Below are 144,179 nucleotides of genomic sequence, written 5' to 3'. Positions count from 1 at the left end.
GTCTCAAAAACGTACCGTTGCTTTGGTTCTTCCCATTGAAGGAAGACATCCATAACGCCTTCCAGATCATACTGAGAAGCACACGTAATCCACTTACGCGCCAAATGATCCAAAACCGTACATTCATCTGTGTCAGGCAACTGACTACGTGACTGTCTATGTTCACTAACTGGAGACATACTCAAATGTCCCCATAAAGGAGAAAGAAGACCAGACAAGGCAGCAGTCATTTTCCGCCTTGCAGAAGGAGAAGGTGAAAGAATAAGGGAAGACGGAACAATAGTAGGGGAGTCCAAGGTCGGAACAGAAGGAGTAGTGTAAGTAAGGGTAGGAGTAGCAGACGAACTAGGAGGCAAAGTTGGCGGCCCTTGAGAAGGCTGCGCCAAAGGAACAGTAGCCAACGGAGGAGGAGCTGGCTGTGGAGGAATTGCAGGTGGCACAACAACTGGGTGTTGCGCTGCTAAAGGTGGCGGTGGTGCTGTAGCACTCTGTGCATAAGGGGGTGGCGAATTTAACAAGTGTGACATTAAAGGATCTTTTTCAAGATCTTTCCTCGTTTCCTGTTCTTTAGTTGGCAAAACTGGGTAGCATTTATCTATCGCTAACTTCCTAATCCTATGCATTTGTTCGCTCTCTTGCTCTTCCTCATTATCCCTAAACGCAACAGCAGCTTGCACCATTGACATGCCTCGTTTATTTTTCTTCGCTAATTTAATTTCTTTCTGTTTGGTTTCTTTGCGCCATATGCGAAAAGAGTCAAACATTGCCGGCCGGGCTTTCTTCTTAAAAAGTTTAACCTCAAGATTATCCAAAATTTCTGTGTCAAAACTACTGTGTTGGGGCCATTTTAAAACACCATCTTTTCTGGTGTAACGGGTCCATATTTCATTATATGCAATGGGGCCTACGCCGTGTTTCACATATAGTTTGTAGGTTGGAGTTCCAATCGGAGGAACCGGACACGAGTCCTCCAATCGGGAATCCCTATTACAACCAAGACAAAACACATTTCCAAGTCTGCTAAGACCAGGCATCTTCGCTCTCTAGTCTAGCTTCAAACTTCAAAGGATTATCTAATACGATAGTCTTGTGAATACACAAGTCCTTTGGTTTTGGACTTGCAAGTTCCAAACAAAGCGATCCTCGAAGGGATACCAAACAAAACTAAGGACTGGGAGACGCTCCACTTATACTTAACTGAGGTATCGATGACGTCACCAGAAGAGTCGTCTATCGTTTCGCTCTACCAATCATCAAGGGTCCAAAACAGGGCGATAATCAGGGCAGCAGTCCTTCGTAGCCGTCGGGACGCGGGGAACCTCGCAGCAAAGACTTTGGGACCACGTCGACATGCAGGGGTCGATGAAGTGGTTGGCCGTCCTCCAGAAGTACCGGGTTTTTAAGAACCCAGCGGTGCCAGGGAGAACACCCAAAGACTTTCGAATCCTTCCTGTTTCAGACTACAGAAACAGAGAGTCTTCTTGGTGAAGTCAAAGATCGTATTTATTGGCTGCAGCCAGTAACAGGTATCCTAGAAGTACAACAGCATGAACAGCATGTATGTTCTCAGGAGACTGCTCAACATTACAAAGCCAGACTTCTCCTTATATACAAAATAATATGCTTCAGGCAAACATTCCTGATTTTACGGTAAACCATTCGCATATTTTCGCCACAAAGGAAAAGCAAAGTCATGATGACAAGCCCACATTTCTGTTTGTCCAGTCCATAATCAATTACCCGGCAAGGCCCAGAACTTTCATCAGATATCGACGGACCCCTAATAAAAACGGGCACCTCCTCCTCGTAAAAAAGGTCATAAAGAAGAAACAGGGACAGGTGTGTGTGAGATTAGGCATGGTTTGTGTGCGGTGATCGGTTTATGACATGTTGTGACTTGATTCTGATCTCGCTCGGCCACTGGGAAAGGAACTGCCCGAACAGGTTTGGCTTCAGGCAGTGGAGTTAGCTTGCCCAGGTCACAGTGGAGTCAGCAAAGGTGTACATGTCCTTCAGGTTGGTTTCAGCCTTTAGTCATTGCCTTAAGTGAGGGCAATCACAAAATGGCTGCCGATCACAAAATGGAACCCATGGGTTCCGGACGAAAACTCCGATTTCAGGGTGATTCCGTCGCTCGAACATGATGGAAATGCTTGTGCATAGATTTCGAACCATTACCGGTCTGCTGATACCAAAATCGTCATGGTACGACGATGTTTTTGACACGGGTCCAGAATTTTCAGTACCACAAACGTGTACCCATATACGCTGGAAATGAGCAGGGATAGCCTGAACAGCACCTGCTTGCGGAATCTCTTCTCTCCATACAGGAGGATCTTCTCTCATAGGATACTGTTTCATTTTCTGTCTAACTGCAGGATCAGGTTCAAGAATAGTCTGAGAAGAATATAAAGACCTGAAATCAACAAGTGTCCTTACAGCGTCCTCTACTTCTGGACCTACAATGAGTCCTTTATCAAACCTATCCTGTATATCTACCAGACCCTGAGGGGTTAAATCCAACTCCATATCCTCCCATCCTTTAACAAGAAAGTCACACATGACATTAAAAACATATCTCTGCGTGGACGCTTTCCACTGGAGAAAAGTACTCAGGATATCAGGTACACTATACTGTGGACCACTCATGATCGATTTATGAGCAAGAGAGTCCAACACAACTCGTTCGTCAGAATCTGGAATTTAACTACGGGATTGCCTTAAAAAAAAAGCAGGAGTCCTATTAAAAGACCCAAAAAGGGGGGAGTAAAGACCAGAAACAGTATCCACCAACCTATTGCGAGTCGGGGAAAAAGCAGACAGTAAAACTGGAGACTCAGTATTAAGCAAAGGAAGAGAAGGACTAGCCGTCACAAGAGGGACTGAAAGTGAAGGGGACTGAGGTGCCGAAGTTGGTGGCAAAGGAGGTGCAGGTGGCAATGCAGGAAGGGGCAATTGCGGAGGAGCCGGAACAGCTGGCTGAGCAAGCAGGTAGCAAGTGGCAACAATAAGGGTGTATTAGTACCTGGTACATAAGGCGGAGGCAATCTCAACAAATGGGGCATTAAGGGATCTTCGTCAAGATCCTTACTCTGTGGAGAAGTAGGCAACAATGGGTAGCATTTATCTAATGCCATACGGTGTTGTCTGTCTGAGACTTCAATCGCTCGATCAGTCTCGTTATCCTTGAACTGCTGAGCAGCATGTATGATCGTCATATCTTTCGCTTTTCTATCTCTTTTTGCCTGCTTAATTTCTTTTTGTTTAGCTTCTTTACGCCAAAGGCGGAAAGAGTCAAACATTGCCGGCCGGGCTTTTCTCTGGAACAAACTTGTTTCCAAATTATCTAATATATCGGGCTCAAAGCTACCATTTTGCGGCCACTGTAAAACACCATCTTTCTTCGTGTATCGGATCCATGCCTCATTAAAGGCAATGGGGCCAACACCATGTTTAGAATAGAGCTCATAAGTGGGAGCTCCAACCGGAGGAATCGGACACGAGTCCTCGAGCCGGGAATCCCTATTACAACCAAAACAACAAAACTTCCTAAATTTGCTAAAACCAGGCATCTTAACCCCTTGCATGCTGATGACAGAACGGTTCCGTCATCAGCGTCGGTTGAGCTGTGCTGATGACGGAACCGTTCCGTCATGACTCCGCCCGCACAAGGCGGAGTCAGCACAGGCGGGGAATACGCCCTGCACGCAAGGGGTTAAAATCACTGGTTTATTTACCAACTTCAAGGAGTGAAAGCAAAGAACACAGTACAAATGTACTCACCCCTTGGCTTCGGCTATGGCAATGGTCGAATAACAAAATTCAAAAACAAAACAAATAAGTGGGCGCTACCCATGAATACTTAACTAAGTGGCCTTCTCACGCCAATAGAGGTCCGTCTAACGCCCCGCAATACCAATCATCACCAGAGGGTCCAAGGCAGGACGGCAGTCAGGGCAGCAGTCGTCAGCAGCCGTCGGAAAGGAGTAGTCACACTGCAAAAGACCTTCGGTCCATTTCGACATACAGGGGTCGCTTGACGTGGCTCGCGAATCCTCCGGAATTTTCTTGCGGGGCTTCTCACGACCCTCGGGCTGAACTGCTACCACTGAAGCCGCCCCACATTGGGCGCCAGTTGGGGAACGGGGCCTTACGGGCCTGGCGGCGCAGGGCACGCCTTAAATCCCCGGGTTCACCTGCCTTGTTGAACAGAGACACGAGACACTCTGTTGAGCGTAGAAAGACGGGTTTATTTGCTGCAGCCAAGCACAGTTATCCCAGAAGTTACACACAAGGTAGGTTCTGAGGAGACTGCCACTTCAATCCGTGGTGCACAGTCTTTTACAGCAAACATATTTACAGAGTTTACTTCTTACACATACAAAACGAAGCAATAAGAAAAGTTGGAAAACAAGCTATCAGGTGTCTCAAATACGCCCCTCTCTCAGACCCCGCGTGTTACCCCTCCCAACAAATTAATCAGTGCTAGTACCGACAATCTAATTTGCAGGTGGCAGGACGTATTTGTCTGTCTCAAAGTTTAGTTGTCTAACAAGAGAATACAAGGAGAGAATAGTGAAGGCCAGTCAGATAAGAAAATGTAAGGAAAGAATAGGAGAAGGCAAATAGTCAGTTGAGACAGGGATCAATCAACCCAGACATGGATTAAGGAACTCAGCCAAATCCTGACATCGGTTTCGAAAACAAGGGCAGGCAGTTACTATTTACCCGAAGGGACACGTAGCAGCTGAGAAAGGGAAACAACACTACGTTCGCCGTGCTGCCTGAGTGAGGGCAACACAAAATGGCGACGAAACACAAAATTGCGGCTAAATATGGAACAAAGTCAGAAACCGAAGAACCTCAGACCCTCCTTTTGCCATTACTCAGGCAAAACACAAAGGACTCGAGTTAGTCTGAGTCGATGTCTATGGCCATGAGGTCTTCGAGCTGTTGCTGCAACATCATTTTAATGTTCTCTGTTTTCTGTGACACAGGCCTTGGGACACACATAGTAGCACAAAGACCACAGATGGCAGGTCCACACTGTACACAGAGACAACAAAAGAGAAAATGAAGGCCAACACCATTCCAAGGAAAGTTAGTATCTTCCATCCCCAAGTGGACAGTACTCCCCCAAAACCATCCCATCACAGACCAATCTCCTGTGTCCTGGTGTATAGACTAGGAGATGATATTCAACTTGGAGATGGCTTGGGATACCATAGGGGCATTAACAGGAATGAAAATGCAGCAACTAGACCCGATCAATTTACAGACTCCTCCACGATCTGCAAGGACAATGTCTAGAACCATTCGGTTCTGCAAAGTCATAAGGCGATCCGCCTGAAGTTCGGCCGTCAGATTACTCAAGGCTCCAGAAGTTACATTTATGGTAGCCTCAACAACACACACTAGCTGTAAGCATGGGCTGAAAATTCGTTCCGTGTGGGCAACACAAAATGGTGACAAAACACAAAATGGCGGCAAAATACGTAATGAAGTCTGAAACCGAAGAAGTGTGGTTCAGGGGTTAGAGGCGGCAGACCCGGAAGCTGAGATCGGTCCTGGACCAGGGTTCAATTCCCCGCCTCGGCGGGTCTTGGGCTCAAAAAAATTCCACGGACTCGATAATTCTTGTTCCGGTGCCTACTCGACTCACGGGTTCACACTCTGCGACTCTGGGCAATAGCTTGCTTAATCTCCACTACGCCCCTCGCGGCGGGATGCCTGGCTTTCACCTTGTGGATACCCTGCTGGGGTTATCTCACAGGGGAATACCAGGACAGGTTCCCAAGGCAAGCGCCTTGATGCCTTCGGGTGATACGTGCGCTATATAAATCGCAATACATTTACACATTTACAACCTTGTTTCGCGTTCACGGTAACCACCTCTCCGAAAGCATTGGGCGGACTGGGCTTCCCTCTACTCTCTGCATATTTTCAGGCGTCCTGTCTTAGATATGTGGTGGAATGGAATAGACCTATGTCCAGTAAACATTGGCTGTTTATGGATCGGACGGTGGCTGGCTGTAATATCTGGAGGGAAATTTGGTTGTCGCGCAAGTGCAGAGCGTGGGGGCTGTACTCCTCTCCGGTGACAACCCTGACACTACGAGCATGGGATCAGCTGGCGCTCCTTAGGGGCTGGACCTCCTTCCCCTCCCCAATGATACCAATAGTAGATAATCCTGACTTCCCTCCAGGCTGTTCATCCCCAGTCTTTCATCGCTGGCGGGAGAAGGGTTGTAAGCGGGTGGGCATGCTTTTTCATTTAGAAGGACTGATTCCGTTCTCGACATTACAATCGGACTACTTTCCACTGGGCCCAGAAGAGGTGTTCTATCATGCACAGTGGCGCATTGGGTAACCCAGCCGGCTAACGTGGCCCTCACGTCGAGACCGCTAACGGCCTTTGAATGCTGGCTGGTCTGTAAGAAGGACGGTCGCAGCCTTATTTCGGAGCTCTACGCCATGATTATGCGCGGCCCCCGAAAGCAGCGTACGAACGCGCAGGTGCGGTGGGAGACGGAGTTAGGGCGCCCCTTATTGACCAAGGAATGGGAACAGGTGTTCTTCCGGGCTCATCACACGACCTCTAACACTACAGGGAATGAATCGGCCTATAAAACAGCGACCTATTGATATTACACTCCAGCGCGTGTGAAGGCTTGGGACAAAGCGAAGTCGGCCCCTGCTGGAGGGGGTGCGGGATGATGGAGAACCTAGTTCATATTCTATGGCGGTGCCCGAAACTGGAACGCTATTTGGCAACAGTCCTTGACGAGCTCGATGCGGCTTTTCATACCACACTACCCCAACTGCCCGAACATACCCTGCTGGGGCTTCCCCACCCTAAATTTTTTCCCTTGCGCTCCCTTAGGGGTAAACAGATAGCGCTGGCTCTATTGGCACTGAGAGGGAGGGGTCCCAGCGTGAGTGTGATATAATTAGGCTGTCCTGTTTTCAGTTTCTATTTTTGGTAAATTCTGGTGGGGTTTTTTCAGTGTTTTCAATATCTTAAAAAACAGTTTTTATCAGTGGTTACACATTTTCACGCCACTAAAAACAACAGAAAAAGTGTTTTTCCGGTGTTTATGGAACGTTTTGCTTTTATCATTGCTTGCTTTCTGCACTGAAAGAACATGGTGTATAGACAGTGTACACATAGTGTATATGATGTCCAAAGTGATTTTTGCACATTAATCTTATTGTAGTACACCATACAATACTTCTTCAGTGAGTCTTTGGTCATGTGCGCTCGTGCTTTCCTTCCCATGTAAACTTCTGTGAAAAGGCCCTCTCAGCATTCATAGCCCCTTGGGCTGAGAACCGTCAGCTAAGGGACACAGTTGGGATGACTCTTTCTTTGTTGCCACATAAAGCACGAAATGATAAATATTTGCGTCTTAGTTCCTGGCCATAAGAAAACAGTGCACCAGAATGGACTAAAAAGTCAATAGCATCCCTCATTAACTCTGAAGATTGTAAAGATGCTTTCAGCATACCATTTAACAAGTGACAAGGATCTCCTACAGGGAATCACTTCAGCTCGGGTATCAATTTTGACAGGTCATCACACAAACGTTTTATATACGTAGCTGAATCACTACAAATACAAACAATAGCACTTCAATCTTTTTTGAACTTGGAAAGAACCTTTTTTGCAGAGCATAACAAGTGACACTGTGTTCCATGTTTTCCAAAAGTCTGGTGTCACGTTTTCACCACTATCCCAGATGCTTGGGGATATATATACTTGTCACTATACCTTGCATTTAATGTTTAAAGCCTGAGGTGTTGGCAATTCACCTACTATCAATACTGACCCACTAGAAACTATGGTCTGATGTATTAAGGGTTTTTACCCATTCTCTGTGGGTAAATGTGATGACACATATTAGGAAAGATTTTTATGAAACTAGCCATTTTACCTATCAGTGAAAGAATCAAATGCAGCCAAAATATCAAATGTGAGTTTGATATGTCCTGATTCTCTCCAGTTTATAAAATAATTAAACAAACCTAAAACGTGAAACTAATCCCTGCATCTTTAGACCAAATGCCATAAAACTGAAAAAAGTAAAAGGAAGAAGAAACAATATTTTAGTAGCATCCCTAAAGAACAAAACTCAAGCAGAATAATGTTAGTCAGTCTTTTTTACTGCTAGCTTGTATAGCAAAGTAACATTTTATCGACCGCTTCAGTAAGAACAAAATGACTCTTTCGCTTTCTTTTTCCTTTCTTTGAATGGCATTTAGTTTGTGGTTGTGCAGGTGTTTTTTCAGTGTTTATATGTTTTCACCGGTGAGGGCTATTTTTCTTTCAGTGGGGTTTTATCAGTTATTATAGGTTTAAACCTAAAACCCACAGCCTAGATATAATGTAAGCAATTCAAAAAATATTTACACAGACAATCCACATTGTTTTATTCACAATGGGACTAGGTATATTGAATACCCTCAACAATTATTCAATATCTTAATCGGTTGTACAGTGCCCCAGGGGGGGAGGAGGAAGTGATCTGGTGAGGATGGTGTGAGGGAAGGGAATTAGTGACAGTAAAATCAGCCAATTAACACATTGATGAGTTAATTCCTATATACAAGACATAAGACCGTTGGTTCGATGCGTAAATCAAAACATATCATACTCCACAGAATACAGTAAATGTAAAAATATTGGCATGAAGTTGACAACCAAACAGGTTATTGTCGACGTTTCGACCCTCGAAAGTTTGCAGGGATTAGTAGTGCCCTTGCTGTGGGGTCTTCATCAGGACAAGGTGCGGGGCAGGCAACCTGATTGATGTATGAAATAAATGAGATTAATAATTAATTGATCATGGGATATGCCTCTTATTGTTTAGTCAAGCACAGTTGGAGCACACAAAACTACAGACGCGAGTATACCGTTAAGGTTATTGCTCGTGTTTCAACTCCATATGGTAATTCATGTATGAGGAAAGAGAAATCTCTGAGATTGGTAGGGACTGAGGGTCCCGGAGAAGGCGAACCAACCAGTGTGTTGTTCAATTTAACAAAGGCGTCCTAGTACCAGAAGAAATGAATAAATAAATAATCCACATGTACTAGAGTAGTTATATAGAGCGGTTGGAGGTATAAGCTGGCCCGGGAGCGGTGATTATGGCAGAATCTACAACAAGATAATGATCCTTTCAGTATCAACCAAAGGGGACTTAAAACAACTTGCATCGCTAGCAATTTGCACAGTTTACCTTAGTTGGCAGGTAGATTTGCACAAGGTCTGAGATTGTACTTAGCACAAGGGATCAATCCGCGGTGTCTGGGAAAGAACACGTAGAGCAGGTCAAACATGTAAATGGGTCTCATTGAATGTAGCGACAGATTGAAAACCAAAGATTTAAAACGGGCTTACCCAAATGATAGATTGTAATGGCACGAGCTGAACAGTGTTATTCAGAGATGGTCGTTCAGTAGTATCTGTGAACGAACACGGAGAGCCAGTCACCCTCATATATTATAGCGAATAGGCAAGTCATTCAGGACAATGTTAACTGTGTCAGAAGGCTTACCCAAAGTAGAGGTTTATCGGAAATCAGGTCCGCGGGTATAATGAATCACTCCGTGGTATCTGAAGGATAATATGAAAGGGGGATCGTTAGTGCCAGCCGCTGACGTGAGCAGCCAAAGGTTGGGTGGGTAACGCAGGCAGCGCGGCAAGTCCTTTTAGCGCAATGGGGCTCCGCGGCGAAACCTGATGCAAGAGATTGGTTTTCAGCGACTGTGGCACACCCTTGCTATGGAGCGCCTTTCATTGGGTATAGATGGGAAAGGTTCTGAATATGCTACCCTTTGGGCACCGTTCTTGCAATTGTTATCTAAAGATCTTCGGGAAGTGACATGCCCGAAATACCTGCAAATACTACAACTTATCCCCCTGGAACCTGTCGGGGTCTTGCCGCGCACCTGAAGGCCTCGTAGTTGTAACAAGCAGAGAGAGACTGAAACATGGGGGACAAGTGACGTCTGGATTAGCTGATGCGGAGGGGGGTGCGTGTGGGAGGGGGGTGGGAGACATAGGATGGGTGGGGGTAAGGGTAGGGGTGGTCCTGTTTTTTGTATGTTCTTTTGATTTTCCTCAATTGCGCGGGGTCGGCCTCCGGGATGTAGACCCAGACGCTCTATGCTATTATTGTGCGAATCCGCCCTGCCGGCGAGATGATGTAGGCAGCCGGGCTGTGTTCTAAGATACTCTAACCGCATAATAAAAATGTTTGATTCTAAAATATGTCTAGGGTCTGCCACTGCAGACCCTGCGTGCAGTCTGATACTGTCATGCTGGCTGGGCAAGTGCACTCACTTGCCAGCCCTTCAACCTTCCCTTTACTTCATGTGAGTCACCCCTGTGGTAGGCCCTAGGGCAGGGTGCATTGTAAGCATAAGGTAGGACAAGCCCTGATGAGTGTGGCATGTCCTAATAGTGAATTACAGCCATTTTCGTTTTTCATTATTGTATGGCTACCTGTTCTCATAGGCCAGAATGGGCTGCTGAAATTATTACACTCTATAATCCCAGCAGGCTCAGGGAACATGGTAGAAAGTCAAGTTTAGTATGCCTGAACTCAGAATAATAAAACACTTATTTTAGTAAAGTTTATTTTAATATCCTGTGTTTGCAAATGCTACTTTGGAAAGTTAGCATGTTCTTGCCTGACTATTTCAGCCCGCCTTTGCCAGGATGTGTATCTGTTTGTGTGAGTGACAGGGCTGGGGAATTCCAGGGGACAGTCTGGGCTGCCAGGTGGTGAATAGAGGGATTACCCCCAGAATAGGTGGGAGGAGTGCCCCTTGACTCTGAATGGGGCGGTGCTCTGCCACCACAATGCTGCGGAGCGTCTAATGTCCCTGCCCTGCGCCCTGAAAGAAGAAGGCAGCTTCCTGTCAACAGAGTGCTCCAAAACTGGGTTGAACCAGGCTTAGGCCCCCTGACCTGTAAAGACAAAATAATTGGTGTATAAAAGAAGGAGCCCTGCTCCCAAGAAACTAGATCCTGTTTGCGCTAAGAAGAAACTGTGCCCGAAGAGAAGGACCTAGGAAAGCTGCATGGAGGAGTACTGTCTCTAATCCTGAGAGACTGGCCTGTGGTGGGTGCCTTGTTGCAAGAAGGAGAGAGGACAAAGACTACAAAGACTTTATTTTATTCAACTGGTGCATTCTACTTTCAAGATCTCCAAGGGCCTGCGTGTGAACTTGCCCCCTGAACTAAGCCCCAGGAACATTGGGCTCTACCTCACCGCCTGGAAGAAGAAACTGTGGTGCGTGCTGTATTCTCCACAAGTTCCACGAAGGAATGCTGAGCGCGTCGTGGAGATCCGCTGCACCCTCTGAACGGCCCCTGGCACCCCTGCCGAGCAATCGCGACCTCTAATCGACAAAGCCCAGCTGCACAGTAAGGACTAGCCCCCGCTAGTCCAAGCACCGCTCTGCCGCCTCTCTGAGCGTGGTCTGCCCCGCAAGAAAGGACCGTGGCCTGGGAGCCTGAATTCCCCTGTGAAAACGATCTGGAGAGACGCGCCCGCAGCCGTTTGTGAAACCACTGCGGGGCGTAGTGCGAAGAAGTACGAGCTGTACCCTGAGACGACACCAACAGCGCCTCGCACTACTGTTCGGGCCCCCCGCCCTCCCCTTCCAGGACTAAGGCGTACAACAAAATGAAGAGCATCTTTCACAACGCAACGCTGCCCTCCAGAGGAGATGTGCCCTCGTGCCGTAGCTCCAGTCTCAGAGGAAGGCAACGCTACATGGGATAGCCTGGCCCCCCTGCCGTCCGCTTCGCCTTCCCCCTCCACAAGACAGGTACAAATCTTGCAACCTCGCATACTGACTCGACGCGGTCAATACGCCTCCCAGTGCGCATCAACCCCAGTATGGGCCGCACTAGCGAGAAGCAGCTTCTACGCCGCACACCCCTCACGGCGGCTGAACCAAACGACCCGCAAGGCTCGTGAGAGCCAGAGAACGCTACGGCTGCGATACTGGAACGAAGCGCATTGAGGCACCGAAGCGCACAGGAGTGCTGTGGTGCGGAGTACCTAAGAGATCACTTACCAAAGAACTTAAAACTGGCTAAATAAGAACTGTGGCAGCCTCTAAAAGGTTACTGGAACCAATTCTAAAGCCTAATGACTGTATTTTGAAGCCTGCTTAAGATTGCTATATAAAACACTATATTTTTATACCAACTACAATCTTGTGTCCCTGTGTGGTGGGTTGGTGATCACTGTGGGGGATACTTCAAATGCTTAACCGTATGCACTCCAGAGATTGGCCTTGACTGCTTGCGCCACACTACCTAGAGGGTGAGCAGGGGTTATTTCCTGAGAGTAATCCTTTGCCCTGACTTAGAGGAGAGGGTCCCTGCTTGTTGCAAGTACATACCTGCGCCAACCAGAGATCCCCAATTCTAACATTGGAGGCAGCGGTGAGGATCACGAATTTGCATTTGTAGTGTCTGCACAAGTGATTGTTGACCATTGCATAGTGAGTACAGTCCAGTAACTTAGCCACAGCCCCTTTTTAATTTTTGCTTTGCTAGAAAGATCCCTTGTCTTTAAAGTCATGACTGGCTGAAACAGCGTAGAGGGCAGCATCTAAAACATCTGAAGTATTGGAAATAGAATGGGATGAGTCAAAGCTGGACAGCTACAAGAAAAAAGAACTGAGATTCTTTTGCAAGAAATTCAAGGTTCCACATGTGGGATGCAAGGTCAAACCAGATCTCTACAAGGCGCTGAAAGCCTGGATTGAATCAAGGGATGCACCTGAGGATCTTGTTGTACCTGAAAGAGCAGACAGCGTCCATAGCTTTGACAGAGGCCTGTCGCCAGAGGAGCTGGCAGACAGACAGGCAACCAGGGATCATGAAATGAAGCTGGCAGAGTTAAAATTGAAGGGCCAACTGGAGCTTTGGAGCAAGAGAATGGCTCTGGAAGAGCGAAGTATCCAAATGGAACATGAGATGAAATTGAGGGAGATGAATTTCAAAGAGAAAAGTTTGAAACATACTCCCCCTGGTGGCAGCACAATGCCGGTGCAGGTAGAGTCAAGGCTGTACATGCCTAAGGATGTGGTGAAGGAGTATTTTAAGGGGGATGACATAGGACAGTGGTTCAAGGCCTATGAGGTAGCCATGTCCTCCCACCGGGTCCCTGAGAGAGATTGGGGAGCAGGGTTGTGGGGGCGGTTCCTTAGCGAGGGGCGGGACACACTGCTAGACTTACCCTCTGACAAGTATAATTCCTATCACCACATGAAAGATGCCTTAATTACCAGGTTTGGGTTAACTCCTGAATTGTATAGACAGAGGTTCAGGGGTTGTACTAAGATTCCTGGGGGTACCTATGTAAAGTATGTAACCTTTTTCTGGTAGAGCTTTAACCTGGGCAAAAGGTGTGGGTCTTGGGCCCAGTGGAGCCTTGTGCACTACAGGATAAGTGGACAGGTCCATTTGAGGTTGTGGAGCGTAAAAGTCCTGTCACCTACTTGGTGGACATGCAGTCTCCCAGGAACCCTTTGAGGGTCCTACATGTTACCTGCCTTAAGCCCCACTTAGAGAGGTCTGAAGTGGGCATGCTCTTGGCAACAGATGATGGGGCGGAGGAGGAGTCTGAGCCTCTTCCTGATCTCCTGGTGGCCTCAGAGTGAGATGGGTCAGTGGATGGAGTTAACCTCTCACCCACCCCTGAGCAACAGGATGACTACCGCAAGCTGCTGGGACAGTTTCCTGACCTGTTTTCCCTGGTTCCTGGTGTCACAGACTGGTGTGTCCATGATGTGGACACAGGAGACAGCTTACCTGTAAAGCACAAGGCTTACAGAGTAACTGACAGGGTCAGGGCCTGCATCGTGAAGGAGTAGGTCTCCAAAATGCTTGCTCTTGGGGTGGTTGAGTCCTCCAGCAGTCCTTGCGCCAGCCCAGTGGTCTTGGTCCCAAAGGCTGCAGCACCGGGTGCCACACCTGAACTCAGGTTCTGTGTGGACTACAGAGGACTCAATTCAGTCACCAAGACTGGCGCGCACCCCATCCCCAGAGCTGATGATCGGTTAAGAGCTGCACGGTACCTCAGCACGTTTGATTTAACGTCTGGGTACTGGCAGATCGCCTTGACTGATGGGGCCAAAGAGAGGTCAGCATTCTCCACACCAGATGGGCATTTCCAGTTCCGGGTTATGCCCATTGGGATGAAGAATGCCCCTGCCACCTTCCAGAGATTGGTCAACCAGGTATTGGTTGCGCTGGATGAGTTCAGTGCCGCCTACCTGGATGACATTGCAGTGTTCAGTGTCACCTGGACAGAACACCTGCGGCACCTCTGAGAAGTGCTTATGGCACTGCGCAAGGCAGGCCTCACGATCAGGGCAAGCAAGTGTCATATCGGGCAGGGCTCTGTGGTGTACTTGGGACACCAAGCGGGGAGCGGCCAGGTGGCGCCCCTCCAACCCAAGATTGAAACCATCCTGGCTTGGGAGCCCCCAAAGACCCAGACGGAGGTGAGAGTCTTCTTAGGACTCACAGGGTACTACAGGAGGTTTGTCAAGGGATATGGCACCATTGTTGCCCCCTTGACAGATCTGACTTCGAAGAAGCAGCCCAGGAAAGTGATCTGGACTGACACTTGTCAGAAAGCTTTTGACACCCTGAAGACTGCCATGTGCACGGCGCCCGTGCTCCTGGCTCCTGACTTCTCCAAGGAATTCCTAGTGCAGACAGACGCTTCAGATCATGGTGTAGGGGCTGTTCTCTCACAGATGACTGAGGAGGGCTGGGACCAACCTGTAGCCTTTATCAGTAGGAGGTTACTTCCACAGGAACGCAGGTGGATGGCAATTGAGCGAGAAGCATTTGCTGTGGTCTGGGCATTGAAGAAGCTAAGACCCTACTTGTTTGGGTCTCACTTCCGGGTTCAGACAGACCACAGGCCCCTCAGATGGTTGATGCAAATGAGGGGTGAGAACCCAAAGCTGTTGAGGTGGTCCATTTCCCTACAGGGTATGGACTTTATGGTGGAACACCGCCCTGGCACAGATCACGCCAATGCTGATGGTCTGTCAAGATTTTTCCGACTTAGTGATGAGAAACTCCCTGGGGTAGGGTAGTTCTCCCCACATTTCAGCTGGAGGGGACACGTGTTAGACCTGGCACCTTGGCGTGAGTCTCCCTTCCACTTTTTGCTGATGTGCCTCAGATGTTTTACTGGTGTTTGCTGCTCAGGGCACTGTGCCACAGCCAATCCATGCTGCAGTTGAGGTTCTTTGATTTCTGACTTCGTCCCGTATCTAGCCGCCATTTTTTGTCTCGTCGCCATTTTGTGTTGCCCTCACTCAGGCTGCACGGCGAACGGAGTGTTTTTGCTTTTCCCAACTGCTGCGTGTCCTTTCAGTTAAAGAGTAACTCTATTGCCCTTGTTTACAAAACCGATGTCAGGGTCTGGTCGAGTTTGTTAATCCATGTCTGGGTTGACTGATCCCCGTCTCGACTGACTATTTGCCTTCTCCTATTATCTTATCCGACTGGCCTTTACTATTCTCTCCTTGTATTCTCTTGTTACACAGCTATCCTTTGAGGCACACAAATACGTCCTGCCACCTGCAAATTGGATTGTTGGTACCATCACTGATTAATTTGTTGGGAGGAGTAGCACACAGGGTCTGAGAAAGGGGCGTATTCGAGATACCCGATAGCTTGTTTTCCAACTTTTCTCATTGGTCCATTTTTGTATGTGTAAGGAGTAGACTTCATAATGTGTTTCCTATAAAAGATTGTGCGCCACGGACTGAAGTGGCAGTCTCCTCAGAAACCACCTTGTGTGTAACTTCTGGGATAACTGTGCTTGGCCGCAGCTAATAAACCTGGCTTCTACGATCAACAGAGTGTCTCGTGTCTCTGTTCGACAAGGCAGGCGAACTCTGGGATTTAAGGCGTGCCCTGCGCCGCCAGGCCCATAAGGCCCGGTTCTCCAACTGGCGCCCAATGTGGGGTGGCTTCAGTAGTAGCGGTTCAGCCTGAGGGTCGTGAGAAGCCCCGCAAGAACATTCCGGAGGATTCGCGAACCACATCAAGCGACCCCTGTATGTCGAAGTGGATCGAAGGTCTTTTGTAGCGTAGCTACTCCTTTCCGACGGCTGTTGACGACTGCTGCCCTGACAGCTGCCCTGCCTTGGACCCTCTGGTGATGACTGGTATCACCAGACGTTAGACGGACCTCTGTTGGCGTGAGAAGACCATTTAGTTAAGTATTCGTGGGTATCACCCACTTCTTTGTTTTGTTTTTGACTTGTTATTCGACTATTGCAATAGCCGAAGCCATGGGGAGAGTACATTTGTACCGTGTTCTTCGCTTTCACTCCTTGAAATTGGTAAACGGACCAGTGTGCTTGAAAATGCCTGGTTTGAGCAGGTTTAGGAAACTTTGTTGTTTTGGCTGTACTAGGAATTCCCGACTCGAGGACTCATGTCCGATTCTTCCGGTTGGAACTCCTACTTATGAGCTCTATTCTAAACATGGTGTTGGCCCCATTGCCTTTAATGAGGCATGGATCCGATACACGAAAAAAGATGGTGTTTTACGATGGCCCCAAAATGGTAGCTTTGAGCCTGATGTTTTAGATAATTTGGAAGCAATTTTGTTTAAAAGAAAAGCCCGGCCGGCAATGTTTGACTCTTTCCGCCTCTGGCGTAAGGAAGCCAAACAGAGAGAAATTAAGCAGGCAAAAAGGGATAGAAAAGCGAAAGATATGACGATCATACAGGCTGCTCAGCAATTCAAGGATAGTGAGACTGAGCGAGCAATTGAAGTTTTAGACAGACAACATCATATGGCAATAGATAGATGCTACCCTGTGTTGCCTACTTCTCCACGGAGTAAGGATCCTGACGAAGATCCCTTAATGTCTCATTTGTTGAGATTGCCCTGCCTTATGTACCAGGAGCTAATGCACCCGTATTATTGCCACCTGTTCAGCATTCTGTTGTTCAGCCAGGTGCTCCGGCTCCTCCACAATTGCCTCTTCCTGCATTGCCACCTGCACCTCCTTTGCCACCAACTTCTGTACCTCAGTCTCCTTCATCTTCAGGTTCTCTTGTGACGGCTAGTTCTTCTCTTCCTTTGCTCAATACTGCGTCTCCAGTTTTACTCCCTACTTCTTCCCCGATTCGTAATCGGTTGGTTGATACTGTTTCTGGTCTTTTCTCCCCCCTTTTTAGGGCGTTTAATAGGACTCCTGCTTTTTCTCGAAGGCAATCCCGTAATCAAATTCCAGATTCTGCTGAACGAGTTGTATTTGACTCACTTTCTCATAAATGGATGATGAGTGGTCCGCTGTATAGTGTACCTGATATTATGAGTACCTTTCTCCAGTGGAATGTGCCTATGCAGATATATGTTTTTAATGCCATGTGTGACGCTCTTGTCAAAGGATGGGAGGATATGGAGTTAGATTAAATTCCTCAGGGTCTGTTAGATATACAGGATAGGTTTGATAAAGGACTTATTGTGGGTTCTGAAGTTGAGAACGCTATAAAGACACTTGTCACTTTCAGGTCTTTATTCCCCTCTAAAACTATCCCTTAACCCCTCACCATGCAGTTAGACAGAGAACGAAAAATTATCCTATGAGGGAAGTTCCTCCAGTCTGGAGAGAGGAGGTTCCACAAGCAGGTGCTGTTCCGCGTGTCCCTGCTCATTTCCAGCGTATATGGGTACATGTCCCTTGGAAACGAGCTGAAGTTTTAGCACTTAAGCAGTCTTTACTGGACCCACATAAAAATCCTGCTGGCTATTATAAGGAGCTGTCCCAGACTGTTGATGCATGTATCATGAACTTAGCCGATATTGATATGCTGATGGGGAAAGTAGTTCCACAAGTGTTGTGGGCTCTGATTCGTAGAGAGGACCACGACCAAGCTTTAGGTGGTAATTGGGCCGCTATAGCTGCTGCTGACACAGCATAAGTGGGTGGTGCTAAGCCAGAAGATTTGATTGCACAGTTGCCTGGTAGGATCATTGCTTTAATGAAGACAATGATGCCTGCATTACGCGTTAACTGGGATAAGTTAGCTGCGTGTAAGCAGAAGAAGGATGAGAGTGTCTCCGATTTCTTTACTCGTTTTGAGGAGACATTTATCGATCACAGTGGTCATGATATGAGTACTGAAGACGGACAGCGATTATTTGTGGATACATTCGTATTTAATTTACTTCCTGAATTGTCCCATAAGTTGAAAGACTCCGAAAGTTCCTTGGCTGTTTCTTCGTCCGCACAGATATTGGCCACTGCCCAGTATTACGAGAATAGGGTTAAAGAAGAGAAAGATAAGATGGAGAAGAAGACTAAGGAATTAAAAACGAAGGTTCTTCTTTAATAGGCTTATCCCCCTCGTTCTGGCCAACATCAGTTTCAACAGCCTCCCCAGCCTCAGAGGTTGTTACAGAAACGTGAGCCTTTTTTTCTGCGACCTTTGCTTGGCCCTAATCAGTGTGCCTATTGTAAAGAGGAAGGTCATTTTAAAACTAGCTGTCCGGTTTTATTGCAGCGTAATGGTGGATTTCAAGGGCTGCGAGGCCGTGGTGGTTTTCAATCAGCACCTAAAGGTAGAGGGTGAGGTGCATTGCCTCAGGGACAGCGTTCCTTTCCCCCTCAGAATTCGTTGAATTATTTTGATCAGCAAAATACTCAGTCTGCGCAATATTACAATGACGATTATTATATTGAGGGTGAGGTCCAGGATTTTCAGTCTAGTTAGGACAGCCATGGACAAAGTAAGGGAGTCGTATCAGTTCCAGGGATCAGAATGGGCCTTATGTTGAAGTTGTTGCATTGGGTGATGCAGAGCCATTTCTTTTGGATACTGGTGCGATGAAAAGTTCTATCATTTTTTCCAAACTCCCTGGGGCACCTTTGTCTGGCTTAAATGAACGTTTATATAGGATTCTCTGGCGCCCAAGTTGCTAGCCCGGTTTCTTGTCCTTTGCCTCTTTCGATTGGCCCTTACGATTTGGAAGCTCCGCTTATTCTAATGACTGGTTGCGCAGAAAATTTGTTGGGTTTGGATTTGTTGAAACGTCTTCATGCTACATTGTACTGTTCCCCCTCTGGTGTGCATCTTACCTTGGGTGAGAAATTGGTCTCCCCTACATATCTATCCAAAGATCGGTTTCCGCCTGAATTGCAATCTCTCCCTGCTTCTCTTTGGGCTACAGGTCCGAATGATGTTGGTCTGCTACAGATTCCACCTTACGTGGTTACTATTAAACCTGATGTTAAATTGCCACATATTCCTCAGTACAAGATTTCTAATGATGGTGAACAAGCTCTGTTCTGAACCAGATAATTATATATGATCTGGTTCAGAAGGGTGTGGTGGAAGAGACGAGAGGTAATGTCTGCAATAGTCCTGTTTTGCCTGTTTTTAAACGCACTGACCCTTCTCAGCCTCATGTATACCGTTTTGTGATCGATCTTCGGGAGGTCAACAAGAATGTTGTCCCCCAGTTTCCTGTTGTTCCAGATATCACTGCCTTGCTTACCATGATACCAGCTTCAGCGGCATGGTTTTTTGGTTATAGACCTTAAGAATGCTTTCGTTAGCATTCCTATTGCTAAGGAAAGCAGGGATATTTTTGGTTTCTCTCTCAGAGGTCGAACTTTCCGATTCAAACGTGCACCTCAAGGCTATTGTGAAAGTCCCTCCATTTACAGTCAGGCTTTGAAATCCCAGCTTGATGCTTTCATTTTGCCCCCAGGTGCCACTCTGATTCAGTATGTCGACGAGCTGTTGGTTTCTGCCGATTTGGAGGATGTCTGTAAGGATGTGACTGTTTCTTTGTTGCATCATTTTTCTGACTTGCATCATAAGGTGCCCCCCTCTAAGTTGCAATATTGCCACCAAGAGGTCACCTACTTAGGTCATCTCTTGTTGAAGGAGGGAAGGCGGTTGACCCCAGAACGAATTCAAACAATTGCACAAATGTCTGTACCATCCACACAAAGGGAGGTACGTGCCTTTCTGGGCATTACCTCTTATTGTAGACAATGGATCCCAAATTTTTCTTTGCTGGCTAAACCTCTGTTGGCACTCACGTTGAAAGATACACCACAACCTCTTCCAGTAAGTCTTTCACACTCTACGTTCATGAACGAGAAGGTTTGCCGTTGTCAGTTTTAACGCAGCAATTCGGAGACAAACAACGGCCATGTGTCTATTTTTCGGCTACGCTGGATCCAGTAGCCAAGGCGTTGCCTAGTTGTCTCAGAGCTACAGCAGCGGCAGCAATCTCTATTCGTCAATCTGCTGGATTGGTATTAGATAACACTCTTGTTGTCATGGTACCACATGCAGTAGATACTCTTTTGAATAGAACGAAGACACAACACCTCACGAGTGCTCACTTGTCTGGATATGAGCTGACGCTCTTGGCCAGCCTTATACACATCAAGCGGTGTAATACTTTGAATCCAGCAACATTGTTGCCCATTCCGGATGAGAAAGGCATTCAAGAACAGCATGATTGTTTTCTCCGAACAGAGGAGGGGACAAAAGGCAGAATAAATCTAAAAGACACACCACTTGTGGATCCAGATGGGATCCTCTGGGTGGATGGGTCTTGTTTCAAGCTCCCAAATGGCGAAATGACGGCAGCCTATGCTGTTACCACCTTGTATACGGTAGTGGAGACAGCACGTATTGCACAGAATTCACCCAAGCAGCTGAATTAATTGCCCTGACGAGAGCGTGTGTGTTGGCTAAGGGAAAGAGAGTGAATGTTTACACTGATAGCCAATATGCCTTTGGTGTGGCTCATAGCTTTGGTCGCTTGTGGAAGGAAAGAGGATTCTTTACTTCCCATGGGACTAAAATACATAATGGTCAGTTGGTGACTGACCTTCTTGAATCACTTGCTCTGCCTACACAGATAGCAATAATCAAGTGTAGTGCCCATAAGAAGATTACTGATGATGTGGGTCGTGGAAATGCTTTTGCAGATGAAGTAGCGAAGGAAACAGCGAGGGATGTTACAAGTCGCATGTGTGTTGCGGGCCCTGCAAGATGGGTCAGAGATGGAGGAATGTGTGAGGACATTATAGAAAGTGTGAGAATGATTCAAGAAGAGGCTACTGAGAAAGAATTGAGTAAGTGGAGAGAGAGTACGGGAATGTTGGACTCGTCTGAGTGTTGGACGGAATTGTCAGAACATCAGCGTTGGCTGTTACCAGACGCCTATGTACTACCTGTAGTTACTATGGCGCATGGTCCAGCCCACATCAGTGCAAAAGGCATATGTAAACTTTTGGCTCCAGTATGGCAGAATGAAGGAATTCCTAAATGTGCAGAAAATGTGGTGAAGTATTGCATTGTTTGTTTAATGCATAATCCAGGAAAGGGAACCCCAACTCCGGCAGGTCATTTTGCTCCTCCTACTCATCCTTTCGAGGTTTTACAAATCGATTACATTGGTGGTGTGTGCCTTTTCCAGGTAGATAGAGGCCTACCCCCTAAAGGACAATACTGATTTGTCTACTGCCAAAGTCCTTTTGAAGGAATTTTTCCTGAGGTTGGGTTTTCCGCATATTGTCTGGTCTGACAATGGGAGTGAATTCGTAGGCCAAATCATGCAGAAAGTATGTAGAGGTCTTGGTATTAGGCAGAAATTCCATGCGGCAAACCACCCTCAGTCAGCAGGTTTGGTAGAGTGCTATAATGGCACTCTCAAGCTCAAATTGGCAAAGATTCAGGCCAGCATGGGTCTTGCTTGGCTTGATGCCTTGCCTTTGGCACTTCTGTCCACGAGAATTACTGTGCATTCTCGTTTGGGTCTTAGTCCGTATGAGGTTGTTTTTGGGCGCCCAGCCAATGTCTGGGGAGTCCCTCGACCTAAAAAGTATTCTGATATCCCATACCCAATGCTGATTGACTACTTGCATGACCTCACCGCTAAATTACGTGTTCTTCATCAACAGGTTCAAAACGCTCTGCCGGAGGCCTCTGTGGATCCAGGTCACTCCATCCAACCCGGAGACTGGGTCTGCGTGAAGAATTTCCAGCGGAAAAAGAGTTTGGAACCTCGTTGGGGCCCGCCGCGGCAAGTCTTGTTGACAATACGTACAGCAGTAAAGGTCATCGGGAAAAAGAACTGGGTCCACGGCGTGCACTGTAAGAGGGTACCTTTGGCTCTACCTTTTGATCAATGGGTTTGTAAGGGCATGAGTGATAGTGAAGGCGAAAGAGTCCCTCGGTTTATACCTTTCAGTAGTGCACGCCTGGACCAAACAAACTCTGAGAAAGAAGACGATGACATGTTGCAAGAAGGTGTACCATCACATCTGCGATTGAACACGGCCAACCCAGAAACTTTGTTTAAGTAGCAAACGATCCCTAATAAGACTCGGTATAATTTGCGACCAAGAATAGCAAAGGACAATTTAATTTTTCTTTTTCCTGATTACGTTTTTTTTCCTTTTTTTTTTCACAACAAATTTTATTTGTAGGATCGGGCAAGTAATACGCGTGGCTCCCCACAGTCAGGAGAACACCACCAAGCATTTTGGTACAGTTTCAGCATAGGACCAAGCGTCCAATCAAGGAGTCAAGACATTTATAAGAGAACACAGCTACACCCTCCCCTTCCCCTTATCAACCCCAACTACCCAACTCTCCCACACCCTCCCCTGTGCCCCACCCTAACCCCGTGCATGTGTGTACAATTAGCTTCGGTGTTTAATCGTGACATGTTACTCGTGGCGTATTGCATGGACTTGCATATATCAGGGGACTAAAGATCTTCTTCTAGTTCTGCCGTTTTTTTTTCCTTTTTGAGTGACATTATTTCTTTTTCCACTATCCATCAAGTTGCAGGGTCACAGTAGGAGTCTTAAGCTGTGACCTGAGTAGTGACATAGGTCTGCAGGACTTGCAGTGTCATAGGACGGCTAACAATCACAGCTAAGTGATCTAGGAAGATTACCGTGAGCAACGCTTTAGAGTATGGATACAAAGGTGGAAATTAATGACCAACATTTGAAGATGAAAAGTAAAATTAAGAAACCCTTGGTTAGTCCTTGTGGCATAATATATTGTATTTTAATATGTTTATGTGTTTCATTAGCGTGTGTAAGTTGGGTTGTTTATACTATGCATCCATCACCTGTTCCAACTTCTGTCTCTTTATCTCTCTTTACTACCATCTCTCCACATCGGTTTCATACACTCCCAGAACACGAAAAAATTAGTAGAACAGAATATTTCAATAATTCATTTATTCAATTATTGCATCATCATCAACTAGTAATGAATACCACTGATTGTTGGGTCTGTGGGCTCATGCCTCATAATAGAGAGTGAGGGATGCCACATTTAGTCCTACAGTTTTCCTATGAATGCTCCGCTTGGGCCTATTTGGCTATGTTCTTTAATGTCAATCAGAATCAACTACGGTATCCTCCTGGTAGTCCATATGGTGGTGGAGCAGATTTCAGTAATAGTTCTTTGATAAAGGGAATAGTGGCTATGGCTAGAATTGCTGAGATTAGTAAGATTCCTGTGGATGAGAAAAGAGCATATGATGGCTGGAATATAACTCGTTATGTTACCAGCCTCACGGACAAGAAGGAACTGTCCTAGAAGAGCTTGAACCTTATCAGGTTGAGTTTCTTGGGACAGGGGGACCTTCAAAGACAGATCTGAGGCAGGCGCAGTTGGACTGCCCTTCTCTTGAACCCCTCAGACAGAAAGCTGCTGCTGAGGCTGCTGGGAATGCTAATGGAACCCATAGAGTGTATTGGGATGAAGGGCTCCTGTATGCAGAGGCTAGAGACCCCAAACCTGGTGCTTCCAGGAGGTTGGTCATACCTTTGGCATTCAGGGGCTTCCTTCTTACATTAGCCCATGATATTCCCCTTGCAGGACATCTTGGCCAGAACAAGACTTGGGACAGGCTTGTCCCTCACTTTCACTGGCCCCACATGTCAGAAGATACCAAGGAGTTTTGTCGCTCCTGTGTCACCTGCCAAGCCAGTGGCAAATCAGGTGGCACCACAAATACTCCCCTAATACCACTACCTGTGGTGGGGGTTCCCTTTGAAAGAGTTGGGATTGACATTGCTGGTCCAATGGATCCCCAAACAGCATCCGGGCACAGGTTTATTCTGGTGGTAGTGGATCATGCCACCAGATACCCAGAAGCTATTCCCCAAAGGACCACAACAGCCACTGTTGTGGCAAGAGACCTCCTGGGAGTTTTCTCAAGGGTGGGTTTTAAGAAGAAGGTTGTCTCAGACAGAGGTGCAAACTATATGTCTGGATATTTGACTGATATGTGGGAAGAGTGTGGAGTGAACTACAAGTTCACCACATCCTATAATCCACAGTGCAATAATCTGGTGGAGAGATTCAACAAGACCTAAAAGGGCATAATTAAGGGTTTACCTGAAAAGCTTAGGAGAAGATGGAACATCCTTCTGCCCTGCCTTTTGTTTGCTTACAGAGAGGTCCCACAGAAGGGGGTTGGCTACAGCCCTTTTGAACTTCTGTTTGGGCACCCTGTAAGAGGACCCCTTTGTCTGGTGAAGGAAGGATGGGAGTTACCTCTCAAAGCTCCAAAACAAGACATTGTGGATTATGTACTTGGTCTGCACTCCAGGATGGCTGATTATATGAAAAAGGCATCCAAAAACTTTGAGGCTAGCCAGGAACTCCAAAAAGCCTGGCATGACCAAAAGGCTGTGCTGACTGTTTACCAGCCAGGGCAGAACATGTGGGTATTGAAGCCAGTGGCCCCAGCAGCACTCCAAGACAAATGGTCTGGACCCCACACTATTGTTGAACAGAAGGGAGAGGTAACCTATCTGGTTGATCTTGGAACTCCCAGGAGCCCCCACAGGGTGCTTCATGTCAACAGATTGAAACCATATGTTGACAGGGCAGACATGGGATTGCTCATGGCTACAGATGAGGAACAGGAGGAGAGTGACCCTCTCTCAGACCTGCTTTCTCAGAACCCTGATGATAGATCAGTTGATGGTGTAGCTATGGCAGGCAGCCTCACTGATCAGCAGCAGAGAGACTGCAGACAAGTTCTCCAGTCCTACAGACATATGTTTTCACTGACTCCAAGTCAGACTAGCTGGGGCACCCATGAGGTAGACACTGGTGACACTCTGCCTGTGAAGAGTAAAAACTACAGGCAACCAGATCATGTCAGGGACTCTATAAGGACAGAGGTCGGAAAGATGTTGGAGTTGGGAGTCATTGAGCCCTCAGAGAGTCCTTGGGCCAGTCCTGTAGTCCTTGTGCCTAAACCTCACACTCAAGATGGTAAGAGAGAGATGAGGTTTTGCGTGGATTACATAGGCCTCAATGCTGTCACTAGGACAGATGCCCACCCAATACCAAGAGCAGATGAGCTCATTGACAGATTGGCTTCTGCCAAGTTTTTGAGTACATTTGACTTGACAGCTGGCTACTGGCAGATCAGACTAGCTGATGATGCAAAAACCAAAACAGCATTTGCAACCCCAGGAGGTCATTATCAATTTGTGTTAATGCCCTTTGATCGGAAGAATGCACCTGCCACATTTCAAAGGATGGTGAACCAAGTCCTCTCAGGTCTGAATGACTACTGCGCAGCTTATCTTGATGATATTGCTGTTTTTAGCTCCACTTGGGAAGATCACCTGATCCACCTGAAGAATGTTTTGGAGGCCCTGCAAAAGGCAGGCCTAACTATCAAGGCTACCAAGTGCAAGATAGGGCAGAGCAAGGCTGTATACCTGGGCCACCTGGTAGGTGGAGGTCAGGTTCAACCATTGGAGAGCAAGATCCAGACCATAAAGGACTGGACTCCTTCCACCACCCAGCCATGGTCAGAGCTTTCTTGGGCCTGTCTGGGTACTACAGGAAGTTTGTTAAGAACTATGGGTCCATTGTGACACCTCTTAATGACTTAACTTCAAAGAAAATGCCAAAGAAAGTTCAGTGGACAGTAAGCGGTCAAAAGGCATTTGATGACCTGAAGCAGGCCATGTGCACTGCACCTACTCTGCAAAGTCCAGACTACTCCAAATAATTCATTGTTCAAACAGATGCTTCTGAGTTGGGTGTAGGAGCTGTTCTTTCACAACTGAATAAAGATGGTCTATACCAGCCAATAGCTTTTATTAGCAGAAGGCTGACCCCTAGAGAGAAACGTTGGTCAGCTATTGAGAGGGAGGCCTTTGCTGTGGTTTGGGCCCTGAATAAGCTGAGGCCATGCTTGCTTGATACTCACTTCAAGATTCAGACAGACCATAAGCCCCTCTTGTGGATAATTCAGATGAAGGGTGAAAATCCCAAACTTCTTAGGTGGTCCATTTCCCTACAGGGGATGGACTTTACAGTGGAACATAGACCTGGGGCTGACCATGCCAATGCAGACTGACTCTCCAGATATTTCCACTTAGAACATGAAGACTCAACTGGTCAAGGTTCGTTCAATATCCCTGTGTTGGGGGGGGGGGGGGTTGTAGGATATTAGGGTCTGCTTCCTATGGTCACCCCCACTTTTTGCTGGGATTTTCTGGTTTTTCGACTTTAGTGTGGCTGTGGGCCTGCTAATCAGACCCACAGCCCAGCTGTTCTATCTCTAAATTGATACCATGTACTTTAGGTACATACCTGATTGGGTTTTAGGTCACCTTTGTGAGCCCCTGTATAGTGTACCATAGGTACCCAGGGCATAGGTGCATCCAAGGCCTACCAGGGGCTGCAGCATGTATTATGCCACCCCTGGCTGGCCATCCAAACTGACACCACAGGCTGATCACTCAGCGTGGGTAAGGTGGTGTAATCACCCCTTACTTAGATATAGTATATCTATATCTACCTTCCATATATACACATAGTAACCTACAAGTCACTCCTACGGCAGGCCTTAACAATCCTGGAGGCAGAGTGCTTGGTTTAATGTGAGAGGGTGCCCTAGCATGAGCTGAGCCCCTCTGCCGCTTTCGGAACCATCTCCTTGTAGCTGTTCTATGATATAGCCATACCATATACTCTTAAGTGCATTATAATCCTTGCGGTTAATGCTAACTTTGGTTTGGCTTTATCAAAACATGTCGTGTAAGTAATCAAACACTTTGGAATACTACCCCCCTGCAATTCTGGCAGGGGGGGGTTAGCATTCCACCCTTCTAGAGGGAAAAGACATGTATGTTACTGCTTTACCCGGGGAAAGTTAAACAGAGCTTCCGCATCACAAAATGGATGCTGCTGCCACAGACACGAGTCTGTAGGAAAGGATGGTTCACCAGAATTAGCAGTCCAAGTAGGCTGTCGTATTTTGAAACTCCTTTTAATACGTCCCATCTATTTATTCCAAGGTGAGACGTTTAATGTTTTGTTCGATGTTGGAAGCCATGTGGCTAGGAATCTACTTCTTTGGTTTTGATTTGTGTCAGTGGATCCTTTGTTTATCACCATGCGCTGTCATGTGTGCTCACTTAACACTACTGAATAGATTTCCTGTACACTCTCTTATACAGAATTTGACCTATTGACGACGTGGAGGTTTCGATTTACAAACTATGCTTGGTTGTCTTACGTGTCACCACGTTTTTCTCTAGGTGAGTTTACAGTCTTTATCTGTTCAATTTCTCTTTCTCCTTTTGTCTTAGCTACACCTCTTTATATATAAAAATATTCTTTCTGTTTTTCCTCTTTTTGCATTTATTGATGCAATTTAGAGATTATGATAAGAGGTAGATATTATACACCTCTTTCTATCATGGCCGGGCTGACTTTATATAGGCAGGTCGGTGTCTATATTATTCTGTATACCTTTGATCAATATGAGTGGCAGGTATTCTTGCCCTATTGAGAGAGAACAACTGATTTTCCATTTCTTTCCTTTTCTATGAGGGATCTTGTGTAGTAAACATGTTTTCTATGTTACGTTTTTTGATGTCTTGAGCCCTCTTTTTTCAATCTGTTTTGTATATGATGAAAACGTGAACGAAATTTGGCATCTAAATAATACTTCTTAGTGCATCTATCCATACATTGGGTCATACAAATGTATTTCATGTAATAGGAAGCATCCAGAACAGAGGAGAAGACAACTCTTTGAGTTTTTCTCCCACGTTTTCTCTTTCCTCTGGTTTCTTTCTGTTTTTTCACTCACTTCTTCATCCTTTCCTTTTATCAGATCTTTTCCACCGTCTGTTTTTTAGCTATCATAATGTGACTGACCCTTTTGGATCTTGATCTTTGTGTGATTTTATGGATTCTCTTGTCATATAAGGTCCTATTGATTGTTATTCAGTTTTGTATGTTTCTTGTGCATATTTCTTTTGTACATATTTGTGTATATATTATTGTGACATATAATATGTTATGTATGTCTATGTACTTAGTGGTTTTATTTGTGCTTTTCCATCCCTGACGAAGTTCGTATGAGAACGAAACGCGTCGGCTGAGGCCTTTTTAAAGATTGAAAATAATAAAGGATTTTTTCAAAATACGACAGCCTACTTGGACTGCTAATTCTGGTGCACCATCCTTTCCCATAGAATTTGGTATCTGTCCTGACAGTGGAGCTTTTTGTGGCCAGCTCCGGATATTCTTGTGCACAGTGTCATATTGACTATCCGACATTGAAATTTAAGTGCGAAACCTTGGTCAGCCACAGTTGTGTTGTTAGCACAGACATGAGTCTGACCTCCTGCTGCTGGGGGAACTCCAGCAAGGGAGGCCTGGACAATAGCACCTCCCCAGACAGCCTGTAGTGTATAGGGGCAGGTGGGTTGAATGGAAAGATGTTTTTCCAGACACTGCCTGGGAAACACAAGGTGCTCCATGCATAGCCCGGTTCAAACCAGTTACTGGGGCACTCCAGCCCTGCTCTGGCGCGAAACTGGACAAAGGGAAAGGGGTGTAAACACCCCCTTCCCAGGTCCACCCATAGGAGGGACCTAGTAGGTAATCGAGCTAATTTTCTTTGTATAAAGATAGGTGCTGTGTCCCCAGGACTTTAGATTATCCTGGAACGAAACTCTGAAACAAAACTCTTGGACCTTCGACATTCTATTTCGACTAGAAGACTGAAGACATATCCCTTGTGGTCAAGGAGTGACCACCCTGTGCAAACAGGCACCACCAGTAACTTGCCGGTCTGCTTTGTCGATGCTCCCGACGGAACCCGAAGACTCAGAGACACAGGATTTGGACTCTCAGACTTCTCTGACCCACATCCACAGTAAAGCTGAGACCCGTGGCAGACCCGAGAGACGTGGGACCGGACACCCTGGACATCCTGCATTTTGCTAAGAGTGCAACTAACGAGGCACCCTCGCAGTTGTACATTGGGGTACGAGAAGCCCTAGACCCGAGCACCATTTGCACCGAAGCTCAGCCCTCCACACTCCACGAGTGCTGCGTGAAGCCCGCTCTTGCATTTCAGCTCAACGCATCTTCCCGGTTGCTAGCCCGCTGGCTAGTGAGCCCCCTGAAGACAAACCTTTAAAACCAAACTGCTTTCTTGGTTGCTCCAGGCTTGCTCCAGCTTCCCTGCAAAGGTGAAGCTCCTCAGACCTTGCTGGTCTGCTCCGAAGCCAATCTTCACTTCCTGCGTGGATTGTGGTTGCCAAGGCTAGTTGAGTCTAGTCCGGATACCGACATCGCAGTCAACTAGATCCTTTGTGGGACAGCTCGAATCCAGCTCCTGGTTGTCGTTGACACCTCCTGGTCCTTGTGGCTGCGAAGACAAGCTTCACCTTTTCACCTGAGATCATCGCGACATCACCTGGTTCCTTCCTGGTTCCTTCCTGGTCACTGGCTAGTGACCCAGACTCTGTCCTCTCTGCTTTCAGGTTCTTCAGTTCTTCGATCCACCCTTGGATCCACCCAGACACACTTCCTTTGGTCACCTGCAGCACTTCTTTTGCAGATCTCCATTGAAAGCATCAACGAAACCCGACACGAAAAGACACCTATGCCCCCTGCTTCCCTGGGTTAGGTAACTCGAGTACTCCGGTGCTCCCATGGGTACTGACTCTCCAATGTGTCCTAGTTTAAAGGGGTTTTGTCATAGTCCATCCAGAAGTGCCCTAAAACAGTAACTTTGTTACTTCTTCTTTCCCCATTATAAGTCAATGGTAACTCGCGGCTGTGTTTAGACACTGCATGCGTCTCCCGTGGGTCTCCTACTTCCTAACCTTTGGTTGTCTAGTGTAACCCCAGCGATTCACTAGGCCCTAGGCCTATTCCCTATTCCTGAAGTGGTTCTTATACCACTTACTTAGTATATGGTTTGTGAGGCCCCTAGAGCATAAGTGTATTTGTGCAACTTATAGTATGCTAATTGAGTAACTTGTGACACACGGACACACTTACCTGAGGAGGGGGGGGGGGCGAGGAGGCCCCCACTGCAGCCGCCACCGCCAGGAGTCATTTCTTCCTGACTACAGCGCCGCCGCCCCGGGACTACACCTCCCGGCAGCCTCAGCGGCGGCGCTGCATTTGACACATCACCACTGCGCCAGGAGGCGCTTCAAAGCTGCGCTCTGCTCGGCGGAGCGGGGGGACACACAGACACACTTACCTGAGGAGGGGGGGGGGGCGAGGAGGCCCCCACTGCAGCCGCCACCGCCAGGAGTCATTTCTTCCTGACTACAGCGCCGCCGCCCCGGGACTACACCTCCCGGCAGCCTCAGCGGCGGCGCTGCATTTGGCACGTCACAACTGCGCCAGGAGGCGCTTCAAAGCTGCGCTCTGCTCCGCTTCGCGGGACGCCGGGCGAAGCCCGGGCAAAGGGCGGGCCCTCTGTGGCCCTCGGAGGACGGGCCGGGCCACCCCACTTGGCTCCATCAAAGGAGGAGGTACAGAGACGTTTAATCCTTCCAATCTTTACCGTTTTGAACTGTTTACTGTTGTTTCCGGGGTTCTGCTTCCCAATTACTATGTCCATCTGGGAAGAGCTGAATGCCCTGTGTGGCACAAACTATGTCCCGGATGTATCAACCCCCCACAGAGACACTGATCAAATAATCCGTACTCCACAGGATGTACCTTCATCCCCCGAAGTAATCCTCTCTCAAATCAACATACTGCCCCGGGGCTTAACCGGTAAAAGTAATCATGACGAGGAAATAGACAATACCAACCCGAATCTCTTAAATTCCGATCAAATATGCTGTAGCCCCTTATTATCCCCCCCCAACCCAACCTTATTAACGTCGGATAAGGCGGGGACTCGAACAATTGACTCTGTATCCCCCCTCCAATCGATCCTACTGGCTCAAATCGTGCGACTGCTAAACTCTGCTTTATCACCGCTGGTTGCAAAAATCAATGATTTGGGGGACAGGCTGACCAGGATTGAAAAAACTGTAACAAGGACCTATCCACCAACTGAAAATACTGTCATACCCATATGCTCTACTCTCACTAACATCCATGAAAAGCCTATGACCACTGCTCCCAGGAAAGTTCAAACTTCTGACTCCCCTATTACAACACCCATTCCAAGTGGCCGCAATACTACTTTTAATCCCGGACATGCCCCTCACAGACTTCCTAGGATTTCACAAAAAAGAAGGCATCGAATTGATCTACCCCCCGAAGCCGCCCCATATGTCACCGTTCTCTCTGGGGTTCCCTGCACTCAGTCCGGGCAAACGTGAATTACACCAGGACCTGCTGAATAAAGCCATCTTCTGGCTCAAAAACAATAGACCGTTACCACCTGCCCTAGATGGCGGGATCCTGAGCGTCAGGAGGGTGGGGTGGCTAGGTTTGCTGCCCAAAGAAATTCCGGGGGACTTGATATTAATTAAATTTAAACACAGGAACATTGCCCCTTACTTACGATCTACCCAGCCTACAGTTGGAGATGGTTCCATCTGTATCTGGGACCTGTATGACTTTTACCCTGGCCCCCGAGCATCGAATCATAATACCTGGTGAAAAAGGGGACCCTGTGTATCTTGGGTTATTATTTTGAATAGTCGATTTGCTAAACCATTTTAGTTTGTTTTAAATAGTTAGTTTTCTTTTAATCTTGTAATGAACTGTTGAGTAATTTTTTGCATGTATGTATTTTTTTCTGTTGCTTTTATGGTTTTAAATTTAAAAACCGAATAAAGCTTATTTGATTTGATTTGATTTGATTTGAGTAACTCGTGATGTACTTCGATCTCTGACCTCATAAAGTGTGCAGAGGGGTTGTGTTAGAAATAAATACATATATATTTGATATATACCTTGTATGGTGTCCTTTCATTTGGTATTCAAGGGATTATAATTGGTAAAACAGCTTGCTCTCTGAAGTCTTAGCCTATGACTGCTGGTCCATCCTACCACTAGGATAGCTTGTCTATAAAGTTGACTTTACAACCACCATCAATAAGGGTCGTTTAGACTGGTCCAAGGCGCCCACTAGAATAGTGGACATCATATGCCAGGCTAACTTCTCACACATGAAATAATATGATTGTTCATAATCAAGGACCTCTCACCAGGCGGTTCCAGGAAACATTCACAGTTTAGCCAGGCATTAACGGAGAAACACACTGACAGGTATTAAATCTTTAACCTTATGCCCTGATAGTTCATTCATAATATTAAGACCTCCACAATAATTGTACCCTCTCTAATAACTATTCTTGCTATCAACAGAACAAATTGAACATGTGCTAATATACTTGTTTTGAGAACGATAAGGGAAACACTAATTTGAAACTGCGGTCAGGTATCATCTTGATGTGAAAAGAAATCAATTTCACATTCCTATGTTTTTTTTGTTTACATCTTTTTATTTTATTGTATTTATTGATCTCCAGAATCACTGCAAAATTATGGCAACAGTTATACAACACAGGAGCCATGATAGTAGTACTTACACATTTCATTCGAAGTGAAACACATTTTTCAACAGCAACATGTATGAAGATATATATTACTGGATCCGGACACAGATAGATCATAATTTTAAATCTACCACCTCACTCTCCCCCATCCTGGTCGCAAAAGATATACCCCTTCCATGCCAGATCGCACAAGTAGGACTACCTCTCCCAGAAGTTACCTCTCTCCTACATTTCTAGATTCCGAGTGGCTCTCGTGCGGTAATACTCCCCCTGAACCATTTCGATCTACCTGTACCCCTTCGGTCCACTGTGAGGGAGGTCCCCCACCTGCGGGGATTTCTGTTATCACAACAGCACTGTCCAGGCCATCCCGTCATGCTCCCGTTTTTCATCTCTCAAGACTCTTTTCATCCAGATTAACTCCGCTACTGCCCACTCCCGTAGATCTTTGGCCCAGCTCTCCATCGTGGGGGCCCTTGGACTCATCCACCCAATTGCAATTCTTAATTTGGCTAGTACTAACCCCAGCTGCAAGAATTTTCTTGTGAGTTTTTTCCCTAGAGCCCAAGCAATATCGCCTAACAGAGTGGGTTATCTGCCACCCACATCTAGGACAATGGGCCGAGCGTTTCGGGCATATTCTATGTAGTACTCGTGGAGTCAGATAGGTTTGTTGTACGATATTGTACTGTGTAAGCTTGAACCTAACATTAGAGCTGATTTGCCTGACCTCATCATGCACTCTCCCCCACTCAGGTACCGTCAAGGGCACGTTCAGTGTCGCGCCCCATGTGGCCTGAACAGGGAGGGGGTTGGTAGGGATGCCCCCCCTGAGTGCCCGGTAAATGTGAGAAACTAATCTATGTCCTCCCGCCAAAGTCACAATAGCCTGCAGTGTATTCGAAGTAGGCGGTTCCTGTGCAAAAATCAGCCACAGGCCACCGCTGATATTTTTTGCGTATTAAAGGTATTGACCCTTACTCAGCTCAAATGTGGATTCCGCCTCCTCCCTAGTAAGGAACTGTTGGGTGGAGTATAGATCCCCCATCACATGGCAGCCCCCTTCCGTCCATTGAGTAATAATGGTGTTACAACGTATCCTTTTAAATGGTACTACATGCCATAGCGGGGCATCCGGTGTCCTTTTCACCACCGTTTTTATTGCCACCTCTCAAATTGTGGTGACATGTAGGACAATGTAAGAAAGCCGGTTACCCTCTATCCCAACATAAGAAGTTCAGGGATGGGAGTCCCCCGATGTGTACCCGCCAGTAATTGTTTTTCCCAGTTATTGTGTTGTGTTAGCGTGCTGGAGCCGAGCTGCTATATAATAAAGGCCCAGTCGAGGCACCCCGAGTCCCCCCAGCTCCCACGTCCTCTGTAATGTGTCCAACTTCACCCTTTTCCTTTTAGTTCCCCACAGCAGTTCCACCAGCAGGCGGTCTAGGTGACGAAAATATGGCTGTGGTATTTGATGAAGTGAATTTTGCATAACATAAAGACAGCATGGGAGAATAACCATACTGATCAATGTGACCTTACCCATCAAGAAAAGAGGCAGATCACTCCAAAACGCAATCGATTTTTGGATACCCTTCACACAGCTCCAGATAGTCGTCCTCTATGTGCGCCAATCTGATTCCCAGATAGCATACTTCATTCCTGACCCAGGTTCTATTCACCAGGGGCAATTCACATTACTCCTAACCGGACAGGCATCCCATAGGGAAGTGCTTAGACTTCCGCGGTTTGAGGTGCAGCCCTGAGATCTCCCCAAAGCTGGTCAGCGCGCCCAGCAGCACAGGAACAGACTCTTCAGGACGTCTAAGGTACACCAACGTGTCATCGGAGTACATGGACACCATGTTGGTAGTTTCCCCCAACCAAATTCCCCAATTCGGCATCTTAGTTCTAATTGTGATCACCAGAGGCTCCATCGCGAGAGCGAATAAAAGTGGTGACAAGGGGCAGCCCTGTCAGGTACCCCTCCGGAGCTCAAAGCTACTAGACACTTGGTTTCGCAGGCGCTCCCTAGCCGTACGTTGAGTGTATATCTTCATCCATCATATGTTTTTCTCCCTTAAGCCCATCTTATTAAGACCTCCCACATATAATTCCAGTCAACAGTCGAAGACCTGCTGGATATCCAGGAGACACAGGGCGCAATCCTCCTCCCCAGGTGAGGTGCGTGCAAGTCTACACAAATTGTGTGTGGGGTTTCGTCCGGGGACAAAACCGGCTTAGTCCGGGTGGACCAATCGGGCCACATACGGCATAAGACGTGCTGCCAGCACGCCGCTCAGTATTTTTTCATCAATGTTCAGAAGAGAGATGGCGTTTTGCACGCCTTCTTCAGGAAAAAGCCACAATAATATCTGTTAATAAAAAACATGGCCGCCTTTGAAAAAAAGTTTATACACAATGAAATTGCGCCTTTTTTTGATTCAGTTCTCCATTGGTCCAGATGTATAGATGACATATTTTTTATCTGGACCAATGGGAACAACTCTTTAACTGAATTCCTTGAATGGCTTAATGCTACAGATGAAAACCTAAAATCCACAGCTCATAAAAGTACAAATAGTGTGGAATTCCTAGATATTATTATAAAAAATCAAAACAACAAACTAGAAGTTGATTTATTTGTGAAGGCTGCAGCTAGAAGTACACTGCTGCATTTTAGCAGCTTTCACCCTCGGAACCAAAAAGATAGTATTCCGTTTTCGCAATTTCGTAGAGTTCGTAGAAATTGTTCAAACATCAAAGACTTTGATATACAGGCATCCATCATGAGGAAAAAACTCCTAGAGAGAGAATATCGCCACCGGCTGGTGCGAGACTCCTATAAACGTGCAAGATTCTTCGATAGAGACCACCTTTTAAGTATAAATACTCAAAAAGAGTCCAAGACCAGTGACAACCAATTAGTGTGTGTCACACGGCACTCTACTGTAGATTCGAAAATTAAACAAATAATAAATGCTAATTGACACATCTTAAATAGTAATCCCAGTCAAGGTTTAAAGTTGACTAAACCTTTATTCGCCCATCGGCGAAATAAGAATATAAAAGACTGGATCGTTCATTCACAATTCAATAAAAGAACCAAAGAACTAATGAGTATCCAAAAATCCATCAATAACAACAAACCTATCAGGGGCACAGTAAAATGCTCTACATGCAGATCATGTGACTCAATAATTGAGGGAGAAACTTGGGTCCACAATGGTTTTACTATTAAAGCATCCAACATGTGGAATTGCAAAACCAAAACCCAAAATATTATCTACTTCATTCTCTGCCCTTGCCAATTAGGGTATGTAGGGGAAACAGCTAGGCAATTCAAACCAGGATTACTGAGCATCGCTCAACAATTCAAACTGCCAAAGTAACAGCCCCCCTAGTTAAACATTTTATTGAACAAAATCACACCCCTGAAGATTTGAGATGGAGAATTCTTGAGAAAATAAACACCCCAGAACATAAAGGCGGCCAAAAAAAAAAAAAAACGCGAAGTTTTTGGGATATTTTTCCTTGACACTTTTAAAAATGGGCTAAATTGCGATATACCATGGGAAAATGCCATAATGTAATGATATTGAGTTAATTAGAAATTACAGAATTCAGCTGTTTTTTTCTGTTTTCATACAAGTAAATCTTTACTTAAATTATATCAAAAAGTTAAAGATCAAATATAATGATCTTTTTAGTAATCCATCTTCGCTTTTTAAAGAACATGCCGATAGCAATACACATAGCGATCCGTTTTCGCTTTTTAAACAACATGACGATAGTAATACACATAGTGATCCGTTTTCGCTTTCTAAACAACCTGGCGATAGTAATACACACGTTTCCAACCACGCGACTATTTACTGTGCGGTTCCAACCAAGTTACGTTGTTGTTGCTATGGGAGGTTCACGTGACCAATTACAATATGTAACAGCTACGCATACGATAGAGTATAAAACCTACTGCAGACCTTACAAGCCTGTTTTCCCTATTGGCACAGGCATCGCGGTTTACTGAAGAGACTCAGGAATTACATCATGTATTTGTTGTCTACGCATTTGCAATCATGCGCTATTGCGATAAAATAGTTTAACCGAGTGAAGTCAAGTCCTTGGGAGTGACTGACTGATCTATTTAATTATTTCCGACAGATTGCACTGAAGTCTAACCGTGAATTCTACGGATGAATTCTATGGCAGGACAGGAGGCTCCGATTATGCTTTTCTCATTTCTTTATAATGAAATGCTCAGCGGCCAAAATGATAACAAAAAACTACATTTCCCATGAACACTAGGGAATAACCATAGAGTATACAGTATAAAAGGTCATAACACTAGTCCTTCTTCCTCTTTCTTTGCTGCTCCGCAGCCAGTTAAGTGCCTTTATCTGTATTTGCATGTTTATTGCGGTATAATTGCTGAAATATTGAGTATTTTCACTTACTTTGAGCTCAAGCTTTGGGGTTTGCAGCGCGCTGTGTTTGCGCTTCGTTGGAGCGCACCGGCTCCGGTTGTCTTTATTGCCGCTTCCGTTCTTGTTTCGCCCGTTCTGGCGGCGTGTTCGGTGTAGGAGCGTGTGTTCACCTCCTTGTGCCTGGGCGCCGGTGTGTTGCTTGGTGGCTTTGTGGAGCTGGAGAAGGGGTTACCGGCTCGTGCAGAGAGCACAAGCGCTCTCGAGCCGTGTTTTCACGGGCGGCAGCGTCGCTCATGCACACTGCATTATTTTGCGGCTTGTGCAATTCCTCACAGCGCCGGTTGAGTGATAAGGTCATTTTATAACGCCCACGCCCACAACCTGTGAAAATTTAACCCCGTACGACGCTGGAGTTCTGTGAGGGCTTCGGTAGTTACCTTGTGGCATAGGCTCTGCCTAGAGTGTGTTTTAGGCTTGGCAGGCTTATCTCCCTCCACGTTTTACTTAGTTTGGAGACAGGTTTGTGCCTGCTCTTTTGGCCTGCTGTGGGGTTCTCACACTCCCCCTGCATTGTGTCTTTGACACTCCATACTTATTGTAGTCATTTTGTGGGCTCTAAATTTATACACTTGTGTATCATGGCAGAATATTATGACGCTTATGATGACTACTATTTTGGGATACGAGAATGATGGTTCATTGGAACATGATTTAGTGGAGGAATTGGACAAAGGTGTCCAGCAGTCTGTCAATAAGGCGCTCGTATGTGCCATTAATCCTCTCAAGCGTCATTTGAACAAGTATGCGCAACAACAGGGATGGTTGCCTGCGACTAAAAAATCCACCAAGTCTCCTGTCAATCCCCACAGGTCTGATTTCCAGAAACTGGCTAAAACTTTGGCGGCTGAGGCTTCCAAGTTTTATGCGCCTCAGGATACCGACAAATCTGATAACGTTCATACTTCAGCTTCATCAGAACATGATTCTCCCCCGCCCAGAAAGCGTGTCTGCAAGGAACATTTTGTTGGCGCTCCTGTGCGTCCTCCGGTGTTGAATTTTGAGCCTGCAGATATCCTGCACCCTAATTCCTCCTCTTGGTTGCCTTCGCCTGCAGTCGCAGCTTATGTTCAGGCTCACATTCGTCAGCCTTTTGATGCATCTGTTAGAGCCAGACACCGCTCTGAATGTCCGAGGCCTGATCTCGCAGATCATTTGGCGGATACGCCAGAGGTCGATCCCATGATGGTCACCTATTTAAAGAAGTACGCTAAGGACCCTAAAAAGGGCCTTGACCGGTCTTGGAGGTCTTGCCAAGACAAGCTGCTTGATATGCTTGGTCCTCTGACCAAAATTCTGGATCTTGGGTTCCAAGCGAAGGAGGCCTCGGCTCTTGTGGATCCTGATGAATTGATAGAAGGTTTATCAAAAAGGAAACAGACACTTGTAACACTAGGCCATTGGTCATATAAATTTAGAGTAACCTCAAAAACCCTATGCACATGTGAATTTTGCGGTATATATGGTTCGTCCGCCCCGCATATGGGTTGTTGGCAGTTATCATTGGTTACTCTAAGTTAGTGATGTTGCCAGCCTCAACCTGAGGCACCTCTGGCATATAGTGCAGTGTCCAGAGAAGCAGAAAAAAGTGGTGTGTCAAAAAAAGAGTTTAGAAATAAGGAAAAAAGGTTTAAAAAAACTGAAGAATCACCCTGAGTAATTTTATTTAATGGTGTGATTTCCAGGTTGTTAAAAAAGATCTGTTACTACTAGATTGATCGAGTAACTAGATCATAGTAGTTGAAAAACACTTATTACACAAACGTCGACATGTTTCTGCTCTGTCGGCCCACAGGGGTCTATAGAGCATTCGTCAGGACTAACAGTAAAAATAGACAAACAATGTTCGGATTACTCACACCTTTTGTGTAGTATTGCGTTAATAACCTGTATACTTTGCAGGGTATTGACTCCTCCGTTTTCTGAAAAGAAATAGGAAGAGAACATCGAAAAAGACACACTCTTTTATACACAATCCTAATTTAGGCTAGTACACAGGGTAGAATAACATTATTATTCATTCATTACTAAAATCAGGAATATTCATCTCTGAAGTAGGGAGGGTTTGGGAAATGGTTAGAGCTTATCGCGCTGTGGACAGGGAAATGCACACACATTACAAGCACCTTCAGCAAGTGTGAATTGCAAATAGTACGCGCTGGCCTCTTGTCTAGCAAGCAAAGCGGGTCAGTTATTTTATAGAAATGCAGCCTATAGAGCGCGTGGGGAAGCAACTCGTAGAAAGGAACCTATTAGGTAAGATGGGCGAGTTGTGTTAAACGCAGCGCATTCGCGTACCTTGTAAACAGAGAGTACTTGCTTGCGTCGGGGGGCCCTCAGGACTCAGAGCTGTGTTTAAAAAATATCGGGTTAATGAATATTCTGTGTGGTCACCTTACCGAGATTCAGTAGGAAATGCTGCACGACTCCGCCATTACCCGCGTGTGCTAGTGATCACGTCTAGTGCTGACTCTGCCCCCGGAAGTTAGTGAATCCGGCTGGGCAGGCGTTTTAAAGGGCAGGCACTTTCTGCTCACGTGTTAGCGAGCGTATCTAGATGGATTGTTTTTTATAAACAAAACTTTATTGCTCGCATCAAGGAGAAATGGGAATTTGGCGAGTGTTGTTATAAAACAGGCAGTCTCTTGTATTATAGATGGTACAGGCACTCTGGGCTCACGTGTTTAGCTAGCGTATCTAGGTAGATTGTTTTTCATAAACAAAACTTTATTGCTCGCATCAAGGAAATATGGAATTTTGGCGAGTGTTGTTATTTGAATGTAGTTTTTTTTGAACTAGGCAGTCTCTTGTAATGTAGATGGTACATCGTCTAGAGATTCAGTACAATGGAATTGATGATCCATCATTTAGAAAATTGGTGCCACGGAATAGAATCATTGAGGCCATTTTCATAAGTTCTGAGGCGTTCCACCCACCTCTGTTCTTTTTCGAATAAAGTTCTTTCACATCTCTGGGATTTGTCGGTTAACATTTCAATTACTGACCAGTGGATGTCATCGCAGGAATGGCCTGCTTGCACAAAATGGGTACACAGTTTTGTGGTATTCTTTTTTAATCTTATGTTACTGCGATGTTCGCCAATCCTTGTTTTTATTTTTCGACATGTCATCCCGATGTAACGTTTTCCGCAGGGGCAAGTCACTGTGTAGATGACATGGGTCGAATTACAATTCGTGTGTTGACGTTGTTGCCAAACAAAGGTGTCAGAAAGCTGTAATGTTTTTGTAGCAGTTGTAGTTTTGCATGCTACGCATGACCCACACGGATAGTGTCCAGTTACTGGTGACATAGTTATATCCCTGGGCAGACTCACTTGTAGTTTTTTTGGTGGCGGTCGAGTATGTACCAAGACATCCTTGATATTTTTAGATCTCCTATTGGCAAACCTTGGTCTGGGCCAATTGAATTGTCCGGTGTGAAGGATATGCCAGTTCTTATTAACTAGTTTCTTTACTGCGTAAGATGCCTGGCTAAATGTTGTCACACAGGTGGTTAGATCAGGTGTTATTTCTTTCTCAAATGTTTGTAGGAGGCATTCTCTCGGTTGATTTGTAGCTCTTTTTTTGCAGAGTTTGATTGTTTTCTCTGTGTAGTTTCTTTGTCTCAGTCTGTCACATAATTCATTGGCTTGTAGTCTATAATCTGAGTTGTTACTGCAGTTCCTCTTCAAACGAAGAAACTGGCTGTAGGGAAGGTTGTCCCTCAATGGTTTGGGATGAAAGCTTTCATAGGACAGAATGCTGTTCTTGGCCGTGGGTTTCCTGTACGTTTTTGTGTGTAACTCATTATCCTTTACGAATATGGTTATATCGAGGAAATCGAGGTTGCAGCTGGTGGCTGTATGTGTAAATTTTAGCCATGGGTCAAGGCTGTTAAGCCAGTTCATGAAAGTCTGTAGGTCCAATTTTTTGTCCCAAATCATAATGATATCATCAATGTATCTCTTCCAGTATAAAATACTGGAAGAGAAGATGTTGTCTACATTGATTATGTTGAGTTCTTCAAAGTGACTGACATAGAGCCCTGCCACCGAGGGGGCGAAGGCGCTCCCCATGGATGTTCCATGGATTTGAAGGTACATATCATCTCCAAAAGCGAAGAAGTTTTCCTTCAGTGCTAACTTACAGCACTCTAGAATGAAATGGCAGGGCTCTATGTCAGTCACTTTGAAGAACTCAACATAATCAATGTAGACAACATCTTCTCTTCCAGTATTTTATACTGGAAGAGATACATTGATGATATCATTATGATTTGGGACAAAAAATTGGACCTACAGACTTTCATGAACTGGCTTAACAGCCTTGACCCATGGCTAAAATTTACACATACAGCCACCAGCTGCAACCTCGATTTCCTCGATATAACCATATTCGTAAAGGATAATGAGTTACACACAAAAACGTACAGGAAACCCACGGCCAAGAACAGCATTCTGTCCTATGAAAGCTTTCATCCCAAACCATTGAGGGACAACCTTCCCTACAGCCAGTTTCTTCGTTTGAAGAGGAACTGCAGTAACAACTCAGATTATAGACTACAAGCCAATGAATTATGTGACAGACTGAGACAAAGAAACTACACAGAGAAAACAATCAAACTCTGCAAAAAAAGAGCTACAAATCAACCGAGAGAATGCCTCCTACAAACATTTGAGAAAGAAATAACACCTGATCTAACCACCTGTGTGACAACATTTAGCCAGGCATCTTACGCAGTAAAGAAACTAGTTAATAAGAACTGGCATATCCTTCACACCGGACAATTCAATTGGCCCAGACCAAGGTTTGCCAATAGGAGATCTAAAAATATCAAGGATGTCTTGGTACATACTCGACCGCCACCAAAAAAACTACAAGTGAGTCTGCCCAGGGATATAACTATGTCACCAGTAACTGGACACTATCCGTGTGGGTCATGCGTAGCATGCAAAACTACAACTGCTACAAAAACATTACAGCTTTCTGACACCTTTGTTTGGCAACAACGTCAACACACGAATTGTAATTCGACCCATGTCATCTACACAGTGACTTGCCCCTGCGGAAAACGTTACATCGGGATGACATGTCGAAAAATAAAAACAAGGATTGGCGAACATCGCAGTAACATAAGATTAAAAAAGAATACCACAAAACTGTGTACCCATTTTGTGCAAGCAGGCCATTCCTGCGATGACATCCACTGGTCAGTAATTGAAATGTTAACCGACAAATCCCAGAGATGTGAAAGAACTTTATTCGAAAAAGAACAGAGGTGGGTGGAACGCCTCAGAACTTATGAAAATGGCCTCAATGATTCTATTCCGTGGCACCAATTTTCTAAATGATGGATCATCAATTCCATTGTACTGAATCTCTAGACGATGTACCATCTACATTACAAGAGACTGCCTAGTTAAAAAAAAACTACATTCAAATAACAACACTCGCCAAAATTCCATATTTCCTTGATGCGAGCAATAAAGTTTTGTTTATGAAAAACAATCTACCTAGATACGCTAGCTAAACACGTGAGCCCAGAGTGCCTGTACCATCTATAATACAAGAGACTGCCTGTTTTATAACAACACTCGCCAAATTCCCATTTCTCCTTGATGCGAGCAATAAAGTTTTGTTTATAAAAAACAATCCATCTAGATACGCTCGCTAACACGTGAGCAGAAAGTGCCTGCCCTTTAAAACGCCTGCCCAGCCGGATTCACTAACTTCCGGGGGCAGAGTCAGCACTAGACGTGATCACTAGCACACGCGGGTAATGGCGGAGTCGTGCAGCATTTCCTACTGAATCTCGGTAAGGTGACCACACAGAATATTCATTAACCCGATATTTTTTAAACACAGCTCTGAGTCCTGAGGGCCCCCCGACGCAAGCAAGTACTCTCTGTTTACAAGGTACGCGAATGCGCTGCGTTTAACACAACTCGCCCATCTTACCTAATAGGTTCCTTTCTACGAGTTGCTTCCCCACGCGCTCTATAGGCTGCATTTCTATAAAATAACTGACCCGCTTTGCTTGCTAGACAAGAGGCCAGCGCGTACTATTTGCAATTCACACTTGCTGAAGGTGCTTGTAATGTGTGTGCATTTCCCTGTCCACAGCGCGATAAGCTCTAACCATTTCCCAAACCCTCCCTACTTCAGAGATGAATATTCCTGATTTTAGTAATGAATGAATAATAATGTTATTCTACCCTGTGTACTAGCCTAAATTAGGATTGTGTATAAAAGAGTGTGTCTTTTTCGATGTTCTCTTCCTATTTCTTTTCAGAAAACGGAGGAGTCAATACCCTGCAAAGTATACAGGTTATTAACGCAATACTACACAAAAGGTGTGAGTAATCCGAACATTGTTTGTCTATTTTTACTGTTAGTCCTGACGAATGCTCTATAGACCCCTGTGGGCCGACAGAGCAGAAACATGTCGACGTTTGTGTAATAAGTGTTTTTCAACTACTATGATCTAGTTACTCGATCAATCTAGTAGTAACAGATCTTTTTTAACAACCTGGAAATCACACCATTAAATAAAATTACTCAGGGTGATTCTTCAGTTTTTTTAAACCTTTTTTCCTTATTTCTAAACTCTTTTTTTGACACACCACTTTTTTCTGCTTCTCTGGACACTGCACTATATGCCAGAGGTGCCTCAGGTTGAGGCTGGCAACATCACTAACTTAGAGTAACCAATGATAACTGCCAACAACCCATATGCGGGGCGGACGAACCATATATACCGCAAAATTCACATGTGCATAGGGTTTTTGAGGTTACTCTAAATTTATATGACCAATGGCCTAGTGTTACAAGTGTCTGTTTCCTTTTTGATAAACCTCGTACTTTCCCTGGGGAATGAAACAGACCTTCTAATCCCTAGTCCCTCCTCATTGATTGATTGAATTGATAGAAGGGGCACGGAGGGCTGTCTGTCAATTGGGTAACGCTAATTGTGCTGTATCCGCAGAGCGGCGCCGGTCAATTCTTTTGAAATTGGACCCGAAAATAGCGGAGCTCTCGACCTCTTTTCGGGTCCGGAGGCGCAAGGTCTTTTGTTTGGGCAGCCTTTCTTGAAGGAGCTTACCAAATTTGTTTCCACCTTCAGTGGCATCGATAAGGCGCAAGCTTCATTGCGCCGGGCTATGCGTCCGGTTTTTGCCAAGGCCGGACGTCATCGTGGACGCTCGTTCGGCCGAAGGTCAAATCAACAGTCCTAACGAGGTAACACCTCTCAACGTGGAGGAGGCCACGACTCAGGATACTCCACCAGAGAGAACTTCTATCCCTCTCGCAAGGGGAAAGGACACTATGGAAAAGGCCGTTCCGGAGGACAATAGGGCCATTACCAGGACTCCAACTCTGCAGGTGAGCCTGATTCATGCTTGCGATGTGATTTTGGGGGGAAGAGTACAGTTTATCCTCGACAACTGGCGCATGATCTCCAACGATGCATGGGTGCTAGAAACCGTTCAAGGGTTCAAGATAGAGTTCTATCACCCTCTGCATCAGTCCCGTCCTCCCCCTCCTTTAAGTTTTTCCCTTCAAGATCAAGCTTGCCTCTCCGAGGAAATCAACGATCTTCTCAGAAAGGGGGCGATTCTTCCAACCGTCCGTCATCCGACGGGCTTTGCCAGCTCAGTCTTTCTGGTCTAGAAGAAAGGAGGCGGGTCTCGCCTGGTTCTCAATCTGAAAGACTTCAACGGAGGGGTCGTGTACCGGCACTTGAAGATGGAGGGCATCCATCTCTTGCGGGATCTCCTTCGCGAAGGAGACTGGATGGTCCGTCTGGATCTCAAAGACGCGTATCTGTCGATTCCAATCTTCAAGCCTCATCGTCGGTTCCTCGAGTTTCAGTGGATGGGTGTTTGGTACGAATATCAGGTACTCCCGTTCGGCCTGTCATCAGCACCGTGGTGCTTCACGAAGCTTCTGAGGCTGGTTGTGGAACATCTCCGAGGTTGAGGTGTACGTCTGATTATTTACTTGGACGACATTCTCCTTATGGCGGATTGCCCACTCAGGCTCCTGTCTCATCTGGAGTGGTCCATCGATCTTTTGCAATCTCTCGGTTTTCTGATCAACATTCAGAAATCGGTTTTGGCACTGACGCAATCAATAGATTTTCTGGGTTTCAAGATAGATTTGGTTGCTTGTCAGCTTCTCTTGCCCGGTCAGAAAATTTGTTACATCAAGAGGGAGTTGACATCTGTTATTTCCAGACAGACTGTCATTGAGATCGTTGGCATGTCTAGTAGGTCTGTTAGCGTCTTCCATTCAGGCGATCTTTCCGGGCCCTCTGCATTACAGGGCAATGCAGCGTCTGAAAATCCAACATCTCCGGAAAGGCCTCAGGTACTCGGATCAGATTCCTCTGTCGGAGGAGGTGAGGTGGGAGAGGCAATGGTGGCTGGACCACATGGAGGCCTGGAATGGTCGAGCTCTCTTCAGTGCGTCGCCGGAACTAGTGATAGAATCTGATGCCAGTCGCTGGGGTTGGGGAGCCCGATGCGGTCCTCTCTCAAAGGGGGGTCGTTGGTCTCCTCAGGAGTTATCTCTCCACATAAACTGTCTGGAATTCCTGGCGGGTTCCTATGCAATCAAGTGCTTTACACCCCATCAGTCCAACTGCTGCATTCTTCTCCGGATGGACAACGTGTCCGCAGTCCGCTATGTCAACAAGCTGGGCGGGACTCGGTCCAAAGTGCTTGCGGAGATAGCCAAGGACTTTTGGCATTCTTGCCTGCAGCGGAAGATCACTGTTATTGCAGAGTATCTTCCGGGTCGCCACAATCAAATTGCGGATTGGCACTCGAGACATCTTCGGGACTTCAGCGACTGGAGGCTTCACCCTCCCGTATTCCGCTCCCTTCTTCGACGTTGGGGCCACTGTCACATAGACCTGTTTGCTTCTCGCCTCAACACACAGCTTCCGCTGTTTTACAGTTGGAGACCGGATCCGCTAGCCCTAGCCATGGATGCCTTTCTTCAGGCTTGGCCGTCGACTCTGTGCTATGCGTTTCCCCCATTCATGATGATACCCAGGGTTCTGGCTTACGCCACACGGTATCGAGCGGATCTGATTCTGATTACTCCGTTCTGGAGGGCTCAAGCGTGTTTCCCGGTTCTCCTGGAAATGTGTTGCGAGGCTCCTCTTCTTCTTCCCCAGAAGTGGAATCTTTTGCTGGATCCTCTCGAAGATCCGCATCCCCTGATTCTATCCGGATCTCTCCAGTTGCTGGCGTGGCGGATCTCGGGGATCGCTGGACGATCCCAGGCATTTCTAGCGACGCTTCCAAATTCATTAGCGAGGCCTGGTCTCCCAATACTCACAAGCGATACAAGGGAAGTTGATCCCGTTTCAGCATATGTCTCCTTGATCATTAACTTTCTGGCGTCCCTAGCCTCTTCAGGTCTGGCTTATCGGACAGTCAACAATTTTCATTCCGCTATTTCGGCCGGCCATATCCAGATTGATGGCAAGCCTGCTGGTGAACACCCTTTCATTTCCAAATTACTTAAAGGTATTCGTCTCTCGAAGCCGCCCACTCCGAAGTATGTCTCTTTATGGGATGTTTCCATTGTTTTGCGGTTCTTGGAGGCTTGGCCTTCTAATCCGCTGATGTCCCGTAAGCAGTTGTCTGCAAAGTTGACCATGTTGTTGTGTCTTGTCTCTTGTAAACGTGTGTCGGATGTCCGTGCGTTGGATCTTGCGGGTTGCTGTTTTACGCCGGACGGCGTTACATTTCGTCTTTCCAGACGTACTAAGTCTAATACTGCGGTGATTACGTATCCCTCTTTTCCCGCTCATCCCAACCTTTGCGTTGTGCAATGTCTCAAGGATTACGAGGTAAGTACTGCTTCCTTACGTTCAGATATGCAGGGTCAGTTGTTGATTGCTTTACAGAAACCATTTCGCCCTGTGACCCCAGCTACTTTAGCACGCTGGGTACGATGGCTCATGTCATAAGCTGGCATTGATGTGTCTGTATTTGGTGCACATTCTGCACGTGGGGCGATGGCTACTAAAGCTTTCTCCTTGGGTGTCACCCTTTTTGACATTATGAAAGCTGCAGATTGGTCCTCTGATTCAGTTTTCAAAGCGTTTTATTATAAACCAATTGAACATATTGCTTCTGTGGTGGTGGATCAGCTTTGAACAAGCATAATCGGAGCCTCCTGTCCTGCCATAGAATTCAAAATTTGCAAACATACGTGATAAGAATTTTCAATTCTATTAAGGACAAGGAGGCGAGGATTATCCCACCCATTGTTATTGATTTGCATTGTTATTTGCTGTAATCTGTATTGATGATGTTGCAACTGCTCTCTCATCTCCTGTCCCCCCCCCCGGTTTGCATTCTTACTCTTGCACTATTTGGGTATTACGGCTATATGTCTCTTTTCAGGTTCTGACCCGAAGTAGAGTTTGCCGGTGCCATCCGTCTACGTGTTCTTCTGCTGCCTGCGTCCAGTTCCTTTGGATATCTGCGGCGTGCTTTGTTCTGTTCCTTTTGGTCTACGTTGGATTGCCTTTTGGACTTGAACTGTTTCCTCAACAAAGAAAGAGGAAGAAGGACTAGTGTTATGACATTTTATACTGTATACTCTATGGTTATTCCCTAGTGTTCATGGGAAATATAGTTTTTTGTTATCATTTTGGCTGCTGAGCATTTCATTATAAAGAAATGAGAAAAGCATAATCCTCGCCTCCTTGTCCTTAATAGAATTGAAAATTCTTGTCACGTATGTTTGCAAATTTTGAATTCTTAGCTAGAAACGTCTCCGTCCATTTGACGTAGGTGTTAGCTGCGGAAATTACATCAGGTAACTACACAAAGTTCCCTTTCTTTTAGAAACACGATAATGTATACTATGAGACTGACCTTTAGGCAGTCTTATATATAAGAACATTTAAAGTTTAGGGAACTCATCTTGCTGCGAACAAGCTAATTACTATTGTTCACTTATGTTTGTTATCCTTTGGTTTGTTTGCCCCTTTTAGATTTATTTTCACTTTTAGTTCGTCATTAAATGAACTAAAAAAGATTCCGTTTACATAACTGCGAGAGAGTACTTAATGAAGACGCGAGACATCGCCCTGCGTCTTGAAAGAACAAATGCAACATAGAGGTATAAAAGGATATTTTAATAGTTGTAGATTACCTATGTAGTATAAAAGGAACTCCAATACCTAATAAAACTCTACTTCTATATCTAGAGCAAAAAATATCCTGTGTACAGAAATCCGAATTTTTAACTGCCTGCCTACACTCAAGTTTATAAATAGATAAGATTTCATCAAAGCATAAATAGGTAAAATTCTATTCTTAAATATAGGATATTAATGTTACAATGAAAGTATCCATGTAAAGATCAACAATTAGCAATATCTTTTTAATTATATATAGGATTGTATCTGAAAATGGGTCCATGATACTACAATTATCCTGCCGTAGATAACATACAACGTGATTCAATTACGTGATTCAATAAAACCTGTGGACTACGCTAAAACCTGACAGGTACCCACAATACGAATGTAATTTTTTTTCTGATAATTTTTAGAGCAAAGAGAGTTTGCATATTAAATCAAGATATAACATACACAAATGGAGTTAAGTCTTTTCTATAAATAGTAGGCTCCTTCTCTTGATTATATTCAAGTTATTAAACAAAATAAACAGTTAATAGGAATTACGATAAACTGTTTTGTCTTAAGGTTTTAAAAAGCTCCAGGATATGTTCGATATAAACATGATGTCGAGTTTTTTAGATGCCTGTGTAAACATCATTACTATTAAACACAAGAGAGTTTTGAGCTTTCCAAATGAGCATATGACTAATAAGATTTATACCAATGGCACTATTGAAGAAGATTTTTCTTATAAAAAGTAGAGAGTCGAACTTATGTAAATGATTATGATATGAATATGTTTATAACTGAAATGTTTTTTTTATATATATATGGAGAATTGATTATGTAAATGTTTTATGGCATTGTGCTTTTGGTATATAATGTTAATGTTTGTATTTCATGCACTTTTTTGTTAACAGATATTCTTGTGGCTTTTTCCTGAAGAAGGCGTGCAAAACGCCAAAACGCACATCGGAAGAATATTGAAAATAATTTTTGCCACTTTTAAAGCATAATTTTTTAAGATGCATTTGTATGAGATGGGTGTCTCTATTGTGTAATGTTTATTGATTTATGTGTTATGTATATCCTATTCTGAGGATTTTTAAACAAACCATTAAAAACTGTAACTCTTTTTTACATAAATTTCTTTGCTTATTTATATTCTTTCTGCTAATTTGCTTTCTAATTGTGTATTCCTTCTTCACATACTATGTGTGGTGCAACATACTAATGTGAAGACTGTAGATTGCCTAGGAATGATAATAGTCAAATGATATATCCCTGTCCTAGGAATCATTGCATATATGGTTCAGGGGGTCCTTGTAATTCTCATACAGAAGAGAGATGGGCCTGTAAGAGGCGGGGGAAAGAGGTTCCCTATCCGGCTTGTGGATCATTGACACCAGTGCCTCCATCATAGTATTTGGTAGTTTCCCTGGAGCAGACCTTCATTAAACACCTCTAAGAGGTAATCAACCAGCTGTGGAGCAAATTGTTTATAAAACTCCGGTGGGAGCCCATTGCTTCCGGGGCACTTCTCTGACTTCAGCTTCTTGATTACTGCTTGCACTTCCTCTTTAGATATTGGGGCTCCTAGGGCCTCTGCTCCCCCCACCTCTGAGTCGGGAGCAGTAACCCCCTCGAATAAATCTTGTAATGTGTGTGGCCTTGCCTGAGTAACAGTTGTACATGTACACCGCAGGTGTGCTGCAAATTTGTCAAGAATTGCGTCCTCCATGTATACTACATTCCCATCATTATTTCTAAGCTGTAGAATGGGTGTATGTTTGCTCTGCATCCTGAGCAGTTGTACCAGGAGCGCTCCTGTTCTGTCCCCCTCCATTTGTGATCTCTGTCTATAGGTAGTTTATTGATGTTTCTCTACTCTGGTCCAGGCCTCAAGTAACTCACCACTGACCTTCGTCCGTTTGCCTGCATCCGCTGGCATTCCACAAAGAGCATCATCTAGGGTTTTTAGTTGTGCTTATAAGGTTGTGATATCCCTACTGAGCAGGTTTTGGACCCCGCATGTAGTCCGCATACAGATCCCTCATATGACTACTTTCATGGCCTCCCATTCAGTGGACCTATTGGCTGTTGAACTACAGTTCTCCCTAAAATAGTGTTCCAGAACCTCCTTCACCATCTGTACATATGGGGGGTCGTAAGTGCCTCAGCTCTATACCGTCATAATGGAATGGCCGGGCGACCCGGCTCATTCTTCAAAGTGAACAAGAGTGGAGCATGGTTGGAGATCTATTCAGTTAAGTAGGAAACATCCTAGACTGCTGCGGACAGACCCGAGGAGAAGAAACAGTGGTCAATTCGAGTAAATTTGTTAGCAACAGGAGTATAACAGGAGAACCCTCGCTTAATTGGGTTACGGGCCCGCCACTCATCTCTTAATTGCATACCTTGTAGTATAATGTCTAGTGATCTCGACATACAAGGCTTGGTATTCTCCCGCGGGGGTTCTCTATCCAATTCTGCATCGAAGATGCAGCTAAAATCTCCTAGGAGAATAAGTTCCGCACCCATGTATGGTGTCCCTGCTTTCAAGATGGACGGGAAAAAGTCCGGACAATCCAAGTTAGGTGCATACACATTAATAATGCAAATTTCCCTGCCTTCCCACCTCCCAAATAGGATGACATAGAGCCCCTCAAGATCCAGTACATGATGAAGGTGTTGAATTGGGACCCCAGGTGCCACCCATTCCAGCAAAACCAGAATACAAGGTAACGTATACCTGACCTCGCCACCTTTTCCGTATGCTCACTATAGTGTTCCTCTATATGTGTGTTTCTTGTAGTCCTGCAATTGCTATTTTATACCTCTTTAAAAATGTGTGCACTCTGCGACTCTTGTCAAAACGAGTCATACCCCTAACATTCCACATTAGTATCTATTAGTATAAACCCTCCTCTTGGGTCTCACATAGGGATGTATTAACAGTACTCTGACACACATCAAGTTTTGTTTTCTTTCTCTTCAACATGGTCTAACTCTTAAGACACGACCACTGGCAATTGTTTCATGCACAAATGCACAGTTTTGGGATCACTTTTAGATTCTGGTGCATTTTCTTGCTCTAACGGCACTAGTCACATACTTTCTATGGTGTTGGTGGTAGACATCTTTTCTGGCTATGATGAGTCAATGATTTGATGAACTTCTCAATTCTAACAAAGCAATGGAGCATTGTTCAATAAAAGACCCATAGAAGAAATGTACTTTCAATAATGGGGCATCACTTAGTATTTTTTTCTTTTTGACCCTTACAGATTCCCCTACCACTTGCCTTTATATATTTTTACATTGATGTTCATGAAGATGGTGGTCCTAAAGGGATAACAACCACCGAAACGTGCGTTGACCTGGATGTTTAATACCCAACCCACAAAATCGTTACGGAGACTGCTGTGTATCTGTCTTTACTGTGACCCTTGAAGTGTATGTGATCTTGGTAGAGTATGGTATGGCTCGATGAGAGGTTGGAAATGTTTGTTGGCGTGATAGGTTAGTATGCAAGTGTGGTCAACAGGGGATGTATAATTGTAATGAAATGATACGGATAATACTGTCCATTAAAAATAATAATACCCATGTTGACCTTGTGCAATAGATGAAATTGTTGGATATATCTTTTTGTCAAAAAATGTGTTGATATAAGCGATGAAAAAATAATTCTGAATAATTAAATAATAAAAAAACAAAAGATATAGAAATTGTAAGTTTGTCATGTTGTAATTGTGGATAGCCGCATGGAGCTGTAGTCAGCCTACATAAAGGTAATAAAGGCCTAGTGGGAGTTCTTTGTGTAGATTTATTATTGTTGCAGCTGTGTGGACCAGGCGCAATGTGAGGATGACCAGGAGCCATCCACGAGCTGTCCCATGTCGGATGTCGAAAGTTGAGGGGTCGGTGTCCTGCGGGATCACCAACAAGCCTTAGCAACTGCCACCAACGTGGAGAATGGTGCAATGTCAGGAGCAGCAAGGTCCAGGAGACTCATCACAAGCAGGGGGGAGTCAGTGCAGGCCCCAAGCAATCAGGGGTGCCCAAAGAATATGAATATGACCCTCAAAAGGACCCACAGGCCGGAGGCAGTGGAGTCGCAAGAGTAACTCGAGCAGCTCACCAAAGATGCAAGCCCAAGATGCAAAAGATGTGGCGGGTGAAGATCTTGGTCACTGTAGATGCTTGAGGTTGGGGCTACTTGGAGCCCGAAGATCTTGGTGTACGGAAGCCAACAAGCCTTGGCAATTGCAAGTCAATTCGGTGCACAGGGGTTCAGTTCCTGCAGCTCCGACGAGGGATTTGGCCTCAAACTTGGTGAAAGGACAGAGCAGGCTTCAAGGGATAGGAAGAACTACACCTGTATTGCTAAGACTTTCGGAGTCTCTGGGAGCCCAGGATCAGCAGACTGGTCAGTTAGTTTGCAGATGCGGAGAAGTGACTCCTTCACTTCAAGGGAGATTCCTTCAGGTGTCTTGGATGCCCACAAACCTTCGAAGGATCTTGTTCCACAATGAGTCTGAGGACCCAACCACCTTAAGGAAAGTGTTGGGACAATGCAGGGGTTCCTCCCTAATGAGGGGCTAGACAAGAGGGGTATAGTCCCCTGTCCTTTGTCCGGGTTTGTACCAGAGCAGGAGCCACTGAACTGTGCATGGAGGGCATCAAGTGTGCCTGTACGCAGACTATGTGGCGCAGGCAAGCACTCCCTCTCTGCCCCAATACACTAACTCCTGTCTGGGAGGTGGTCAGTATACAAATTGTTCTGGCTTCCTCTGCCCGAGCTTGGCTCAGCGGCAGAAGGGCAGAAACATGTCTCTGGCTGGTAGCAGCCCTAGCTTACTGTCCTGGAAGACTGGTACTGGAAACACAGAGGGCCTCCCAAAAGAGCTTTACAGTTCATGGGATCATACCTCCACACCGTTTATGGTGTGCAGGTATGATTCCAACATGTTTAATACAAAACATGATAGGATTTGTTGCAGCCAGTTTCAAGATGGTCACCACGTTATGAAGCAGTGCCCCTCTATATGTCATAAGGCTGCCTCACTTACAACCCAGGAGAATGGACTCCGTAGGTGGTAGGGGTGTCCTGCTCATGCTGGGCCACCCTCACACTTAGAAATAAACACCCTACCTTTTGGATTGCAAATGCCTGCTGTAGGGGTGACTTATAAGTTTTCAGTGCAGTGATTTTAGATATAGGGAAAAGTATATCTTTCATAAGTGGTGCTAGCACCAGTATCTACATGCTGCAATGGCAGGCATGTAGTTAAAAATTGAGTGGTCTCCCATGGGTGGCATAATACATGCTTCAGCCCATGGGAGACCCCTGGTGTACCTATGCCCTGGGTACCTTAGTACCATATACTAAGGACTAATAAGGTCACACCAGTGACCAATCTGCGATGTACCTAAGTACTTACCAAACCAATTTAGGGGAGAAAGCACAGACTGGGGTCCTGATTATTAGTATCCCAGTCGGATTAGTCAGACACAGCATTACATCAAGCAACAAGTGGGGGTAACCATGCAGAAGGATCCTACCTTTCTATAAATATATTTCCACCTATTTGGTTGGAGGGACCGGGTGTAGCCAGTACCCAGACCAGATCATTGTTTGTGGGCTGCATCGCGACCCTGGGGGATGGTTTATTAAAACCATGTTGTTTTAGGCTGCCGAGGGTAGTTGGTGGTAGGGAGGACGATAAGCAGGCCAGTATTGGGTCTGAGGCTGATGCTGAGATCGCTGATGCTGAGATTGCCTTCTCTAAAAGTTGAGAAACCTCTCCCTCTGGCTCCCAAAAGGTCCGTTTCTTGCACTGAAGAGTGCCAAGAGATCTAGCTGTGACAATTTTGAAGGAGGTGCGTTCACTCTCCTGTAGATCTTTCCTTGACTTCGTCTTTTTCTCTGCAGAGATCAAGTCAAGCAGACTGCTGACATACAACCACATTTGGAGATGATAGCGCTCTAAGATCGCTAAGGAGTTATCTGCTCGCACTGTGATGGCAGACATGTGGGAGAATCTTTTCCCTAATTTATCCAGACATCTACCTTCCTTGTCTGGTGGCGCTGAGATAGGTGCAGAAGGGTTTTTGGTGCGACTTTATGCAGCTTGAGATATGGCAGTCGGGCTTGGGATGATTGGTAAGGCAAGCCGGGAATCATCAGTGGCCTTATAATTCTTATAAAGGCATGGTGGTACTGGTGCTACCGTTGCTGGGTTCTTCATGATTTGTGTCCCTTCATCCCAGATTTAGTCTATAATGGGAATAGGTAGGAGGCTGGCTTAATATATGGTGCACAATCATTTAAGTGAAGCACCATGCATTAATCCAGGCGACCCTTATGGTGATTTTAGTGGTCTTTGACAACCTTAGAAAGCTCTCTAAGTTGTAGCTGTGGAGAGCAGCCTTCAGGTATTTTCCTAAAGGAGTGTTAAGCAGCTTGTATTACCAGAAATAATCATATAGTGAAGGTTAAGCAAAAAAAACACACAATGTAGTTATAAAAATAAGTGTATTTATTATACATACTCACTAACACATTGGTATATATCCTACCTGGAGATATAAACCCAATACAAACAATACTTCAAATGTGCAACAGGTAGGTAAGCACAAATACACAGTGATTTCATATGCTAAAGAAGAGGAATGCGAACTGCGACCAAAGTCGGGACTTGAACCAAAAGACTCCGAAGAGCTGGGGACACAGGGAATCACCTAAGGTAAGTACAGAGGAACCCCACGGAGGCAGTGTGCAAAGTGGAAACACAGCAGCATACTCAATGCAAGTCAACAGGAAAGTCGTGGTCACAGTTTTTATGAAGAAGGACCCTTCTCAGTGGACCCTGAAGAAACTCTGTGGAAGACACAAGGTTGGAGAGTAGTCACCTCACCCATGGAAACCCCAGGAACCAGGATACCTGCACGAGAGAAGCCAGGTGCGCAGGTGGGAAGTGACGCCGGAAACCGCTGTAGTCCACAATGGAGGACTTCATAAAAAAATGCAGCTGGAGAAGTCGGTGAAAGAGTCCTGTGGAATCCAAGGATGGATTCTTGAAGAGGAGTACCTGCAAGCAGAGGGAACAGAGTTCATGCCACTGGTAGTAACCAGGATGCACGGAAGACCAATAACCATCAACAACGGAAGATGCAAGAGTGATGACGGTGATCTTGTCGCTGGAGCTGTGAGGGCCAGGTGATGCTGTAGAAGACCAGGAGTCATTCACAAGCTGTCCTAAGTCGGAAATCATGAACCAGGGGGTCGGTGTCCGAAGGGAGCACCAACAAGCCTTGGAGGTAGCAACAGATGTGGTAAAAGAAGGTGCAACTTTGGGCCCAGCATTGTCCAAGGGACTCACCAAGTGCTGGATAATCAGAGTAGGCCCTGAGCAAGCAGGTGAGCCCCCTGACATAAATAAGTCACTCAAGAAGACTCAAAGGCCAAATTCACAGGAGGCGCAAGAGTACCTCAAACAGCTCATCAAAGATGCAGGTACATGGTACAGAAGATGTTTTGAGGATTAAGGCCTTGGTAGGAAGGGATGCTGGAGGTTGGGGCTTCTTGTAGCCCAAAGATCTCTGGATGACAGAGTCAACAAGCCTGGGAAAGGGCAAGTCGTCACGGTACACATGAGTACTGTTCCAGCGGTTCCGACAAGGGATACTGGCCTCACACTTGCTGAGAAGACAGTGCAGGCCTCAAGGGAGCTGCAGAACCACCAGCTGTGTTGTTGAGCCTTACAGAGTCCATAGGACGTCAGGATCAGCAGACCAGTCAGCTTGGTTGCAGTGTCTGCAGATGCAGGGGAGCGAATCCTATCCTTCACTACTAAGGAGATTCCTTCAGGTGGCTTTGATGCCCACAGTCCTGGAGAAGAACCTAGATGAAGCACAGAGATAGAAAACACAGGGTGACGAGACCAGGAGCAGCAGAAGTCTTCCTTGGTGCAGTCTCGGTTCCTAGGCGAAGTCCAACAAAGTCCAAAGTGCCCAAACAGTAGAAGTTGAAGTGGTTTCGGGTTTGAATCTTGTCCCATGATGAATCTGAACAGCCACCCACAAAAAGCCCTTACGTACCCTAGGAAAAGGGTTCGTACAATTCAATGTTCCCTCTCAGAGGAGGGGCTGGAAAGAGGTTAGGAAACTCCCATGTCCTTTGTCCAGTTTCACACCAGAGCAGGAGCGAAGGGATTGCTAAATTGTTACAACTGGAGTATGCAAAGAAGACACCAAATGTGCCCTTCAAAGCAGTCTGGTGGTGCTGGAAAGTGCCTACACCCCAACCCAAAACACTAAGGGGGTCATTAGGATGACGGGCGAATCGCCATCCCAACCTGATTTACCCCCGTCATATTATTATGGCGGGGGTATCGCAATGGACATAAAGTGTGTCCGCCGCTTTTCCGCCGGTCGGCAATCGTTACAATTGCCGGCCAGGGGGACTTGGCCACTAATATGGTGGCGGTGCCTACTAGGCACCGCCACCCATATTTGGATGTGTGCGGAAACTGTGTTTTCCATGGCGGTGATGCCGCCATGGAAAGGCTGGCGGGGTATGCAATGGGGGTCCGTTGCGTCCCCCAGGGGGTTTAGGTGTGCACTTGGGGGGGTCCCTCCATTCCCATGCACAAGGTGGCAGGCACCGCGTGGTGCCTGCCACGTTGTGCATGGAAATGCATGACATAGCACTTTGCCATTGAGGCGGGTGCTGTTTCCAGCAGCACCTGCCGCAATGTCAACAATGCGGAATGCGACCGCCAGGGTGGCGGTCGCCTCCTAATTAGCTGTACGGAACCGCCGCACATCTGGCGGCTGGTCCCAGCACTGCGAGGATTCCATTCAAATCAGCCTCTAGGTACTGTCTGGGGAGGTGGTCCCACCTCCATGAGAGAGGAAATCTATTGTTCTACCTTCCCCTGCTTGAGCTTAGCTCAGCAGCAGGAGTGCAGTATCATGTCTGTGGTCTGCAGCAGCACTACCTTGCTTTTAGACCCTTAAAGGCTTGTACCAGGAATACAGGGGGGCACCCTAGGGGAGCTCCCCAGTACATGGGACCTAAATCCAGCAGTGGAATCGGTGCTGGGGTAGGATCCCAACATGTTTGATACCAAACATGACCGGTTTCGGTGTAGCCAAGATATAGTTAGACATCTTGTGATTGACTTGATGTCCACTATATGTATTAAATGGCTGACTGCACTTACAAAGTTTGGAGGTCAACTCCGGGGTTTGTAGGGGGGGGTCCTGTTTGAGCAAGGCACCCTCACACTTATAACCTAACACCCAGCCCTCAGTATTAAAAGGCCTACCTTAGGGGTGACATATAGGTTTTAAGTGCAGTGACCTCAGATACAAGAAAACTTATATCTGTTGTAAGTGGTGCTAACACCAACTTACACAGGCTGCAATGACTGCTCTAAAGCTGCGATGGGCTGGGGCCCATCTCTCTTGCTGTGGGACCCGGGAGGCCTAATGTTGCACCCACCTACGCTGATACCCAAGCCCACCCGCTTGCTTCGGCCGGGAAGACGCGCTGCCCAGAGCTGTCCCCAGTTCCTATGCTGAGTGCACGGATCAAGGCAAGGTGGGCTACGGCGCATGAAAAACTCTGTTTTAAACAGCAAGTGGCTGCAGTGGCAGGATCTTGTTTCAACATCATACGTGGTCTTTAACTTCATCCCATTAGAAACAAAGAAGACAGTTGCAGTGGCACTAATTTCATCACGCTTGGACTACTGCAATAGCATATATGCAGGAGTGAATAAATCTTCCCTACATAGGCTGCAGGTTGTCCAAAATGCTGCTGCACGCCTGGTGCTTGATCTTCCAAGGAGATCTTCTGCTTCTGCTGCCTTAAAACAGTTACACTGGCTCCCCATACATAAGCGAGTGCTCTTTAAGATACTGGTAATTACTTTTAGAGCGTACCTCAAAAAAGGGCCTAAATATCTGCTCCCACGGTTCAAGCCATACATACCAGGTCGGAACCTGAGGTCATCAGACATGTGTCTTCTAACAGTCCCCAGATTTAGACTAGCCACCAAAGGAGGAAGATCCCTGGCCGTCCTTGGTACTAAAGCCTGGAATAAACTCCCACAAAGCCTACGGCAAATCCCCACTGAAATCGAATTCAGGAAAGCCCTGAAAACCTGGATTTTTAATTTACCAGACACGGTTAGCAAACAGCTAGTCTAGGCTCTAAATATCCCTCAGGTACTATGAAATTGATGTGAGTAGTGTTTCCGGCCCACCATTCTAGGCTACGGACTACAGCGCCAAGATGCTCCTTGGAGCGATAGTATGCGCTCCATAAAAACTATCTTACAATTACAATTACAATTACATATCCATATCTCAGTAGAGGGCCGCTGTCTGATTGGTGGGGAGGGAGCGATCGGCTGTACAATTGGGCAGCAGGCTTCACCCCGCTCCTTTCTTTACTCTCTCCTAAACCGGCCAAGCTCTATGGGCTGGACTCCTGCAGGTAGGGGAAGGCTGATAGGCTGCACTTTCGGGCAGCGGGGACAATGCAGCCCCCTTCATTTGCAAGAGAATAGAGAACTGTGGACTGGGGGTGCCCACTGAGAGGTACATCAGTTAGGATTAGCTCTCTCTCTCTCAGCATGGTCGTCCTGGGCTGAACTCTCTATCCCTACACACCCCCGTGGCACGAGACCTTGCATCCCACTACGGAAAGTAGCCATCGGCGCCAACACAGTGCACCACGGGCCGGGGCTAGTGGGCGAGCACTCCTAGCCCAGTTGCTGTGTGCCCCTCATTAGGGCGTGGTGTATCCAAGGGATAGGTAGCACTGGAGAGGCTTATGCTTCTTCCTTTGCTAAGCCCTGAAGATCGGGCCCACACTTGACCTGTTCATACATCATAGTGCCCCGTGTCCAGGACCTGGACACCCACCTTGAGGAGCTGGGTCGGTGAGGTCAGGTAGAAGCATGCCTCGTACGAAAACAGGAAAGGAATCCTTTGTGGTCTCCGCCAGGGAAGATAGAGTTCAATCAATGTGGCTAAAGGTGAACCCTGACACTGTGGCTCTGCTGGACCCCCGAGGGTTGTATGACGTTTCAACGCATGCTTTTACCACGCATGCCTTTACAACGCAGGTATTACAACGTAAGTCGTTACAACGGCTTGCGTTGGGGGGCGCGGGATAGTGGAATAATTTAATTTTCTATTCCATCTCTAGTCCCTGTGTATAGTAGGGAAGATGTTGGATAGAAAATTAAACTATTCCCAATCCAACAGCGCCCTCCAGCGAAAGTCGTTGTAACGACTTTCATTGTAATTCCTGCGTTGTAATGGTAGTGCGTGGTAAAAGTTTCGTTGTAAACGATGCCCCCCCCTCCCGCCCCTGAGGGTACGGGCCCCTGAAAGGCCAGAGTCAAGCCCCCTCATGCAAGCCTTTATGACCAACTTCTTTCAAGAAATAATGGCTGAAATAGGCTCAGTCAAATCTGATTTCAAAGCATGTCTCCATGACCTGAAGCACAATGTGGCGGGAATGGGGGCAGAGTGGTCGACCTTGAGCAGACTCTTGACACTCAAACGGAGGAGCAGGAGGACCTTTGGCGCAGGATGACCACTCTAGAAAAGCAACACATAGAACTTCAAATCAAACAGGAACATCTGGAAAATAGGAGTAGGAGGAACAATCTCTGTATTAGAGGGGTCCCTCGGGGTGCAGAGGGGCAGGACATCAAGACCTATATAGCAGACCTCCTTCAGGCTGTCAGGGGTCACGAGACGCCTCTCCACCCACCTTGGACAGGACTCACTGGGTTTCGACCCCACGTGTTAACCCTTGCCTAGTAACAGACATTATCACCCGGGTGCACTTCTTTACAGAGAAGGAGGCAATTTTCCGAGCTGCTAGGTAGAAAACAGAACTGACCTATGAAGGACACCACATTTAAATCTTTCAGGACCTCTAGCCCTGTCACACTGGGATAGCGTAAGGATTTCAAACAGTTCACAGACCAGCTGAGAGAGCTGAATTTAAAATACCAATGGGGCCATCTGTTTGCCATGGTCTTTATGTGGGAGGGCAGGCGAAAGTCAATACGATCTCTACAAGAATCTCAGGACCTACTCCAACTTTCAGTGGAGTCCCGCCCCTTCAGTCCAGCCTTGCTACATACCCGGTCCAGAGTCCCACTGCGCCCAGATTGGACAACCGTGCTGTGCTCCAAAAATAAGGCTCAGACAGGGAGAGACTGAAAGCAAGACATCATATGTTGGACTTGGCCCTTTTCCCAAAAATGTTCGCATTTGACCCCACTAGTTTAGGACGTCTCCCCCATGGTAAAGAAAGTTGTATAGGCCATGTGTGGTATGAGATGCCCTGTGTAATGTGAAAATGTGACGCATTGGTGTGTGCACTTATTTTACCCCATTGTAAAAATGTGCCCTGGTGAAATGCCGCATTTAAAATGGATGCCATGGCTCTGTGTTGTGCCACCTGACTGCCGTAGGTTAGCGTTCTAGATGTTCGGTACCCAGCCATCCCTGCTTTTGGAGGGAAAGCCTGGCACCCAGGGTGCTCTACTCCTTCCCCTGAGCTAGTTAGCACTAGTTCCCCTGAGAATTCTAGAAGGCTCTGGCACTGCCTGGTAGGTTGGGTGAGGGGCATATAAATATGTGCTGAGACGGAGCAGGGACAGGAACCTGGGGACCTGCTGCCAGAGGATACCGCCACTTGGGCCTTTGTGCTGGACCCTGTACCTATCTAGAACCCCTCTGCTGTCCCCAGGGCTAGTGGAAGCCCCATTGCAGGAGTTTAGGCTGCTGTATAGAAGGAGAGCCACGCTACAGTGGAGGATGGTGAAAGCCTACCACCCTGTTTTGATGAGTTCCCACTAAATGCTGACCTGGCCCAGTAGTGCCTGCTGCTCTGTTCCCTGGCACCTGAGGACGGAGTGCCATCCCAGGTCCCCGAGGCTGCTGGGACCTGGCGCCATGCAAGCACTGCGCCTAAAAGCCCCTGAAGCAGAGGAGAGCGCTGTATTGGGACTGTACCCCCCCCCCCAGGAGGTGAGGGGCATTACCCTGGGGCTGGCTGTTGGGACTATCTAACCTCTAAGCGCTAGCATTCCCAAGCGCAGCGCAGCTGGAAGAGGCTGCTGCTGTGTCCCACCACGTGCTATGGAACCGAGCGCTGTGCCCCTTTGAAGCACTAAATATCAGACTCACCGCCGCAGCCCTGTTGTCTAGCGCTGTGCTGCCTGGAGGCGCTGTGGGGCCCGGGAGAACTGTTTATTGGACAGCGCCTTGTGGCCCAGAGGAACTGGTTATTTTAACGCGCCGCAGGAGCCAACCCCACGTGATTGCGACCTTATGCCCATCTAGATCAAAGCGGGTGCCCACCCCACGTTTGCCTGCATCAGGGAGCGAGTGCCTACCTCGCATGTGCGCTTCTACCGAGAGGGAGCCTACCCCTCATTGTCCCTGGAAATCACCACGCGGCCTGGTGCCCGGAAGAGTAAGAAACCCTACCGCCATCACCGCCACGGCCCAGGAGACGGGAGAGTAGCAGCGCAGGCACGGGTGTCGCCGCGCTGAGGGGAGAAGAGGTGCCCTTGGAGATCGCCGCCACGGCCCCCGTAGGAAGGGGTATTCAGGAAAGGCCGCACCAGGCCCCGGAGCGTTCTCCGAGGCCAGCGGCTTCGGCCGCGTCTGGGGGCGTGCGCGGTCTCATTGGTTCCTGCGGCCACGCCCACCGGAAGCCGCTACCTCATTGGTTCCCAGGCCCGGCCCTCCAGGAGCTGCGCAGCCATTGGCGGAGGCTGCCACTCCCACCAAGAGCCGCACCCGGATTGGCTGCTGAGCCTGCAGGCAGCCCGAGGACCCGGACATCGCTGATGGGAGCTCCAGGAGAGGAGAGCCCCCTCGATCTGCCCGACCCGGGTGAAAAGGAGCAGCGGGACCTGGTTAGGGCAAGGTGGGTGCCCAGGGAAGCAGCGCTGACGCCGGTGGGGCCTCACAGGAGAAAGGGGAGCCCCGCAGCACCAGCCCCACAAGAAACCACCCGGAGGCAGAATCTAGGCCCCAGGAGAGCCCGGTGAGTGGGGCTGTGTGTGCGACTGCCTGAGACCTTCAAGGAAGCTGGGGGTGGAGAGGGCATCAGGGCACAGTGTTGGTGCTCGCCACCCCCTTTGCGCCAGTGTAACTTTACAGCTGCCCCACCTGGCAGTGGGCTTCCCCACGAGCAGCCTCCTGTGTGTGTGTGGGGGCCCGGAGGGGCTCCAGCTGGACCCTAAACTAATCTTGCTGGACAACACTGCCCCGCTGGACAGTGGGCAGTGGCCAAGATTGGGACACACTGTCTAGGCTGTCGAGGCCTGAGGAGAGTGACAGCACAAGTAGTGTGGCCGAGGTTAGGTCAGATATAGCTCCCCGCCTAGCTATAGGCGTAAGGTGCCTACTGCCCCAGGTTTCATGCAGGCCTATAGAATGCTTTAATGCTGTTTGCCCCCATTGCTTACGTCGCAGGTGAAGGTGCCCTATGGTAATGTGTGTAGTCCCAGGGTGATGCAGTTATGCTAATATGCCTGATGTTAATGCTGGGTGCTTAACGTTCCTTTCTGCAGGAGATGTTACTGCAAGTCATGCTGTGTTTGTATACCTAAAGTTTGATTTAATGCTGACCTGCCCAAAGGCTGTTGCCTAGTGTTTCTTCCCCTCACATATATGTTACTGATGTTCTAGGCCTATGGTGTACTTACCTGCCTGAAGTTAAGCCCATGGTGGTTAGGCCATGGTTATGCGCACAGTGTTACCGGCCTAATGAGTTCATGCTAACTGAGGTTGCTTTATGCTTTTTTTCCCCCTACAGCCTGGAAACTAATGGACTTACCTTTTCTTCTTTTTCCCTTACCCGTGTAAATAATCCCCGTGTATATATATTGCCCTGGCGCCAGTTGGCGCAACATTTTACTATCACCTCTCTTGCAATCGCTCAGACAAGTGAGGCCAGGTTGATGGAGTCCAGGCTATCCAGGGACTTAAAGGCCTTGCAACGACTAGACCACACAACCCCCTCGCGCCAGCACCAGAAATGTCTGGCCTCCCTTTGCGGCCAGCAGAGGGCATTGCTGGTTAATAAAGCAGAGCACTCACTACTTGCCATGAAGCAAAAATATTATGAAGGTGGTAAAAAAGGTTAGTTCTCTGTTGGCCTGCCAACTCCATGCACAGTGAAAATGTCTATCCTGCTTAAGGTGCTTTACCTCTTTCAAACACTCCCCACACCTAGCCCCCAAGCAGATATTGTTAACTTGAAGAGGAAAGTAAATGTTTTCATTTGGGGCAAGGGCAAACCGCGATTTTCTAGCATACTTTTAAATGCTGTCAAAAGATTGGGGGAGCTCAAGTGTCCCAATTTCCTTGACTATTATTGGACAGCGCACTTGCGTTATATCTTGGAGCGTGCGAAAGTGAGAAACATGGTTTCACATGGATAAAGCGGTGCCATGCAGGCCTCTTTGGGACTTGGCCTGGTTGCTGAGGAGCTCACGGCCATGTAAGTGCCTACATCGCTACCCCCACCTGAACTGTCCTGAACATATGGGGTAGACTGGCTGAAAGTAGGTGTCTCACCTCCTTCCCCTCCCCCAATACTCCACTGGCCCGGAACCCCAGCTTTCCTCCGGCCCTACAACCAAACTCTTTTCTGGCCTGGGGGAGGGGAGTGTAGCGGGGTACTATCAGGGATGCAGGTGGGTCACTCCGGTTGGCCACGGGCCTACAGCATGCTCAATAATGAGGACACACCGCACCAAGGCCCTTATTTATGAGGCCTTGCGTCAGTTTTGCGCCGCCGGTGCGTCACTTTTTGTGATGTACCAGCGGCGTACAAAATGCGCCTTGTTGCGCCATATTTAAAAAGTGACGCATCTAGGTAGATGCGTCACTTTTTAAACCCCTGCGCCACATTATACCTGCGTCAGGTATAATGTATGCAGAGGGGGCGTTCCCCCGCAAAAAGCCTCGTAATAGTGACGCAGTGAAATCTATGAGATTTCACTGCGTCACTTTTAGGATGCTGTTGCGTTCAAATCTTGCGCCTGCCTCACAGCAGGCGTAAGACTGACGCAAGCCCTTTCACATGGGGCTTTCCCCATGTGAAAGGACGCATTGCTGGAGTTGCGTCACTTTTGTGACACACTCCAGCAATGCGTCACTTTTGCGCTTACAGATGCGTCAGAAATACTGACGTATCTGTAAGTCCTTGCGACATGATGCGTCATACATTAAATATGACGCATCATTGGTGTCGCAAGGAGTGCGCAGTGAAAAGTGACACATCGCTGTTTTCACGCAGCGATGCGTCACTTTTCATAAATGAGGCGCCAAGTACATTCTCTGTGCAGTCAGCCACGAGCCCTGACGTCACCTTTATTTTATACTCACTAGCCGGCGTCCGGCCCAGGAAGTTGACTGTTGCTTCAATGTTGTAGTCGAGCGGGTGGCTCACAACATCCCTACCCACCAAACACTTTTTTAAAGGAATAAAATAAAATAAAATATTAACAGAATAAACTAACATAACAAACATTAGACCAAAATGTATCTGAGTGTTCATTTACGTCATTCTGTTTCGAAACACAGAAAGTCTTTCAGCTTTTGGCTTGGATGTGGATTGTCTCTCAATCTGTATGGACATCCCCGCTGGTATGTTCTAGTCGCTGTTCCCCTTGGAGTGTCCACTCCCTGTCATTCACTCTCTTGTTCTCTTTCTCCCTCCACTGTTTGTTCTTCCATCGATTGTTCGCTGTCTCATTTATGTTGCTCAGTGAATTCCTCTGCTCCACCTCCTCACTACTTGCTTTTGTGGGAAACACTGATTTCTAAAACCATGATACGTTTCTCGCTATTCTCCTTTCTCCTCTTTGAACAATTACCATGGTTCCTTTCACATCGACTTTCCACGGTTCCTTTTCTAATGGAGTTCTAAATTTACATTGTAGGTGTCTGTCCTTTACCACCACTCTGTCTCCCCTGCAGAACTCCACCACTTTGGCTCTTCTCCTCTTGCTGGCTTGTTTATTGTTGTTTACCTTTTGGATTGTTCAACCGCGCTGTCCATTTCACCAGATGTCCAATGTTCACTCGCTGGCATGATATATCGTACTGCTCTTTTCACAATGAGGTCGCTGGTAGAGCACCCCATCGTGCTGTGAGGCATTAGCGGGTATGCCCTCAGAAATCGAGGTGGACACGCCTCCAAATCTTCGCTTTGGTCAATACCAATTTTCAGTGCCTTATTGATCGTTCCCATAAACCTTTCCACTTCCCCATTGGCTTGAGGACATTGTGGGGTTACCTTCCAATGATGGATGTTGTACTGTTCTAGGTATTCCCTGAACTCTTGTTCGTGAAATGGCAGCCAATTATCTGTTCGTATTTCTTCCAGTGTCCCAAGTAGAGCGAACGTTTTCTCCATCACCGGTTTTATGGTTTCAAATGCAGTGGATCTTACCACCTCAGCAACTGGGAACTTGGATGAGCTGTCCATCATGTCCACCGTAGATATCCCGTCAGGAAAACTCTCAAAGTCCATGCTTATAACTGCCCACAGCTTGGTACTAGGTGGTTCTGTGATCATCGGTGGTGCTGGTGTTTCTAATCTGGTGATTATACACGCATGACAACTACTCATTTTTTCTTCGACCATGCAATTCACTCCAGGAATCCACATTTTGGCTTTCAGATGAGCTTTGGTTTTTTCCAATTCCCTGATGGTCTTGGTGTGCTAGATCAACCGTCTTTTTCCACACGCTTGCTGGCATCACTATATTAGTGCCTCAGAGGATCAGTCCCTCACTACTTTCACTGAGTTCCTCCTGGCACTTCCAAACACCCATTCAAGTTTCCTTCTCTTCCTATGTCAGCCCACTTACACATTCCAGGAAATTCTTCCATAGGTGTTGCACAGTGCTTGTTAGAATGCTGATAGGCACGTATCTTCTCTCGTTGCACCACTATCTCCTCCAGTGATAGTGCTCAAGGACATGCAGCTTCTGTGATCTGATTGACACATGAATCAGCACCGCTATCCACCTCTCGCTGATAATTAGGATCCACCATCAGGGGATGATGAGACAGGTAATCCGCTGGATTGTTAACTCCTGACCTGTATACCACTTCAAAGTTGTAATGTTGGATCTAGACCGCCCATCTTTCAATGCACGGAGGTCCACTTTTTGCAGTCCCTCCAAACAGTGGTACCAGTGGCTTATGGTCTGTTACCACCTTGAACTTGTGCTCACAGAGGTAGATGTCGAAGTGCTGACACGCCCATTGAGTGGCCAACACCTCTCTCTTGATGTGTGCGTACCTTGCCTCCACCACTGTTAGTGCCCTGCTGGCATACGCTTGGACACCCACTACTCATCGATGTCCTGATGAAGTACCGCCCGAGACCAACCAGACTGGCATCCACAACCAGTCCGTGGGGCTCCCTGGTTTAAAATACGACACAGTTGCCCCCTGTAACAGCGCTCCTTTGACATCCTGAAATGCCTTTGCGACTTTACTGGCCCACTGCCACTTCACGTCTTTCTTGGCGAGTGCTCTCAGTGGCTCCGAGATTGTGGCCAGGTGGGGAATCAAATAGCAGTAATTTGCCATACCCAGAAAGCTTCTCATTGCTGTCTGGTTCTGAGGTATCGTTGCAGCCCGAATGGCTTCCACTTTCGCCGGGTCCACTTGTAGTCCGTCTTTGGAAAATTTGTATCTGAAAAATTCAACTTCCTTGGTATAGAATGTACACTTCTCCTTGTGCAATGTTAATCTTTGGTCTACTAGCCTTTGTAGTGTCGCTCTCAGGCGTTCATGGTGTTCTTCCAGGGATTTAGAAAAAATCAGCACGTCATCGCTGACATTTATAACCCCATCCAGTCCTGAAAAGGCTTTGAGGATGGGGCCCTGAAAGACCTCTGCCGCCGATGACGCTTCAAAGCTGAATAATATCATAAAAACAGGTAAACCCAATAGACCCTTAATGGCTTGGGCAGTTTATAAAGGGTACATAAATAACAACACAATGTAACCAGAAGTGACGATTACATGAGATTAAATATCCTTCATAGTCACAATTGAGTCTGATTTTTTGTTTTTAGTTCTGTGAGAAACATAACGAGATATTTCTATTTTAAAATTAAGGACATTTGAGCAGAACCTTACACTGTATATACCTAAAGCAAGGACCCAGTTGTTCACGAGCTCTTGTAGTGGAGTCAGACAACAAATCTCGACAGATATAAGCTGATTCAATGTCAAATGTCACACGATAATTGTTGGTTCTTTTTTCGTGTATATATAGGGGTGTTTTTTAATCAACATATTCAAGGTCCCAAGGATGTTCTAAGAGACACAGACATAATTAGACCGAAACGTCAACTACTACACCTATTCCTTACTTCAATATATTGTAGGCAATGCTTGTTTTGTATAAACTCTTCAGATTCCTTAAAAACATTTTGTGAAAAGGTGTCCACAATTGTTTCTATGAAGAAAATGTAATCTCATGTAATCTTCACTTCTGGCGACATTGTTTTTTTATGTACCCTTTTTAAACAAACAATCTTGAATGAATACTAAATCATTTTTTGAATATACACACAAGTGTTTCTTCTAATTCTTTTCTTAACGATTTATTCATTGATAAACTATTTGCTCAACTACTGCTAAAAATATCTTTAAACAAATCCCTTGTAGACGCACTTACCTGCTCCTACTAAACTGCCCAAGCCGTCAAGGGTCCTTTGGGTTTCCCATTTTTTGTGATATTGTTCAAGCGCTGACAGTAGTCTGCCGTTGGTCACTTCATTGAAGTGGTTATATTTATAATATCTGTTAGACCTGGTACCATTGGCATGAGTCTCCCTTCCATTTTTCACTGTTATCTCCTCTGCTTTTGATATGTTTTTGCTGGTTAGATGTTTTGGGCACTGTGCCACTGCTATTCAGTGTCACAGTGCAAGTGCTCCCTATTGTAAATTACTGTAATGGATTATTGACTCCATGATTGGCTTATTTGACTTACTTGTCAGACCCAAGTGCAGTGCACCATGTATGCCCAGGGCCTGTAGATCAAATGCTGCTAGTGGGCTTGCAGCACTGATTGTGCCACCCAAAGAAGCAGCTTGTAAAGTGTGTCTCCGGCCTGCCATTGCAGAGCCTGTGTGCAGTCTAGTACTGCCATGCCGACTTGGTAAGTGCACCCACTTACCAGTCCTTAAACCTTCCCTTTTCTACATGTTAACCATCCCTAAGGTAGACCCTAGGACAGGGTGCATTGTATGTGAAAGGTAGGACATGCCCTGATGTGTGTGGCATATTCTGATAGTGAATTACGGCCAGTTTAGTTTTTCACTATTGCAGGGCTACCAGTCCCCATAGGCCAGAATGGGTAGTTTGATTCCAACATCTTATAATCCTAACTGACCTAGGGAACATGGTTGAAAAACAAATTTAGTATGCCTGAACGCACTATGATAAAATACATCTTTCAGTGAAGTTGGTTGTGACATTCTGTGTTTGAAAATACCACTTTTAGAAAGTAGGTATTTTCTTGCCTAAACCTTCCAGCCTGCCTCTGCTAGGTTGTGTATTCCATGTCTGTCAGTCAGTCAGTCAAATACACTTTATTCGATTTGTAAAAATCATAAACGGCATAAAAACATTTATATACACATAAAAAATATTTGATACATTTTCAACATGTGCAATACAATGGTCAAAGAAATAAGATTACATAAATAATGTGATTAAAGGTTCACTGTGTCACAAACCATGGCGCATTATGTGCTTTAATCCTAGATGCCGCCCTAGGAAATTGGCCACACAAAATATGATGCTGTCACTGCTCAAAGACTGTAGGAAAACTAATGCCGGCCTTACTTGCATAAAGCCAGCCTACTTCATAATGGGCAGCAAATATTTCTTTCTAATATCCGAGAAGTGCCCGCAAAACATAACAAAATGCATTGTGTCTTGGGTAGAAAATTGGTCACAAGTGCAGGGAGTGGCTGTATCTGGTTTGACCCAGTTTGGATAATTGCCCAGATAAAAATGAATCAAATTAAATCTAAACTTAACCAATAAAAATCTATGAAATGGCTTTGTAACAGTCTTAAGGTATGGCTCGAGTGAGGTAGAGCCTAATAGCATATAGTGAGATCTAACTGTGGGTTTAAACTATTCCCTTTCCTCCCGGGCTAGTCTGGCCCTTGTATTCCATGTCTGGATTGTGAGTGACAGGGGTTGAGGGGGCTCCAGGAGGCAGGGTGAGTCAGCACTGGGCTGAATATACCTATCTGAATTGGAAGTGGTGGGAGGAGTAGCACCTGGCCATGCATAGGGACTGTGCCTGCCTTCCACAATGCTGTCTCCACCTCCTGTGGTGCATATGATGGCCCTGGCCCACACTGACAAAAGAAGAAGTTGTGCACTGTCAGAATGCACCCAGAACTGGTTTGGACTAGGTACAGACACACTCTGCCTTCAGACAAAGGATTTGTGTATAAAAAGGGGGACCCAGACCCCAGAACTTTAGATCACTTCTGGACATCAAGACTGACCTTTTGCGGGGAGGAGCTTCGCGGGCAGACAAGATGGCCGCGTAAGCTCGGAGCTCCGTGGACCCTCCGGCCCTCCACAATAATTCTGCTTGAAATCCTGTTCCACGTAGGTGGATTCTGCTTGCTGGCGGGTCACTGATGCGGAGCCTGCCTCCCGCTTTCGAATCGGTGGTTCCTACGCTGAGCTACGTCGTGTGATACCCCTTGCCAAGGAAGCGCCATTGTCTCCTCGGTCTCCGCCACTCCGCAAGACAGGGAAGCGTAGTGCTGGGTGGTGATCCCTACTGGCGGAATCCTCGATCCTGCTGTGTCTCCTACCACTAGCTTGGACTGCACATCTGGCCTATAACCTCGGCTCGACATATCTAAGGCTCGGAACTGGGTGAGGTGGCCCCTCACCCTCATCGGACCCAACATGGCGGGCAAGGGCAACCCGGACAAGACGTCGAACAAAGGCGTACGTGGCAAGTCCTAAGTGCAGCAGAACAGAATTGATAGATATGCCCAGCTGCGCATCTCGCCTGCACCAAGGGCCTCCACTAAAGACCTCTCCTCATCGGGCTCGCCCGATGGGTCCGAGCCCACCCTCAGTGACATTATGGGGGCCATCTCAGGCATATGACCCGAATTGCAGAAGCAACACGAGGTTTTGACCCACAAAGTGGACACGTTGGCAGTGGATCTCACCCTTATCAGAGCCGACCTGGGTAAAACCAACGATCGGGTGAAATCGTTGGACTTAATAACTTCGAGCTTCACCACCGACGTCTCGGACCTGCAAACCGAGGTCCGGACTCTACGGCTCACTTCTGACCAATTCTCCAGGAGACTGGACGACTATGAAGGTCGTGCCAGGCGACAGAATGTCCGCATCATTGGCGTTCCGGAAGGGTCAGAAGAGGCATCGGCTGACCTGTTCATTGAGGACCTGATACAGAACCATCTTACTCCCCCCGGGTTGAGCAAATTCTTCTCGGTTTAGCGAGCACATCGTGTACCAGGTGGCCCGCCGAAGTCGGGCGTGGCACCTAGACCCATCATCGCCAGGTTCCTCAACTTCAGGGATCGGGACGCAATTTTACAGGCGTCCAGGAGGCAAGGACCGCTACAGTTCCAGAACTCTGAGGTGCACTTCTATCCTGACTTTACCAGGGCGGTCCAGAGGCAACGCCAGAGCTACACGGGTGTGAAACGGCGGCTGAGGGACATGGGTCTCAAGTATTCGATGATGTTCCCGGCCAAGCTTCGGATTGAACACGATGGCCGTGCTTTGTTTTTTGACTTTCCGGACAACGTTAGCGAATGGCTGGACACCCTACCACAGCGTAGCGACGACCGGGAGGACGGCGAAAGGGGCGCTGCTGGTGGATCTGACTTGTGAGACTTGGCTCTACTACGAGAACATTGGCGGTTGGTGGTCCTGCAATATGTGACTATCGTCCTTTTTCCAGTGTAATAGTAATTGGATCTCCTGTCGTTTCATGGAGGGCGGCGGGAGGTGTCCGCGGGGAATCCTCACTCCCTTTTGGGCTTTTTGTAGACTAGTTAATGGGGCGACAGGCACACTGCTGGTTGGGGGGGGCTTTTTAGTCTGATGCAGGGGTGCAGGGTGGGGGGTGTTTTTGGACAAGTTCAATTGTTTCTTTGTGTGTTCTTGCTTTCTTTCTTTCGGCAATGGGTAGTGTATATTGTTGCATTCTTGTTTCTGCAGGGGTCTTTTGGGGCGGGCTGGGGAGGGAGTCACGATGATGGGGGGTAGGAAATTAAAAGTGGTCAGTTGGAATGTCAATGGGTTGGGAGACCGAATCAAAAGAGGGATTGTGCTTCAAATGCTTAAGCGTCACATGCCTGATGTGGTTTTTCTACAGGAAACACACTTGATTGGGAACTCATGTAAAGCGCTCAATCGCAAGGGGTACAAGATGGTGGCACACTCGGGGTTCTCTTCGGGCTCTCGGGGGGCGGGCGTCCTTGTCCGGACATCCCTTCCGTTGGAGATTGACGTCACCACGATAGATGATAGAGGGCGCTATGCAGCGGTGGCTGGGTGGTGGGAGGGGCGGGCCCTCGTCCTACTTTCAGTTTACGTCCCGCCTGGCCTACAGACCAGTACTTTCCAGGACCTTGGTGGTGCCATTTTAGCCCTGCCTGATGGCTTGCTGATTGTTGGGGGTGACTTCAATTCAGTCTGCTCTGGCTCCCTGGACCGACACCCGTCTAGAGACCTTGGTAACTCCCAACTGTGGTTGCCCTCGTTCCTAGAATCAATGGGACTTGTGGATAGCTGGAGACTCCTACACCCCACGCTTCGTCAGTTCTCCTTCCTGTCCAGTGCGCATGGCAGCCTGTCCCGCATAGACTACATTCTTACCTTGACAGCTCACGCTACGGCTGTGTCCGAAGCCCGCTTCCTGGCGCGAGGGGTCTCTGACCACTCGCCGCTACTGGTCTCCTTTGACTTTGACATCGTCCTGTCGGAGCGACCGGCGAAGGTCAATCCCTGGTACTTTCGTAACCCAAAGACCCGCGCTCTTCTGGCCAAGGCTATAGACCATTACTTTTCCGAAAACGTGGGTTCGGTTGGGTCGGCCGCGACCCTGTGGGAGGCATTCAAGGCCGTTTTAAGGGGCGAGGCATTTACCTTAATAGCGGAGGCCCGTAGGAATAGAGATGCCGACCTACTTCGCATCGAGGAAGAGATCTTAAACCTCGACGCCCAGTTGGACCCCGAACCTGCCCCAGACCTCCTCCATGCGCTCTCTCTAAAGCAACTGGAATATCGAGATCTTGCTACGAATGTCGCCCAGACTTTGGCTGGGAAACAACAAGGCCGTATCTATGATGTGGGTGACAAGGCTGGCAAGCTGTTGGCCTGGTTGAACAGGAGGGAGATGGCCAGTCGTGTGGTACCTGAGATCCTGGGGGCTGATGGGAACCCTGTCACTGACCCCAGTGCCATTGCCGAGTCCTTCGCCGACTATTGCAGAGGTGTTTACACCTCCACATCTGACTGCTCCGAGGCTGACTCGGCAGAGCTCCTCTCGACTGTAGATCTTCCCTGTCTCTCGGAGGCGGACCGCGATGATTTGGACAGAGACATATCTGCTGATGAGATCGCCCTCGCGATCCGCTCTTTGAGATCTGGCAAGGCGCCGGGTCCCAACGGCATCCCGGCTGAGCTCTACAAGATACGACCTGATGTGGTCTCCCCGCACCGCCGTACTATGTTACTGGAGGCGCGAGACGCCGGCATTCTTCCCCTTGACCAGAGGCTGGCCACTATTGTGGTCATCCACAAGGAAGGTAAACCGAGGGATGTGTGTCGGTCATATCGGCCCATTTCCCTCCTGAACACCGAACCCAAGGTACTCGCCAAATTGCTTGCCAACCGACTGGTTGGGGTCATTGGCGACTTGGTGCACCCGGATCAGTCGGGCTTTATTCCACACCGCAACACTGCCCTCAATTTGAGAAGACTCCACGGCGCCCTAGCCAGGGCGCACACTCTTGCGGGGCCGGCAGTGTTGGCATCTCTTGATGCCACTATGGCGTTTGACTCCATCGAGTGGAACTACCTCTGGGCAGTGTTAGCTAAGCTCGGCTTTGGTCCGGTCTTTCTTAGCTGGGTGAAACTTCTCTACGCTAGCCCAATGGCTAATGTATCAGTTAACGGCCGTCTGTCGACGTCCTTTGCCCTTCACAGAGGCACCAGGCAGGGCTGCCCCCTGTCACCTCTCCTTTTTGCTCTGGCTCTCGAGCCTCTTGCGGCCACGCTGCGATTCCACCCCGACCTCTATGGCATTACCTGGGCACCTGACTTCGAGGACCGTATCTCCCTGTACGCTGACGACATCCTCCTATACCTGACTTCCCCGTTCAAGTCTCTTATTGTTGCCTGTGACGTTCTTAGACACTTTGGGAGATACTCTGGCCTGATTATCAACTGGGCCAAGTCCTCCCTCTACGTCCTGAAAGGGGACACACCGCGCCTCCCCAGAGGCTGCAATATTCAGGTGGCCACACAGGGCTTCAAGTACCTAGGGATCTACATCTCTGGGAACCCGAAGGTTCGATACGACCAGAACTTGCTCCCCCCACTACAGCGTCTTCGACGTGACGTGGAGGGCTGGCGTAAGCTCCCGCTCTCCCTGCTTGGCCGAGCGGCCCTGTTTAAAATGATGTCCTTGCCCAGGTTCCTGTACGCCTTACAAAACACCCAAGACCCGGTACTGGCCCGATATTTTAGGGAAATTGAGGGTCTCCAGCGGGCCCTGCTCTGGGATGGTCGCCCTCGGGTGGCGGTCCCGAAGCATACGCTCCCGTGGTACGATGGGGGCATAGCGCTGCCGGATGTACGCAGGTACTACTGGGCCTCCCAGCTTGCAGCCCTCAATCACGGGTTTTATGGCCCGGTTAATAGCGTCGGCTACGCCATGGACAGGTGGCTCTTAGGTGGTGGTAACTACTACCGAGCCCTGTACTCAAGATCCCTTGATCGGCGTATGTCTGGTCCTACGAGGACTGCAGTCTCTATTTGGCGTACGATCACCAAGGCGCAGGGATGGCAGGGCAGACTGACCAGATTCACTCCTCTGTATGAGTCCGACATGTTGGGCAGACTATGGCACACCAAGGGCTTTGACAAATGGGACCTCATTGGCATCTCCAGAGTTGATGATATGATTTCCAAAGGGACTATCAAGACCTTCCCCCAGTTACAACCTGAGTACCAGCTGGGTGACTCGGAGTTCTTCCGGTATGCCCAGCTGAGACACGCTTTGCTTTCTGCCATGCCTCCCGGGGAGGCTGTCCCGGAGAACTCACCGTTGGAGGACAGAGTGCTGGACGGCCATATGCCTGACAGCGCTATTTCATTGTCCTACAAGAAACTAATTAATGTCCGCACTGATCTTCTCCTTGGGTTGCGTGACCAGTGGGTGAGGGATGGCCTGGAAATCGACGAGGAGGACTGGCAGAGCGCAGTGTCCTCCCCTAAGGAGGTTGCCATTTCTTCTCGTCTTCGATTGGTCCAATTTAAGATCTTACACAGGGTATACGTCACTGGCCCCCACCTTGTACACATGGGTTATTCGCCCGATGGACTTTGTCATCGAGACTATGGCGCCCTCGCCACCTTCTTGCACATCCTGTGGGAATGCCCCGCCATAGCTTCCTACTGGAGAAGAATTCACAGGGTCATGAGTGAAGTGTCGGGAGTGGAGATCGCGGCGGAGGCTCGTAGGTGTCTCCTCAACATTTGGGAGCCGACTGATCACAACACGGCCCAGACCCAGTGGGTGACCTTAGGCAATATGGTGGCCAAGAGAGACATTGCTCAGAGGTGGGGTGCCACTACGGCGCCCCTTGTGGTACAATGGAAAGCCAACATGGATTGGTGTATGTTCCGGGAGAAGACGGTCTATGTTGCCAGGGGTAAACCTAACAAATGGAATAAGGTGTGGGGTGCCTGGAACTCCTACCGAGGGGATGTATGTCTGCCACCTGAGCCCGTTTCTTTGGATGAACGTTTGTCACCGTGACCCATGACACCGACTGTGTACGATAACTGATTAATCCTGTTGTTCCTCCCCCCTCCTATCATCCTCCACTCTTCTGTATCTCTGAGCCGCTGCTCTCTCTCTCCTCCCAGCTTCCTACTCCTGCTGCACTCTTCATCCCATTGCTATTTTTCGGCGCCAGTTGGCGTCTTCTTTCCTTCTTTATTGTTATAAAATAATAAAACAAACCTATAATTTCCTGACTTAACTGTTTTGCACTAATATGCTCCGATTACTATGCTGCCTTGCCTCCGGGATGTTAGGCTGAATAGCTGTGTGCTCTTTTGAAATAAAGGTTTTCAAAAATTAAAAAAAAAATTAAAAAAAAGACTGACCTTTTGCCAAGGAGGAGAACCAGAGAATCTGCAGGAGTTTTTGACTTTCCCTATGCCAGTGCGTTGCTTTCTGGTGTTGGCCTGCAGTGGTTTCTTCATTGCCAAGGAAAGGAGAAAGACTTTTATTTGCAACTTTCATCATCTTGAAGAAGAATCTCAATGGGCTTGAACTTGAACTGTGCTTGCCTCTCGCTGAAGTCTCAAGGATACAAGACTTCTCCACCAGCTCCCCCCTGAATTTCCTTGCTCGTAATTCCGTCTGCAGAAGTCTGCCTGTTGTTGGGAGCTGGAAGCGCGACTCAATGAGAAGAAGCATGTTGCATCTGCAGCTGTCGTCGTCGCATCATCGGAGAAGCGTGTCGCTACTGCAAGGGTCGCCGTCGCATCACTAGAGAAGCGTGTCACAGGGCCTGTTGAGGCTCCAAAGTTACAAAGTCGCCGCACCGCTGTCGGGCATGCATGCATCATCTTCACGTCGTCTCATCGCATCAAGGGCACCATCTTCTCGTACCAGATCATCGCATCGCAACAAGACTCCATCTTGTCGCATCACAACCAGGAGGCACCACAAGATTGTCGCATCACCTCCTCTCCGGTAAGGCACAGACGCATCGCCTACTTTGCGCAAGCACTAAGGAACAGACGTGTTGCCTCCCCCGAAGCAAGGAACCGATGCATCATTCTCCCTGCAAGCCTTTTGTTTATCATGCGTGACGCATCCAAAGGTACTTTTGGAGAAAACGTGTCGCAGTTATCATCATTTCTACCATATTTTTTTTTATAATCAATTTTATTGGCATTTTTAAAACAACAAGGAAAGTTCATTGGCAGCAGCTCAGCAATTAATAGGAACAGTTGGAGGAAGTCAGCAGCATACATAAAAAGATAACAAGTAGTCCAGTCTGACAGCACATATACTCGGATTGAGCCAAATACAAAGCAAATATCAGCATTCACGGTGGCAGCAAATGAAACCATTTTCCCCAGATTTTTGAGAATTGTTCTGGTGAGCCTCGGGATTCGCAAAGGGCCTCCTCCTGGGCCCCGCACCAGTCCACCCCCTCCTCCAGCCCTTCACCATGGGAGCTGTGTCTCGGAGCCAGTTACGTGCAATGTCCCGCTTAGCCACAGCCACTGCAGTCCCCAGCAGGCGTCTATCCGCTCTATTGCCATCGAGGCCATCAAATATCCCCAGGAGCAGCCGAAGCGGGTCATGAGGGACCTCCCAACCCAAGGCTTGTGTTAACTCCCTCTCCACTCCCCTCCAGAACCTCTCCAGTCCCAGGCATACCCACACCATGCGGAATAAATCAGCTGGGGAGCGCCCACATCTAGGGCAGTCCGGGGAGGCTCTCAAGTGGGCTCGGAAAAGCCTCTCCGGGGTGAGATAGGACGTTAGCAGGTAATATGTCTGTACCAGCCGCAGCTTAGAGGACGTTGTCAAGGTACGTGGGGCCATCAAGGCATCTCTCCAGTCGGCCTCCTCCAGGGGTCCCACCCACCCCTCCCATCGGGCCCGCAAGTGATCCAGGGACGCGGGGCTGTTATTGATTAGGGCGCGGTAGATTCGGGACACTTCCCCCCTCCCCAGGTCTTCCATCATCACCTGGGCCTCTAATGGGCTAAATTCTGGGAGGGTAGTTGGTGTGGGCAGGTGTGCATGGAGGGCGTGACGCAGCTGGAGGTAGCAGAAGTGTTGGGTGTGGGGAAGGGCGTGATGCTGTTGCAGGTCAGCAAAGGCTCGAACGTGGTCTCCCACCCACACGTCCCCGAGCACCAATATCCCAATGAGATCTCAACGCCGGAACCCGTCCAGGGATGATACCTCTCAGAGCCAGTTCCCATGCCAGAGTGGCGTCTGGTGGGTAAGCATACGGTCCCATCCTGTGTGACGTAGGGAAGTATGCCAGGCCAACAAGACCGCTCTGGTAATGGGGGTCAGGGTTTGCGGAATCAGGCAGCCGTAGAGGAGGGCCTAGATCTGAGGGAAGTCTGTCTCTGCCAATTCCACCCGATATGCCGGGTCGGACCAGCCGCCCGCATACCAGTCGTGAATAACTATGAGCTTGGTGGCAAGATAGTATAGGTAGAGATGAGTCACCCCGAGGCCTCAGTCATAGGGTGGGATGCGACTGTGTGCAAGGGAAATCCTCGGTCGCCCGCCGCCCCAGAGGAAAATGGACAGGGATCCATCCAGCTCCCGAAACCAGGCTCGGGGGAGTGGAATGGAGGTATTCTGTACGATATAGAGGAAATGGGGAAGAATCATCATTTCGAACAGTGCGCTCCGCCCAAGGGAATTAAGGGGAAGGGAGTGCCATTTCTTCAAGTCCGACCTCATTCGGGCCACCAGGGGTGCAATGTTCAGTGCCCATTCCAACTCCGGCAGGAGAGTCATCCATATCCCCAGATATTTGACCGAATTGTGACGAAGAGGGATAGACGACTGCCAGTCAAAACATTCCCGGGAGGGGTGCAACGGGACTAGGGTGGACTTGGCCGCGTTAAGCCGAAGGCCGGAGACACGCTCAAAGTCCCGGAGGAGATGCAGACATCTGGGACCCGAGCTCCCCGGATCCGCCAAATACAGGAGCACATCGTCCGCGTAGAGGGCAATCTTATCTATATGACTCTCATTCCAGGCCCAGCTCCGGATAAGGCAATCTTGCCAGACAATCGTCGCTAGGGGCTCCATCGCTAGCGCGAATAGGAGTGGAGATAGGGGACACCCCTGGCGCGTCCCTCTACGAATCGGGAATGCCTGGGAAAGCGATCCGTTGACCAGTACTCGGGCCCTGGGATTCGCATAGAGGACCCCAATATAACTGCAGAACCGCGGGCCGAAACCCATTTCTCGCAGCACGTCCTGCAGGTACTCCCAGCCCACTGTATCAAAAGCTTTCTCGTAGTCGAGAAAGAGGAGGGCTAGATAGGGAGATAGACGGGATCGATGGGCCATGGCCAGATGAAGACGACGGATGCAGTGACGGGTTCCTCTGGCCGGCATGAAGCCACATTGGTCCAGGAGGACCCGGTCTTGTAGGAAGGGCTTAAGTCTCTGGGCCAGTATTGTGGCGAAAAGCTTGATGTCGGTATTAATGAGTGAGATAGGACGGAAATCCGCACATTCCAGTGAGAGCGGGTGGGTCTTAGGAATGACCACAATCATGGCGAAGTCCGACTCGGGGGGGAAGGCGCCATTCTCTATCACATGGTGGAAGAGGTGCAGCAGCTGGGGGGCCAGAGTATCTCTAAAGGCCGCGTAGAACTCCGTAGGGAATCCATCCGGGCCTGGCATTTTGCCCCGGTTCAGAAGAGGGATAGCCTCCAAGACTTCCTCCAGCAAGAAGGGCCGCTCCAGGGATTCTGCATCCTCCGGAGCCAGGGAGGGCAAGCGTACGCCAGCACCGTCCAGGGGGGTGTGTAAAAGCACCTCCGGAGGGCACACTGCGTATAGGCAAGTATAAAAGTCGGCGAAGGTTCCCGCAATGGCTCCAGAAGTCACCTGGAGGGTGCCATCCGGTGCACGGATCTCTGGAATGATGCTGTGGATCTTGGGGTAGGATACCAGGTTGTGAAGGAGTTTACCGTTTTTATCCCCCCAACCTTAGATCCGCGCTACCGATGAGCACCACAGCTGTTGGGCCGAATCAAGCGAGATCCGGCGAATTTCCACCCAGAGCAACGCTAATTGTCGGGTGGGATCCTCTCGACCGCTCGCAGCCAGTTCAGCCTCGAGCCGGGCTGCTCGCGACTCCAAGTCTGCCAGCCGGGCCAGCCGACCTGCTCGCTTGGCGTGTACCAGTCCCCTTGCCACTCCACGGATCACAGCTTTGCCAGCCTCCCATAGAGTTTCCGTCGACGAGACGGAACCCTCGTTGGTGGTGAAATAATGGGCCAGTTCCTGCCCCAGTTCCTCCACGAGGGCCTGGTCCTGTAAGAACCAGGCATTGAGGCGCCATACCGCACGTGGTCCCCCCGGGGCAGAACCCATGCGAAGGGAGACCGGGGAGTGGTCTGACAATCCTCTTGCCAAGATAGTCACTCCGGAGATCAGGTGGCAGTCCGTGGCCGGGAGCAGGAGAAGATCTATGCAGGAGTGGGTGTGGTCGGAGGCCGAGGTATGAGTGTACTGTGTCTTACGGGGATTCCATACCAGCCAGGCATCACAGAGCCCCAGGGAAGACGCCGAACTCGAGAGGGCTGCGGCCACTGATGAGTGGGATGCCGAACGGGGCCCCGACGTATCCTGTCCAGGCTGCATCACAGAGTTGAAATTGCCGTCCACCAGTGTGAGGCCAGGAGGGAGATCGGAGAGAATAAGCGTGAGGGAGCGCAGCGTCGGGGACAGAAGGGCGGGTGGGACGTAGACATTTAAAATGTTCAGGGGACAGCCTTCCATCACGCCAGAGACCGCAACATATCGCTCCTGTGGTTCGGTGTAAGCTTTAGTCAGGGAGAAGGGGTGACCCTTCCGAAGCAGATTTGCCACGCCCCGGGACCCACGCTGGAAGCCCGAGTGCCAGACCGCCGCGAATCCGTATCGAGCTAGGAAGTGACATTGGGTGCCTAAGAGGTGGGTCTCCTGGAGAAGGAGTACGTCTGTTGATAGACGATGCGCCGCTCGGAGGACCGCCGTGCGCTTGATGCGGTCAAGGAGACCATTGACGTTCCAGGAGACAACGTGGAGGGACCTATTCAGAGATTATGCCATTGGGGGTGGTGAGAAAGTGGGGTAGCGCGGGGGCAGCGAGGGAGCGCGCCGCAGGGATAGGATGCATCACATCGCTCCGGAGGTAGAGGGCATGACGCGCAGCGCTGGGCTACAGGGCCTAAGCGTCTGGGGGATCGATGAGTCAGGAGGAAGGGGGGGGCGATAGTCCAGTGACTGCTGCCGTGACGGCCCAAGGGGGACCCAGTGCTACTAGAACATTGGTGTGTCGTAGGTGCGTGTCGGACAGAAGGCGACCATCTTGGAACAATAATGGGAATAACTGCTGCCGGCCGCTCACAAGCGGCCTCCATGGTAGCCCAGGATCGGCTGCACAATACCAACCAGTTAAACAGCCCGTAAGCGGCTAGAACCATTAACCACAGGGGAGACAACGGCCCCCCTTCCCGACCCCCCCAACACCCCCCACCCTACACTTCAGAACAGGAAGCATCTGTCGCCTGTAAGTACAACCCCTCAATAAACCAGACCTCTCAGTAGAGGACAGAAACTAAGCTGAAACGATTAGTTGGGAACAGTGGCACTAGTCCAGTGACAATCAAGGGAGGACCCCCCTCCGTATTGTCGGATGAATAACAACAGCCATTAACATTGAAGGTCAGTTAAGCAACCTAATACATTGACAGTGATCGGCACGGTCACCAAGAGCCGCCGGATATATAGGCGGAGGGTAGAGAAGGATATAGGCATAGGAAGAGAAGGGGGGAGGAAGGAAAGTGAAGGGAGTTGAGGGGAAAGGTAGGTTGGCAAAAAGAGCATAAGTAAGACACAGTGCAGATCTTGGGTGTGACCCCCATCAGGCCGCTCGCCCTCCAAGCGTCAGATAAGACCTGGGAAAGCATTCCCTGCACCTCGGCTACACAAGGCGACCGTGGGCAGTGAAACTTCATCAAGCCAGGTTCAGGCCTCTGCCTCCTGCGATGAATCCCGGATCACCGGGCTGCCGGACAGGTCTGAGTCCGATCTAGATTTGTGCAGGCCCATGCCCGGGAGCAAGGGCTCGCCCGCAGCGGTCACAGTGGAGGGCCCCACTGCCGGGGGAGTGTCACAGTTCGGGGGAGGAGGAGGTGGTCGCCGCACAGACCCCCGAGGCGAGCCAGAGGCATCCTGGCGTCGGCGTCCCCGTCTGCGGGCCCCGTTTCGGCGTCGCCGCGGCTTGGGCTCCTCATGGGCAGGACGGGCGTCGGGTCCACGGGAAGAGGAGGGCATCCGCCCCGGCAGAAGGGGGCACTCCTCCATGAGTCAAGTCCAGGCGGCCTGTGGGGTATCGAAAAAGAAGGATTTGTCCTGGAAGAGGACCTTGAGCTGTGCAGGGAATAGGAGACCGTATCTCAGACCCATCGCCCTGAGCTTTTGTTTGACTTCATCGTAGGATTTCCTCTGGGACTGGACTTCCCTCGAGTAGTCCGGGAAGACCATGATCGTGGAGTTCTGGAATCTCAGGGGGCCCAGGTCTCTGGCAGCACCCAAAATGGCGTCCTGGTCTCGGAAATTAAAGATGCGGAGGATGAAGGGTCGGGCAGGGCCTCCCGGGGGGGTTTGGGCGCCAAGGAGCAATGGGCCCGCTCTATGGCGAACCTGGGGTAAAGTTTCTCAGTCTGCATCCAGGAGCGGAACCAGGCTTCCAAGAAGTCGGTTACCGGCCATTCTCCACCCCCTCCGGAAAGCCTACGAGGCGGAGGTTGTTCCTTTGGGCCTGGTTTTCCGTGTCCTCCGCCCTATGGTGGAGATCGGACGTTAGAGTTTGAAGACGGGCCATTTGAGTCATAATGGTGGCCAGGTCATCCTCCGTTGTGGATATACGGGACTCGGCTTCAGTGTGGCATTTCTGAGGTCCTGCCGGATTAGGACGACATCAACCCGTACTTCCCCGATCTTGGTCTCCACCGATGTCTGGGAGGCGCTAATAGCCTGGATGATGGTCGATAAATCCCCTCCCTCCGCCCCGGAGTGAGGAGGGGGACCGGTACCAGGGCCATGGTCCGTCCTGGCGAATTGGTCCATACGCAGTTGGGAGGAGGGGATTGAGACTGTGTGGTTTTCCCCCTAACCATGGCTCCTCTAGGTGATTAGGCCAGGGGGGAGGTGCTGCGGTTGTCAGTGGCTGGAAGCGCTCAATTCAATGGTCATCGTCGCACAGTTCCACGGTGGGCCCCGGAGTCCAGTTCTCGGGGCGGCACAGACGGAGGCTCACGGCCGGGCTCCGGGACCTCCCTCAGCGTGGGAGGAAAAAACACAGAGGGCCAAGGGCCAGAAGGGAGAGATCAGGGGGGATCCAAAGTGTTTCAGTTGGAGGGAGCCAATCGGGGGGGGGGCACCTCAGCAGACGTCCCGGTCTCGATACCCCGGGATGCTGGGCCCAGTCCAGGCACGGGTGGGCAGAGCAGAGTCCGGACGGCTCCCCCACCAGTCCGCAGGCCGCTCTCGTCTCAGGGGAAGGGCAGCTACGTTACCGGGGCAAATGCAGTGGGTGGCGGTCCAGGTGGGGGCCTCAAGTCGGGGACAATTGGTGGTTGAGGGCCACAAGGGCATGCAGTCTTCCAGCACGAGATAACAGGGAACCACAGCGGTTCCCAGGTCACGCCTCCGAGAGATGCCAGATAGATAGAGGGTCCCGAGCCAGTTCTCCCGGGAGGGGACAGCGCAGCGGGCAGTCTCATCGTCCAATGTGGTGTGGGGGATGCAGGGACAGTCGGTCTCCCAGCCCCAGGAAGTAGTCCACGGGCGAGACCTCCAGGGGCACCAACCCCTTCCCTGCCCCCCTCCTCACCTCACGTCCAGGTCCGCAGCAGAGGCCCACAGGGTGCGCTCCAGAGCAGACGTTGGTTGGGCAGGGCCATCAGGGGTGCCCGGAAGAGCTGGGAGCCAGGCAGGGCGTTTCCTCGGGGGGGCTGGGGTGGTATCCCCAGACCACGATGAAGGGCCACAGTACTGCTGGGGGGTTAGGGATCACCAACCCCAAGTGCCCCCCCCTGGCCAGACCCAGCCACTCACAGCAGGGGGCTGCGTCAGTCAACAGGTCACCCCAGCGCCGGTCACCCAGGTACAGAGGGGAACCCTTGCCAGGCGAGACTCCAGGTCCGCGGGCTCCAGCCTCTAAAAGTGGTCATCAGGGCCGGGCGAGGGGCCCAGGTGCAGGGAGCGGCCCCCCCTCTGACAGCAACCCCACGGCGGTCCCGGTAGTCGGCGAGCCCCCGGTGGGTGCCCAAGCGCCGTCGCTGAAGTGGCGCCGATCTCCGGATTTCAGGCGGGTCAGCCCCGCGGCTTCTTCACTCTCCGCCAGGCCCCGGAGACACAGGGACACTCAAGCTGGCTGGGCGGCCCCGGCACACTCAGGGCACTCCGTGAGCCGCCAGACAGGGCTGGCCGCCACCGCCGTCCACTCGGCCCATCGGAGGTTGAGGACGGGCAAGGGTCCGAAAGCCGGCTGCTCCGGTCGCGACACGGGGTCGCCACGACCCTCACCTGGGGGCCGCCATTTTGACGGGCGCGCCCGGCCTGGAGAGTCAAGGGCAGCAGTAATGGTTTCCGGCCTCCGTCCGGGACCCAAACGACACCGGAGGGCACAGCACAGGCAGGTGAGTGCAGGGGTGTCAGCGGAGGTTGCTGAAGGTGGCTGTTGGCGGTGGGAGAGGACGAATGACGGATGGGGGTCCAGAGCACACTTAAAGTGCGACCGCCATCTAGTCGTCCTTGGCCAGGCCCCATTTCTACCATCTTAAAGTCATTTTCCTAAACTGTATGGTGGATTTTTGTAATTTCGGCCTTGTGTTAAGTCTATATAAAGAATACTTATTTTTATAAAACCTGTGTTGTGTCCATCTGTAGTGTTTTCACTATTTCACTGCATGTGTTCACAAATGCTTGCAACACTGCCTCTGAGATAAGTGTTGAATTTCTTAAAATAAATAAGATGAGTCCAGAAGTAGATATGAGAAGTTTAATGGACAGGGCACAGTACTGCAACAGCCAAAGTCCATGGCAGAATGACATGAGACAAAGTTCCAAGTGAAGTCATAATAAACTGTAAGGCAGGCGCTAAGGTTGAAAGTATACGGAATAATTAAAAGGGAAAGAGATAAAGTAAATGGGAAGGATATAACAAAAGTTCCTAACTAACTGTCTAAATGCAAGTTACCACAGGGTTGAGCTGGGGGTATTTTAGAAGTGTAGACCCCTTACTCTGACTAGAAGCAAGTGTCCCTATTTGGACTATGCATAATAATAATAAACTAATAATAAAACTAATATTTGGACAAAGGTGCAAGCCATTGCCAGCTAGTGACCCCCAGTTTAACAATATCCTATTTATGTTGGAAGCAGAGACCCTCTCATACACTGATGAATATATCTTGAAGATAGCTTGTGGGCCTTTCCTCTTAGGAAACAGAGGCCCTATTACACAGCTACTATCTGAATCAGATCTCAATCAGCTTGAACGACTAAAGAAAAAGTTGGTTCGGACAGAAGTACACGCCAAGTTCTTAACTGACTGTCTAAATGCAAATATAATTCCTACGGGAACGCAGATTAAAAACATTCCCATAATCTTCACTGAGGATGAAGATTTTAAGGTAGGCTTTACCTGACAAAGACAATCTTGAAATGATTTTCAGGGAATTTAGGAATTTTGAACAAATTGGCGGCATACCCGTCCCACTCTGGGTGACAAATACAAAATGAACAATTGATGGACACAATACAGAACAATGCCACACATTCACCCCAGTACAGAGATCAGGGCCTAAATCCATCGTTTTTTTGCTCACCATGCCATTCCAGTTTGGACCCAGCCATATGCAAATTAGTCTTGACCCTGCGCCCAATGGGACCAGTCCAGCCCAAACTGCCAGGCCAGGTCCTCCCTTGACTGTAAACAAGCATCCTAGGACAGGTTTAGGGCTTCCAGCCCTCTTCAGCCAGGAAAGCTTGACTCCAGTGGCATGGAAAGCACAGAACCCACTTTTGGGCATTCCCGTCCCACTCGGGGTCACAAATACAAAAAGAACAATTGATGGACAGATTGCAAAACAATGTCATACATTCATCCCAGTAAAGAGATCTGGGCCTAAATCCATAGTTTTTTTGCTCACAATGCCATTCGAGTTTGGACCCAGCCATATGCAAATCAGTCTTGACCCTGCGCCCAATGGGAACAGTCCAGCCCGAACTGCCAGGCCAGGTCCTCCCTGGACTGGAAACAAGCATCCTAGGACAGGTTTCAGGCTTTCAGCCCTCATCAGCCAGGATAGCTTGTCTCCAGTGGCATGGAGAACACGGGACCTATGTCTGGGCATACCCGTTCCACTCGGGGTGACAAATATAAAAAGAACAAGTGATGTACAGAATGCAGAAAAATGTCATAAATTCACCCCAGTATAGAGATCTGGGCCTTAACCTTGTTTAGCCCTGGGGTTTTTCGTTTTTACATATTTGTGCATTAAAGCTGTGTTGTTTAGCATGCCTCTTTTGCCTGACCATTATAGGCCTGCTTGAGTTCATTGTTATGTTTTCCATGCCTCCTGCTTGTTGTGACTGTCTGTGAGTAACCATGTGGCTGGTTACCATTTTGTGGTGGTAGTTTAGTAGTGTGCTGATTTTGCCTTATAGGCCTGCATGTATTTCCTTTGTTCCTCTTAGCTTACTGTTTCCACCCCCTTTGCCAGCTGCAGCTCCCTGACTGACGTGATGCTCAATTAATGCCGAACAGGTTCCACTTCCATTACATTTATATTTTTATATTTGTTCGTCTTCTTTCCTATCCTTCCTGAGTGTACACAGTATACCATGAAAGCACTTGTTGTCAAAGTCTCACAAATGGCTACACTGTTGTTATGGTTTTTTTAATAACTGAGTTAATAACATTTAATAATATAATACTAACAAGTGTGACCATCACACACTAATTTATATATTATATTTGTCTGTTTGTACTAGTAGCAATTGAACCACAACAACAAATGCAACATTTCACTGATGTTATTCTGGCTTCTTTACTTTTAGGTGCACAAAAAGACTGAGGAGGAGGTGTCATCAACACCTATTGTACTACCAGATAGAAGTCCTACTGCGCATGACGTCACGTGACGTGTGACAAACGCAGACATCTCTGAAACTTGTGCGACTGCGTCCTGCTGACATCTGAAGAAGATGGCCCCAAAGTAAGGAACCAGGTCCTCAAGTACCAAGAACGTTGCCAGTGAGAAGAAGGAACAGAAGAAGGAAGAAGTGGCACTTACCAAGACTGGTGTGTCACTCAATATGTTTTTTGGGAAACGAAAAATTAATCCTGCAGCAGCGGTGTTCGGGTAGCAAGCTGGGAGCAGCACCTCCACATCAGTGGGCCCACCACACCAACCTAGGCCCAAGCCCATGAGTGTCTCAGAGGCAGCCAGTCTGATTGCGCAAACGCCAACAAGCAGTGATGTTGAAATCGACTTTTCGTTATTGCAAAGTAGTACCCAATCAACGCGGGAGGAAACTCAGCAGATAAGTGGGCAACAACAGCTGCATCAACTGCCACAACAACAGCCGCAACCACCGCCCACAATACTAGTTGTTCCTCCCGAAGTAGAGGCTGTTCAGGAAATCAAGCTTCCTGCAGAGGAAGAAGAGCAAGCCGCTCTTTCAGAAGACCCATTTTCTTCCAGATCACCAACAAGGAAAAGGAGGGTCAGTCCATAAACTTCTTTTTCAAGCCCCCCTTCTGATGATCTAGATGCCAATTGGAAGCCACCAGCTGAGTCTGAGAGTGAGGCACGCCACGCAACAAGGCTAGAGAAAAGGGAGGGTCCAGAAAGCCTTAGAGTTATGGAGGCAGATGTAGAAGCGGAGGGTGATGATGACGGGACTGTCATCATGAACATCACTCCCGCCCCAGTGGAGATGGATACCAACATTATTACTGCATTCCAAATTACTGTGAGGGATGTGGCACAGATACCATCAACACAGGTAACACCAACACGACCTCCAGCTTCCAAATTTGCATTTGCAAAGACCCGGCAGGGACCTACATCCAGCACAACCACCACCTCAGTAGATAGTGGTACTGTAACTGCACAGAGTAAAATTCCAGGCACACCATCCAGTTTATCCAGCATTGTAAGTGGCACCTCCAGCAGTGCAAGAAAGTTCACATCCCCAGTTTGTGACTTCTTTTCGGTGAGAAGGAGAACGTTGCTATATGCTCAATTTGTCGACAAGGTGTTAGTCGGGGTAAGCTTGGTACAAACTATGGTACCGGAGGCCAAATAACCCATCTGAAAAAATACCACATGATTCAGTGGGAGGAGCACCTTAGCTGCCAAAAAAAGTAAAACTGCACCCATTGCTGTAGGTGGGAATGAAGAAGTAGAAGAAGATATGGTTGGGGTGAAAGGTGAACAAGAGGGAGAAATTTTCTCTGGTGCACAAAGTAGCCCTGTCCCCAGCAATATAGTGGTACCACCCACATCCTCTTCAGCCTCAGCAACATCTCAGTGGTACCGTAGTAAGAGTCAGGCTGAGACACCAAGGCAACAGAGTACTGCAATAAAAGAAAGTGCATTGTTGAGCCGAACAACAACTGGGTTCAAGAAGTCGCCTGCATCAGCGGCACCAGAAAGGAAAAAAATCCAGCCTACCATTATCAGCCTGCTTAGGTCAGAGGGGCATACGAACGCAACCACCCAACAACACATTTGTACATGGAAGGTTCCCAGCCGGTCCTATTTCTCTAGAGTTGCTGTTCTAGCACAACATTACGACGTGCTAGAATTGCTTGGACAAGCTTTGCAGCAGAGTGCTGTTCCCAATATCCACCTGACAACAGACATGTGGACCAGTTGTCAAGCGACTGATTACATGTGCATCACTGCACACTGGATCTCTTTTGTGGGGGTTATAGAAAAGATATCTGCAGCAGGTGTTGTTGGCACTGCTGAGATTTTTAATGCTACTTGTAAACATGCAACTTTAGCCATGTTCGCCATGGAGAAATCTCATACTGCTGCAAACATTTTGGAAGAGTTTAACAGCAAGGTCTTTGAATGGCTGCATCCAAGAGGGCTTATCATTGGATTTGTTGCCATGGACAATGGCAGTAATATAGTTAAGGCCATGCGCACTGGTGGCTATTTCAGGGTCTCGTGTTTGGCTGCATTAACATCATTGTTCTAGACTTTCTGAAAAAAGAACGAGTCAGCAACTTACTGACCACTTGCAGAAGAATATGCACACATTTTAGCCATTCTTTTAAAGCCGGAAGCAGCTGAGGATCATTCAATGTGAGCATAGAATGCCAGCCAAAGCCCTCATCCAGGAGGTGCCAACACGTTGGAACTCAACTTCTTACATGCTTGATCGTCTGTTTGATCAGTACAGACTAACCAATGACTATATCATGCAAATACTACGTGATGCTACTGTGAAAGGCATGGTCATTGAGATGGACCAACGGGGATTAGTTAAATACCTGACAAAGATGCTACTTCCTTTCGAGCTCTTTACAGGCGAAGTCAGCAAGGAGGACTGTACTATCCCATTGTTGCACATGCTAGAGCAACAGCTGAAGGCGGTGTCTGAATCGTACAAAGATGTGGAGAAAAAAAAGAATATGAATTGGTGCAGAGCTTAGCCCTTCGCTTAGCTGAAAATACAAGGGTGCAAACTAGTAATGTGTCAGACAAACATTACATTTGTGCCAGAGTTCTGGAACCACAGAACGAATCAGCACTGAACACTAAGACATTAATTCCTTTTTCAGAAGTGGATGTTGGCCAGTACAAAACTTGGATAGCTGAGGCAGTCAGTGACTTGGAAAAGGAACGGCTGATTAAAGGCCCGCTACTCCAACCCACAACAAGTACTGCAGCAGTGTATCCGGCGTCAAGTTAAAATTCAGAGCCAGAGGGCAGTGAGTTTGGCTCACAGCAGTCACCAATACTATCAACAACAGCAAGCACCGGACCATCATTAGCCCCAGTATAATCAGCACAGGATTGGTATCTACAGCTGTTGTAAACGTATCTAGGACCCTAATTAAATATCCCCCGATTTTTGCCCTTATGTGGTTATAACAAATCATATCCTTATAAAGGCATAAGAATCATATCCATATTTAGTAATAGCTAATGCAGTCCAAATACGGCAAGGCTACTTCCTTAGACTCCTAGAAAGTACAACGCCTTCTTTAAACAAACAAACCCTCCAGCAACCTGGGAATTCCCCCTGCTTTTGTTTTGATTTGTCCTAGAACTCCTGCGAGTCCTGAAAGAACTGCCAGTTCTTAGTGACGGTTCTTATTGACGTCTTATGTCCAACCTTACGTCAAACACGGCACCTTCCAGGTATAAATATACCAGCATTTGCCTTAAGCAACACACGGTGGTTTGGATCAGAGCGGCTATCTACTTACCCAAAGCCCAGCTGATGCGAGTGCCGAAGGAAGCTGACCCTCCCATTTGACGCACTGAGAAGGACGCTGTCTTTTCTCCTGCCGAGAAAATCCAGCTCCAGTGTTTCCAGTCACCCTTGCGGGTTACTGCGGGATCGAGTCCTGAGAACGAGATAATAGATCTCCTTCATTCTAAAACCAAGGTACAGAGCTGATTAGACCCTTAGAGAATTCTTGATTCAGATTCTTGGCAAAACTAACTTAACTTAAACTGTAGCTCACTTACTCCTTCCCACGTACTAGGCTTAGGTTAGGTACACCGGGGTAGGCGTATTTTAGAAGCACCAGTTGAGTACGTTTAGTCAACTTTTATCATTGTATGTAACTGTATATATTTTATTCGTTTTAAGTATCATATGGCTCAGAAACCATAAAAATGCTTTTACAGTATTATTTCATAAAACTCCTTTTACTGTACGCACGTTACTTTATGATAAGTAGTGCAATTGTGGCAATTCATTTCTCTTGCATGAGAAAGAAGACTGCTCAATAAATAACACCTTTTATTGGTAACGCCCGTCTCTCTATTTCTCTGCCCTCTGGTGAAACTAAGCATGCACGATTGACTGAGTGAAATAGCTATCTATTGTTTTCACACAACTCTGGAGATATACTCCTTATTCTGGAGGGAGCAAAGTTGTCATGTTTATGCGGTTGTCAGAAACTAATCCCTTCTTGTCTAATCAGGGAAGTTAACTCCTCCCTGTTCATTCGAGAAAGTTTCTAGTGACCTCTGAGCTAGCTGGCATACCTAATTAAGTCTAACATATTCAGTAGAGACCTAGTCGACCTCAGTCCTACGTCTAAACTGCCGTTTATGTTATTCCAATGCACGGAGCCTATTGGGAATATAGGAACTACACTACACAGCAAGGGCTTGTTAGGTCCAGTGCTGATGCAAAGGCAAAAAGACCCAGCAAAGTTGAGCACCCCTGAGCATTGTGCAGATGGTCCAGGCCTATCTGGATGAACGACCAGAGGTCTACATTGATCAAAACCCATTGGTGTATTGGTATGGGAAAAGGCGCCACTGGGCAGTGCTCAGTAGGCTGGCGATAAACTATCTGACTTGCCCTGTCGCAGGTGTCTCTTCTGAGCATGTTTTCAGTGCTGCTGGTGCCATTATAACAGTGAAAAGGACCAGTCTCTCACCCATAAAACCTGGAGAGGTTAACCATGATCAAAATGAATCAGCACTTTATACCACCGAATTACAAAATACATGAATCACAGCAGGAAGATGAAGTTAGCGATTTAGGTGACGGAAGTAGTAACCTACTTCTGGTTGAACCACCAGAGTTTGAGGACAAGCTATAGTTCCCTGATAACTAGGCTTTCAACTTGTTACTTTCTTTCTTCCTTATTTACTTTTATTATTTGTGTGTGTCTCCATCTTTCTGGTTTGAATCACAGCAAATCCATCACCACCGTCTTCCCTTTTTATTGCCATATTGGAGTTGCAGCTGTGTGCATTTAAGTCCACTCCTCTGAGTCCTGCTCCATCCTTCTGACTCACCCTAAATGCATTTCCCTCAAGTTAGATGGTACAAGAAATGTTGCCTCGTCGAGTCCCTCAAAAAGAAGTGGAACATGATGACTATAGCTAACCTCCTTTCCGAGCTGAGAGAGATTGCCCTGTAACTTAAGATGTGCAGGAACAGGTAATGATAGCATGCATTGGACGCTGACTCGGAGTGATTGGTGTTTGTGTTGTTGCTGTTGTTTGTTGTGCATTAGGTGAAGTCAAAGTGCACTAATAATAATCTACTACACACTAAAAGTGACTCAAGTCAATGTTTCCCTTCTTGTTGTTTAATAACAAAATTGTACTTGTACTGCAGGCCGATCCATTGCATTTTTGAATATGGATCTGGAGGGACTCACTCAGTACACTACAGACTAAGTTGGACAACACCATGATGACCACAAAGTATCTTCGCAGTTAGTCAGTTAGATTGGAGGTGATTGATTGAATAACTCAGGACATTTCAAATAACGTGTCATAAAAGGTAAACAAGTCAACAATAACCACAGCAGACATACATGTCTGTGCAGTAGTGGTGGAGTCGAGTAGTCACGAGTGTAGTAGTGGTATGACAGACAACCGTGCATTGTTTTACTTACTTAGGAAAATGCTATGTTGCTGTATATGTGTGCTCTGTGACTATTGGGCTCAGTCAAAATCTAAGCTAAATGGTGGTTGGGTAGGCATCGTGGGCCTGCAATGTCCTGTTGCTGTTGTAGGTTAATGCTAGAAACATGCAATAGAGTAGAAATGATTTAGCCATGCCGATTCTGAAAGTGTTTGTACCCCTCCAATTCAAGCTTTTGTTTTTCTCCTTGATTTTTCAATATCCCTTTTGGTTTACCATATATACTTACAGACCGGCTCTTACCCTGTGCTCAACAGAGAAAAACAACTCACACTCCCCTACCAATCCGCATCCGCCAGGCAGGCAGTGGCACCCAAGATTGAGGACCGCAGCGTCCATGAAAGGGAGGACCAAGAGGAATGCCGAGATGCAACTCCCCAATTTGACCAGGATGATATAGAGTAACTTTAGCATCATTCATCATCTTTTAAATAATTGTTTTTATTTTTTCTCTCCAATCATTATGACTGTGTGTTTGTTGTTGTTATTATGTTTGCTCTTTTCTTATAACTGATCCCTACAGATATTTTTAAAATGTCTTTGCTAGCTTTAAAAGAAAGCCTCGTACAACAGAACATAAAATGTATATAAGTTGGGTCTCTCTGAGGGCAGACAGGCAAGCAAATAGCATAATAATAATTAATAATGTACTGCTGCCCTGTACTGTCTACTAGTCCAGTTAGTAAGGACTACTTGTCATCATTACCATCAAGTCATCATCATGCATGCATTTTCCTTTTCTCCCTTAAAAGATTTATGAATATGATGGTAGTCTGCCAAGATTGTGTGTTGTCCATGTGTAGTGTTTGTCTTTGTCCAGCCTTTCCCTCTAATACCCCTTCCCAACCATTCATCAAACCCTAACCTTCTTCCCCGGGCTGTGTGATTTATATTGAGGTGTGACTAAATTAGATGTATACCAATAATTGATCACACACTTGCTTGGGAAGATGTGGTGAAAGCAACACTAATTCAATTTCAATCAAGGCAGGGCGAGGATCTTCTTCTGCTTGCCAATGCCCCCCCATGCTCAAGATATTTGCAAGTCAATTTTGTTTTCCAAAGAAACATAATCCATCATAATAAATTGCCGGCATTGATTGGACTCATCATCCTCCTCCTAAGTGACAGCACTAAAGGTTGTGCTAGTAACTTGTTGTACTAGGCTAGGCCATCCCCACCACCATTGTTATGTTTTACTTTAGCATTGCTAACCATCATTATTATAGTTTCTTGTTTGGCAGTCTTCTTGTGTACTGTACTTTGTTCTATTACTCCTTCCATAGTCTCTCTCATGGGACTGACTGTCTCATTTTCTTTTTTGCATATGCTACTGCCAGTGTATACTGAACTACCACCGCAACTATGGCATCTTGAAAAATCAAACCATCATCACCATGCAGCCATCGCTGTGCATAAGTTTAGACATCAATCACAGGTAAGAGAAGAAGTTTGGGGGAGGCATAATTAATAATGGAAATAAATTCAATAATTCACACACCCTTGAGTCCAGTTGCAGACTGCATAGACTAGGAAGAGAGACTGACAGTACTAGTAGGACAAGTAACTCAGTGAGGGTATCGCATCTATCTGTTCAAGTGTTACAAAAAATCAGCAGATTATTTAAATCAAAAACTGGCTGTGTTCCTGCAGCAGCAAAGGTAAGAAACCGTGTGATGTAAAAGAGTAACCCCCGAAAACATTTACGTCATATACATTTGAGTATAAATATAATTTAACCCCCATACAAAATAAACTATTGTAAAAAATCCCACACCTGACCCACCCCTCTCCCTAACCCCAACCAATTTCCAAAAAGATAAAGAGTCCAAACAATGTCCGTTAAATAAAATTCGAAAATAAAATTGTCCATAAATATAAATATATTATAAACCACAACTTTTCCCCAATGTAGCCCAATGCCCACCCACCAAAAAAAGGAATACAAAAGGGGCAATCCAAAGGGATCCCTATCGGTGGGCTCCCAGTCTCTGGTTAATCGCTATACCTCCTTTTCCTGCTCCTGTAGGCGCGCCACTCAGAGGAGCATGCAGCGCTTAAAAGATCGACAATTGCATCCACGGGGGGGGGGCAGCAGTGCTTGATGACTTGCAGCGGGCAGCTACCAGAGCGAGGCGACATACCACTCGAGGGGCCTGGCTATTGCCCGGGGCATTGGCGTAGGGCTACAGCTGCTGTTGCCTACTCCTCTGCCAGAGCCACCAGACGCCGATATTCATTGTGGATGGCCTCAAGCTTCCGGCCCTGGGCCTTGGCTGCCAACTCCTTCCTGTCTGGTTTTGCTTTTGATTGGGAAGGTGTAGCTATATCAAAAAAGAAAAAAAGACTATTGTAATTGTTACCAATACGGTTAGCAAAACAGTAGCACACACTTAGTTCTACACATAGTGGCACAGTAGCACTAGCAAGCACAGTACATACATTTGTGGTAACTATAGACTCGAGTACACCAGTTTTCTTCTTCTCTCTTGTTTAGCTAAAGAAACCTTGTTGTAGCCGGCATGCCAGCTCAGTCAGCTTGAGCCCAAGACAAACATACTTGTGACGTAGAGTCACATTATTTTTATTTACCACTGTCTGCAGGTGGGGAAGCTAACTATACAATCATCTTATTTTTTCTATTAAAGGTGGCATTGGCCGTACTCTGACTCTGTTACATCAAGGGCAACTGCTCAATTTCATTTTCACCCTGCCCTGACTACTACAACAAGGCAGATGATATGTGATTCAAATGACCAATGCTTATGTATATATGGGATGCCATGAGGTACTTTGTTTTGAATGATTGTGTAAGCATGCAGCCGGTAGGCCACCCATCGTGGGCTGAGACAAAGTCGGAAATAAATTACATAGGTAGTGAGCGTGCCTCAGAGAGTCAGAGGGAGGCGTATATATATATATATATATATATATATATATATATATATATATATATATATATATATAAATATAAATATATATATATATTATATATATATATATATATATATATATATATATATATATATATATATATATATATATATATATATATATATATATATATATATATATATATATATATATATATATATATATATATATATATATATATATAAGCAAACTTCTGTGAGTCAAGGGAGTATTCTGAAAATACAACTTATATGCTCCTTGGCTTTGCTACTCTGGCGCGGTTTATTTCCTTTTACATTCTCTTTAAAGACTCCTCATCCAGTGACACAAGGCATCCATCCATTCAAAGTACACATCTCCATCATTTTTCTTAACCTCTCAACAAACCTTAATTTGGCAACAAACATTATTTTTTTTAAACAACCACCCATGCATCCGTCCTTCCTTGCTTGCATTTGAGTTTCACTCATGAAACACCACAGACGATTCTTGCTATCATCCATACAGTTTCATCCACCCAGGCAGGCTTTTTTTCTTTCACCTTCCACCCATCCTTCAACCACCCATGCATCTGATTCCTATCAGCCACCTATGCATGCATCCCACGTGGCACGTATCCTTCTCTGCCAGTCATATTTATTACATATATCGCCCGTCCTTACTCCTTCCATCCTTCTTTCCCTTTTCGTTCAACCCATCCATCCAGGTCATCTGACTCTTAGTCTTCTCCATGCAACTTCCCCAGCTGAGTTGAAGTCAGATAGAAGAGGTCATTAGTTACTCAACTACTACTCCCACTGCTAATGCTATTGCTCTAATGCTAAGTAAAGGGTGTCTTCTTTAACCGTTGTTCACAACAACTTAGTCTCTCTCAACATACAGTGTACAGCACACCCTTACAGCGAGTACGTAACTATTGTCAATAAGTAAGGAATATAAGTATAACTTACCACCGTCCGCCACTGCTGCTGGCTCACCCACCCCTGCCGCAGCTGCCATATCCACTGCTCCCTCTTGGCTTGCGTCGATGCCCGGCCGCTGGCTCTGGCACTGGTGGCCAGTATGCCTAGAAACAACATTACACATTTTTTAGATGGTATATACACATCCCCCTATTTATTATTTTTCACTAGCAAGATTGAAAGAAAAGTTAAAATACATATATTTTTATATACCACATATATCACTAGTACAATTTGGGTACTAAAGTAGAGTAGACACCAGTAGGAGTATGTCCTATCCTATCAAAAATAGTAAAATATCTGGCCGGGCATTATTGGGTGGGAATTGTCAAAGCCTTTCAAGATTAAGAAGACTAGAAGAGGACAACCCAAAGGACTGGCCCCAGTGGCTAGAGCTATTGGTGAATCTGAGTTTTAAAAGCTTTTAAATAAAAATAAAGATTGGCCAACTGGGCAAGCATAGCTACAGTCAGACTAGTAATAGTACAGAGAGTAAGAGCAGAGGCAGTTAGAGGCAGGGATAACAAGAATTTAAAAACATATTGTGTAGATCGAAGAAGATTTGGTAAAAAATAGAATTAGGAATCGGAAATAATAGCTCGGAAAAAATAAGGTGCAGTAAAAGTTAGGGAAATTTAATTAATGTTAACAACTAGAAGACTTACTGGGGCCAGCAGCAGAGACCTGGGTAGAGGAGCTGTCCTGGCCCTGGGATTTGGGGGCATCTTTTTATTTGCAAAGTTTTATGTAGCGCTGGCTAGACCCGGAGGCATCAGAGCGCTTTACATGATTCTCTTAGATCTGTCTGCCTCCTTTGAAACCATCTCCCACAGCATTTTGAAACATCGGCTGTGGGAGGTGGGTATCAGAGGAAAAGCCTTTGCCTGGTTTGAGAGCTACCTGGCTGAAAGGTCTACCACTGTGGTTGCTGATTCAATGACCTCCTGTAGTTACCCGGTAATTGTTGGGGTTCCCCAGGGCTCAATACTCAGTCCTATGTTGTTTAACCTTTATCTTACTCCTCTAGCTGGTATCATCAGAGCACACAGCTTTCAGACCGTGTCCTACACTGACGATACCCAATTGTTGGTCACCTGTGACTCTGAACTCGTCAGTACAAGTCCACTTTAAGAACTGTATGGTTCAAAAAAAACAAATGGCAAGAGTGCAAACAAGTTACAACTAAACAGTAGCAAATCAGAAATTATCTTGTTTGGAATGGCTGAGGAATTCTGTTCGCCGGATTGATGGCCCCCGGAACTAGGCACGTGTCCAAATCATCTGTATGTAATCTGGGGATCACCATTGACAATTCTTTGTCCTTGAAACCCCATGTTAATCAGGTATTAGGGGTCTGTTATGGGATTCTGCGTTCTCATCGCAAAATCTTCAAATGGCTACCCACGGAAGCAATGAAACTACTGGTGCAAGGTCTTGTTATCAGCCATTTTTGACTACGGTAATGCCTTGCTTGTAGCTTTGAATGATGATCTGCTGACCAAGCTCCAGATTTTTCAGAATACGGAGGCAAAGCTGGTCCTTAATCTCCCTCGGAGAGCTCCATCTGCCCCGAATCTCCCGACCCTCCACTGGCTTCCAATTCGTCAAAGATGCCAATTTAAAATTCTAAGTCTTGTTCATAAGTCAATGTACGGGGCTGGTCCACATTACCTTCAAAATAAACTTAAATGGTACTTATCTGGTAGAACTTTAAGGTCATGCTCCAAACCTTATCTTGTTCAGCCCCGTATTCGAACCTCACGTAATGGAGGTCGCGCCTTCTCATATCTGGCCCCTTCACTATGGAACAAACTACCCGAACACATTTCCTCCACAACTGACCACAAATGTTTCCGCAAGAAACTCAAAACTTGGCTTTTTCCTTAGATGCCTCTAGTCGCGGACTGCTGGCTGACCTACCGTCTTCATTTGCTGCCAGCGCCATGAAACCTCACGGTGATTTGTGCGCTATATAAGAATGTTTGACATTTGACATCAGCAAGTTACAGATTACATGATTACTTCAGTTTCAGATTCCAAGTATAGACCTAGGAGAAAGACAGAGGGAAGGAAACATAACGGGAGGTGAGGAAAACAATGTCAGATGTCCGGCTGGGTAGGTGATGGCCGATGGGGTGAACCAGGGCCAAACTCTTTTATAGCTGCAAATAACAGCTCCGCCGGGCATCAGCCAGGATTACTCGGACTCCGTGGTGAGAACGGACAGTAGAAAAACATAAAATTACAGGATAACATAAACTATATTCGCGTTACTTAACAAAGACAAAATGTCTTATGTGGAATGGCGGGTAGAGGGGGAAAGGTAAGCAGGGGAAAAGGAATGCAGATAGCGTAAGGCAGACCAGAGGGGGGAGGGACTTCAGGGGAAACAAGCAGTCAAAGTGAAAGATTGACAAGACCGTGAAGCACCGTTAAAAAACAATGTCAGATATCCGGCTGGGTAGGTGACGGCCGAGGGGGTGAACCACAGCCAGACTCCTCTATTGCTGCATAGGACAGCTCCACCGGTTAACGGCCAATGGTACTCTGGTTCAGTGGTAAATTTAAGAAGATTCAGTTTTCGCCATGGGGCATCATCATAGTTCAATCGAAGGCATCGGTTCCGGTGAAATTGGGAAACACCCTCTGCTTCGTATTCATCTTGTACTTCTCCCTCTGATCCCACTGACTCTGACCCCTGGGTGCTGATCATGTAAGATATAATAGAGAAAGATACAAACATTGATGATTATTGTGAAATAAATGAAATATTTTTTTAAACGCTAAAAAAAGCTGTGAGCTGGCTGAGAGGACTGGCAGTGGCCCTCCCATTCCACCCCATTCCACCAAAACCATTCACACCATGGGAGGAGAAGGTGCTTGCCATACTGCATCCAGAGAGTCTCACAGGAGTAGCCGGGGAGTGGAGGCTGGTAAGTACAAACAAATGACTACCACCACACTGATATGTACTGTCTTGCACAAATACAAAGCTACACCAACTAGGATAAATCCCATTCATCTGCACCACTCACTCCCAAAAACATGTCTCACAGATCCAACATTCACCCACTCCCATTCACCCCAAACGTAGCTACGAACATTACCATGGGGGCATGTGTACAGGCAGCCAGCACTAGAACTTCCACCAGGCCCCCTTGTCCCACAGCAATTTGAAAAAACAAAGGTCCTGAGCAAGTAAAGGAATATAAACAAATGTAATATAGACCACAATAGGTACTATATAGTTCTCCTGTCCAGCCGGACCAGGGATTTATTTATATAGAAATAGCACAATAAAATTGGATACAAAAAGCATCATTTCCTGAAAGTAGGGCACAGTCCTGTACCGTACTAGTGGAAAAGACAATGTAGTAGAAAGACAAATAAAGAAAAAGAGTTTCACAGGCAAAGAAAGTGAGCAACCTGGACACTTTTTGAATCAGTGTAGGAAGTGTTCTTCCAAGTAGAACATACACAATAATACACAATGATTACATGTATGTCCACTTAAAAAAGTCGACGACGTTTCGATCCATTGCTCTAATTAATAAGGATCATCATCAGGACTAGAAACAAGATTATTTTGCCTGGTATGAATAATGCGCCTGTTAGAGAAAGAACAGGGAAGGAAAAAGAACAATAAGGTTTTTCTGAGAAGGTCAAAATTTGAGAAGTCAGCATTCCAAACGTTTTTTTACATTTGAATTACTCGGAACGGCAGTGAGCCTAGTGGTATTAAGCCTCTTTTGTGGCCATGTGCACAGGTGAGTCAAACCGTGCAGCCTGCATGGAATCAGGAAGTGAAAACACAATGTAAATTCGCACTGTGAATTGAGTGGCAGTCGGAATTAACAGTGTGAGCGACGTGAGTGAGAGTCACGGTGTAAATTTCAAAGAGATCAGTAACGCGCCGAGCGCATATAGCCATGCAATACAGGGAGCTATGACCAATTAATGTGCATTTAGTTCTGTAGCGGGGCCGGTGAGGGGGCTAGGAGGAATGATACCCACTTTACGGGCTGTAAGGCTTACATCGGGTGGGAGGGCATGTGATGAAGGGAATAGCACACGGAGCACAGAGCCTTTTAGGATTGCTCGGGCTAACGGTTGAAACCTGCAGTGAGCAGGATTACGCTGTGGAATCAACAAATGGAAATTTAATTAGCTCGATGGGAATACAGCATGCATTGGTCGCCCGCGGGACTAGTGCCAAGGACCTACCGAAGAATGAACCCGTCTGCAGCAGGTTAAGGTGTAGGGAATCAGCTTCGGTGTAGGATTGCACTGGCTCCAGGCGGTCTTAGGTGGAAAGATCCGCTGAGATTGAAAAAGGACCGAGTATCGGAAAGCCGAAGCCGCGGGGCCGTGGAAAGTGAGGGGCGGGGGGCCAGGGGGGAGGAGAGACTTACCGAAGTACTGAGCAATGTCAGGTTCCTTGGGCAATGACAGCGTGATTTCGCCGATGTGCTCTTGCCGTCTGATTAGCCTGGGAGTGCAAGCGCAGCCATATTGTTAAGCCCTGGGCTCTGCAGTCAGGTGATCATGAGCCTAGGTCACGTGCCTGTGGTTGTGTAAGTCATGACCGCGGGAGCATGCAATCGTGGCAGACATCTTGGAAGGGTAAGTGGTGGGTTAGATGTGGGACGTTAATACTTAAGTGCGTTTAAAAACGGCGCGAGTGAAGGGCAACCAAAAGTGACATGAAATTAAAAAGACTGCGAAGTATACACATATTGAACACTTTTTACACATTCACATTTCTGAGGACAATGTGGTAGTTGGTGAGTGGTACAGTGGATTGTCCAGCTCAATAGTAGTTCGAGGTCATTTGATAAGGTACAAAGTACAGTTCATGAGCCCAAGTTCATTTGTAGGTTTCCAAACTACAGCAAGGTAGTCCAGTCCTCGCTCCTGCTGAGGCCAGTCCGTATAGTGTCAAATTGGATTATGCTCTTGAGTTCCTCACGGTTCAGGAGTTGAGCTAAGTTGCCGCCTCTTGGTGGTAATTTGACAACCTTCAGGATTGTCCATCGAATGTCATCCTCAGTATGGTTTTTTTCTGAAAAATGTTCAACCAATGGTGCATTGGGAGTCCTGCACCTAATCCGACTCCTATGTTGACAAATACGGGTCTTAGCTTTCTGAGTTGTCTGCCCCACATACATTTTAGGGCAAGGGCACAATATCGTGTAAAAAACATTATTAGAATTACAATTGGAAAAAGATTTCAATTCAACATTGACACCATTGTGACTGAAATTGCGTGTCTCAATTGTATATCCACAAACATTACATCCACCACATTTTACATGTCCCAGCATTGGAGGGAGGCCACAATTTGATTCAATGGTTGATCTAGGTGCAGGGGCAGGTAGTGCCGCTCTAACCAGATGGTCCTTAAGGTTCTTGCTCTTACGGAAGGCAAAAAGGGGTCTCTCTAGGCTAATTGGGCCAGCATTCATCGTGGGCCAATGCTTGAGGATAGATTTCCTGATTTTATGCGACACAGGCGAAAAGGTAGTGACACAAGCTATCCTTTCTGATTTGTCACGTACTTTCGGTGTCAATAAAACCTCTCTTGGGCAATACCATGACCTTTTAGATGCAGCCTTTATCAGCCTTCTTGGGTAGCCACGTGTTTCAGCTTGTTGGATAAAATATTGGCCTCCCTAAAGTAGTCTGTTTTGCATGAGCAGTTGCGTCTTATCCGTAAAAACTGGGAGTATGGCAGTGAATCTTTTAGCGCCCTAGGATGGTTGCTGTCATAGCTGAGGAGCGTGTTCCTCTCCGTCGGCTTTCTGAAGAGGCGTGTCAATAATTCACCTTCCTTGTGGTAGATTGTAAGGTCCAGGAACGCAATTTGTACTTTATCATGCATGAGTGTAAATTTAAAGTCAGCACAGTTATTATTTAACCAATGCAGGAAATGGTGTAGCGTACTGATGTCAAGATTCCATATAAGGAAAATATCATCGATGTAACGGCGCCACAACCCAATACCTGAGTGAAAAGGGTTAGTATCTGACAAAATCGATCCAGTTTCAAGTTCGTCCATAAAGAGAATTGCCAGGTTGGGGGCAAAAATAGCCCACATGTAAGTCCTCTTGATCTGTTGATAATAAATATTATCAAAGGCGAAGAAGTTCCTAGTAAAGCATATCTCAAAAAGTTGGAGAATGAAGAGAGTTGGTATTTTATGTGGACGTGGGCGAGAATCAAGTTTTTTCTGGATGACTAGTAGAGCCGCTGTCTGAGGGATGTTCGTATACAACGACTCTACATCCAGTGTGATATTGTATTGACTGATGGATCGAATGGGCAGTGTTCAACTAGGTTTACCATGGACATGGTGTCCCTAACATAGCAGATGGTTCCTGGCACGAATTATTTTATGAAGAAATCCACAAAGGCACCTAATGGCTCCAAGACTGACCCACAGCGGAGACAATTGGTCTGCCAGGGGGATTGTCAATGCTTTTATGAACTTTAGGGAGAGTGTATATGACTGGTAGATGTGGAGTTTTTACATTAAGAAAATTGAACTCTTTCTTGCTCAAATACCCTTCAGCACAGGCATCGGAAGTGAGTCTTAGTACAGTCTCCTGGATGTCCTTAGTAGGGTTCCCTGCTAGTCTTTGATGATGGTCTGTATTCGCTAGCTGACGCAGAATTTCCTCTTTATAGGAGTCAATGTCCTGGAGAACAATCCCACCTCCCTTATCTGCACTTTTTATTATTAGTGAAGGATTGTTCTTAAGTGTGCTTATGGCATCCTTCTCTTGGCGGGAGAGATTGTAGGGAATAAATATTTTTTTCTTCTCTAGGGCTTGAAGGTCCTTTTGTACTAGTTTTTCAAAAGTCACGATTTCTGAGGGAACCATGCTTGCAGAAGGAAGAAATGTGGACGGTGGGCGGAAGGGTGTGCTAGAGTTGATGGTCGGTGAAGGGTGTAATTGAAAAAAGGCTTTTAAACGGATTAGTCTGAAGAATCTCAAGAGTTCTGTTTGTAGTTCGATATAGTTAGGGCGAATTGTTGGAACAAAAGATAAACCTTTTTTGAGGAGTTCCAGTTCAGGGTTCAGCAGGTCATGATTAGAAAGATTTAAAATGGGAATAATTTCTGGTGTAGATTCTGAGGAGAAGCCCCCTGTGGGATCTGGTATCTCATAAGGATAACCACTGGTAGAAGTTGTTCCTCGTTCTGCGCTCCCCAGGCGGATTGACCCATCTTTGTGGTTTCTTCACCCTGCCCCTTTGTGGGGTATGTTGTTGGCCTCTGCCTAAAAAATTGTGTTGGGCACCTCCACCACGTCTCGAGTTACTAGCCCCTTCGTCAGGATCGAAGTTATCTGAAGATTCAGCAGATGTGTCAGAGAATCCAACTTGGGTCTGACGTTTCTTGTATCGGCCCCAGGGCCTACTGTTTTGGGGGTTGGAGTGAGAGTCACGGTGTAAATTTCAAAGAGATCAGTAACGCGCCGAGCGCATATAGCCATGCAATACAGGGAGCTTTGACCAATTAATGTGCATTTAGTTCTGTAGCGGGGCCGGTGAGGGGGCTAGGAGGAATGATACCCACTTTACGGGCTGTAAGGCTTACATCGGGTGGGAGGGCATGTGATGAAGGGAATAGCACACGGAGCACAGAGCCTTTTAGGATTGCTCGGGCTAACGGTTGAAACCTGCAGTGAGCAGGATTACGCTGTGGAATCAACAAATGGAAATTTAATTAGCTCGATGGGAATACAGCATGCATTGGTCGCCCGCGGGACTAGTGCCAAGGACCTACCGAAGAATGAACCCGTCTGCAGCAGGTTAAGGTGTAGGGAATCAGCTTCGGTGTAGGATTGCACTGGCTCCAGGCGGTCTTAGGTGGAAAGATCCGCTGAGATTGAAAAAGGACCGAGTAACGGAAAGCCGAAGCCGCGGGGCCGTGGAAAGTGAGGGGCGGGGGGCCAGGGGGGAGGAGAGACTTACCGAAGTACTGAGCAATGTCAGGTTCCTTGGGCAATGACAGCGTGATTTCGCCGATGTGCTCTTGCCGTCTGATTAGCCTGGGAGTGCAAGCGCAGCCATATTGTTAAGCCCTGGGCTCTGCAGTCAGGTGATCATGAGCCTAGGTCACGTGCCTGTGGTTGTGTAAGTCATGACCGCGGGAGCATGCAATTGTGGCAGACATCTTGGAAGGGTAAGTGGTGGGTTGGATGTGGGACGTTAATACTTAAGTGCGTTTAAAAACGGCGCGAGTGAAGGGCAACCAAAAGTGACATGGAATTAAAAAGACTGCGAAGTATACACATATTGAACACTTTTTACACATTCACATTTCTGAGGACAATGTGGTATTTGGTGAGTGGTACAGTGGATTGTCCAGCTCAATAGTAGTTCGAGGTCATTTGACAAGGTACAAAGTACAGTTCATGAGCCCAAGTTCATTTGTAGGTTTCCAAACTACAGCAAGGTAGTCCAGTCCTCGCTCCTGTTGAGGCCAGTCCGTATAGTGTCAAATTGGATTATGCTCTTGAGTTCCTCACGGTTCAGGAGTTGAGCTAAGTTGCCGCCTCTTGGTGGTAATTTGACAACCTTCAGGATTGTCCATCGAATGTCATCCTCAGTATGGTTTTTTTCTGAAAAATGTTCAACCAATGGTGCATTGGGAGTCCTGCACCTAATCCGACTCCTATGTTGACAAATACGGGTCTTAGCTTTCTGAGTTGTCTGCCCCACATACATTTTAGGGCAAGGGCACAATATCGTGTAAAAAACATTATTAGAATTACAATTGGAAAAAGATTTCAATTCAACATTGACACCATTGTGACTGAAATTGCGTGTCTCAATTGTATATCCACAAACATTACATCCACCACATTTTACATGTCCCAGCATTGGAGGGAGGCCACAATTTGATTCAATGGTTGATCTAGGTGCAGGGGCAGGTAGTGCCGCTCTAACCAGATGGTCCTTAAGGTTCTTGCTCTTACGGAAGGCAAAAAGGGGTCTCTCTAGGCTAATTGGGCCAGCATTCATCGTGGGCCAATGCTTGAGGATAGATTTCCTGATTTTATGCGACACAGGCGAAAAGGTAGTGACACAAGCTATCCTTTCTGATTTGTCACGTACTTTCGGTGTCAATAAAACCTCTCTTGTGCAATACCATGACCTTTTAGATGCAGCCTTTATCAGCCTTCTTGGGTAGCCACGTGTTTCAGCTTGTTGGATAAAATATTGGCCTCCCTAAAGTAGTCTGTTTTGCATGAGCAGTTGCGTCTTATCCGTAAAAACTGGGAGCATGGCAGTGAATCTTTTAGCGCCCTAGGATGGTTGCTGTCATAGCTGAGGAGCGTGTTCCTCTCCGTCGGCTTTCTGAAGAGGCGTGTCAATAATTCACCTTCCTTGTGGTAGATTGTAAGGACCAGGAACGCAATTTGTACTTTATCATGCGTGAGTGTAAATTTAAAGTCAGCACAGTTATTATTTAACCAATGCAGGAACTGGTGTAGCGTACTGATGTCAAGATTCCATATAAGGAAAATATCATCGATGTAACGGCGCCACAACCCAATACCTGAGTGAAAAGGGTTAGTATCTGACAAAATCGATCCAGTTTCAAGTTCGTCCATAAAGAGAATTGCCAGGTTGGGGGCAAAAATAGCCCACATGTAAGTCCTCTTGATCTGTTGATAATAAATATTATCAAAGGCGAAGAAGTTCCTAGTCAAGCATATCTCAAAAAGTTGGAGAATGAAGAGAGTTGGTATTTTATGTGGACGTGGGCGAGAATCAAGTTTTTTCTGGATGACTAGTAGAGCCGCTGTCTGAGGGATGTTCGTATACAACGACTCTACATCCAGTGTGATATTTTATTGACTGATGGATCGAATGGGCAGTGTTCAACTAGGTTTACCATGGACATGGTGTCCCTAACATAGCAGATGGTTCCTGGCACGAATTATTTTATGAAGAAATCCACAAAGGCACCTAATGGCTCCAAGACTGACCCACAGCGGAGACAATTGGTCTGCCAGGGGGATTGTCAATGCTTTTATGAACTTTAGGGAGAGTGTATATGACTGGTAGACGTGGAGTTTTTACATTAAGAAAATTGAACTCTTTCTTGCTCAAATACCCTTCAGCACAGGCATCGGAAGTGAGTCTTAGTACAGTCTCCTGGATGTCCTTAGTAGGGTTCCCTGCTAGTCTTTGATGATGGTCTGTATTCGCTAGCTGACGCAGAATTTCCTCTTTATAGGAGTCAATGTCCTGGAGAACAATCCCACCTCCCTTATCTGCACTTTTTATTATTAGTGAAGGATTGTTCTTAAGTGTGCTTATGGCATCCTTCTCTTGGCGGGAGAGATTGTAGGGAATAAATATTTTTTTCTTCTCTAGGGCTTGAAGGTCCTTTTGTACTAGTTTTTCAAAAGTCACGATTTCTGAGGGAACCATGCTTGCAGAAGGAAGAAATGTGGACGGTGGGCGGAAGGGTGTGCTAGAGTTGATGGTCGGTGAAGGGTGTAATTGAAAAAAGGCTTTTAAACGGATTAGTCTGAAGAATCTCAAGAGTTCTGTTTGTAGTTCGATATAGTTAGGGCGAATTGTTGGAACAAAAGATAAACCTTTTTTGAGGAGTTCCAGTTCAGGGTTCAGCAGGTCATGATTAGAAAGATTTAAAATGGGAATAATTTCTGGTGTAGATTCTGAGGAGAAGCCCCCTGTGGGATCTGGTATCTCATAAGGATAACCACTGGTAGAAGTTGTTCCTCGTTCTGCGCTCCCCAGGCGGATTGACCCATCTTTGTGGTTTCTTCACCCTGCCCCTTTGTGGGGTATGTTGTTGGCCTCTGCCTAAAAAATTGTGTTGGGCACCTCCACCACGTCTCGAGTTACTAGCCCCTTCGTCAGGATCTGAGTTATCTGAAGATTCAGCAGATGTGTCAGAGAATGCAACTTGGGTCTGACGTTTATTGTATCGGCCCCAGGGCCTACTGTTTTGGGGGTTGGAGTGAGAGTCACGGTGTAAATTTCAAAGAGATCAGTAACGCGCCGAGCGCATATAGCCATGCAATACAGGGAGCTTTGACCAATTAATGTGCATTTAGTTCTGTAGCGGGGCCGGTGAGGGGGCTAGGAGGAATGATACCCACTTTACGGGCTGTAAGGCTTACATCGGGTGGGAGGGCATGTGATGAAGGGAATAGCACACGGAGCACAGAGCCTTTTAGGATTGCTCGGGCTAACGGTTGAAACCTGCAGTGAGCAGGATTACGCTGTGGAATCAACAAATGGAAATTTAATTAGCTCGATGGGAATACAGCATGCATTGGTCGCCCGCGGGACTAGTGCCAAGGACCTACCGAAGAATGAACCCGTCTGCAGCAGGTTAAGGTGTAGGGAATCAGCTTCGGTGTAGGATTGCACTGGCTCCAGGCGGTCTTAGGTGGAAAGATCCGCTGAGATTGAAAAAGGACCGAGTAACGGAAAGCCGAAGCCGCGGGGCCGTGGAAAGTGAGGGGCGGGGGGCCAGGGGGGAGGAGAGACTTACCGAAGTACTGAGCAATGTCAGGTTCCTTGGGCAATGACAGCGTGATTTCGCCGATGTGCTCTTGCCGTCTGATTAGCCTGGGAGTGCAAGCGCAGCCATATTGTTAAGCCCTGGGCTCTGCAGTCAGGTGATCATGAGCCTAGGTCACGTGCCTGTGGTTGTGTAAGTCATGACCGCGGGAGCATGCAATTGTGGCAGACATCTTGGAAGGGTAAGTGGTGGGTTGGATGTGGGACGTTAATACTTAAGTGCGTTTAAAAACGGCGCGAGTGAAGGGCAACCAAAAGTGACATGGAATTAAAAAGACTGCGAAGTATACACATATTGAACACTTTTTACACATTCACATTTCTGAGGACAATGTGGTATTTGGTGAGTGGTACAGTGGATTGTCCAGCTCAATAGTAGTTCGAGGTCATTTGACAAGGTACAAAGTACAGTTCATGAGCCCAAGTTCATTTGTAGGTTTCCAAACTACAGCAAGGTAGTCCAGTCCTCGCTCCTGTTGAGGCCAGTCCGTATAGTGTCAAATTGGATTATGCTCTTGAGTTCCTCACGGTTCAGGAGTTGAGCTAAGTTGCCGCCTCTTGGTGGTAATTTGACAACCTTCAGGATTGTCCATCGAATGTCATCCTCAGTATGGTTTTTTTCTGAAAAATGTTCAACCAATGGTGCATTGGGAGTCCTGCACCTAATCCGACTCCTATGTTGACAAATACGGGTCTTAGCTTTCTGAGTTGTCTGCCCCACATACATTTTAGGGCAAGGGCACAATATCGTGTAAAAAACATTATTAGAATTACAATTGGAAAAAGATTTCAATTCAACATTGACACCATTGTGACTGAAATTGCGTATCTCAATTGTATATCCACAAACATTACATCCACCACATTTTACATGTCCCAGCATTGGAGGGAGGCCACAATTTGATTCAATGGTTGATCTAGGTGCAGGGGCAGGTAGTGCCGCTCTAACCAGATGGTCCTTAAGGTTCTTGCTCTTACGGAAGGCAAAAAGGGGTCTCTCTAGGCTAATTGGGCCAGCATTCATCGTGGGCCAATGCTTGAGGATAGATTTCCTGATTTTATGCGACACAGGCGAAAAGGTAGTGACACAAGCTATCCTTTCTGATTTGTCACGTACTTTCGGTGTCAATAAAACCTCTCTTGTGCAATACCATGACCTTTTAGATGCAGCCTTTATCAGCCTTCTTGGGTAGCCACGTGTTTCAGCTTGTTGGATAAAATATTGGCCTCCCTAAAGTAGTCTGTTTTGCATGAGCAGTTGCGTCTTATCCGTAAAAACTGGGAGCATGGCAGTGAATCTTTTAGCGCCCTAGGATGGTTGCTGTCATAGCTGAGGAGCGTGTTCCTCTCCGTCGGCTTTCTGAAGAGGCGTGTCAATAATTCACCTTCCTTGTGGTAGATTGTAAGGTCCAGGAACGCAATTTGTACTTTATCATGCGTGAGTGTAAATTTAAAGTCAGCACAGTTATTATTTAACCAATGCAGGAACTGGTGTAGCGTACTGATGTCAAGATTCCATATAAGGAAAATATCATCGATGTAACGGCGCCACAACCCAATACCTGAGTGAAAAGGGTTAGTATCTGACAAAATCGATCCAGTTTCAAGTTCGTCCATAAAGAGAATTGCCAGGTTGGGGGCAAAAATAGCCCACATGTAAGTCCTCTTGATCTGTTGATAATAAATATTATCAAAGGCGAAGAAGTTCCTAGTCAAGCATATCTCAAAAAGTTGGAGAATGAAGAGAGTTGGTATTTTATGTGGACGTGGGCGAGAATCAAGTTTTTTCTGGATGACTAGTAGAGCCGCTGTCTGAGGGATGTTCGTATACAACGACTCTACATCCAGTGTGATATTGTATTGACTGATGGATCGAATGGGCAGTGTTCAACTAGGTTTACCATGGACATGGTGTCCCTAACATAGCAGATGGTTCCTGGCACGAATTATTTTATGAAGAAATCCACAAAGGCACCTAATGGCTCCAAGACTGACCCACAGCGGAGACAATTGGTCTGCCAGGGGGATTGTCAATGCTTTTATGAACTTTAGGGAGAGTGTATATGACTGGTAGACGTGGAGTTTTTACATTAAGAAAATTGAACTCTTTCTTGCTCTAATACCCTTCAGCACAGGCATCGGAAGTGAGTCTTAGTACAGTCTCCTGGATGTCCTTAGTAGGGTTCCCTGCTAGTCTTTGATGATGGTCTGTATTCGCTAGCTGACGCAGAATTTCCTCTTTATAGGAGTCAATGTCCTGGAGAACAATCCCACCTCCCTTATCTGCACTTTTTATTATTAGTGAAGGATTGTTCTTAAGTGTGCTTATGGCATCCTTCTCTTGGCGGGAGAGATTGTAGGGAATAAATATTTTTTTCTTCTCTAGGGCTTGAAGGTCCTTTTGTACTAGTTTTTCAAAAGTCACGATTTCTGAGGGAACCATGCTTGCAGAAGGAAGAAATGTGGACGGTGGGCGGAAGGGTGTGCTAGAGTTGATGGTCGGTGAAGGGTGTAATTGAAAAAAGGCTTTTAAACGGATTAGTCTGAAGAATCTCAAGAGTTCTGTTTGTAGTTCGATATAGTTAGGGCGAATTGTTGGAACAAAAGATAAACCTTTTTTGAGGAGTTCCAGTTCAGGGTTCAGCAGGTCATGATTAGAAAGATTTAAAATGGGAATCATTTCTGGTGTAGATTCTGAGGAGAAGCCCCCTGTGGGATCTGGTATCTCATAAGGATAACCACTGGTAGAAGTTGTTCCTCGTTCTGCGCTCCCCAGGCGGATTGACCCATCTTTGTGGTTTCTTCACCCTGCCCCTTTGTGGGGTATGTTGTTGGCCTCTGCCTAAAAAATTGTGTTGGGCACCTCCACCACGTCTCGAGTTACTAGCCCCTTCGTCAGGATCTGAGTTATCTGAAGATTCAGCAGATGTGTCAGAGAATCCAACTTGGGTCTGACGTTTATTGTATCGGCCCCAGGGCCTACTGTTTTGGGGGTTGGAGTGAGAGTCACGGTGTAAATTTCAAAGAGATCAGTAACGCGCCGAGCGCATATAGCCATGCAATACAGGGAGCTTTGACCAATTAATGTGCATTTAGTTCTGTAGCGGGGCCGGTGAGGGGGCTAGGAGGAATGATACCCACTTTACGGGCTGTAAGGCTTACATCGGGTGGGAGGGCATGTGATGAAGGGAATAGCACACGGAGCACAGAGCCTTTTAGGATTGCTCGGGCTAACGGTTGAAACCTGCAGTGAGCAGGATTACGCTGTGGAATCAACAAATGGAAATTTAATTAGCTCGATGGGAATACAGCATGCATTGGTCGCCCGCGGGACTAGTGCCAAGGACCTACCGAAGAATGAACCCGTCTGCAGCAGGTTAAGGTGTAGGGAATCAGCTTCGGTGTAGGATTGCACTGGCTCCAGGCGGTCTTAGGTGGAAAGATCCGCTGAGATTGAAAAAGGACCGAGTAACGGAAAGCCGAAGCCGCGGGGCCGTGGAAAGTGAGGGGCGGGGGGCCAGGGGGGAGGAGAGACTTACCGAAGTACTGAGCAATGTCAGGTTCCTTGGGCAATGACAGCGTGATTTCGCCGATGTGCTCTTGCCGTCTGATTAGCCTGGGAGTGCAAGCGCAGCCATATTGTTAAGCCCTGGGCTCTGCAGTCAGGTGATCATGAGCCTAGGTCACGTGCCTGTGGTTGTGTAAGTCATGACCGCGGGAGCATGCAATTGTGGCAGACATCTTGGAAGGGTAAGTGGTGGGTTGGATGTGGGACGTTAATACTTAAGTGCGTTTAAAAACGGCGCGAGTGAAGGGCAACCAAAAGTGACATGGAATTAAAAAGACTGTGAAGTATACACATATTGAACACTTTTTACACATTCACATTTCTGAGGACAATGTGGTATTTGGTGAGTGGTACAGTGGATTGTCCAGCTCAATAGTAGTTCGAGGTCATTTGACAAGGTACAAAGTACAGTTCATGAGCCCAAGTTCATTTGTAGGTTTCCAAACTACAGCAAGGTAGTCCAGTCCTCGCTCCTGTTGAGGCCAGTCCGTATAGTGTCAAATTGGATTATGCTCTTGAGTTCCTCACGGTTCAGGAGTTGAGCTAAGTTGCCGCCTCTTGGTGGTAATTTGACAACCTTCAGGATTGTCCATCGAATGTCATCCTCAGTATGGTTTTTTTCTGAAAAATGTTCAACCAATGGTGCATTGGGAGTCCTGCACCTAATCCGACTCCTATGTTGACAAATACGGGTCTTAGCTTTCTGAGTTGTCTGCCCCACATACATTTTAGGGCAAGGGCACAATATCGTGTAAAAAACATTATTAGAATTACAATTGGAAAAAGATTTCAATTCAACATTGACACCATTGTGACTGAAATTGCGTGTCTCAATTGTATATCCACAAACATTACATCCACCACATTTTACATGTCCCAGCATTGGAGGGAGGCCACAATTTGATTCAATGGTTGATCTAGGTGCAGGGGCAGGTAGTGCCGCTCTAACCAGATGGTCCTTAAGGTTCTTGCTCTTACGGAAGGCAAAAAGGGGTCTCTCTAGGCTAATTGGGCCAGCATTCATCGTGGGCCAATGCTTGAGGATAGATTTCCTGATTTTATGCGACACAGGCGAAAAGGTAGTGACACAAGCTATCCTTTCTGATTTGTCACGTACTTTCGGTGTCAATAAAACCTCTCTTGGGCAATACCATGACCTTTTAGATGCAGCCTTTATCAGCCTTCTTGGGTAGCCACGTGTTTCAGCTTGTTGGATAAAATATTGGCCTCCCTAAAGTAGTCTGTTTTGCATGAGCAGTTGCGTCTTATCCGTAAAAACTGGGAGCATGGCAGTGAATCTTTTAGCGCCCTAGGATGGTTGCTGTCATAGCTGAGGAGCGTGTTCCTCTCCGTCGGCTTTCTGAAGAGGCGTGTCAATAATTCACCTTCCTTGTGGTAGATTGTAAGGTCCAGGAACGCAATTTGTACTTTATCATGCGTGAGTGTAAATTTAAAGTCAGCACAGTTATTATTTAACCAATGCAGGAACTGGTGTAGCGTACTGATGTCAAGATTCCATATAAGGAAAATATCATCGATGTAACGGCGCCACAACCCAATACCTGAGTGAAAAGGGTTAGTATCTGACAAAATCGATCCAGTTTCAAGTTCGTCCATAAAGAGAATTGCCAGGTTGGGGGCAAAAATAGCCCACATGTAAGTCCTCTTGATCTGTTGATAATAAATATTATCAAAGGCGAAGAAGTTCCTAGTCAAGCATATCTCAAAAAGTTGGAGAATGAAGAGAGTTGGTATTTTATGTGGACGTGGGCGAGAATCAAGTTTTTTCTGGATGACTAGTAGAGCCGCTGTCTGAGGGATGTTCGTATACAACGACTCTACATCCAGTGTGCATATTGTATTGACTGATGGATCGAATGGGCAGTGTTCAACTAGGTTTACCATGGACATGGTGTCCCTAACATAGCAGATGGTTCCTGGCACGAATTATTTTATGAAGAAATCCACAAAGGCACCTAATGGCTCCAAGACTGACCCACAGCGGAGACAATTGGTCTGCCAGGGGGATTGTCAATGCTTTTATGAACTTTAGGGAGAGTGTATATGACTGGTAGACGTGGAGTTTTTACATTAAGAAAATTGAACTCTTTCTTGCTCAAATACCCTTCAGCACAGGCATCGGAAGTGAGTCTTAGTACAGTCTCCTGGATGTCCTTAGTAGGGTTCCCTGCTAGTCTTTGATGATGGTCTGTATTCGCTAGCTGACGCAGAATTTCCTCTTTATAGGAGTCAATGTCCTGGAGAACAATCCCACCTCCCTTATCTGCACTTTTTATTATTAGTGAAGGATTGTTCTTAAGTGTGCTTATGGCATCCTTCTCTTGGCGGGAGAGATTGTAGGGAATAAATATTTTTTTCTTCTCTAGGGCTTGAAGGTCCTTTTGTACTAGTTTTTCAAAAGTCACGATTTCTGAGGGAACCATGCTTGCAGAAGGAAGAAATGTGGACGGTGGGCGGAAGGGTGTGCTAGAGTTGATGGTCGGTGAAGGGTGTAATTGAAAAAAGGCTTTTAAACGGATTAGCCTGAAGAATCTCAAGAGTTCTGTTTGTAGTTCGATATAGTTAGGGCGAATTGTTGGAACAAAAGATAAACCTTTTTTGAGGAGTTCCAGTTCAGGGTTCAGCAGGTCATGATTAGAAAGATTTAAAATGGGAATAATTTCTGGTGTAGATTCTGAGGAGAAGCCCCCTGTGGGATCTGGTATCTCATAAGGATAACCACTGGTAGAAGTTGTTCCTCGTTCTGCGCTCCCCTGGCGGATTGACCCATCTTTGTGGTTTCTTCACCCTGCCCCTTTGTGGGGTATGTTGTTGGCCTCTGCCTAAAATATTGTGTTGGGCACCTCCACCACGTCTCGAGTTACTAGCCCCTTCGTCAGGATCTGAGTTATCTGAAGATTCAGCAGATGTGTCAGAGAATCCAACTTGGGTCTGACGTTTATTGTATCGGCCCCAGGGCCTACTGTTTTGGGGGTTGGAGTATATTTTGTTGGTGTAAAAATCTTTCTTAAGGTAAGGGTAGGTATTTTCAATGTTATATACCTTGATATCTTTCTTTATTTTATTCGCTTTTTTATTTTGCTCAATCCGGTGGAAGTCCGCTACAGTTTTCTCAACTTGGTCAAGCAATTTCTTACATTCAGCAGTGGGATATGAGTCGTTAATCTGTTTCCATATATCATTAATTTCTTGTTCTAGGGATTTCAGTGTCTCCGCTGCTATATCTATGCCAAGTGCCAACCAATGCCTAGAGCAGGTTGTCCCTATGTAACTAAAATTGGAAATATACTTAGGGTTTTCTGTAAAGATCCCTGGGATGTTACGGACTTGGAGGCCTAGTGGTATAACGTCAGCCTTCAGATAATCTGTGAGTATTAGTACCATTAACTGAAGTCGGACCTGTTTTTTCTTCAGTTTTTCTAATTGGTCAGGTAGAGAGGAATCAGTAGATGTAGGTGCATCTGGGGTATCAGAAAGGAGAGAGGGACCTGAACATAAATGCTTAATGTAGTCTGCTGTGTTTTTTAATTGGACATACATGTAACCATTGTGTATTATTGTGTATGTTCTACTCTGGAGAACACTACCTACACTGATTAAAAAAGTGTCCAGGTTGCTCACTTTCTTTGCCTGTGAAACTCTTTTTCTTTATTTCTCTTTCTACTACTTTGTCTTTTCCACTAGTACGGTACAGGGCTGTGCCCTACTTTCAGTAATTGATGCCTTTTGTATCCAATTTTATTGTGCTATTTCTATTTAAATAAATCCCTGGTCCGGCTGGACAGGAGAACTATATAGTACCTATTGTGGTCTATATTACATTTGTTTATATTCCTTAACTTGCTCAGGACCTTTGTTTTTTCAAATTACTTGTGCCCTTGGTCCTTGGCTGCCATTTTGGGTCCCCCTTGTTTTTTTCAAAAACCCTTGTCCCACAGCATCAGCAAGATGGAGCCCTCCTCCCACCCCACCAAGAAGCATGTGTCAGCCATTACATTACCCATATCATACTTACAGCTAGGTAGCCATCTTCCCTGGGAGGGTGTCTGTGGGTGGAGGCCTGCACTACTGGACTCTCACCATGCCCCTTGTCCCACAGCCTAGCAAGATGGAGCACTCCCCCACCCCACCCAGAAGCAGTTGGAGGCCATTGCAGTACACCTAACAAACTTACAGGTAGGTAGCCATCTTCCCTGGGAGGGTGTTTGTGGGTGGAAGGCCTGTACCACTACTGCCACCATGCACCCAGGCCCACACCTCAGCAGGATGGAGCACTCACCCACCCAGAACCGGTCAGAAGACATTGCAGTACATCAAACAAACTTACATGTAGGTAGCCAGCTTCACAGTGAGAGTGTCTGGGTGTGGGAGGCCTGCACTACTACTCCCACCATGCCCCCTGTCCCACAGCCTAGCAAGATGGAGCACTCCCCCACCCCATCCAGAAACAGTTGGAAGCCATTGCAGTGCACCAAACAAACTTACAGGTAGGTAGCCATCTTCACAGTGAGGGTGTCTGGGTGTGGGAGGCCAGCACTACTACTCCCATCATGCACCCTGGCCCACACCTCAGCAGGATGGAGCCCTCCCCCCACCCCACCCAGAAGCATGTGTCAGCCATCACACTACCCTCATCAACACTAACAGGTAGGTAGCCATCTTCCCTGGGAGGGTGTCTGTGGGTGGGCAGGCTGCACTACTACTCCCACCATGCACCCTGGCCCACACCTCAGCAGGATAGAGCCCGCCCCCCCACCCCACCCAGAAGCAGTTGGTAGCCATTGCAGTACACCTAACAAACTTACAGGTAGGTAGCCATATTCACAGTGAGAGAGTCTGGGTGTGGGAGGCCTGTACCACTATTCCCACCATGTACCTTTGACCCCAGTACAGCAAGATGAAGCTCTCCATACCACCCAGATGCATGTTGCATATAATGGCCCACCTCTAACAAACTAACAGTAGGGTAGACATATTATTCTGTCATAACACCACTGAGAGGGATGTAAGCCTCCATCACGCACACACAGATGTGTCATATTACAAAGCCAAATGTGAGCACGTAACAAATAAGTAGCTAGTATGTTCACCCACACATTTGTCACAAAAGAAATGGTGCCATATGACAACACCAGCCCTCTCATTGCAAAAATATGCATACCGACCCCATTGCCACGCACAGTGTGCACACAGGTAAGCAAAGGAAACTGTCACAGCTACCAAAGAGTGACATACCACTGCACATGTAGAATAAAGTCTCGGCACAATCATGCACAGCACCTCTTGACATGTGCATCCCCATGGGGCCAGAGCAACAAGGACCATTCAAAAAATAAGAAAGCATGTGTGGTGGTATAAATCAAGATATGCACATGACAGGACAAAGGTATGCAGGAGATGACAATGGCCAGTCCATGGCCAGATGTGAAGTCTGTCAGATCAGACAAATCAACAAAGAGTCCTCACTGAGAAATATGTTGTGCCAGTCCCTAGATAGCAACAGGTCCCTGTAATCACAAAACATGCATGGTTCGCATGGTATGCATTGACACCTCACACCATGGACAAGTAATGCATGTACCACTGTATCATGTCAGGAGGCACAGTAGTGCACATAGAAAACAATGTGATGATCAGTCAATTGTGTAGTGTAAAACAGTGAATGACACAGAGCTAACACAAAGCTTGCAGAATGCACTACAATGACCATTTCCCATTTGAGCCATAGATAGCCAAGAACTTACTGCAGAGGACAACACAAGCAACCTGCAGAGCCAGTCTACCCCCTGGTACATGGACTCTCGGATGTTGACTCCCAGGACCCTCTGGATGATGAGCTCAAAGCCGGCCCACCTGGTGTGCCAGGGAGTAACATTTTCCTGGATGCCATCATCCCCCCCACCACATATGCTGCAATAACAACTTCACTGTAGACCCCTGCTGTTATGGCCTGTGCGTCCACCTTCACCACCACCAAGAGTGCTGCCTGCAACATCCTCCCTGTCCCAGAGGATGACCACCCCACACCACCGACTGAGGACGGCAGGGAAAGGATGGGGGTGCCCACAGTGGTGAGGAAACAGGTCCGTGGCAGCAGGGTAGGTGGGAGAGGGCAGGGTCACCCACAGACACCAGGAGGCTGGGACCCAATCCTTGGACCACATCACCAAAGTCCTTGGTGCTTATGAACAGGCCCAGGGACGGGCCGGTCGGACAAACTGTTACGTAAGCTCATCCTGCTGACGAGGTCCATCAACACCCGCATGGGACAAATTGTGGACCTCTTGGGCCAGCAAGTGGCGGTACTGAGGGACCGGCCTGCGTCACAACCAACACCTCCATCTCCCTCAGGTGGACCGCAGGATGACAGTTCACCATCCTCCCCTGCGCCACAGAGAGGGGTGAGTCCGCAGACCCCACTGGTCCTACAGCAGGGCCCCCCCTGACAAGCGACAAAGAGGCCGTCCTAAGAAGACCCTGGGAGTATGTGGAGGCAAAGCACCTGACAGACGCCAGTCAATGACCAGCCCTGATGGCAACCCTCTTCACCACTGCATTGACTTTTTGGACTGTCCTTCCCCACACTGCCTTGTGAATGGCATCTGTCAGTAGGACTGGGTCAACACATCACTGTGGTGACTATTCAATTCTCTCATTTACCATAACTTTCAACTCATTGCTCCACCACCACCTCAATGGAAATGTACACACACTCACATGTCCCCATTGGAAATAAAAAATCCTTACACACATGTTGTTGTTTCTGTTCCGTCTTTAGTGCAGGATGTACAGTCTTCAACATGACCACAATGTACCAGGAGTATGGACTGTATGTAGGCAAGGAGAAGTTGAAGGCACCTAGGGAAACACAACAGAACAACATTCACTGGTCTGGTTGTGGCAACACAGACATCACACAACACCTACCATCAAGATATGTCAACATGCACACGTCACAATGGGCAACAAGTGTTAACATACACGTCCTGTAGATGTTACCAAATGACCTGTCGGAGAAACATTGCCAACAACTGCTTAGTCTACAACTGGCTGCTGTTACAATTCTCACATACCCCTTCACGACAACAGCAATATCATCAGACAATGGGTATGTTGTAAATTGTCATCCACCTTCAAGTGAAGTAGCGGGTGATGAGCTGTTGACGTAGGTCAACACCTTCCTCCTCTCCACTGTCCTCCTCAATGGACATGGTTTGACCTGCAGGTGGGGGGCCTTGGGTCCTCACCATCATCCAGGAGCAGGGGAATCTCCTTGCGAATGGCTAGGTTGTGGAGCATGCAGTATATCACTACAATCTGGCACACCTTCCCGGGCGAGTATGCCAGTGCACCTCTGGTCTCGTGACTTCAGCAGACCAAAAGTACGCTCTACCACACAACGTGTCCTCTCATGGGCCTCATTGTAGCAGACTTCTGCCGTAGTCCTTGGATTCCGAAGTGGGCTCAGCAACCAGGGATGGTTGGGGTATGCAGCGTCACCTAGGTATGACAAACACAAATAGATATTGCAATGTCGCTGAGGCAGAGGGCAGCAGGTCACACATCCAGCACGTCATACGACTAGGCATACTCAGCCACAATCCATGCACACACGGGAAGCAGGTTAGCCATCAGCTGGGGCACAATGCTGTTACGCAGGATGTAGGAGTCATGGGCTGAGCCTGGGAATCTAGCACACAAGTGGGAGATGATCATATCTGCCAGGCAGACCACTTGCACATTTCTGGAGTGGTAATGTTTGCGATTCTAGTAAATGTGCTCACTTGCCTGTGGTGGCACAAGCCCAACATGGGTGCAATCAATGGCACCAACAACAAGGGGGATGTCTCCAAGGGGATAGAAGTTTTTCTTCACAGCTGGCAATTCAGCACCCCTGGGGAAATGGATATATCTGTCCTTGTACATCATCATGGCGAACAGAACATCAAGCAGCACCATGCTGAACATCGGTTGTGACATCCCACCAGCGCTGGCCACTGTCTGCTGGAACAATCCAGTGGCAAAAAAATGCAGGGCCGCCATCACCTCATAAGTTGGGGTGAAAGCTGTTGGATATGTCCAGCGAGGCTGCAGGTGGGGCTCCAACATATCACAAAGGGTTTTTAGGGGGCTCTATCAGACGGCATTTCCGGATGGTCGCCACATTCTCCATGTCCTCCAGCACTGTCAAGTGATGGATCAGATTTGGCCTCCTCCTAGTTGAGATGAAAGTGGACACATGTCAATGCAATACATCATGAACTGGGCACAGCATCTCACGTTATGGATGACACCACGACAACAATGACTGCAATCAAAATTGAGTTACAGACCAGCTTACATGTAGGGACACCTTCAGCTACACAAAGGGCACACCTGTCAACTTACACAAAACAAGTACCTCAAACACCACCTTGATCAATGTGAATGCACATAAGGAGATGGCCACATTTCACATGGGCACGCTTGGGATTTTAGCATCCAGCATATGTGTAACAAATCAACCCCTCTGTCTCATACCTAGCTTTTATACCTGTCACACCTTAATGCGTCATTTTAACCTGGCACACATCCACAACACAATGACCACAGTTGGCGCATAACTGACGATTGTGTGCATAAGCAGACATAAGAGGCCATGCAAAAAAGTACATAATTCATTGAGACAAGCATTGCTGTGATTGTCACTGCACCTGAACACAATTGACATGTCTACATATTGTAGAGTCCAGAACAACACTGTCCTGCCTACAGGACCATCAAATTCATATGTGACATGTGAGTGAGTAGAGGCTAATTCACGAAATCACATACACAAACATGGCATATGTAGTCACCAGTGGAGTAAATGGAACATTGGCATCGTGTGCACAATGATGTGCCATTGACCATGTGGGCACTGTGCACTGTTGATGTTTGCCGGATGGCCATTGCCATTGTATGGCACCCATATTGCGGTAGCTACCGCCTGGCCCCAGAGGATTGTCACCATCACCGCCCATTCACACAAGTGCGGTAGTGATAGGCATGGAGACATGCCCAAATGGCAGTGGGCATGCTCAGCCACCCAAATTGCGGTAGCTACCGCCTGTCCCCAGCGATGTGTCACCAGCACCCACCAGTCACACAAATGTGGTAGTGATAGGCATGGAGACATGCCCAAATGGCGGTGGCCATGCTCCGCCACCCATATCTTGGTAGCTACTACCTGTCCCCAGCGGTGTGTCACCAGCACCCCCCACTCACACAAGTGCGGTAGTGATAGGCATGGAGACATATCCAAATGGCGGTGGGCATGCTCCGCAGCCTAAACCGCGGTAGCACACACCGGGCCCCTGCGGTGTGTCACTGCCATGGAGCATGCCCTAGAGCCGATGGGAACCTGGATTGCGGTGGCATGATGCAATTTTAAAAATCGTGGTAGGTGTGCTCCACCACCATGGAGGCAGTCATTGGATGCATTTGAAAGATGCACCATCGTGGTAGCGCACGACGGGCCCCTGCGGTGTGTCACGGCCATGGAGAATGCCCTACAGCCAGTGGGAACCTTGATTGCGGTGGCATGATGCAATTTTGAAAATCGCGGAAGGCGTGCTCCGCCACCACGGAGATGGTCATTGGATGCATTTGAAAGAGGCAGACCAGGAGCACCAATTCCTGCAGCTTGGCACCTTTGAAACAACCCCAAGGGGCTATATATGTGTGGGAGGGAGCCTCACCTTTCCACTGCTCCCAGAGCCTGCTGCCTGAGAACCCTCACCTGCTGCTGCCTCCAAGGACTGCTGCCAGAGACCCCTCCCCTGCTGCTGCCTACAGGGACTGCTGCCAGAGACCCCTCATCTGCTGCTGCCTACAGGGACTGCTTCCAGAGACCCCTAACCTGCTGCTGCCTAAAGGGACTGCTGCCAGGGACCCTCACCATCCAATTCCTCCGATACACTCTTATGTCCACAGTGATGGCAATGACAGAGAAGATCCTGAAGTACTACGTAAAATAACATAAAGGGATATACTTACCAATAACCGCAAACCAATTACCAAATAATCAGTTCCCTCGCCATTATTCCCATCGGGGTCAAATCCTTGTGGGTCGTGGCTAGCCAGCCAATATGGTGGACATCTGTTACTAGAGCTCTGTCACTGATCCCCTAATTATCCTGGAATTTACCCGGTAGAGGTGCTTAAGTGTTTCCTACGTGCGGGGACCGGTGTGCGGGCATAAAGGAGAGCCTGCGAGACCCGGAGGACCTTACCTGGAGAGCGCTGAGGAGGCTCCCGAGGCTGGACTGCTGCGGGGCGGACTCTGGGGCCTTGGGCGCGAAACACGACCGGGGCTCAACGGTTGCTGGTCAGTCCGGAGGAGTTGTTGCAGCACATTTGCTGCTACCGGGGATCAAAGGAGTGCCGCCTTGACGGAGCTTGCCACCCCTGGAATAAGTGCTCGATCGGAGCGGCGGGCGGGACTGGCCTTGCCCGTGGCCGGGGCTGCTGACAAGGCGCTGCCCCGTGTGGATGCCGGGCATGCAAAGGTGACGGGACGGCGTCCAGGGGGCCCAGGCCTGGAACTGCTGAGGCCTGCTGTGAGGGCTCGAGCGGAGTGTCGGGGCAGATAGCTCCTGCGGAATCTGCCACTGGAGTGAGGGCCAGCTGGGGAGCCCCCCACGATTTCTCGCACTCCAGGAGGAAGAAGCCGTGAACTGGACCTTGCACCGTTGAGGCTGACCCCTGCGGAGGGCTGCGGGCTGACCCAGTGTGGAGTGAAGGGCCTTTCCCCATTGGAGGAACAGAGACCACGGCGCTGCATTGTGCTGGCTGCGACAGCTGAGGGACAGTCTGCGAGTACTGTAAACAGCGCGCCTGGTGAGTTGAAGGTGTCTGAAGGCGCTGTGCAGATCCCGACTGGTGAGACCCGGGTGGTGGTGGCCCGCCATCTTGCGTCCCTTGTGTCATTTTAGGGGCAGAGACTTACCAGGTGTGAATAGAACGGCGGCGGTGCACTCACAGCGGTGGGAGCCGCAGTGCGAGGAGAGGAGTCTGTGCTGGCGGCGGTGGAGCGAATTGGCACCACTCCGGAGCAAACTAAAGTGTCATTGGAGGCCCGGATTGACTTTACTCTTCTCCATGCTGACCATCGCAAGCTATCAGAGTCAGTCACCGTGCAGAATCAGTCACTCCAAGAACTAAAGCCTGTGGTGCAAAATCATGTTTCAGCGCTCCAAGATATAATAGACAGGGTTCATGTGCTGGAAGATTGCTTCAAGGACGCGGAAGGGCGCTCTCGGCGCAACAATGTCCGGGTGGTAGGACTACCTGAGGGAGAAGAAGGGAAGGACCCGGAGCAATATACGGAGAACTGGTTGCGTGAACTCCTACCCCAGGGGGTGCTGTCCTCGCATTTTGTGGTAGAGAGAGCGCATAGAGTGCCAGAAGTCCCCGCTGGGAGCTCGACCCCGTCCATTCCTCTTCAAACTCCTCAATTATCGAGATCGGGACGTGGTGCTCAGCGAAACCAGGAATCTGGGTGATCTCACTGTGGGGAACAGTCGTGTGATATTCTTCCGGATTACACGGCAGCAGTACAAAGAAGGAGGAGCACGTATATGGCTGTGAAGCGACAACCGAGGGAACTAGAGCTGCCCAACTCCTTGCTGTTCCCCACTCGTCTCCGTGTGGTCTCGATGGAGGGTGCCTGTTTTTTGATGCCCCATCGGACGTCTGGGACGGGCTGGAGAAGACAGGACAATGGAAAGGAGCAAGAGCTGCAGGCCCGTAGGGGGGTGGGTGGCAGGAGCAGAGATTGAGGAGGCGCAGGCGGAGAGGGGCCCGCCGGGGCAGCTGCGTAAAGGGACAGAAGATGTGTCTCCAGTGACCATGTGTGCCTGTAACACAGGCAAGGGCACACATGGTCACTGGAGACATATCTTCTGGCCCTTTCCGCAGCTAGAGTGTAGTAAAAGGACTATGGGGCAGATATACAAGCCGCTTGCGCCTCTTTTGCGCCCCAGATGCGTCACTTTTGTGAAACAGCGGCAGCACAAAAGATGCGCCATGGTGCTGGGTATTAACAACGTGACGCATCTGAGAGATGCGTCACGTTGTAAAGCCCTGCACCATCAGGAGGCGTTCCGGCGCAGGGGAGGGCGTTCCTGCGCAGCAACGCCTCCTAAAAGTGGCTGAGTGAAATCTACAAGATTTCACTCAGTCACTTTTAGGCCAATGCTGCGTCAAAACCCTGCGCCTGCTTGAAGCAGGCGCAAGGCTTGACGCAGCATTGGGGAGATAGGGCCCCTCAGAGCATTGCTGGAGCTGCGTCGCGCTTGCGACGTAGCTCCAGCAATGCGCTGCTTTTACGGCACAGATGCGTGACGCATCTGTGCCGCTTTTGCAACATGGTGCTCCGCATTGTAAATGCGGCGCACCATGGGTGGCGGAGCTGCGGCGCACAATAACTGGCGCATCCCTGGGGATACGCCAGTTGTTGTAAATCTGCCCCTATACATTTAGCCAACGAGGGAGCACAACTGATTAGACAGTAGAAAGTACTCCAGTTGAGTAGAGGTATTGCACAAAAAGGTGGCATCTTCGTGGTCAAACACGCAGGGCGGGATTCATTCTGCCCCCTGTTAGACTCTTTTTTGTGCCCTTCTGCCCTCTGTTAGACTCATTTTCCCCCTGTTTTTCTGCCCTTCTGCCCTCTGTTAGACTCTTTTTTTGTGCCCTTCTGCCCTCTGTTATTCCCTTGTTTTTGTGCCCTTCTGCCCTCTGTTAGACTCGTTTTTTGTGCCCTTCTGCCCTCTGTTAGACTCGTTTTTGTGCCTTTCTGCCCCGTTAGACTCATTTTTTGTGCCCTTCTGCCCTCTGTTAGACTCGTTTTTCCCTTGTTTTGCTGCCCTTCTGTCCTCTGTTAGACTGGTTTTTTGTGCCCTTCTGCCCTCTGTTAGACTCGTTTTTCCCTTATTTTTCTGCCCTTCTGCCCTTTGTTAGACTGCTTTTTGTGCCTTTCTGCCCGCTGCATCACCACATCATCACTCAGCGCTACCCCAGGATCACTCAGCACCACCACATTATCACTCAGCACCACCACATTATCACTCAGCACCACCATAGCACCACTCAGCACCACCACAGCATCACTCAGCACCACCACAGCATCACTCAGCACCAAAACAGCACCACTCAGCACCACAACAGCACCACTCAGCACCACCACAGCACCACTCAGTGCCACCACAGCATCACTCAGTACCACCACAGCATTACTCAGCACCACCACATTATCACTCAGCACCACCACAGCATCACTCAGCACCACCACATCACCACAGCACCACTCAGCACCACCACAGCACCACTCAGCGCCACCCCAGCATCAATCTCCTCAACCATTCAACAACAACTGGTTCAAGTATGTTCTCTCAATGTTTCAAGCTTTATTACAAATGTCACAAAAAGATGTTAATCGTGAATTTTCATCACAATAAAATACACTGAACATCTAGGGCCCGATTCACAGAATGAACATAAGACTCAATCCTAAACTTACTACTATTTTGGTATTCACAGAATGCACTTACTACTTTTGGCATTCACAGAATGAACTTACTACTTTTGGTATTCACAGAAGTTAGGATTTTGTCTTAAGTTTGTCTTAAGACAAACTTAAGACAGATTTAAGACTGACTTAAGACAGACTTAAGACAAAATCCTAAGTTCTGTGAATACCAAAAGTAGTAAGTTCATTCTGTGAATGCCAAAAGTAGTAAATGCATTCTGTGAATACCAAAATAGTAGTAAGTTTAGGATTGAGTCTTAAGTTCATTCTGTGAATCGGGACCAATCTTCACAAAAGTTATTTACAAAAGTTTAAGCTATTGATATTATAAATTAAAATCACTTTTATTTAAGTATTAATTATTTAAAAAAATTAAAAGCCATTGTAATTTGTAATATCAATACATCTAAGTCACGTAAATACAAAACATGTTGCATTACAAATGCTATAGGTGTCACATTTGCGAAAGTTATAACTATTGGTGTTGTAAATGACAAAGCTATTAATTTAGCTATTTTCAAAACCAAAACATAAATAAAAAAGATTGTCAAGACCAATAGCTCAAACCTTCCTAATGCGAGACCTATTGCATTGTAAATGCTTGTTTTCATATCTGTCAGTGCTTCCTGTTGAGGTTTAATTTTCGTGACAGGCGCCTCATTGCCTACTTGTAACTATTCTCTGACCCTGCTTCAAGGGTCAGAGCAGGGTCAGAGAATAGTTGCAAGTAGGCAACGAGGCCCCAGGAAGCACTTACAGGCTTACAGCAGCGGGTGCCCAAGTTGAATTTAATTTCTTTGTAACCCTTTTGTAAAAGGTTACAAAAAATTAGCCTCAACTTTTGCACCTGCTGCTGTAACCCTGTATGTGCTTGGCTGAGAATTTGTCCCCGCTGAATCGCGGATTTTACCGCGATTTTGCGAGATTCGCGGATTGCGAAATCGTGGAGAATCAGCAAATTCCGCGAGCGGAACGAATTTTCAGCCCATGCTTAACACTGATACCCACTTCCCTGATGGTGCCCGTAGGCCCCCCTCCGAGGTGTTCCCCCGGTCCCGTGCGGGTGCCCGCGTCCGGACACATGACACACACTAACATAATGACCTGGAATATCCGCGGTATGCACACCCCGTCATGTCGTTACTCTGTCTTCTCCTATCTGCAGCGGCAAGCAGTGGGGATTGCCCTCCTCCAGGAGACCCACATGACCCAGGTAGAGCTTGACAAACTCCGCAGGCGCCGGAGGGGGCAAATTTATGGCACAGACTTTTCTGCACATGCACGCGGCACACTGGTATGGGTGAGGGCAGGGGTCCCCTTCATTTGCAATGAAGCAAGGGTGGATCAGGAGGGGAGGTACTCCTTAGTGCGGGGGCGGCTGAATGGTCAGGAAGTCCTCTTAGGATCCCTTAATGCCCCAAACACGGACCAATCCTCCTTTCGTTCTATGAGCTTGAATCAGGTTCTTCACTCATACGCTGGCCTCCCATGGCTACTTGGCGGACACTTCAATATGGTGCTGGATGTGCACCTGGATCACTCTTTCCCTCCCCTCCGAGCCGCAGCAGTAATGTCCAATGCGCAAGTGTTCCGGGACTGGCTCTCACACTGGGAGGTACATGACCTATGGCGAGCGCAGCATCCAACGGACAGGGTATACTCCTGTTACTCGTCAGTTCACGATTTGCATGTCCGGTTAGATAGGATAATCGGCACCCAGTCCCTGCTCCCACTCCTTGCCAAATCAGAGTATCTGGGGTGAACACATTCTGATAATAACCCCCTACGGTTCCAAATTAGTTGGGAGGCTGACCATTCACCTGTACCCACGTGGATGCTACAGCCTACCGCTCTGGAGGATGCAGAGTTCCGCTCCTCGCTGGGCACAGCCATCCTTGCCTACTTTGAGGTCAACGAAGGAGCTGCGAGTAACGCCATGGTAGAATGGGACGCACATAAGGTGGCTATCCGGGGGCACTGCATGGGGGCCACGTGGAATATACTCAAAACACTTTCAGCTTCCTTGATGAGCCTCGAGGCTGAGCTCCTGCGGTACGAGCGGGAGGGTGAGGGGACAGTTGAGGACTCATGCACACTGAGCGACCTCCGCGCTAAACATGCGGTTCTTCTGGAGCAACTGAGGTGCCATAACTATGCGGTACTCATTGCCAGAACGCACGCCAAGGTGGACAGAGCCGGCCGGCTGTAAGCCTGGTTGATACAGAGAGAAGGGCGTGGTGCCCCGATAGGAGCTCTTTGCACAGCAGAGGGGGAGATGGTGTACACGTAGCGCGAAATACATCGTGCCCTGACTGGTCACTACACGCAGCTATATACGGCTCACGGCACTGGCCCCAGACATGTGCTGGAAGAGTTCCTGGATTCTGTTACCTTGCCTGTGGCCTCTGAGGAACAAAGGGACGCGCCTAGTGCCCCTCTCACGCTGGAGGAAGTGGGAGAAGCGATTCAGAAAAACCCCAGGGCCAGATGGCCTATCCGCCGAGTACTATAAGGCAAACAGGGAAATCCTTACGCCCTTACTCCTTCAGCTATATAACACAGCAATAGACGAGGGCTCGTTACCTCCCTCCATGCAGGAAGCATTCCAGGTCTCCTTGCTTAAACCGGACAGGGACCCCAGAGCCTTGGGTTCATAAAGGCCATTGGCAATGCTCAACGTGGATTATAAGATCTTCACAAAAATGCTTGCAGAGCGGCTGGCGCTGGCGGTCCCCCACTTAATACACTCTGATCAAAACAGGTTTGTGCCAGCGAGATCCACGTCCTTGAACCTCAGGAGGTACTTTAGGGTGGCGGCAGAGGCAACGCGGGAGTGGCCCAGGGCAGGGTGCCTGGTATTAGACCTGGAGAAAGCCTTTGATTGCCTGGAGTGGGGTTACCTGTCCGCGGTACTAACGCGCTATGAGCTTGACATAGAATTCCTGCAGATGGTCGATCTCCTCTACAAAACCCCGGTAGTCCGAGTGCGGCTCGGCCCCTACATCTCGGAGGCAGTCGTGGTGGGCCGGGGCACCCGTTAGGGATGCCCCCTGTCCCCGTTGCTGTTCGCACTGGCTATCGATCCCCTGGCGGCGGCCATGCGGCAGACCCTCAGCGACGGAATCCCTTTGGGCGATGCCACCCATCAGTTATCGCTTTATGTAGATGACCTATTGGTGTTTGTGAGGGATGTCGGATGCATACCGGAACAACTAGCCCTGTTGCTGCGTAAGTTCGCAGATGTCTCGGGGCTCTGGGTAGATGCGGGTAAATCCTGCCTTTATGCATTTGGAGGAGGGGTAGAGGATCCGGGGTATTGCCTCCAAGGCACGAGAGTCCAATGGAAGGCTGACACCTTTAAGTACCTGGGGATCCAGATCTACCGCCAGCTGGCTGACTTATTTGACGGGAACCTGGGAAGGGCGGTTGCAGCTCTCAGGTCTCAGATATGCTTTAGGTCCACGCTACCGCTGACGACCACGGGCAGAGTGGCCCTTGCCAAAATTGTCATGTTCCCCCGACTCCTGTACTATTTTGTAATCTGCCTCTATTTATCCCGGCCCCCTTCTTTTCCATGCTCAATGCGGTCCAGCGGGACTTCATCTGGGGTACGTCCCGGCACAGGCTGGCAATGCTGAAACTATTCCTGCCAACGGATAGGGGGGGAGTGGCCGCCCCCTGCTTTGAACATTATTATCTGGCCGCACAGCTCCAATGGGTGGCCCGCTGGTTGACGGATAGGTGCAGAGATGATACAGCTACGGACATGCCGCCATATTCTCTAGAGCGTGTAACCAAACCATTCCACCCACTGGCAGCACCAGAGCGACCCACTCCGCTACTGCTGACAATGGCATATTAATGCTTCCGCAGAGCCTTGCTCCTAACACGTAGGGTGCTTCCATATGCACCTGCGATACCTCTGGAGGGTTCCCTTGGTGGCGAGGGGGTCTTCACATGCTCCATGCTAGAGCGGTGGAGGGAAGCAGACGTCCAGACAGCTTTGGGGTGATTATCCTCTGTCTATGAGATAACACATCTGAGTCATGGTGACCCCAACATCTAATGCTATTATGAATGTGAATGCTTAATCGCAATGCCCAGACAGCTGTGCTGAAATGGTTGAAGTTCCTACTGTATTGTGAAACACTAAAATGCCAATAAACAGATTTGACAAAAATCAAATCCTTGATGAACCTCAATATATGCTAAAATCATTTCATAATCTTTTTCCGAAAACCTTTAGTGTCCACAGTATAATGCATATACATCATTGAAAGTAATTTAAACCAAGCCTAACAACTCCCCAGATGAGACAAGGGTAGGGATATGAATAAGTCGTGCTTGTGCATAACAGATATATTTACAACAAGGGGTGGTGAGGGACAGAGTCTCTGAATTAAGCAGAAAACTCTCACCCAGTCAAGAGATCAGGGCTAGATCCAACACCGTTTTTTAGCTCACTGCACCATCCCAGTTTCAGAACCTGGCTGTATGCAAATTAGTCTGGTCCTGTCCCAGTGCATGATGGGAACAGGGCAAACCAAACTACAAAAACCAATTCTTACACTGGGAAGGAAACAAGCTCCCGGGGACCGGTTTCTGGCATTACAGCCGTCTTCGGCCCGGTTTGCTTGAATCCTGATGGCCAGGTTCTGAGCTGGGATGGTGCAGTGAGATAAATAACGGTGATGGATCAAGCCCTGATCTTTGGACTGGGTAAGAGTGGTCTGCTTAATTCAGACACTCTGTTCATCACCACCCCCTTTTCTGAATCGTTTTTGGCCACTATAGGTGTGGCAGGGTATACTCAGACATGAGTCCCTTTCTCACTGCACCATCAGGATTCAAGCAAGCCGGGCCGAAGACGGCTGAAATGCCAGAAACTGGTCCCCGGTAGCTTGTCTCCTTTCTGGTGAAGAATTGGCTTGGTAGTTTAGTCTGCCCTGTTCCCATGATGCACTGGGCCAGGGACAGACTGATTTGCATATAGCCAGGTTCTGAGCTGGGATGGTGCAGTGAGATAAATAACGGTGATGGATCAAGCCCTGATCTTTGGACTGGGTAAGAGTGGTCTGCTTAATTCAGACACTCTGTTCATCACCACCCCCTTTTCTGAATCGTTTTTGGCCACTATAGGTGTGGCAGGGTATACTCAGACATGAGTCCCTTTCTCACTGCACCATCAGGATTCAAGCAAGCCGGGCCGAAGACGGCTGAAATGCCAGAAACCGGTCCCCGGTAGCTTGTCTCCTTTCTGGTGAAGAATTGGCTTGGTAGTTTAGTCTGCCCTGTTCCCATGATGCACTGGGCCAGGGACAGACTGATTTGCATATAGCCAGGTTCTGAGCTGGGATGGTGCAGTGAGATAAATAATGGTGATGGATCAAGCCCTGATCTTTGGACTGGGTAAGAGTGGTCTGCTTAATTCAGACACCCTGTTCATCACCACCCCCTTTTCTGAATCGTTTTTGGCCACTATAGGTGTGGCAGGGTATACTCAGACATGAGTCCCTTTCTCACTGCACCATCAGTATTCAAGCAAGCCGGGCCGAAGACGGCTGAAATGCCAGAAACCGGTCCCCGGTAGCTTGTCTCCTTTCTGGTGAAGAATTGGCTTGGTAGTTTAGTCTGCCCTGTTCCCATGATGCACTGGGCCAGGGACAGACTGATTTGCATATAGCCAGGTTCTGAGCTGGGATGGTGCAGTGAGATAAATAACGGTGATGGATCAAGCCCTGATCTTTGGACTGGGTAAGAGTGGTCTGCTTAATTCAGACACTCTGTTCATCACCACCCCCTTTTCTGAATCGTTTTTGGCCAATATAGGTGTGGCAGGGTATACTCAGACATGAGTCCCTTTCTCACTGCACCATCAGGATTCAAGCAAGCCGGGCCGAAGACGGCTGAAATGCCAGAAACTGGTCCCCGGTAGCTTGTCTCCTTTCTGGTGAAGAATTGGCTTGGTAGTTTAGTCTGCCCTGTTCCCATGATGCACTGGGCCAGGGACAGACTGATTTGCATATAGCCAGGTTCTGAGCTGGGATGGTGCAGTGAGATAAATAACGGTGATGGATCAAGCCCTGATCTTTGGACTGGGTAAGAGTGGTCTGCTTAATTCAGACACTCTGTTCATCACCACCCCCTTTTCTGAATCGTTTTTGGCCACTATAGGTGTGGCAGGGTATACTCAGACATGAGTCCCTTTCTCACTGCACCATCAGGATTCAAGCAAGCCGGGCCGAAGACGGCTGAAATGCCAGAAACCGGTCCCCGGTAGCTTGTCTCCTTTCTGGTGAAGAATTGGCTTGGTAGTTTAGTCTGCCCTGTTCCCATGATGCACTGGGCCAGGGACAGACTGATTTGCATATAGCCAGGTTCTGAGCTGGGATGGTGCAGTGAGATAAATAACGGTGATGGATCAAGCCCTGATCTTTCGACTGGGTAAGAGTGGTCTGCTTAATTCAGACACTCTGTTCATCACCACCCCCTTTTCTGAATCGTTTTTGGCCACTATAGGTGTGGCAGGGTATACTCAGACATGAGTCCCTTTCTCACTGCACCATCAGGATTCAAGCAAGCCGGGCCGAAGACGGCTGAAATGCCAGAAACTGGTCCCCGGTAGCTTGTCTCCTTTCTGGTGAAGAATTGGCTTGGTAGTTTAGTCTGCCCTGTTCCCATGATGCACTGGGCCAGGGACAGACGGATTTGCATATAGCCAGGTTCTGAGCTGGGATGGTGCAGTGAGATAAATAACGGTGATGGATCAAGCCCTGATCTTTGGACTGGGTAAGAGTGGTCTGCTTAATTCAGACACTCTGTTCATCACCACCCCCTTTTCTGAATCGTTTTTGGCCACTATAGGTGTGGCAGGGTATACTCAGACATGAGTCCCTTTCTCACTGCACCATCAGGATTCAAGCAAGCCGGGCCGAAGACGGCTGAAATGCCAGAAACCGGTCCCCGGTAGCTTGTCTCCTTTCTGGTGAAGAATTGGCTTGGTAGTTTAGTCTGCCCTGTTCCCATGATGCACTGGGCCAGGGACAGACTGATTTGCATATAGCCAGGTTCTGAGCTGGGATGGTGCAGTGAGATAAATAATGGTGATGGATCAAGCCCTGATCTTTGGACTGGGTAAGAGTGGTCTGCTTAATTCAGACACCCTGTTCATCACCACCCCCTTTTCTGAATCGTTTTTGGCCACTATAGGTGTGGCAGGGTATACTCAGACATGAGTCCCTTTCTCACTGCACCATCAGTATTCAAGCAAGCCGGGCCGAAGACGGCTGAAATGCCAGAAACCGGTCCCCGGTAGCTTGTCTCCTTTCTGGTGAAGAATTGGCTTGGTAGTTTAGTCTGCCCTGTTCCCATGATGCACTGGGCCAGGGACAGACTGATTTGCATATAGCCAGGTTCTGAGCTGGGATGGTGCAGTGAGATAAATAACGGTGATGGATCAAGCCCTGATCTTTGGACTGGGTAAGAGTGGTCTGCTTAATTCAGACACTCTGTTCATCACCACCCCCTTTTCTGAATCGTTTTTGGCCACTATAGGTGTGGCAGGGTATACTCAGACATGAGTCCCTTTCTCACTGCACCATCAGGATTCAAGCAAGCCGGGCCGAAGACGGCTGAAATGCCAGAAACTGGTCCCCGGTAGCTTGTCTCCTTTCTGGTGAAGAATTGGCTTGGTAGTTTAGTCTGCCCTGTTCCCATGATGCACTGGGCCAGGGACAGACTGATTTGCATATAGCCAGGTTCTGAGCTGGGATGGTGCAGTGAGATAAATAACGGTGATGGATCAAGCCCTGATCTTTGGACTGGGTAAGAGTGGTCTGCTTAATTCAGACACTCTGTTCATCACCACCCCCTTTTCTGAATCGTTTTTGGCCACTATAGGTGTGGCAGGGTATACTCAGACATGAGTCCCTTTCTCACTGCACCATCAGGATTCAAGCAAGCCGGGCCGAAGACGGCTGAAATGCCAGAAACCGGTCCCCGGTAGCTTGTCTCCTTTCTGGTGAAGAATTGGCTTGGTAGTTTAGTCTGCCCTGTTCCCATGATGCACTGGGCCAGGGACAGACTGATTTGCATATAGCCAGGTTCTGAGCTGGGATGGTGCAGTGAGATAAATAACGGTGATGGATCAAGCCCTGATCTTTGGACTGGGTAAGAGTGGTCTGCTTAATTCAGACACTCTGTTCATCACCACCCCCTTTTCTGAATCGTTTTTGGCCACTATAGGTGTGGCAGGGTATACTCAGACATGAGTCCCTTTCTCACTGCACCATCAGGATTCAAGCAAGCCGGGCCGAAGACGGCTGAAATGCCAGAAACCGGTCCCCGGTAGCTTGTCTCCTTTCTGGTGAAGAATTGGCTTGGTAGTTTAGTCTGCCCTGTTCCCATGATGCACTGGGCCAGGGACAGACTGATTTGCATGTAGCCAGGTTCTGAGCTGGGATGGTGCAGTGAGATAAATAACGGTGATGGATCAAGCCCTGATCTTTGGACTGGGTAAGAGTGGTCTGCTTAATTCAGACACTCTGTTCATCACCACCCCCTTTTCTGAATCGTTTTTGGCCACTATAGGTGTGGCAGGGTATACTCAGACATGAGTCCCTTTCTCACTGCACCATCAGGATTCAAGCAAGCCGGGCCGAAGACGGCTGAAATGCCAGAAACCGGTCCCCGGTAGCTTGTCTCCTTTCTGGTGAAGAATTGGCTTGGTAGTTTAGTCTGCCCTGTTCCCATGATGCACTGGGCCAGGGACAGACTGATTTGCATATAGCCAGGTTCTGAGCTGGGATGGTGCAGTGAGATAAATAACGGTGATGGATCAAGCCCTGATCTTTGGACTGGGTAAGAGTGGTCTGCTTAATTCAGACACTCTGTTCATCACCACCCCCTTTCCTGTGCATAACAGATGGCAAAAGGCCACAATCCCCAACAATTTGTAGTATTGGTGGCACTGTGTGTTTGATGAAGCATTTCAACAAATACATTTTTTTCACATAAGTCTGACAATGCCTTTCCTTATGTGGGGTAGGGTGGCGAAATTCTAAATAGATAAATACTCCCATTAATGTGATTAGCAATATCGTTATAATAACTATAAATGCAATTTTAACACGTTAAGTCCAACTAGAAACGATAGGCATATATGCTGGGAAATAACGCGGTACAAAAGGACGTTCCTCTTCAGAAACGAAACGAGCAAAGGGATACATACTAAATAAAAGTCCCAAAATAAACTCGGGCGATGTAGTCCAACCTGCCAGAGGGTGCTTCTTTCCTCTGTCCGTTTAGAGCCTAACAGGCTGGCTCCTATCGTTCATCACAAATAAGACCAAAGCAAGCTTCTCAAGTTGGAGTTATGTTCTCACACAACTCTTGAAGAAAACACAACCTGGGCCTCTTTAAACAAGAAATTCAGTCTTTCTTTCTGAACAGAGCAAGCAAATGTTCAAGGCTCTCAGCGCGTTCAGTCCAGTGTCTTGCTCAGTAGCTCAAAAGCGTATCTAACAGACATTCGTGGAACTGGTCTGTACCCTATCACTCAAGTCTCTCCCTTTCTCCTTCCATATTCACCTGGGTTACCGTGTTGTTTTCTGGGCTGCAGGTTGTATCGAGCACGGCCAGACACTTCCTGATCAGAGAACAAAACAGAGGATACTGAGTCAGGTGCAACAGGGGTACTGCGAGCCTCTCGTTCAACTGTAGGGGCATTAGAATCTGGGGCAATCACTTGTGCTGATGACATAGCCCCTTCCGAGCCTGGTACCCCTTCTCTTTGCCTTTCTCCAATTACCTGGGCATCAGAAAAAGGGACAAAACGAGGAACTCGCTCACTTTCCTGGGTCAGAACCCCTTCCTGGTTTCGCTGATCTTATGGAAGCGGAAGGGGTAGTTTTTTTAGTAGTGACACATGGATCCAGTGTCGCTTGCCATTCACCTTTACCGCCGTCCGCATGGCCAACAAGATTTGGAACGGTTCAGACCAACGGGGTTCCAAGCTGGATTTTCGCTGATAGTTACGGACCAGAACCCACTGTCCTGGCTCCAAGCGACGTCCGGGACCCTCCGGCAGGGGCTGCAAAACTACTGGGACCTGTTGAGATCTTTAGTCAAAGCATACAGATAGTCTGTCAACATAGGATACTCTATATCACGAAACGTTCTGGGTCTTTGGACACCCCAAACATTAGTAGGACACCCAAAAATGACCTCCGGATACGGAGATAAGCCAGAACGAGAATGTGGGGTAACCCGTATTGACATTATTGCCAGTGGCAGAGCATCTGGCTACTTCAATCCGGTACTTTGTTGAATTTTTGCTAATTTGAGTTTCAGTATTCCACCATACTTCTCAACCAACCCAGCGGACTGGGGGTGCCGAGCCGCATGGAATTTCTGTTTAATCTGTAGTCCATTACAAATGTGACTGAGCACTTCTGCATTAAAGTGTCCCTCGTTATCACTCCAGATCACCCGAGGCAATCCATAGCGTGGGAAGTATTCTTTTACCAACGCCTTTGCTGTGACCAAAGCAGTATTTTCTTTGGTCAGGTAGGCTTCCACCCATTTACTGAAAGCGCACACCACGACCAGGACATACTTCAAATTATTTACGCACTCCAGCTGGGCATAATCCATTTGGAGCACCTCAAAAGGCAAAGATGGTGGTGAAAAGTTTCCACTCCGAACAGGCTCCCTGCCCCCAGGAATATGTTGTAAGCACACCATTCAATATTGATCAAATGAGCAGCGGTCCTTGGAATATTGGGATTGTACCATACAGGATCTAATAATGCACAAATACCCTTTGCCCCAATGTGAGCTGGTCCATGTAGCATTGTCACCACCGCATTCACTAATGCATTAGGCAACAACAACCGCTGTTTCTCAGTCAAATCAAGCCAACAATAATCTGTATCTAATTTCCCCACTTTCTCTTTTCAGTGAGCCAGCTCAATAGGGGTAGCATCTTTCTGAATTTCTCGGCCACTCTCCATGGTGTTATTAAACATCTCTGTTTCAGTCACCCATCTGGCAGAGCTAGTCACAAACTTTGAGGTCAATTTGGATTTTGCAGTTTCCTTAGCTACTTGATCAGCGAAGGCATTACCCTCTCCCACTCCAACAACCACTGCCTTGTGTGCACTGCATTTAACTACAGCCACCATCTCTGGTAACGTGAATGCTGTCAGCAATCGCAAAATCAAGGGGCCATGCTCTATCCGCTTTCCATGGGAAGTAAGAAAACCTCTTTTGGCCCAAAGCCGGCCAAAACTATGAGCCATGCCGAAGGCGTACTGGCTATCGGTGTAAATATTTACTCTCAATCCTTCACTTAACTCACAGGCCCGAAGCAATGCCACTAACTTAGCTGCCTGTGCTGATTGATAGGGTACTCGAGAAGCCTCACCTACAGTGTGAAGAGTAGTTATCGCATATGCAGAAGTTGTCGTGCCATCAGGTAATTTAAAACAAGAGCCATCGACATACAACTCCCCTTGAGGGTCAGATAGAGGATTGTCTGTCAGATCCACCCGTCCCTTCGTCTCTTCCTCCGTCCGAAATATACAATCATAAACATCATTGTTCTTTTGGTTCGTAGGGAGGGGTAGTAACGTAGCAGGGTTCAGAGTGGCACATCATTTAATCGTAATGTGGGGGCAAACAAAGTCAATTCGTAACCTGCAAGACGCGCACTTGTCAGATGCTGGGTCTTCGTTTTGTTCAATAATGTATCCACAGCGTGCGGAACCATCACTGTGAGATCAGTGTTCAGAACGAGCCCTTCCGACAGTTGAATAGCCACTGCGACCGCAGCAGTAGCTCTTACACAGATAGGGAGTGCCCTGGCGACTTTATCCAACACTGCCGAAAAATAAGCACAAGGTCTCTGCTTACCACCAAATCCTTGTGTTAACACAGAAAGCGAGCACTCGTCCACCTCGTGAACATAAAGCAGAAAAAGGTTTTTGTTAGTCAGGGGTACCCAGAAGGGTGCAGAGCAAAGCGCAGATTTTAAAGAGTCAAAAGCATTTTGGCAATCATCAGTCCAGGGTAAAGGTTCATGCACATCTTTAGTGGTTAAATACAGGCGAGATTTAGTTAGAATAGAAAAATTAGGGATCCATTTGCGACAGTAAGAAGTTATGCCGAGAAATGCACGAACATCATGCTGAGTACAAGGCACATACATATTAAAAATGGTAGTCACACGCTCAGGGGTTAGTCTCCTCCCCTCTTTTGACAGTAGATGACCTAGGTAGGTCACCTCCCGTCGACAATATTGGAATTTAGAAAGAGATACTTTATTGCCATTAGCTGCCAAATGAGACAATAATTTTACAGTGGCATCCTTACAACCCTCCTCAGTGTCAGAGGCCACCAACAGATCATAGACATATTGCAAAAGCACATTACCAGGGGGCAGGACCAAATCATCCAACAATGTTTTCAAAGCTTGACTATAAATACTAGGACGCTCCGTGTACCCCTGGGGAGCGCGACAAAACCGGAAGCTGGGACCAGATAAAGAGAAGCCGAAAATATGATGGCTATCAGGATGTATTGGAATGCTAAAGAAAGCATTCTTCAAATCGATCACAGAGAAATTTTTCGGCAGTGGGAGGAATCATAGTAAGAATAGTAGTGATGTCAGAAACCACAGGGTATTGGGGCACCACTATTTTATTAATTTCACGCAAATCAATCACAAAACGATAAGTATCAACATAGTCAGGATCACTTCCAACAGGGGCCTTTTTTAAGATTGGTAAAATGGGGCTGTTGCATATATTAGCAGCTGTCTCCTCTACCACAACCTTTTTGATCAAATCTTGTATAATGGAGAGCAAAGCTATCTCGCCTGCCGGAGAAATTTTGTACTGCGGTATATGTGGAAGCCGAGCATTTTGCTTCAAAGTAATAGAAACTGGTGGAATCCTTAATAATCTTACATCTGTGTCTCCAGTGGCCCACAGCGTCTCTGGGATAGAAGCAAACTCAGGAGGGAGGGGTTCATTTTTGGTGAAACACTGCAAAGTATGCTTGCCGAGGGGATTGATAGTCAAATAGACACCATCAGGAGAACAATACATTTTTGCATGTAATTTTTTCAACAAATCCAAGCCCAATAAATTTTCACCACAATGGGAAGTCAAGAGAAACGGGGAGTCTACTGTAACTGGACCAATTGTAAACGGAATAGGTTTGAAAATGGGGCTTACCACCGGCATTCCCTAGAATCCCACCAAAACATATTGTGCCCGAACAGAGCAGCCCCTGAGACCAGAGAACGAGAAATAGAACTATTCATCGCACCCGTATGGAGTAAAAACTTTTCAGACGTCCCCATCAAATGCGCTTTTACATAAGGACCTTGCTGATCAACGGGTACTGCCACTCTGTCCTTGGCTGTCCTATGTAAAGACATACCCTTCGGTTGCATCCATCGCACAGTCCTCATTATAGTACTGCCTCCCTCTCGGATTTTCAAAATAATTCTTTTCTGATCCGACGTGCGTCGCCTCCTATCGTCGCATATCACTGCGATCCACACCACCTCGAACTCTTCCTCTCATAGCCCCATTCTGAGCCAGCAACAATGGACACTGAAATCGCTAATGCCCTTCACCCTTACAGTAAGCGCACTGGTTTGGTCCCAAAACAAAAGCCGGCCCTCCGCCTCGTCCGGTTCCCGCTTCCCTCGGGACAAACCCTCTACCGCCTCTCTCTCTGCCTCGTCCTCGATCAATTTGTTGCAACAACACCCGTGTCTTAAGATCCTTTGTTTTCTTTTCCGTCTTATCCTTACTCTCATTTTCTCTATGTGCGTAATATTGGGCCATACTCAATATTACCGAGGGCGTAGACGTGGTCCAGGTACTTTCAGCGGTTTGTAGCCGCTCGGAAACTTCCGGTAACAAATTGGTCACAAAACGATTAACAAATAATCGTATACCGCCCTCCACTGATAAATCCTGTCCACTAAAGTCAATTAATACACCTTCAAATCTAGTGGAAAAATCGGAAACGGTTTTGTCTTTCTTCTGCTTACATGCCGTCAATTTATCCCAATCCACCTTACGAGGCGGAATTAAGGAATGCATGTAAATAATAATATGGCCAGGTAATGCCAATAGTTCAGGTTTTGGTTTATCCCCAGGCTTACGTTCCTTATCCCAATCTTTAATCTGTTCCCATGTTCCGCCTAACCCCTGAACAGGGTCCTGATCATGCACCTGACGCCATACATCAACAGGGACTAGAAACGCAAAAAAATAGCTCTATGTCAGCTAGGGTCATAACGGCTGAGGAAGCCGCTTCTGTAAGTTCTTTATAATAGGCCGTGGGAATCTTACGGGGGTCAGGTAGTTGTGATTTTAGCTAGAGGACTTCACTCCTCTTCCAGGGGGTGTAAACCCACTGTTCCTGCACTCGTTCCTCTACACGAGGTCTAGTCACTACATCCTGATCATTTTTTAATTCCGGTATTTCAGGGTGAAAGATAGGGTGGACTTCTCGCATAGGGTGCTGAGAGTCTCATGAGGAACATTATTGGTGCATCCGCCCTCGATAACTTAATAAAACCTCGATATTTTTGTACACTTCCTCTGGTCTAAGTTCAGACTTATGAGCCCTGTCCCGAATATCATACATCACTTGGGGGGCCATCCCTCCAGCAAAACACTGTTCCCATAAGGTAATTAGACATGTGGCCATGTGTTTCAGGGCATGTTGCTGCATAACAGGCTCAAAGTCTCCATATCTCAGCTATAGTATAAATAGGATGTCGCATCCACTGGGATGACTGATTTTCAACCATCTGTTTTTCATTTAGTCCTACAGTGGGACGAGTAAATAACTTCTGTGTGTCCAGATCCCCCGGAGCACGAGCTGGAGTTGAAACAGCCAGGGATGGGGTCGTGCTCGCGGACTGGGAAGCCCACGCAAGGGTGGGGGGGAGACAAGACAGCTGTGGACATAACAGAAAACGGCAATGTAACAGACCATAAAGCCTCCTCAGACACAGAGGGAGATAAAACAGAGGAAGTTCCACGAAAGGCAGGGGAGGAGGAAACAACAGAGGCAGAGGCTGAGGGGACCTGTACTGGAGTTGGGGGAACAACGGGATATATACGTTATGGAGCAAAAGGGGGAGGTGAACGAGTATCTAATAAATCCTCCATCTCATCCTCCACTTCAGTCCTAGTCACATAGGTCTTATCCACTTGCAATCTAAATTGCCTGTCTGCACAATCAATTCCCTGTTTGGTTTGAGCTTTATTTCAAGCAATGGCTTTCTGTGTAACCGTCTGACCTCCCTTCATTCTGCATACTTTCTCTTCCCGTATATGTCTATGCTTTGCTTCCTTCTGCCAAAGGTTTAGGGATTCAAACATTGACTGTCGACTACGTTTAGAAAACAATCAATCCTGGCCTCATCAAAAGAACTGGTTAAGGGCCATTGCAACTCTACATTGTCCTTAGTATATTTATGCCATAGTGTGTTAAACAGGATAGGTGTAATACCATGCTTTACATACATATCATAACTCGGGCTGCCCTCAGACGGGGCAGGTGCACTTACAGCCAAGCGCGTATCATTAGGGCGACAACAACAGCCAAAACAACTAAATTTGCTAATACACAGAATGTTGATCGTTGTCACATATTCCTCATTCAATCATAAAAACATACTTCCAAACATGGCCATGTTCAAACATTCACAACATATTCAACCTCACTCTCTTTCAAACATACACAGAGCAAAAATATATTTACATACTAAGATATTCACGACATGTCTCTTTTTCGGCTTTTCAAACAAAGAACAGAGCCCGTCGACTCCTGTTCATGGAGAATCAATCAATTCAGATTCCAGATCAACAGATACCAAAATCAACCTGTCCGAAGACTACCAAGAGACCGTCAGACAGGTATAACCACAGACTGTCCTACAGACCATCCTGCAGTCTTCCTGGTTCACCCTTGGGACTATTCTGACTAAGCCCATTTCCTTAGCATCGCTTCAGATATTTCCCCTAAGGCTACCCAGGTGCAACTACAGGCCTTTCCGAGACCAGTCTGGCCGGGTGAGCACCACAAGAGCCACACCAGGGCGTCCGATCGGCGTCTCTATTGTTCACAAAACAAGTCCATGGAGCATCTACCCGTGCAGCCACAATGCTGCCCCGTCAGACCCCCAAGATTCTCCGTGGTACATCGACCACCAAATCCTACACAATTAACTTCTTTATAAGCACTGCTCAACTGCGCGTTCCAAAAGACACCAAAAACAATCCACTCACCTGGTGCACACAGGTACAATTGCGTATTCTCCACTGCCAACTCCTTAAGACCAACACGGTCAGCTCCTGGGTTACGCCCTTAGGACTCCGGCGAAGGGTCACTAGCAGCTTGGGCACTCTGATCGCGAGAGTGGAGTTAAGTCAAAATGTTCGGTCCATCCACCCGCTCCACCAGAGCTCACCTTTCTTCAGGGGCGGTGGATGAGATTTTAAAGTGGTGGGGCGCAAAGTGATTTGCATACAGCACTGTAGCAAGCGAGCGCAGTGAGCGAGCCTGAACCCCAAAAGGGGGGTTTGCAGGCGTTACCCCCCCAAGTAAAATTTTGAAGAAAAATCGTGCATTTTCAAGCAAATTTGAGAAAGCAGGAAGGTTAATAAAGCAATTGTGAAAGTGCAGTTATTACATTAATAGATGGCATAACATAGGTAGCTGCTTATTCAGTATAACCACAGAGCTTCATACATTCCATCCTATTATGCTCAGGTGCTGAATTCAGACTATAGGACTTTCATGGAAATCTCAGCTCTAAGAGTAGAAGAAGTTGCACAGCAGTGTAATGGTTGCCAGGCTCGTTCTGGAGAAGACCCCAGAGAAACATGTTGAATGTTTACCTTCAAGCCAGAACACATCTTCGATCTTTTCCATGAAATGGCCAGGCCCCAAGTCCACCCACCGGAGACTGACAGTCACGTTCAGCTTTAAAACAACAGCATTTCTTAGTTCCCCAACCTACTGGGCAGACATATCATCAATCCCACCCATATCCATGCCACTTTGCCCAGAAGCGAAAACACCATGGTAGCATTTCAGTTAATGGCATTTTATTGGCGTATCATATGCAGTAGTGTTCTTTTAGCAGCTAGCTTTCTCAAGACACAAAGCTGTAAGCCCATTTCATTTTGAAAACAGGCAAAAACTAGAAGGAAAAACAAACACCCCCAACTACTAAAACATGTTTTAGTTGTTTCTATTTGAAGGAATCTCAACCGTGGGGGCTACCCCTCTTTCAAGTATATCAGGGATGGTGCTGGTGCAAGGGTTTGTGCTGCTCCAGACATTAACTGTTGCCATCGTCCATCCACCACTCACAAAATCGCAGCTGCTTAATAAATAGGAAATATTTTGTGATATATGAGGTTTGACTAAATGGTCTCACTTGTCCAGACCCATCACAGAGGCTGTTACTAGGCAGAGGGGGTGGAGGGACCATTTCCATGTCTCCTAAAGAGACCAGGGTCATCTCTGCGGGACCCCTCCCACCAGGGGCAACCATCTCCTCCCCTCCCAGGGCTACACTCGCCAACTGACGGGGGGTGCACGTGGTGGTGCATTAGAGTCCCTCATGGGACACTGTGGATCATAATAACGTTGTCCCACCTGCTTACAAACATAGCAGGTCATGGGGCCCCTATGAACAGGTTTACCTGTCGGGCCCCTGGCTTCTTCCCAGGGGGAGGCTGGGAACCCTTTCCTTGGTTCCCTTGGGGATTACTTTCTGGAACTCCCTCTGTTTACCCTTGTCCCCCCCACTCTTCTGCTGGGGACCCTGCCCACCTTTGGCTGAGTCTCCCACTGGACCCTTGTGGACCCTGGTACTGACCCAGAGGTCCGCCTCCTCAGCAAGTTTTCTAGGGTTAGATATCTTGCTATCAATAAGGTGCTGGTGTAGCTCTGGAAAACAGTTATTAGACAAGTGCTCCCAAGCAGATAAATCATAAAGAGCTTCATAACTTTCCACTTTGCTGCCCTTTACCCAACCATCCATGGCTCTGCAAAAAAATGACACATATTCAACCCACGTAGTACCAGGCAATTTCTTACATTCTCTAAAGGTTTGTCTGTACTTTTCTGGGGTCAGGCCATACCTTAACATTAGCCACCACCTGTGACAGTCCCTGTGTCCCAATATCAGGGCCTAAACGTGGCAGTTGCCCACAAAGTGCTGGGCAATTGGTGCAGATAAAGTTAGGGCAACGTTGGAGCCTCGTGGGCTCAAGAACCACCACTGTGGTACTGCTGAGCCTCTCTGGGCTCTGGACAAGAACTGGGCACTCGAGCCTCTCTGGGCTCGCAAAGCAAATGGCACCCTTAGAGCCTCTCTCAGGCTCTCCAACAAGACTGCCGCCTCACTGGGCAGTGGGGTCCCCCAGGGGGGACCTAGGAACACTTGAAGAGCCTCTCAGGGCTTGCAAAACGACTGTGGGCACAAGAGCTCTCAGGGCTTGAAAGAACAGGAACTGGCCTCAAGCCTCTCAGGGCTCGCGAAACAACATATGGCCGGGAGCCTCTCTGGGCTCAAAATATCCAAATTGCCCCCAGGAGCCTCGGGGCTCCTAATCTCGGATGCGGGGTTGTTGGAGTCCCTCACGGGGGACTCCGAGACAAAAGAAAATGCCCCCCGAGCATCTCAGGGCTCGAACACCTCTGGGCCTCTCTCTGGCCCGTGTGCTGCAGGGGAGGGGCAGGCACCGGCAATGTGCCCCGACGCCCTCCTCCCTGCACTCGCTCTCCCGGCCCCACTGCGCACTCACCGGCTGTCCTGTTGGCGGGACGGCTCTCCTGGGGCCGCGGGCTGGGCTCCTCTTCACTCGGGAGCCTCGGCGAGACGCGGCAGGCTGCTTCCTGCTTCTCCGGTCCTCGGTCCTCCCAGCAGACAATCACAGCGCGAATCGCCCGGCGAGCCTCCGGCAGCTGTAACCAATAACAGCGCGGCTCTCCAGGTGGTGTCAGCGGCTGCACTCTCTCGGTCCCGGGGCTGTGGCGGTGAAACCACGGGGCAATGCCGGGTGGGCTCCGGCTTCTGAATAGCAATAATCCGAGGTGGGCACTCGGAAATCAAATAGCGAGCACCGCCGAACTCAGCAAACGCCGGGTGGCACTGGCTCGGTAACACAAAGCGCTAGCA

This window comes from Lissotriton vulgaris, chromosome 1_1, assembly GCF_964263255.1.
Source record: "Lissotriton vulgaris chromosome 1_1, aLisVul1.2, whole genome shotgun sequence".
NCBI lineage: Eukaryota > Metazoa > Chordata > Amphibia > Caudata > Salamandridae > Lissotriton > Lissotriton vulgaris.
The sequence above is the reverse complement of the archived record's forward strand: the minus strand, read 5'-3'. Positions refer to the sequence as shown.